This window comes from Notechis scutatus, chromosome 2 (genome assembly GCF_049901735.1).
Source record: "Notechis scutatus isolate UNSWTSFEM ecotype Mainland chromosome 2, rNotScu1.2, whole genome shotgun sequence".
Taxonomy (NCBI): Eukaryota; Metazoa; Chordata; class Lepidosauria; order Squamata; family Elapidae; genus Notechis; species Notechis scutatus.
The window spans coordinates 129,811,896-129,956,074 of NC_142010.1; the positions used below are offsets into that span (position 1 = coordinate 129,811,896).

The 144,179-nt window shown below is 40.3% G+C and overlaps 2 protein-coding genes across 8 annotated transcripts; both read left to right on the top strand.

The window, feature by feature from the left end:
- Positions 1-27,284: 27,284 nt before the first annotated feature.
- On the top strand, positions 27,285-69,317 carry SMIM36 (small integral membrane protein 36). Of its 2 annotated transcripts, none has more exons than XM_087956200.1 (2): positions 27,285-27,787; positions 69,228-69,317. In XM_087956200.1, exon 1 carries the CDS (start codon positions 27,429-27,431, stop codon positions 27,711-27,713), a length of 285 nt encoding a protein of 94 aa, XP_087812326.1. In that variant the 5' UTR covers positions 27,285-27,428; the 3' UTR covers positions 27,714-27,787; positions 69,228-69,317. The 2 variants fall into 2 exon arrangements, with proteins under 2 accessions (XP_087812326.1, XP_087812325.1); XM_087956199.1 differs by lacking the exon at positions 69,228-69,317 and adding an exon at positions 30,637-30,717.
- Positions 69,289-107,686, top strand: MMD (monocyte to macrophage differentiation associated). Of its 6 annotated transcripts, none has more exons than XM_087956196.1 (8): positions 69,289-69,430; positions 69,749-71,917; positions 95,184-95,265; positions 97,339-97,499; positions 99,941-100,015; positions 101,147-101,248; positions 102,909-102,978; positions 105,037-107,686. In XM_087956196.1, the coding sequence occupies exons 3-8, from the start codon at positions 95,188-95,190 to the stop codon at positions 105,235-105,237; spliced, it is 687 nt and encodes a 228-aa protein (XP_087812322.1). In that variant the 5' UTR covers positions 69,289-69,430; positions 69,749-71,917; positions 95,184-95,187; the 3' UTR covers positions 105,238-107,686. The 6 variants fall into 6 exon arrangements, with proteins under 6 accessions (XP_087812322.1, XP_087812323.1, XP_026536565.1 ...); XM_087956197.1 differs by having other exon boundaries at positions 69,292-69,430; positions 71,869-71,917; XM_026680780.2 differs by lacking the exon at positions 69,749-71,917 and having other exon boundaries at positions 69,304-69,430.
- The last annotated feature ends 36,493 nt before the right edge of the window (positions 107,687-144,179 follow it).

The following is a 144,179-nucleotide window of genomic DNA, read 5'->3' on the forward strand; positions in this document are numbered from 1 at the left end:
GCACTCTGCTCAGAAGCAATTGTGCCAAGATCGCCCTGGGCACAAAGAGAGGAACCCTTTGTCCTTTCCACCCACAAAGGAGCAGAAAGAAAGAAACTCTGTAAAGTGAATGTTCAATTAGAAGATATGGCTTTAAAAAAAAAAAAACCAACTGAGGAGACCCGATGAAGAGGTATGCTGTAATTGGACATAATTTGTTCAGTTCTCTGTTAAAAACAGTTATTGTGCATTTATTTATTTATTTAAAAAATTATCTGGTTGCCCAGCTCACACATTTAACTGGCGAAGGATGAAACAAATTAAGAGAAAAGAAGGGTATGAGGAATAAGTAAAAGGAACTCCCTCTTTCTTGGCGATAGTTCCTTCTTCTTTTTTGGCTAACTGTTCCTGATAACAGTGTCTTCATTTTATTTTTCTTTCTGACTTTTTGCAGATGGCTCTTTTAAAAAGCAGGGTTGTTCCCAAGCATTGCTCAGATTTCATTCTGAGCTCTCTTTCTGAATGGCTAGAAGTACAGATGCATATTGTAAATGTTAATATGAGCATGTATGCATTAGTCAGATTGCAGCTTTCTGTCTGACAGATTTCAGCTGCCGCGATAGAGTTTGAACTGCGACAAATAATAATTTTCCCTACTGTGGGAAAACTCATTCCCCTCTCTTCCTTACTATTTCCATAACTAAAAGAATAGAGATTGATTTAATACTTAAATCATGAAATAAAAGAAAGGTAGCATATAGAGTCCTTGGGAAGGAGACCACCAGGAACTCCCAGGACTAGATTGGAATTCCAGAAAAAGAAACGCAGAAGGCAAAACCACTCCTTTTGAGGGTTTCATAACCATTTTGCAGGTATTGAAGTTGTCTGCCAAGATAGGTCATTTTATTCTTTGCAAAGGACTTCTATCAGCTAAGGAAACTATACCTTTTTCTAGATCATATCACTAGGTACAGGGCCTTAGTCTATTACGTTACCTCCTATCACAGATCTCAATTTATATTCAAGTTTTGGAAGGCCTTTTTCCGATTATTAGACATTCAGCTTCATTCATCCTCCTCAAGTCCTCTGGTCTCTAATGGAAAAATGGACAGAGTGATCCGAACATTAGCATGTACTGTGTTTCCTATCAACAGAACAGTCAATCTGAGCCGTTGTCCCCCTAGACAAATCTGTATGTAAGTCCATTCCTCCATAGGCATCTCTCCAACTTATAGCTGTGAGCCCTCTGTCTTGCCCTACAGAATGATCACATCTGCTGTTCTTCATGCTTTGGACCTGATGCAGAGATGCAGGCTGCACAGCTCCTTAAAAAAAAAAAAAAAGAAGTTGTTAGATCTGGCAAAGGCTGCATACGGTTGTGACCCAGGGACTCACATGCAATCAAGACTGTGGTGGGGAATTTGCCCTAGCTTTCTACTAATCTTCCATCTGCCTACCCAAAAAGTTGCTCTCAACATTTATTGCCCCCACCTCTACCAACAAATTAGCCTTTTGTCTGCAATTGCCTGCTCCAAGTGAAGATTCATTCTGGGTTTTTTCTGTCATGAGGACCCCTTGTGCTCTAATACTCTTTCTTTTTCCTCTCTTCACACCCCTGTGCCGGTGGCTGGGAGAGGAGAAGATGAAGTGGGTGGGCTGTATTCTGAATTCTAGATGCAGGAGAAAACTTTTGGAAGAACTACCCTGAAATCCTAGAAATTACAAGAAAGTGCAAAGGGAAATCCATACCCGTGCTTTCTGTCCCAATTTCATCTGAACTCCCACACAAATCCCATCCTCACAATCTATCGTCATTATTAAGAGAACGTGAAACTCAAAATGAAGAGGGCTTCATGCTTCTCACCAGACAGTCGACAGTACTGGTTGTACCGGGCAGGAAGGAAGGAAGGAAGGAAGGAAGGAAGGAAGGAAGGAAGGAAGGAAGGAAGGAAGGAAGGAAGGAAGGAAGGAAGGAAGGACTAGGTACTTCTGATTGCGTGTGTCAAGACACGTCTGATGACTTTGGAGAACTTGCCCACAGGTGAGATGGGGGAGTGAATGTATAAAGGTAGTCAACCATTCATTTAGTGACTGTTACAATGGCAGTTTTTTAAAAAAGTGACTCATGACCGTTTTACATACTTACATACATTTGCAGCATCTCTGTAGTCACATGATCAAAATTCGGACACTGGGCAACTGGCATGTATTTATGGTGGTCGCAATGTTCCCGGGTCATGTGATCAACTTTTGCAACCTTTTGATGAGCAAAGTCAATGGGGGAAGCCAGGATCAATTAACAGCTGTGTTACTAAACAACTGCAGTGATTCTCTTAAAAACTGTGGCAAGAAAGGTTGTAAAATGGGGCAAAACTCACTTAATAACTGTCTCGCTAGCAAGAGAAATTTTGGGGTCAATTGTGGTCATAAGTTGAAGACTTATGGTTCCTAAACCATCTTGCCAGCATTTCCTTTGTGCACAGGAAGGTGGACTTGAATTATGATGGGTAAGGAATATGGACACAACCTGAAGAAGTATGATGATGAAGATGTTATCCATTCAGTTGTGCCTGACTCTTGGTGATTTTATGGAGCAGATCTCTCCACACCTTCCGATCTTGCACTATTTCTTTGAGTTGTTCTACGCTCTGGCTGGTGATAGCTTTGTTGGTGTCCAGCCACCATTTTGTATGACAGCCTGGTTTCCTTTTACTACTAACTCTTCCAAACAATCCCTGAAGAAGGAATGCTGGAGCAATTAAGCAAACATCCATTCAATCCTGAGAGAGAAAAAAGCATGACAAAGAAATATCAAGATATCCCACCTTGGTACTGTTTGGTATAAGAGAAGGCAGGAAGAAAGCCCATTAAGGTTTCAAGCAGCAGTGGGATCCTACCTATTCTACTACTGGTTTGGTGACCGTGCACATGCAGCTAATATGCACGCAGCTTTTCGCACACCAGCTGATGCCTGCAGTGCCAATCAGCTGAGAAGATAAAGAAGAGAAAAGCGCAGGGGTGAGTGGGAGGGCCTATCGGCTTTTTTTTACTACCAGTTCAGTTGAACCGGGCTGAACTGATAGCATACCACCACGGGTTTCAAGATTTGTTATCTGCTTCCATACCTGGCCTACTTCAAAGCCCTGGAGGTTATGTCAGAAAAAGAGCCTGATTCTGTACATTCTTTCAAGCATGCTCGGTGTCTGCTTACCTAAGTTTTTTCCTCTGTCAAATAATAGGGCCACTTTACAATGTGTAAAATGTGGGAGAGCCTATAGGTCCAGATGGGCTAACATATGCAGGTTAAACCATGTATTTCTTGAAAAAAAAAAAGAGATGGGGTTCGAAAGAGAGGAGGAAGGAAGTTGAACAGCGTTCCAGGCGTACATGCTTAGAAAAATGGGTGGATTTTTTTGTTTTGTTTGCTTAAAACACAATTTCTCACACACACCCTTCCTCCCCTCCCCCCTCCCAACACACCCATTCCAATGTGGAAAGTTTAAATAATGTGCAAAATGTATAACATGAAGATGAAACACTGAGCAAAACCCATTAGACTGCTTTTCTAAGCCGTTAATGCGCTTTGCTGAAAACATGTTCTCAATTATATCAGGACATCCAGAAAAGTATTCTGTGAGGAAATAAAGAACAGCCTTAAGTTGGACTGCAGAGAGTGGTTCATGTTTTTTTTTTTCTTTTAAGATAATAAAGAACAGATGTCTTAACAAAAAAAATATAACCCCAGTGGCTTTTACTTGGCCTGTTTCATGAGGGAAGACTAGTTGAAAAGTTTGATTTCCTCCAGAAAGGGTAAAAACAAGAAACTCCCTAAGTGCATTTTTCTTCACCGTCTGATATAATTCATTCTTTCATTGTTTGGGCAAGTTTTAACATTATGTTTATCATTCAATTTTTCACCAGGAATCAGTGGCTGGTTTTAAAATTGATCTTAAATCACTCTCAGTGGGTATGGTCTTCTCTATAAAGCTAACTGCAATTCCCACTCAGGGAATTGAAGATCCCAGCAATTTAAATCTTCAGTAGATGATTCCTGGTGCTACCAGAGATACGAGACCTGGCAGCTGAAAATGGAAACTTGTCAGTATTTTGTACATGAAAGATGTCAAAGAAAAGTGGCATCTGGAAGCGCACACATTCTTGTGCGCTCTTTCCATTACTGGATTCATCCACAGCTGCTTCACAATGCAAGCTGGTTGTGCAACAGTTTAAGCATCAGTTATGCAAGTGTAGCTTTGGCTGATGTTGTGTAAGCAAATCATTGTCTAGATGTATGGTTTATGAGTCATTTGAGAGTTATTTCAAAAAGCAGAGCATTACATGACAACATCCTTGTAACTGGGTAAGGGATCTGGGATTGGGAGGTACCCTGATCATCTTGGTCATCTACTGAGAAAAAAACCAGACCCATTCCTGTCTCCTAATTAGCCTGACAAAATGCTGAAAACCCCTGCATCAGAAAACATCCGTCCTATTGTTTTTAAAATTGATCTATACTATCCTTGATCTTACTAAAAAGCCATAAACATAGCAGTAGAGGAGTGAATGCTATTCTGTGAGATTTCTTTTGCTAGTTGTTAGTATATTGTGTTTATTTGATTCCTTATGGAACGGTTGCTAATAGTAATACTACTAGTTCTGCTGCAAATGCCCACTAGATGGCAACAAAGAAAGGCAGGAAATCTTTGCTGCCATCTAGTGGTCACCTAATTTTTGCATCCCGGATCTGGTAACTCCATCAGCATCCAGCTGTTAGCACAGGAGCATATGAGTCTTCAGCAGATTTCAGTAAGATTGTTGTGTGGTCCCCGAGCCTTACAGAACCAGGACCTTCTAGGAAAATCAGCAATGGCTAGACCATTGGTCAATGAGATGGTTTAAGGAAAATGGGAAGCAGAGAACCTTTGCTGTGTGTTTGCACATACATAAATGCAAATGCATGAGGCCCACAACACATCATTTGCCATTAATGTCACCCTTGAGATTGAAAATGCCATACTTGAATATAGGATATAAAGATTTGGTGGTTTAGAGTGGAGCACTGCCATGTTCAACAGTAGACATGAAGAGTAGATATTCAGGAAGACATGGCAAAGGGTTAAGATTCAAATACATAAATTGCAGAAATCACCCTTAAAAATATAATATAATGTTGAGTTGAATGAAGCATTGACATCACTTGAACAGGACACATATCTTATTGCATTGTTCTACATTTCTGTAATGTAGGGTTGCAGCTTAAAACCCATGAGTTTATACATTAGTTCTTGTACACAAAATAAAGCTTTGATCAAATAAAGCTGTTGGTTTTTTTCTAAAACAAAAGAAATGAGGCACAAATATTTACAATCATCAGCATATAAACAGTAATTCTGTTGATGATAATATAAACTTTGAGAGTAAAGAAACCTATTTCAGTATTATGAATTTTATAAGCAACGGGGATGCATCTAAAGTGTATAATTTGTTCAATTATAATAAATTCTAAATCTCTTTATAAGATGGATCCAGTTGAAGCCAATGTGTTCACAAAAACTTATTTATCACAAAAAATAATAACAAAAATGTAATATACTGTAATGTTGCCATGAAATATAAAGGGGACATTGCCTGATTTGCTCTCTAGAATTTTTGCAAAAAGATAAAAAGTATTTTGCACTTAGGAAACCACTTTCAAGATTATTAAAAAAATAAAGGCTTTTGAGGCCATCTGTTTTTTATAACTGCAAAAACCAGCTTATACGAAAATCCTGAAGTTTGCAAACTGAAACTTAATTATTTTAATTCTTTCTAAAGCATGATAAAATCTTTACCCTGCAGTACAGCCAAATGACGTCTGTATTTCTGCCTTTTTCATTGATGTAATTTTTCAATTTCCTGTTTGCGTCCAGGCTTGATTTATTTTCCATTGATTTTGATTTCAGTGAGAATGTTTAAAAGCTTGGCACTTGGGACTCTTTCTCTTTTTTAAAAAAAATTATTTTGTCTGCATAAGTCTATTTTGCTTTTTGATTGCCTCATTGTTTTCAGAAAACAATGAAGCAAATGAGATTGAAAGAACAGCTGTGAACAGCTGGATTTGTTGACCAAGGGTCTAAGGATTTGAGGTTCAAAACATTTTAGAAGTAAGCAGTTCTTGGATACTCCATGTAATTCGAGATAGAAGGAGATAGATAGATAGATAGATAGATGATAGATAGATAGATAGATAGATAGATAGATAGATAGATAGATAGATAGATAGATAGATAGATATAGATAGATATAGATATAGATATAGATATAGATATAGATATAGATATAGATATAGATATAGATATAGATACAGATATATTTCCAATTACATGAGTGGAGTTGGCTTAATAAATCTTTCATATATAAGCTTCTGGGCAAATCTGTGAATTTCCAAGTAACTCTTATAGTAGGACATCTTAACTGTAACTATAAAATGTCAGACACTCAGCATTAATTACTGCTAGAAGTGGTAACTCAGAATCTAGAAAGAAATTACACTGTTTTAAGAAATATCAGGTGTATTGTATTTCCAGAGTATCCTATAACATAGAATTTGTTTGAACTTTAACCATGCATATGCAGGGATCTCTGGCTGATTGACTCCATAAATGTGATTAATAGACATTTGGTTGCACACATATAGGGCCTCACCTAAATTTGTAAAATCTGTGTATGAATACTTTCCCCTTCCCTGCTATCACACATAGAGTGGAAAGGTTGGAAGAGACTTTGAAGATGATGTCTACATTTCTAGCATACTCCAAGACAGATGGCCATTCAGCTACCATTTAAACATCTGGAACAACTAAGGAGAATTAGAATTCTGCTCCATCTTGAAAAGGTGGGGGGGTGACTGTTGCCAGCCAGGGGTAGGATTTGGCCATTCTCCAAACCAGCCATAACGTTAACTCCTTAAAAGTTTATAATAAAATAGAGAAAAAAAGAAAAATCTCTTCCCCACAAAAAAGAGAAAGGTCTAGAGAGAAAAAAGAAAAATCTCTTCAAAAAAAGAGAAAGACTTATGGATGGGTGCTCAAATGATACAGCAGAAAGAGACAAAGGGCAACTCGAAGGGAATATTCAGTGGGTATAAAAAAATCCAAAAAAAGTTATAAGATTCCAAGAGAGAGAAATAAAAGGGTGATTAAAAAGTTAACAAATGATGGCACTCCAAAAAGGTTAAGAGATGATGGATAGGGATGAAATATTTTAATAAAATGAAAAAGTAGAAAATACAAACAGGGAAAATAGTAGCATATATATTAACAGATAATAGAATTTATTATAATTAAAAATAAGCTAAGGTTAGAAGGTGGAAGTTTAGGATTAGGCAATCTAATTGTATTATTAATATTAATAGTGTGTTAAAATATATTGTGAACTTAAACATTTAAGGAGTAGAAATTGTGGGGATTTTGAGATATGATCTCGGGACTGATTACATTTTGTTAATATTTGGCCTTATTAGTAGCCCTTGACATTTGGGATATTGAAATGATGGTGGAATAAGGAGTAATTTTTAAAATATTAAAGATTATGATTTAGAAGGGGACCACAAATATATGGTGCAAAGAAATGCTATTTTGTTTAAACAAATAAATGGAAAAAATGATAAAGAATTATAGAATGGTATTATTGAATTTGGAAGATTAGGGTTATGCATACTTGTTTGTATTATTATGGTAAGCATTGTTTTAAAAGGATATTGACCCAGTCAATGCACTGTCCACAAAATGTGTATGGTGTGAAAGGAAAATTGCAAGTAAAACACGAAATAAAAACAAAACAAAACTGAAACAGATTAAAACAGTCATGTTTATGTTGTTAACTTTGTAATCTTTTCTGGAAATCTGTAAACCACTCAGAGTCAGACATGACTAGAACAGCACTTAAGCCTAGTCAAACAAACAGAAAACTGAGATGCTGAGAGCATTTTTTAAAAATAAAGGGTTAGATTGGTGATGAAAGCTTAATAGAATATACATCTGGTGGAATTTGATGAAGAAGGCAAAAATGGTCATTCAAATGTATCCATCTTCAAGGACATATGGGCAAGAATGATGACCAGTGCAGGATTGCAAAGGTACAAAAAGAAGCACTCCTTCAAAGTTTTACTGAGTACTCAGCCTCCATTTGCCCCTATAATTGATGTGCTAGTCTGTTTTGAGTACCAAGCAATATTGAGATGAGATTAAAGGACCTTCACCTACTTACAATATAAGGAATACACTAATTGTTGGAAACAGGGTAATGTTTCCAGGGGACAGCATTGCAAATCATCTGTCATATAAAGAATTGGAGTCCTACCCTGTTGGATCTCTTGTTCTCTTTCAGTGTGTAGATTGTGATAAGTGGAACTACAAAGAATCTCCATTTACCCACCTATGCCTTTTTTTTTCAAGAAAGGACTAGAGGGAAAGGACTAATAGGAAATGGCAATAGCAGAGAAGAAAAGGACTTTCTCATTGGAAGATGCATCTCCCAGAACCTGGAGTAGAATAATAAATGCTCGAGCTGTAGAGCAGTGGCCCCCATTCTTTGGGCAGCAGGGACCAGTTTGAAGAGAGGTTTTTTTTGTGGAGCGGAGGGGGCGTGGTTTCATGTGCTGCCTGCATCCCATGAATGGGGCTTTGCTAGTTTGCACAGACCAGTTTCTGGCATGCCGTGGCCAGGTACTGGTCCACAGACCAGGGATTGGGGACCCTTGCTATATCCCTGGTATAGGGGATTGGCTAGATATATATGTGCAGCAGAGAGAGGAATCATTCTAGAATAGCACTAAAGAGTGTGATGTTGCTCCATCAGTTCATCCATTTGGCATCATCTAAGTAGTAGAAAGAAGGAATCTAAACAGGGGTGGGGTTCAAAAATCCCAGCAATGGTTCTCTGCCTGGTTGCTGGGTGGGCGTGGCCTATCAGAACTTCTGGGAGGGCCGTTTTTTGCCTTACCCAGAGTCTGGAGGCTTCCCTCAGGCCTCTGGGAGGGCAAAAACAGCCTCCCCCGAGCTCCGGAGGGCCTCCAGAAGCCGGAAACAGGCCTGTTTCTGGACTTCCAGAACTTCTGGTTTGGGCTGTTTTTCGCCCTCTCAGAGCCTCTGTATGGACCCTGAACTTACCTGCATCCAAAATGGGCCACATGGAGACTCCTGGGAGGGGCAGGGTGGGGTGGCCGGGGCCAGCCGATCCATTCAACTACCAGTTCAGCGAACCAGATGTAAATTTAACATCTGGTTCGCCTGAACAGGGCCAAACCAGCTGAATCCCACCCCTGAATCTAAAGGCTAATGATAATTGCTGCAGCAGAGGAAAGTGAAAGGAAGACATTGTGTAATATGCATAGAGAGTGAGAAAATCACTACAAAGGATATACAGATAGTTCTTGACTATGATCACAACTGAGAACGGAATTTCTGCTGCTGGGCGAGGCGGTTGTTAAGTGAGTCATGCTCAATTTTGTGACCTTTTTTTCACAATGGTTATTAGGCAAATCGCTATAATTGTTAATTGAATCTTGTAGTCATTAATTAAATCTGGGTTTCCCATTGACTTTGCTTGTTGGAAGGTCTCCAATGGTGATCATGTGACCCTAAGATGCTGTGTCCATCTTAAATACACACAGGTGCCAAGTGCCCAAATTTTGATCATGTGAGCGTGGGGATGCTACAACAGTTGTAAGTAAGAAGACTGGTTATAAGCCACTTTTTTCAGTGCCATTGTAATTTCAAATGGTCACTAAATGAAAGTCGAGGATCACCCATACTCAAAGACAGCAAGGAACAGTAAAGATTAAAAGAGGAATGATAGTAGTAATTTGCAGAAGAGGAGAAATGGAAAGGAAAGTTGCAAGAGCTGTGAGAATGTTGAAAAATAATAATGTTGCAGGTACAGATTGTGTAATTGAAGAAATGTTCACATATGAAGGTGGTTTGCTAATGGAGTGGCTCTGCAACTTGTTCAATATCAATGTGAATCCTGCATTTGTGTCTGATTTTTGAAAGAATGTTTTTCCCATTTACAGGGAAGGATAATAAGGGTTGAATGCAAAAACTGCAAGGGATTTGTTTATGAAGTGTGCATGGGAAGCTCTTTGGTGACCTGCTGATTGAAGGGAGGTGAGAGCTGACAGTGAACAAAATGTGGGTAGTGCAGTATAACTTTATCTCAAGCTGGGATGTACAGAACCAATTTTTGCTGCTCGGCAGGTCATTGAGAAAAAACATTGATTTTAAAGGAAAGCATTATATGAAAGCAAACAGCCTTGGATTATGGGCTGTTTAGCCTGAACATGATATTGGGTTGATGAATGTAGTATAAGTATAGCAGAAACTGGAATTAAAGTATGCGTGAAAATGCTTAGTGAATGGTTCAAGATTGAGCAGGCAGTAAAGCAATAGTGTAGAAGGTCCTCTTGGTTATTTATTAATAATTTCTCATTTTTGAACTGCCCATCTCCCTCAGGGGATGGACTGAGGGGTAAAATATATAGGGAACGCTTGGGCTGATGATCAAGGCATGTTGACTGAGGATGTGAATATTAGCAACAGAAATTTTTGAGCTGAAATGTGGGGGTAAACTGAGGGCCACCTGTATTAGGCCTTTAATTTGGAGTACTTGCTCTTTCTTTCTCTTTTTCTGCCCTTTGCTTAATGTTTACCTTGATAAGAAATGGCTCCATGGATACATATTGGCATAGTAGAATAAGTGTGCCCATCGGGGCTTGAGAAGAATAAAACCTTCCAGATTAAGGCTGGCTAAAGTGGGGTCATTACTATTGCCATTATTTCAACACTAGCTACTATTTTCTCATGGATTGTATATGCTGCAGATCAAATAGATAAGAATGCATCTCTGGAGCAGGAAATGGTTTATCCACCGCACTTAAACATTTCCTGAGAGGAGAGAGCTGTAGCATAAACCATGAACAATAACAGTGGAAAACTGTTTCTCTCTTCAGATCCCAGCAAGAGAATGACAGTATTGACGAATAGTGTTTTGAAAAATAATGGATTTGTTTCCTATTGTGGGGTGAGCTGCATATGTTTCTCTCATCTGCTGAGAGTAGAAATTGCTTGGGGACGGCTTCTGAAAGAATATGGTTGCCTGTTGCCATCTGCTGGCCAACAACAGTGGTGCAATTTATTTGTTTGTGGCATTTATATGCTCTCAACTCCACAGTGACCTCCAGAGATTTTTTTAAAAGAAAGATATAAAATCCATAAAAACTGTAAAACAGTAACCAACTCAATCAATCAATATCCACAGAAGCAATCTCCCCTCCATTAAATAATCAATAAATTAGAAATCCTGGGAAGTGGGGGGAGCCCTATTTTGTGTAAAGGGGATCACCATCCAAATTTTGTGAGTTAATCTCTCCTGCAGTTCAGCTAAAACTTGCTTGACTGTGTCAGTATGGATGGAGAAACTGTCAGAACCAACCACTTCAACCTGTGTGTGCCTCATTCCATTGCCTATCATGAGAAATAATAAACTGGAGTTTCTTTGGGTTAATTCTTTATTTTTCTTCATTTTTAAGGCAATGGTGTTCCCTTAAAAGGCTCCTTTCTGTATTCAAGTGACAGAATATTTTGCAAAACTGTTATAATTTCAGGGTTGTTTTGAACACTTTGGAGTGATATGGGGTTGAGTTAAATTATTCTGCTATGTTTATAAATCATATATATCATATAACCATTTCATCTGAAATTATCCTTAATATGAGGCAGGAAATAATATTGCAATACCCCCTGCATTTGTTTCAGTAAAGCTTTTTTATTATTATTCTTGCTACCATATCCTAAATTTCATTTTAAGTAATTCAGTTCAGTTACAAGAGAAAGCAATATGCAATTATCTTTCAATGAGAAACATGTATCTACTGTAGATGAGATTCAGAAAAAGAGTTTTGACAGCCAACAACCCACTGATAATGTGTTTAGTTTATAAGATCCTGTTGTAGCCTAGAAGGTTTTTCACATTTTCCTATCACATCTCCATATCTTCTGGCATGCATGAGGTGAAATCATATTAGCCACTTTTAAGTTAATTACAATGCCCAGGAATAACATAGGGGCAGCACTGGAAGTTCAAGAAGTAGCTTCAAGCCATCCCAAAGTCTCAGGGATGATAAATAGTGTTTGTGTGTGCTGTGACATTAAATGTATCCTATCTTAGTTTCCTTTTGAGGACAACTAATGGCAAAGACTGCAACGACGACACCATCAAAGCAAACCTCTTTAACACATTCTTTGGCTCAGTATTTGTAAACAGCAATGGATCAAGCCCAGTACTTCCTAGTCAAGCCACAGACAACTACAATGATCTAATACATATCAATTTTACAGAAGACATTGTTGAAAAAGCACTGCGCAATCTAAAACCATCCCTATCTACTGGACCAGACGGAATATGTGCCTACTTCTTTAAAAAGCCATCCACTGCCAAAGCCGAACCTCTAAGCATAATCTTTGAAAAATCTTTCAGGACCAGCTCCTTGCCAAAACTATGGTCACACGCCACGGTCATCCCCATCTTCAAAATGGGAGACCCCAGCCTAGTTGAAAATTACAGACCAATCTCCTTATGCTGCATCACCTGTCATGGAATCAATTATAAACCAATCCATTACCCTCCACTTAGAGACAAACAACCTACTCTTTAATAAACAATTTGGTTTCAGAAAAAAACTATCCTGTAATCTGCAACTCTTACGCTGCAAAAACTTATGGACTACACAATTCGATCAGGGCAAAGCAATAGACGCAATCTACATAGACTTCTGTAAAGCCTTTGATTCAGTGGTACACGACAAACTACTACTAAAACTAAAATCTTAGGGTATCTCTGGACACCTACATAACTGGATAGAAGCATTCCTGTCAAACAGACAACAAATGGTCAAAATTGGGAGCGTCCTATCAAATTCTGTACCTGTCAACAGTGGTGTCCCGCAAGGCAGTGTTTTAGGACCAACTCTCTTCATACTCTACAACATAAATGACCTCTATGATCATATTAAGAGCAACTGCGTTTTCTTCGCTGATGATGTATAGCTATTCAACACCACAGACAATACTACTACCCTCCAAAAAGACCTTGACTATGTATCAAATGGTCAATCAAATGGCAACTTCAAATCTCAACAAATAAATGCTCTGTCTTACATATTGGCCGAAATAATCAGAAAATAAAATACAAGCTAAATAGTCAAGACCTTGTTGAGGATCCAAACTCTGTCAAGGACCTTGGAGTACTCATCTCTAATGATATAAGTGCTAGAGCCCACTGTAACTACATAGCCAAAAAGACATTAAGAGTTGTTAATCTAATCCTACATAGCTTCTTCTCTGTTAATATCACACTACTAACTAGAGCATACAAACATTTGCTAAACCTATACTTGAATACAGCTCATCAGTCTGGAATCCATATCATGTATCTGATATTAACACAATTGAAAAAGTCCAGAAATATTTCACAAGAAGAGTTCTCCACTTCTCTACTCATTGCAGAATACCTTATGCCACCAGACTTGAAACTCTAGACCTAGAAAACCTATAACTACGCCGCCTCCGGTCTGATCTAAATATAGTGTATAAAATCATACATTGCAATGTCCTACCTGCAAATGAATACTTCAGTTTCAACTATAACAATACAAGAGCACACAACAGATACAAACTCAAGGTTAACTGAACCAAACGACTGCAGAAAATACGACTTCAGCAACAGAGTGGTCAATGTTTGGAATAGTCTACCTGACTTTGTGGTTTCTTCCCCAAACCCCAAAAACATTAACCTTAGACTGTCTACTATTGACCTCATCCCTTTCCTAAGAGGCCTGTAGGGGGGTTGCATAAGCGCACCAATTGTGCCTACCGTCCCTGTCCTATTGTTTCTTTTATTTTTCTTATAAGTGTCTATCTCATGTATTCAAAAGTATATTCTTATACTTGACAAATCAAATAAAATGTAAATGTAAACTAGAAATGATGGCTTCAGATCTGAGAAGTACAGAAGAAACAAGCTTTCCCTGGTTGTTTTTATTTGTGGGAAGGGAGAGAGAAAGACAAGAATTATGATTGCATGAGAGGCTGTTATTTGGTCTCTCTAAAGATCACTTGGGATGAATTCCCAGATTTTATATCTCCAAGAAGAAATTATTGAATTATTCCATATCACCTTTGTATATCATTCTCACTCATACAAGAACATTCCAATATTTAATTCCTTAAGGATTGTCGCCACTTCTGTCTTCTTCAAGATTGTGTCAAAGGCAGGGGGAAAGTAATTTTTGGTGCAAGGGGTGATCAGTTAAAAAAAAAAGAGAGAGAGAGACACAGAGCCATTTGGATTAAGTTTGCCTAGAGGGGTTAACCATATGAACCCCCTCCCCTATACATAGATGCCAAAATACATTCCGACACATCACTATTATGACAGCTTCTACTGGTTCTGATGGAAGCAGTTATGTTTGTAGCAGGGTTGGGCTGCTACCAGTTCTCCCCGGTCTGGGCGAACCAGTAGCTCATTTTATCATTTTTAATTACCAGTTCAGCAAACTGGTAAATCCCACCCCTGGCTGGCTCGGCCCACCCTGCTCCTCCCAGGAGTCCCCGCACGGCCCATTTTGAATGCCAGGTAAGTACAGAGCCTGCGTGGAGGCTCAGGGAGGGTGAAAAATGGGCCTCCCAGAGGCTGGAGACAGGCACATTTCTGCCCTCCGGAGGCTCTCCGAAGGCCCTCCAGAGGCCGGGGAGGCCATTTTCACCCTCCCAGAGGCTCGAGGAAACCCTCCAGAGCCCGGGGAGGGTGAAAACAGCCCCCTTGCCATGGTGCAGCAGGCTGACTAGGCCACGCCCACCCAGCAAATGGGCAGAGAACTGGTTGCTGAAATTTTTGAAGCCCGCCTCTGGTTTGTAGTATATGTGGCAGTGAGTAAGGAAAATGACTTTACAAAAGGGGGCACAGCCTGATGAGAGGACAGCATCCTCTGTCATCCCCACATAAGCTACATTATACAGACTTAAACCTAGGTATACCCCGTTAATGATTTTAAAGGTTTAAAGGTTGTTGTGAGGATGGAAAGATTGCTGAGAAAGATGGAAAGCAGGTTTCTCCCCCCCCGCCGTCCCCCGCCCACCTTGAAGTGCTACCCTCTTCAAAGACTTATTTCAACAGAGGGACCTTTTTGGAGATGGGGTTATAGTCTTGGGGAAGACACACACACACACCCCATAGCAAAATATTCCAGAAAAATTGCAGCTCGGACAGCAATAATGTTTTCATAAAGCCTCCGTAACCCCAGTAGAAAGATATCATAGAGAGAGCATCTTAAATTGTTCTTAAAGGATTTATTGAAAATCAAATCTTTGATTTGGCTTATCAGAATTCAGTACTTCTCCACTTTCCAAACCAAGCTACTGGCACTGCTTACAATGATCTTTGTGGGCCAGATGGAGAATGCTTCACAGGTCCACAAAGAGTAATAATGAAAAAAAATCTATTTAAGCCAGAGGAGCCTGTGTATGAGCAGATTTTTGGAGTTTTGCTACTGTTCTGGGGAGAGCAACAGAACTTTTTTTAATGATTGTTTCTATACTTAGATTAACCGGTCCTTCATAGCAATAGCAATAGCATTTAGATTTATATACAGCTCCATGGTGCTTTACAGCACTTTCTGAGTGATTTACAAATGTCAGCCTATTGTCTCCAACAATTTAAATACACTTCCGGAAGGCTGAATCTGTTGTGGTTCATCAGCAGCCAGTGCAGACGGCAGCAGAATCAGACAGTGGGGAAGAACAGGGACCAGTCAGGGAGTCTGGAGAGGACTTGGATAAGGATCCTGTCTCCGATGCAGAGATGGGGCCAGGACCATCTGAGAGTGGGGTGCTGCCTCCGGAGCTTCCACAGTCTGGCAGCAGCAAGGCCGAGGACCCAGGGGAGCCTGTTCCCAGTGCACATATGCACAGAGCTGCTAGAAGGTGAGAGCAGCTGAAACAAAAGGGGAAACTCAGGAATAAGCTGGGGGGTAATTGCCCCTCCCATAAGGTATAAAGGACAGGCAAAGATGATGAAACCTTTGCAGGAAGCAAAGTCGTTCCTTCGATTCAGATTCATTCTGGAAACTCTTTGTACTTTGGTTGGTTTTTTTCTAGTTCAGTTGACACTTCTATTATTGGCAGTACTTCACAGGAAAGAAAGGTGGGTGCTTATCTCAAGTGACTGTTTGAGATTCATTACCGGCTGGGAATGAAAATAATTCTCAGCGTTGCAATAAAACAAGACTTGTTTTTAAAATAAGCATATCCGTAATTATGGTCTCGGAAGCCTTGGTCAGAATAGAATCAACCTTAAGCTGGTCAGGATCAAAGTCCTGACTGTGGACAGAGTTAGCCTGCAATACTAACCACTAGGCCACCAGACGCAGTGGTGGGATTCAAATTTTTTTACTACCAGTTCTGTGGGCATAGCTTGGTGGGCGTGGCTTGGTGGGCATGGTTTGGTGGGTGTGGCAGGGGAAGGATACTGTAAAATCTCCATTCCCACCCACTCCAGGGGGAAGGTTACTGCAAAATTTGTTCCCACTAACCTGCTTTCCAGCTCCGTTCTCCTGTGCAGGGCAACAAAAGAAGACCCAGCTGATCAGCTGGGACTCAGGAGGCTGAGAAGAGATGGGGGCGGGGCCAGTCAGAGGTGGTATTTGCTGGTTCTCCGAACTACTCAAAATTTCGGCTACCGGTTCTCCAGAACTGGTCACAACCTGCTGAATACCACCTCTGCACCAGAGCTCCTTCTCATGCAAGGAGAATGTTAATTGTGTATCACTCTTTTTAAAAAGTAACTAAAAAATCTAGCTGGTCTTGTTGCAAAATCATGATTTATTTGTAGGGAAGTGGCACAATTTGTTCTAAATGTATGTAAGGGAAGGATAACTAGCCTTTAAGATTTTTTAATTAATCTTAATGAATTAAGATTAATTTTCTTACATTAAAGTTTGAACTTACATTGACATTGTCATCTAACTTATCAGTCCCCATTCCCCCCGGATAGATTGTACTTTTAATTTATGAATGTATTTATATTTATAATCTGTCTCTGTTTCTTCAAAGGACAAATTGATCTTGAAACACTCAACTCTTTTGACAATAACAATGTATGAGCAGATAAGATGAGCCTTAATATTCACACAAAGAAAACTGTCCATTCTAGAGTTTTGGAGTCTCTCAGATTTTCATTGTTCCATTGAGATTTGACTCATGCTATTTCTACATATATTCCATGTGGAATCCCTCTATCTGATACGCTTCCTTGCCTATTGCTAATTAAAGATGTGCCAAATATAAGGGACTTGGGAGGTTATTTCCCAAGTAGATGCATTCTGTAGGCAGTTTTATTGCGTATTTGCATTATAATTTTGGGAGAAATATACATCTCAGCATGTTCCTTAGTCTTCCAACCCTTTTAAGATCTGAAATTGCAAATAATTGAATCTGCATTGAAATCACGTAACTTTTTGTGAAAAAGCAAAGTAAATGCCCGAATACACGTCATAGCTATTTCTAATCTTGAGTCTGGAAACCATTTGGTGCATCTGATGGAGCTAGTGCTAGGCCACAGTCTGTGCAGTTTTGCCAGTCTGAGTTTGCTGAATAGAGGCTGTTGGTTATGTCTTTGAGCGAGAGATCAAACCCTCACTTTGAATTTTTAGAAAACATACCTGCTTGCCCTGACATGCCTGGAACTTAAGTAGCCCTGCCAAAACCTTACTCTGCTTTTTAATCTTTCCAATATTTAATTCCTACAGATTTAAAGTTATCTTAAAATATTAAAATATTCATGCCATCTTAATTACAAATTTATTATGGGAAGTTGTCCTTGGTGCCTTGAGGTGGTTCATCAAGGAATACATTTAAATAAATAGGCCATGCAAGTTTGTATTATTCTTATTGCAGACATTTAATATAACCTTCCTATAATTGAGCACATTCTTGTAATGCTGGTGTCAAGCAATGAAGCAACTTTTGCTTCTCTGTTCTCCTTCTAGCCACACCTTGGTAAATTTCTCTTTCTAGCTTCTCTAATTATTCTTGGCAGTCGCTATCATGCTAGGTGGATGCTGTCTGCAAGGAATATAAATCCTTCCATTCTCCACTATCCTGTCAGAGCTGAAGAAGCATCTAGGATGAGAAGTGAAATGTCTTCAAAAAAAAAACAAGAAACTACATTGCCTCCTAAAAAAGCACCTTTGGGATAAGAGTCAAAGGAATTCAAGAGGGCCTGGACTTGGAACATTTGTGAGAATTAAAAAACTCCAGACTTATTCCTTTCTTGACTCAGCCCCCACGTTCTGCCTCTTCTACATTGCAGTAGGCTGGGCTAGATGAAGCTGATCTTATTACAGGTAGTCCTTGACTTACAACATTCTTTAATGACCATTCAAAGTTGAAATGGCACTGAAAAAAGTGACTTATGACCATTTTTCACCCTTACAACCATTGCAGCATCCCTGTGGTCACAGGTGGGATTCAGCCGGTTGTTACTGGTTTGCCCGAACTGTTAGTTAATTGCTTATGCAGTTTGAAGAACCTGCTAAAAATAAAGTGCAAGAGAGGGGGGGTTTTTCCTCTCTCTCCCTTCAGTTAATAGCTCTGGGCAGACAGTCAACAACCTCTTAACAGTTGCAGCTGGAATGTAACCATTACATGCTGAATCAGATCAATAAACAGAAACTGACAGGATTAGGGCAAGGAAGCCCATCAATCACCCATCTAGCAATGGAATAAACCTCTTCCCTTCAGGAAGAAGGACCAGATTACAAACATTTTCACTCTAAAGAGTATTAAGTGACACTTCTGTGATCAGCTGATACTTCCTGGAGTTCTCCAAGACCTTTTATAGCTGCTGCAGTGTTGGCTACTACTTGTTTCTTCCTGGGGGGAAAAGACACAGGAGAGGACAATGATGCAACTTGATTATACAGGCTGTGAATGTAATGCCTGTGTGGTCCAGCCAGCTGTATTGCTTCTGCTGTGAAGCACCCAATTTAGAACATCAAGAACATAGAATAATAGAGTTGGAAGGGTTAATGGCTTTTGGCCGCAAGCCCAGCCTTTCAATGAGCATGAGCAGCATGAGCAGCTGCTCTTAGTTTCCCTCTCAGCTGCTGCATTTGCTTTGGGGTCAACTTTTTTTAAAAAAATGGGAATGGCTGGTTAACGTTTTCTGCATTGTTTTAGTGGTTCCTGGCACAGTCTTTTTGGGGTGTACTTCCTTCACTCTTTTTGAAAGTCTCTAGTGATGGAGCACCCACAACTTCTGAAAGCAAGCTATTCCATTGGTTGACTGGTTAAGAAATTTCTCCTTGGTCCTGGGTTGCTTCTCTCTTTGGTTAGTTTCCATCCATTGTTTCTTGTTATGCCTTTTGGTGCTTTGGAAAATAGATTGACTCCCTCATTTCTGTAGGAGCCCCTCAAATTTCCTGACAGAACAATTAATCAGGGGAACAACTTGACTCCAGAAGTTGTAAATGTTCCAACAGTGGAAGATTTTAAGAAGAGATTGGATAATCATTTGTCTGAAGTGGTATAGGGTTTTCTGCCTAAGCAGTGGGGTTGGGCTAGAAGGTACCTCTAAGGTCCCTTCCAACTCTGTTATTCTATTCTAAATATTGGAACGGTGCTATTTTATTGTGTTTTTTTATTGTGAGTTAGACAAAGGAGAAATTTCCTAAGGGTGAGACCAATCAAGTTGGCCACACCCACCCAGTCACATGACCACCCAGCCATGACTACTCAGTCATTAGGGCAGCGAATCGGTTGTTAAATTTTTTGAATCCCACCACTGCACGTGATCAAAATTTGGATGCAAAATTTGGATGCTGACTCATTTTTATGATGGTGGCAGAGTCCCCAGGGTCATATGATCATCTTTTGTGACCTTCTGACAAGCAAAGTCAATGGGGGAAGCCAGATTCACTTAATAACCGTGATACTAACTTAACAGCTGCAGTGATTCACTTAACAGCTGTGGCAAAAAGGGCTGTAAAATTGGGCAAAACTCACTTAACAACTGCCTTGCTTAGCAACAGAAATGTGGGGTTCAATTGTGGTTGTAAGTCGAGGACTATCTGTACTGAATACAACATCCTACATCTGTAATTAAAATACACTCTAAACCTCTAAACAAAATGCAAACATGGCAGTTATGGATAGGTTAAAAACTCAGTTAAAGTGAATGGAACATAATCTGAATTAAAATATTAGCATATTCATAGATTAAAAACACCAGGAGAACAAAAGCTTTTTTCTTGTCTGCTTACTGGTTTGCATTTGGAACAAGAACAAAAGTTTTTTTCTTGTCTGCTTACAGGTTTGCATTTGGAACAAGATCCGAGAATGATTTTGGGATATAGGTAGGATATAAAAGAAGTGACAGTCAGTCAGATATAATGGCCCCAATCCCTAAATAGTTTTAGAGAGTGTGTACATCAAAACTAATTGATACTGAAAAATAAGGAGTTTTGTTTAAGGAAAGCCTAAAAGATCCTTGCCACTGACTAAATATTCTGAAAGAAAAGCTTCTTTTCCGTTTATTACCACCAGAGGGCAAAAGATTAACGGTTTATTTCCTGAAGTCTATAGCCTGCTGTGAAAGTCATGGGGTTTGAAATAAACCAACAGTTTGGTAAAGATGTTTCTCACTAACACATTTCGTTCAAATGCATACATCAAGGGTCTTCAAACTTGGCAACTTTAAGATTTGTGGACTTCGGCTCCCAGAATTCCTGAGCTAACATGACTGAAGTCCACAAGTCTTAACGCTGTCAAGTTTGAAGACCCCTGGCATACAATTTTGTGAATTGTAGTTCACCTCATCAGATGTGCAGAGTAGTTAAACTACGACTACCTGGCTACTCTGCACATCAGATGAGATGAGCTGCAGCTGCCAAAAGTTTGCCTCCATTAATAAAAACATATGTATTCATCAGAAAAAAAGGTGTTACCAGATTCCTTCTGATTTTTTTTGCTCGCAGAGACTAACCTGGCTCGCCTCCTATAATGGATATGAAATAGCATTTGGAGTGCTATTTTTCACTCAAGAGACTGAACTCATTCCTCAGTCAGAGCCAGGAATTATGGGGAACTAAAACAGCCTCCTCAGCCTCATGCAGATAGACCAGCTTGGCTTTACTTTTCAAATCGATACTTGAACCTGCATCCATATTCATCTTAAAGGTGGTCCCAAGCCTATAAATATCCATTTTCATAACTATATGCAAATTTGGTTACTACTTTGTTCTCTGCACACCAATGCTGTAGAGGGAAGAGGGAATGACCTTGAAGGACAGCGGGAAGTATTACTGAGGTAGATAAGACACACTTGAGTCTGGGCCAAGAAAATAACTTGAGAAAATGTCTCAGACAAACTCCTTCCTAGTTCAATCAAAGATAAAGTGATGAAGGAGGAAGCCACATTCAGACTTGCAATTCTATTACAATCAAAGTAGTCCTGGCCTGCATGGCATTGGTTTCTTAGCCTGGTCTACCTTGTAGGGCTTACAAACCTCTCTCTCAAGACCCTCAACTATCACTCTGGAAGTAGCTGTCAAACTACAGAGTTTTCTGGGGAAGAAGGCGGAGCCTCCTCGCTGATGGACCATAGATCATGACTCTCTGCGGCTATGGTCCGTGCTCTTTTGTGGGAGAGCGATTAGGGGCTGAAGCTGCCTTGGAGGGGTGGCAGAGTAAGGGTTGAGGGGAGCCAGGTTGAGGGGGGCCGCATCTCCCCCCCTGGGCTTAGTCTTTTTTCCCCCGAAGATGACTGCAGTGGTGGTTTAAAATGGCCACCCTGAAGAGGAGAACTCTGCTGGATTAAGATTTGTGCAGGAGGGAAGAAAGAGGTGGATAACATCTGAACTGGGACAACTGGGCAATACAACTAAATAAAAGTACCCCGGGATTAAGGTAACATGGAATTTTTAAGACAAGAAAAGTGAGCGGCGAAATTACAAAGGGACAGAGGAAAAAAAAGAAAATATTTTTTGACAGCTAAGCAGGGCTTCGAACCTGGAAAGGAAGAAGCTGGAACTAAAGATTTAACTAAATTGGACTAAAATATTTTGGGAATAAACAGGCAGAAAATAAAGCCGGACTTAAGATTGTCAAAAAATAATAATAAAGTTTACAAATTGGAGACTGGGCTGTGCTGGAATATTGAGGTTCGAAAAACCCTAAATAAAAAAAAATAGGGGGAAAAAGTGAAGACTTTGTATAATGGAGAGTGCCACCTTTTGACAAAAACTTGAGCTCAAACAAAAGGGAAAGCATCCTGTTTCTGAATGAACTTGTGCGGATATAACATTAAAGAAATATTGAAACAAAGTAAGAATCTTAGAAAGTGAAAGCAGAACCAGAATAAAGAAAAAAGCAAGGAAAGACTGACTGTGGGATTGTTTGATGTTTTTGGTACAGACCCTCGGCTGGAATAACTGAGAACTTTAGAAAATTGAAAGAAGAAAGAAGGAAAGTAAAAGTGGTTTGTTTGTTTTTTTGTGGACTTTAACAATCATAAAATATAAGAGTGTGTAATGATGATATCTCTTCGGGAATTAAAAATGGAACTTAAAAATATGAGAGAATTACTACAGGAAAGAGGCGAATCACTTTGCTCTATGTTAGAAAAAATGGAAATGGCGATTGAAGAACAAGAAGAAAGAGCTTCAGAGGAGGAGGAGTCGATTCAAGGAGAAGACATTTTAAATTGACAATTAACACAAAGAACACTACAAAGAAGTGGGGAAAGAAGGAAGGTTAAAAAGTTGAAATTTAAGAAGGCAATCAAAAGGGGGAATACCTGTGAAGTCAGTAAAGGCAGAAAGACCCAGCAGAAAAGGGGAAAGGAAGATATTAAGAAAGAGAGGGATATAAACTGGAATGAGAAAAGATATGGGGAAAAGAGAGGGAGGAGAAGCAGTAAGAAACAGGTGCATGAAATAAAGAAATACGGAAATAGTAAAATGTTGAAAAGAAATTGTTTTTTCAGAGATAATGGTTGATGAATTAAAAGGGGGATTCTGCAGGGTGGCAAGGGGTAATAAGAATATTTCTGCAACTAAAAATATTTAGAAAATAGGGTAATATAGATACTGATAACTCTTATTAAAAATCAAGGGGGGAAAATATGCTGCGGAATCCAAATGAAAAGATGTAATGATTATTATTGTAACTTCTTAAAAATAATGGTTTATTGGGAATCAAGATGAGGGAATAAAGGTATATTTTAATCATTGCGGTGTCACACTCAAAACAGTAAAAGCGGGGAAACCTATACTTGTTTGTTTTTTTTTTAGTGTTAAAATTTGTATTAATCTAGAATTTATAAAAAGAATGTGTAATGGAAAGGGAATATGACAGACTAAAGAGCCAACTAAATTAATAAGTTAATATAGACTATTAAAAGCAAGGAGAGACATTGGTAACTTATTATTATTATTATTATTATTATTATTATTATTATTATTATTATTATTATTATTATTATTAGGCAAACACATATTGTTTATCTTTATTTTTAAAATAAATATTAAAGGATTATATTTGAAATAATTGAAATGAAACAAAAAGATGTTTCGATTGAGATTAATGAAAGAGGCTAGAATTAATGTGTTTGTTTCTCTCCTTACTGAAAATTTGTAATGGAAAAGGTAATAATAGAATTAAGTATGCATATATGAATGTATAATTGCTGTCATATTTGTATGTAAAGGTGATGACCCGGAAATATGTTGTCCACTAAAAAGAGATTTTTGTTTTTAATGTGAAAAACTGAATAAAATTTGTTTTAAAAAAAAAACTACAGAGTTTTCTCTAGGAGATGATCAGGCTGAACCTGAGGGAGGAGTCAAAAGTGTCATAAGTCATGAGACCCTGTGCGCTTGCAAGAAATGTAAGTCCAGCCCACCTTGAATGCCTGTCTTATCTCCTGCATATTTTCCTTAACGGCTAGTTGGTCAGATTCTTGTAGAGAGCTTAAACTTGCCATAAATCTTTATACTCATTTGAACTGCCTGAATCTCCTGATTTCCCTTGGCTGATAATGGTCCTGCCTAGTGTCCAACTCTTGGTTTTCTGCCTTGGTCGCTTCAATCCTCCCATTGGGAAAGAGACTTCTGCTTTTCTGCTTCATTCCCAAGATCCTTCCCGATTGTGTTCACCTACTTTTTGATGCTATTTTGACATTTCTCTTGGGTCACAGTTATCAGTGACTTCACAACTGATCACCCTGACACTAAAATAATTTTTTTAAATGCATTATGGTATCATAAGTATCAGCTCGGTCCATGTGTACCTGTGCCGTAACAGCACACAGAAAAACATAACGGCAGAGTTTGCATCACAGTGTTGAGTAAATGCAAAAGTAAATGAAAGACAAAGATAATAAATGGTCGACACCACCATTTGGTCCATACACAGTACCTACTGTGCAACACTCCCAGGAAAAAAAAGCTGATAAAAGAGAAGATAATCTCCACCAGTGGTGGGTTTTCTACCGGTTCGGCCCGGTTCTGCTGAGCTGGTAGCCCTGATCAGCAGCGGAGACCGAACTGGTTCTCTCCAACGCTCTGCTGTTGGGCCCACCTGCTCACCTGGGCTTCCATACTGAACTTTATGTCCTGCTTTTGAAGTGCAGTTGCTTTCTGTGGCAAGCAGATTGCCACGCGGCAGCTGCTGAAGCTACAGAGAGATTGCAGGATTGCAGGAGGTGAGTCGGAAAGCCTCTGCGCCTGCGCCAAGTGCACGTTTGTGCATGTGCACATGCAAAGTGTGTGCACATGCGCAAAGCGTGCCCAAACCACACCCACCGAACCTGTAGTAAAAATGTTTGAAACGCACCACTGATCTCCACACAGGAGTTGTGGCAGTGAGATTTTACACCCAAATGTGTTTTATCTCCAAAATGGTACATTTAGACAAAATGTACCATTTCTAATTAAGTAAAACTAACTTCCTTGCAGTTTTCCTTGTGTGAATCAAACAGAACTCTGAAAGCATTATTTTCCCACAAATGAAAAGAAACAAAACTGTGATGCAAATGAAATTCCCAGCACAGCTTCAATTAGTCTAGATCAGTGGTTCCCAAAGTAGGCAGTACCGACCCCTGGGGGGGCATGTGCAAGGAGCTCAATGGGGTGATCCTGCAGGGCCTCACCCCAAACGCAGCATTGGGAAAGGAGAGCAAAGCCAGAGTGGTTTTGCTCTCCTTTTCAAACATCCCGCTGCCACCGTGTTCGGGGCAGCAGGGCCTCACCCTGAACGCAGCATTGGAAAAGGAGAGCAAAGCCAGAGTGGCTTTGCTCTCCTTTTCAAACATCCCACCGCCGCCGCATTCTGGATGAGGCCCTACAGGTCCACCCCATTGAGCCCCTTGCACCAGAGGCACATGCCCAAGCAAGACTGAATGGAGTGGTGCACAAAGTCAATGGGGTGAGCCTGAGAGAGGGAAAGAGAGAGGAAAGAGAGAGAGAGAGAAAGAGAGAAGAAGGAAGAGAAAGAGAAAAGGGAAAGAAAGAAAAAGGGACAAAGAAAGGGGGGATGGAAGGAAGGGACAAAAAGAAAAAGAAAAAGGGACAAAGAAAGAGGGGGATGGAAGGAAGGGACAGAAAGAAAAAGAAATAAAGAAAAAGGGACAAAGAAAGAGGGGGATGGAAGGAAAGGACAGAAAGAAAAAGAAATAAGGAGGGGGGAGAAAGATAATGAGATATCTATTCTAGTCCAATCACCTGCTCCAGCAGGGTTAGAAGTGTGTGTGTGTGTGTGTGTGTGTGTGTGTGTGTGTGTGTGTTCTTGTAATTTACCAATACATTTTGGTTTTGCCTTCTTCAGAATTGGCACTGTAATACATTGGGGGAAAGTAATATTTTAGGGTGGAGATCTGGTCCAATGGATCCTGTTTAAAGCCTCAACAAAATGTGAGAGCTTCCTGATAGTCTTGGCCATGTTTCATCCACAAAACCTTTAATTAATAGAAGACAAAGATGTTTCAATGTGCTGGCAAAGATGCTGGCAAAGATGTTTCAATGTGGAAAAGGGCCACTAAACTAGACCTCATTTCAATCTGATGCATCAGGTCTCTGTCTCTCCCTCTCCCCCCCTCCCCCCTCCATCCCTCCTTCCACTTTAGTTATTGGCAGCAATTCAAAGGAGATAAAGGTTGGTGCTTATCTCGAGGGACTGTTTGGGACTCATTAAGGGCTGGGAATGAACATAATTTCCAGCGTTGAAAAAAAACAAGAGTTGCTTGGACTAAGCGTGTGCTTAATTATTGTCTCAGGAAGCCTTGGTTAGAATGCTTTCATGACTTCTGTGATGAGGTGCAGGTGACAGATACTGAAGCTCCCAACAACAAGCTGTGAAAACACAGTGGCAACAGGTTTTCTGAATTTTTATATTAAGAGAAAAATCATTTGAAAAGGGTAGTCCCCAGTCTTAAAGTTGCCCACTACCTTCTGTAGAGATGTGATCTTTCAGAAAAAAAGAAAAACCTTGAAGATAAGCAGTATTATTATCATCCCAGTTTTGCAAACAGGAAGAGGGACCAAGAGTCTATGAAAAAAAGGACTTTTGTATAATAAGACCAAAATATGACCTCACTGCAGAGGTGAAACACAACTTGAAACATTAAGTTTGAATTTTTCAGCCTTTTTCTGGAATCATTGGGGCGGGTGGCGTGCGTTCGTTTATGTATGAAAAGAGTGCTTTTAAATTATTTTCTCTAGAATTATAATTTGGTTTCCAACGTTGCAATCTTGCATAGGCTGGAAAACCAAATTCTCTGACTTTCTGAAAATCACTTGGGCTCTTGTTCCCTTGCTGAATCTGCAAATGCCTTATGCCCTGTGAGAGAAACCGCAACAGATAATCAGGATTGAAATACAGTATATGGTTATAATGGCTGCAATTTACCTCACAAAAAAATCCTCTTCAGAATCAAAGTTGCCCTTTGCCTGTACCCCAAAACAGCATGCCTCGGGGCCTGCTTCCTTCTTGCATTTTCTAAAAGACAAAAGGAGAAGAAGAGAGCCTCACTGGTGAGGCATAGGAGGGACGATACATATTATTTTCACACCAAAAAAAAATCAACCACTGATTTGTGCACTGCTTGAAAAGCATCCAAATGTAGGTTCTGTCAATGTTGTCAACATTGAATTTAAAAGGAGCTTAAGTTATTAAAGTGAGAGGCTTTAATCATGCCATTAGGCTGGGCTACAGGGTGAAAGAACCCACTCCTACCAAAACATGCAAGATGAAAAGTACACTGTACACTGCATCTGTCAAGATTTGCCGCTGCTCCGCTTGTGCGTGTACCTCTGATTTCGGTGACAAAGGTCCTGCTAAATAAATAAATCCTGGGCTCCAATGGAATTTTATCTAGAGCTTGACCCCGTGACCTTGAACCTGGTCATTCTGGTTGCTGGCTATGTGATCTTGCTTTTGGTTTTCCTGATCTCTTGTGTGCTCTATGACTGTCGAGGGAAAGATCCCAGTAAGGAGTGTATTTTGGAGATTCCCATGGAAACCCAGGAGCCAATCCAGTTGATGGTGGTGCAGCACAAATGCCCTAGTATCCACTGGGCAAAAGGACTCGTCCCTGCTTACGAAAGTGTGTCTGGTGCAGCCACGAAAAAGACAACATCAGTATAAAAAAGACCTTTCCTTTCTCCAGAATCCTAACTTTGCACGATTCTCTCCTGTTTGCACAAGGATAAGTGAGTCAGGTAAGCCAAAACTGAGGGTGATTCAGTACAGTATACTGAATAGTATTGTACAGTACAGTATAGTATCGCTAGGATGACATTGGACTTAGCTCTTAACAAATTCAATGGGTGACATTGGCTTAGCTCTTAACAAATTCAACTTCTTTTTATTTGTCATTTTCACATATGACGTCTGCCTTTGGCAGATGTTAAGGGTGTCACGACAACAGAATACTCTGAAATCTGAATTGAGTTGAGGTGGGTAGCTGAAGGGTTTGTCTTTTTCCAGAATAAATCAATGATTTGCCAGAGAAATAGGCATATTTTATTTTATTTGTACTCCAGCTTTATATATTTTACAAACAACCTAAGGCAGAGAACATATTCAACACACCTTACCTTCCTAGTCCTATTTTCCCCACAACAGCAACTATTTGAGATGGGGTGGGCTTAGAGAGAGGGACTGGCCTAAAATCACCTACCCGACTTTCATGGCTAAGGCGGGACTTGAACTCACGGTCTCCTGCTTTCTAGCCTGGTGTCTTAACCACTAAACAAAACTGGTCTATGACTTATGGTTTATATGACTTATGGTTTATATGGTTTATGACTTAACATATTTTATATGAAGTTAAGATAAATATTTGCTACAGAAGCTACTTTTCCTCCATCAAAGCAAGGAAGGATAGCTTGGGAATATTATAAGAGGTCTAATAATCCACGGGTTATATAGTGTTATATGCTTGCAGTGAAGTACATTCTTAAACAAATGGAACATAATAGGGGTTGCTATATAAGTATGGGTGAATAAATGTTACTTATTCCTCATTTGACACCTTAGCATAATATGTAATGCATGGGACCCAATCTCTGAAGGGTAACATTGTGGTATATTTCCCCCACACTGCATTAGCGTGTCCTTCAATTCATCTTCTGTATGAACAACTCTCTTGTGCAGATGTCCTGTACTGGCCAAGTAATTGGGGACTTTAGTCCTGTACTTTTAGAACATCCCAGACAATGGAATATCAATTTCATTTGAACTATGGGATTGTTGAAGAAACTGCTGGGCCCAATTCACCCTAATCTTAACTATAATTCTTGGTTTACAAACCAGGGAAGCTGGCTTCACACTAAGCTGGAATGGAACAATCTATATTATGGTTGAAGAGCATTTGTGATCCAGTCAGTATAGCAGAGTAGGACCAGAGAAATCCAAATTCTTATCTTTCTCAACTCATAAAGCTCCCTTCGGTGACTTAGAGATTCAAGCTGTTTTGGAGCTTGATCTGAAGGCACCATCTCTGTGTTTACAAGAATGTACCCTATCCTGTTTTTGCTAAATTCTTAGGAATTAATTAATTGCCAAGTCCAGTAAGTGCCTCATATAATGGGAGAGCAGCTTCCAGCAAATCCGTGCTGTTCCCCCCTGCCCACAGCAAACATTAATCACAGCTATTTCTGCCAACTTGCTTTTTCAAAGATTGATTAAAATATTGTACACATAAGCTAAAATGTTTTTTGGGTGCGTCATGTAGCCATTATTCCGACATGGATCAATAACACTAGATTTGAAAAGAAAAGTTTAGATGCACAGATCGCCAATGCATTTTTTTTTTTTTAAATGAGGAAGAGCAATCAAATCTGTGTGAAATATATCACTTACTCTGGAACTGGAAAATTAGTTTCCTTGAAGATTTGTAGCTGGAGGGAAGATGGATATGATCTTAAAACCAGGAAAAATACTTGTGCATGGTTGGGGAGATTAGATGCCTTTTCTGATCTGAAGGGGAGAGTTTGCAGTCCAATGATTAGGCTGAGTTGCTAGAGAAAATACTTTGAAATCCTGCTAATCATATTCAATTCATTTTGAAAGTCCTTTTTCCAAACTTTAGCGTTTCTCAAATGTTCTCCTTTGGGAAACAGAGCGTCTAAAATGAATTGGAAGTGAGGCAGATCAGGAATTCTGTTAATAAGGAGAAATAAACAATTTTGGAGAATGTATTAAAAATGGAGTGATTGGATTGCTTGAGGCTGCTGAAGGAATGTCCAAGGGTTGGGGGAACAGGATGCAGAATGTATTAAATAATACTGAGTTGTACAGAATTTCAGTAAGAACCACGCACATTTTTGATCAATATTTGTAGCTTTTCTGATGACAACTGAGCAAAATTCTCAGCACCTCTCAACATAGTTAACTGGGCATACTGGGAATTTCGGTGTATCAACATTTGCAAAGCCACTGGTTCCTCCCCCCCTCTCTAGCCGCCTCTCCTGGCTAGGACAGATGTCCAACTTTGTAACCTTTAGGATTGTGCAGTGCCTCTGATTCAATGACTAAAAATGTTTTGCAGCCCATGGGAGAATTTGCAGGGCAGCTGTTGTCCGAGCCATTAGGCAGCTGCATCTTTTCTTAGCCTGTTCTAACTTTTGCAGTCGATGCTTTGAGTTTCAGGAGGTTCTGCAAGCTGGACTTCCATGAGCACCAGCCCCTGCTCTGAAGCACCTGTTGGCCTTCATTAGAAAAAGCTGTGCCTGCATCACATTCCTAGATGGACTTTGCAGGAGTCCATAAGGCTGTGCTTATCTCTGCTGTATCAGTTAATGATAGCAGAAGAGCAGTCAGAGTGGACCTAATCAATCGGAGCATTTCTTTGGAGATGCAATTCATTAGACTTTGCCCTTGACACATAGCGCTTTAGGTGGCAAACGTTCTATGAACTCTGAGGTGCCTGCTTTAAAGTCAGATTTAAATTTCCAAGGCCTGGAGACAGATTTTTTCCCCCACTTTGTTAAGCATATATGCAAATTGAAGCATGCTGTAACATATTCTGCAAATTATTATAATGCATGTATGTATTTCTCCTTAGGTACATCAGCCAGTTTTCTTCTTTCCAAACAAGAGAGGAGGAATTTTACCTGTTTAATAAACTTGGCTCCATTTTTTCTTATTTAATGTTTCTGGATTAATGCCTCTCTTTTCAACTTGTGTCGATTTTTCCATATTTTTACAGCATTTGTCTGTGCTGAGCTATGAATATTGCAAAAAGGAGTATCAAACTGTTTTCACGTATATAGAAATTGCTGTCCCCATTTAAATATTTCTTTTTTCCACTGAATTTGTCCATATCTATTTGATATTTATTTCAACATATACAGCTGGCAACCTTCTAGATCTTTGGACTATAATCTCCAACACCCCCAGCCTAAAAAAGAACTCTATTTTTCCCCCCAAGCATCCTTAACTAAAATTTGAAGCTGTCATACAACAGATTCTTATAGTGACATTGGACTGGAGCTGTTTTTTCTAAATAATGCTGGGTCAGAAAGACAACATTTGAGAATGATGTCTACTGTATTTCACAATATGTGCCTGCACAAGGACACAATTTCCCAATCTATCTTTTGCAGATATCAGGACTTCGGTCTCTCTGTCCAAATTTAAATATATGAATTCAAAGGTCTGAATTAGGACTGAATACTGAAATTCCAAATGTTTAATCTTTTGGAAGTGAGTATTTATGAAATGTACTTTCTGCACGTTTCGATGTCTTTCCAACATTCTTTGGCAAAATGTTCCATCAGAACTTTTTCTGCAGAGTCTGAAATTAAATACTGTATAGTACTAGATGCACAGGAATAAAGCAGGATTATGAGTAGTGTTCCTTCCACAGATGACCTTTGCTCAATAAACACAGAATCTGCAAAGACACAAGTTATGCACATTCAGACTGTCTTTTTTATGATCGAGTCCCCAACATTTTACAAAATGATTTAGAAAAACATTTTAGTGGGATGGCGGGGGGGATTGGGGGGGGGAAGGATTTAAGATGCTTGCATAGATCTTACATGAAAATAACTTCTACAAATATATAATTTCTATACAGGGAACTAATAAATGTGTGAGAATGAGACACTGGACAGTAGTAATGACTAAACTATCCTCTTTGTGTCTTTTAGTGAGTGAGGTTTCAGGCCCCCAAATGGACCTTAAATTTATAAGCAACAGGAATAATTGTCATCACTATCATCATCCAAAATCCATCCATTGAAGGATAAGGCCTCTTCATTGAAGAGGGTTGTGGACCACAATATACTCTGCTGGTCCAATGTAGTTTAGCAGGTAGATTCTTTTTTACTCTCCTGTCCAAGGTTTGCAAAGACTATAGTCACTGGCCCAAAGTCACCTAGCCAGTTTCTGTGCCTAAGGGGAGACTAGAACCTGTCTCTCCCTTGTCCTAGTCCAGAATCTTAACCACAAGTCAGATGTCACTTCCTATGTCTAACCAAGTAAGCTGCACTTCACAAAAGCTTCTGCCTTTTAATAAAATGTGCTAATCTGAAAAGGTGCTATCAGTCCCCCTCCTGATACTTGTATTACGCCGCCTGACTCTAATCTGCAATGTACTACAAATCCTAATTTTCTTTGTCTGAAAATTCAGGGAGTGATCTACACATTGAGCTTGGACTGATAAGCTGAACCTAATTTGTTAGATAGTGAAGGAAGTGGGAGGAATTAACTGTTTCTTTGATGTTGACTTTGAAGTCCCAACACCGTACAAGCTTCTCTTGCCAAACCTGATCTTTTCAAATCAGTGGGGGGGGAAATTATGTTTCCATCTTATGATTGACTGCAGAAATAATAAAGACTAACAAATGTCACCATTAACTCTCTGTTCAGTCACAGACCAGCATATAGATGAGTAACAAGTGTTGCAAGACCCAATCTGGGTCAGTCACAGGGACCAGAGGTTTTCTCTTCAGAGCTTTTGGACTCGTGCTGGAGCCCATCTTCGGGGAACTTCTCTCTAGCAGAGTGTGTGCTTTGGGCTATTCTATGTGTCGTATTTATGTGGTGCCTTCCTATTGGTTGATTGGTGTTTGGATGGGTGGCAATTGGCTATTGTTTCCTTGTGCTGCCAAGTCCCAGACTCCTAACCATCTACAAATCCTTTTTTGAAGGATCCATTGTAACTTTGAGTGGTCACTAAACCACTGATCATAAGTCAAGGACTATCTGTATAGAGGCAGCCATGCATCACTGATGCAACTGCTGGTGCTTTAAAGCTGAATGGCTTCTCCTTCACATGTCTGCTGTTATATTTCAGGTTCTGGTCAGTGCAGGAACTAAATTCAGATAAATATATCCAATTTCCTGTGTGAATGAAAGCCTTCAATTTAGCCCATTGTATATGTGCAATGATCCTACTTTCTCTATCAACAGGGAGGACTAAATACTTAAGCCTTTGGAAAACAGAAACCAATTTTCCATTTTTCAAAAGTATTGTTATATAAATGCTGGTACACCTTCCTGTACATGGGAACATATTGCTAGTTTTAACCCTTAATTAGTTTATTGAGGCTGATACCTTGGCACAAATATCCTAAGCAGGCAATATTAAGGTGTGCCTAGTTTCTCCTTCTGTTGTAATATGAGATAATTTAAATTATAGGGTGCTAAGTATTCTTATTAAGAAAACAGTCCTTGATTGGTAAATAATTCATGCCAGGCCAGGCTCATAGACATCCATATTCTTACAGTGAGGTGATTGGGAAAACTATAGTGATTTACAGTATCTGTTGAACTTTGTTGGAAAACCCATAGTTATTTACAGGATCTATTTCAATTTGTTGGCACCCAATTCCAATGAAGTCTACCAGGTCTAGCCCTGCTGATGGGCTGTTCTGAATATTTAAAAGGAAATACCATTGGGAGATTACACAATCAGAGATCTACAATTAAAGGGCAAATAGGAATGTCAGCTGTCATTTCTAGAACAAAACACTTTTCACAGGCTCTCTCCGAGCAGTCTGGCAAAGAGAATTCTATTCCACAGAGAATGGGAAGTTGCAGTGAGAGTTTCCTGCAGGTCACCAGTGAAGTGTAAACTATTTGTCTGCTCAACATACTTTTATAACCTTAGTGCCACCATTGTGTTGCCAGTAACAATGAGGACTATCCGACTCCTCATTTATAATAAATAACAAATAAATAAATCATGGCAACATGATTTCAAGCATAAATGTCCAGCAGTTGAAACTGAATTAATGATCTCAATCTTGCAAGCTGTAGCTTTAGCGGGGAACATCTGGTTTCTAATTTAATCCAGAGAGCCAACAGATTTATGATAAGTTTGATTTACCAAGCGAGAATCAGACTGATGTCTAGAAGGTTGTTCAAATTCTAATAAGCCTTTTGGTCTTGTATGATAGCAAAACAGCAGAACTTGACAGGACATTAACACATGGTTTCTTTGGTCTGTGTGCTCCTTGTTATATTTCCAGCACAAAGTGGAATGACATTACTTTTTTAACACCTCCTCCTGTTGTCTCCAATTCGGCTCCAAGCCTGGTGCCGAAGCTGATGAAGAACACCAGCCACGAGGGGCAGGTTTTGTTTCCTTTTATTAAAGCTCTCCAAGAAAAGGGGGTTCTGGCTAGAAAATGCCAAGGAACCCCAAACAATAGAATGAAGAAAGCTTTATACAATTTCACTAAGGGGTAAGGTAGGATAAGGCGGGATATATAAAACAAATCATCTAATAAACGTTTTAGTAATGATCTAACAATTATCCTATTGGTCTCCAGCCATCCCTATTCCTAAGCCTTGGCTAATGAATGCTCCCAGGGGTTATCTAATATACATCCCATTTGTTCCAGGCCATCCCTATTCCTAACTTCTAGCTAAGGTATGCAGGATGTCCAAATCTTTGTTATCAATCCTCTAACCCCCTACAACAGTTACAAGTGTTACACATGCATACGCTCTGTGAAAAAGGGACACAGTGGCTCAATGGCTAAGATGCTGAGCTTATCGATCAGAAAGGTAGGCAGTTGGGCGGTTCAAATCCCTAGCACTGCATAAGAGAGTGAGCTCCCATTACTTATCCAAGCTTCTGCCAATCTAGTAGTTCGAAAGCATGTAAAAATGCAAGTAGAAATGTAGGGACCACTTTGGTGGGAAGGTAACAGTGTTCCGTGCGCCTTCGGCATTTAGTCATGCTGGCCACATGACTACTGAGATGTCTTCGGACAGTGTTGGCTTTGTAATGGAGATGAGCACCGCCCCCTAGAGCCGGAAACTACTAGCACGTATGTGCGAAGGGAACCTTTACCTTTACCTCATGCTCTGTGAATAAATATTTTTCATTCTTGCCAGACAGACTCCACAATTACAGGCATCCCAGTTTTCTTTCAAGTGCATGTCGTAGCCTTGCTACGTTTTAGCAGATATCCCATCGCTCCCATTTGCTGTAAAATTTAGAGTGCAGGTGAGGGGACCTGAATCAAGGCCCATAGGCTGAGTGAACAATGTGTGCATTTCACCAGCATGTGAATAGCCAACTCTGGACATTCTCTGTCTGCTTCGTAGAATCCCCTGCCGATTTGACATTTGGACACGTGGCTTACCAGCCATGTTGTGTTACAAATAGGTCAGCTTCTCTAGCACTTACTCTAAAATCCTCTGGCTGTTCCCCCCCAGATGGCTTTGTCTTTGTCTACATAGAGGATTATTGCGACATCAACATCAGGCAGTGAGACGGAGTCAGCCTCTGTAAACAAGCAGCCCACTTCTGCTTTGCTATTCTCTTTCTGCCTGCTGTTGCTAATCAGCATTTATACAGAGAGGGAATCAAGTTGATATTCACAGCATACTGGTTTCCTTTATTTTCCTATCTAGCTGATACAGCCATTCACTCAGTTCACAGTGCCCTGCTGCCTAAGCTGCCCTTCTCCCATCTATCAAAAGACACCATAACCTCTGGCCCAGATTCCTCTGAAAGGAAATGCCTGTCACCAGGATAGGGCTATATATGGTCTCAACCTCAACTCATGAGTGGGACAGGAGTCACGCTGTCAGTTTCCTGGATGTCTTATGAGGGCGAGAGGTGGCATTTTGCTGGTGGTTTAAAGCAGTGGTGGGATTCAAAAATTTTTACTACCAGTTCTGTGGGCATGGCTTACTGGGTGTGGCATGGCTTGGTGGGCGTGGCAGGGGAAGGATACTGCAAAATCCCCATCCCTTCTCCACCCCACTAACCTGCTTTCCACCTCCGTTCTCCTGTGCAGGGCAACAAAAGAAGATCCAGCCAATCAGCTGGGACTCAGAAGGGCAGAGAATAGATGGGGGTGGGGCCAGTCAGAGGTGGTATTTGCCGGTTCTCCGAACTACTCAAAATTTCTGCTACTGGTTCTCCAGAACTGGTCAGAACCTGCTGAATACCCACCTCTGGTTTAAAGTGGATTTTGTTCTTGGGCCAGCATTCTCTATGCATTGGTGTGTGGGTGTTTGTGCATGTGTGCATGTGTCCAGAATCTCAGCAAGTTCCTTCTGTAAACAAACACAACAAACATGAATGCAACTCTTTGATTTCCTAGCAGTGCCTGCCTGGCTGATGTCGCACATTGGTAGGGGGCACAGTCAAAGGCATTATTGGAGTCAAACAGAACAAACAGGTTGAGAATGCTGTTATTTGCTTTTGGCATTTAGAAAAAGCAACCTCTTTTCCAGGCACAAAGAGGCAGGCAGATGAGAGTTTTAATGTGACTTTAATGTTCATTGTTCGGTGTTTTTTGTTCTTTTTATTCAGTTGTGGTACCAGTTCTTATTAAATATTTCTAAACCCATTAAGGGAAAGGATGGCATATCGATGTTCTAAATAATTCTTCTCAAGAAGTCCTTGGTGGGGGCGGATTTGATGACTGCATAAGTTAGGCCCAACTTCCACATGAGCTGAAGATTTTTCACTCGCTCCTTAAGTTAAGTTCAAGGCTTCTGGAAAGCTGCTGTTAATATTGGATGGTCTGGACAGTAGCTTGCGTCTGCCTTTGGCAAACCATATTTATTTATTTTATTTTTTATTTTAATTATGTTGTCAAGCGATTATAAGATAACAGGTATAAATATGAACATAGTTATGAATACATGAAATGGGTACATATAAGAAAAATAAAAGAAACAATAGGACAGGGACGGTAGGCACATTGGTGCGCTTATGCATGCCCCCTACAGACCTCTTAGGAAAGGGGTGAGGTCAATAGTAGAAAGTCTAAGGTTAAAGTTTTGGGGGTTTGAGGAAGAAACCACAGAGTCAGGTAGAGTATTCCAGACATTGACCACTCTGTTGCTGAAGTTGTATTTCCTGCAATCAAGTTTGGTGCGGTTTACCTTGAGTTTGTATCTATTGTGTGCTCTTGTATTGTTATAGTTGAAACTGAAGTAAGTATTCATTGACAGATAGGACATTCAATATATAATTTTATATACTATACTTAGATCGGACCGAAGGTGGCGTAGTTCTAGGTTTTCTAGGTCTAGAATTTCAAGTCTGGTGGCATAAGCTATTCTGCAATGATTAAAGGAGTGGAGAACTCTTCTTGTGAAATATTTCTGGACTTTCTCAACTGTAGTAATATCAGATACGTAATGCGGGTTCCAGACTGATGAGCTGTATGCTCATTGGTCTAGACAATGTTTTGTATGCTCTAGTTAATAGTGTAATATTACCAGAGAATAAGCTAGGTAGGATTAGGTTAACAACTCTTAATGCCTTTTTGGCTATGTAGTTACAGTGGGCTCTAGCACTTAGATCATTAGAGATGAGTACTCCAAGGTCCTTGACAGAGTTTGGATCATCAACAAGGTCTTGATTATTCAGTTTGTATTTTATTTTCTCATTTATTTATTTTTGCCAATATGTAAGACAGAGCATTTATTTGTTGAGATTTGAAGTTGCCATTTGTTTGACCATTCTGATACATAGTTGAGGTCTTTTTGAAGGGTAGCAGTATTGTCAGTGATGTTGAATAACTTTACATCATCAGCGAAGAGAACGCAGTTGCTTTTAATATTTAGCTAAGACATCTCGATTGGTTTCCAGAGGTATTTGGCAGAGGGCTCCCTACTTGTATTTGCTTGAACAGGATAAAAGGATTGACATAAAGCACACTTCTTTCCTAAAGAATTCTACTTGCATTTAAGCCATTTTTAAAAGCTGGCCTTGTGTGGGTGTCTGAAACTATGCTTAGACTTGAGTTGTTATAGTTAGCTGTTGTCTCAAAAACGTACTCTCTACAGAGTAAGAAAAATATACTTTGATGCAAATACAGTATTCAGGGACCTTTACCCAGACAAAGGGGCTAAAGCTTCAATGAGAACAATGAGATAACATTTGAAAGCAGCTCAGGTAAATGCCTCCCTAATTTGCTCGAGGAGGAGGAGGAGGAGGAGGAGGAGGAGGAGGAGGAGGAGGAGGAGGAGGAGGAGGAGGAGGAGGAGGAGAGCATAGTCAGCTTCTGGTACTATAGTCATTCACAATAAAAGAGAGTTTGTTTTCTGGTCTGGTCCACCCAATACCTGACCTATATGTACACAAGACAATCTACTGTATTGATAATAGTGAATACCCATTCTGAGAGGAAGCCACAAGCATTGTCTGAATTGATTCAGCAAGGGACCTAGGAATCCTAGTGAACAATCACTTAAATATGAGCCAGCTGTGTCTGGTTGGATCGAATCAAAGAGGCATCGAATCAAAATCATGTGAATTATTAGTACCGTTTTATAAATCCTCAGTAAGACGACACCTGGAATATTGCATCTGGTTTTGGTCACCCCAATACAAAAAAAGATGTTGGGACTTTGAAAAAGTGCAAAGAAAAGCAACTAAGATGATTAAGGACCTAGAGTCAAAGATATATGAAGAACGATTACAGGAATTGAGTATGGCCAGTCTAGAGAGAAGAAGGACTAGGGGTGAGATGGTAACAGTATTCCAGTGTTTGAGGGGCTACCACAAAGAAGAGGGGGTCAAATTATTCTCCAAAGCACCAGAGGGCAGGACAAGAAACAATGGATGGAAACTTATCAAGGAGAGAAGCAACCTGAAATTAAGGAGAAACTTCCTAACAGTGAGGACAATTAACCAGTGGAACAGCTTGCTTTCAGAAGTTGTAGGGCCTTCATCATTGGAGGTTTTTAAGAAGATGTCAGCTTTGGAAGCCATATTGAGATTCAATGCTTCCACGCTGCCACAATTGAGCCTGGGAAAGTGGGATGGAGGGATTCAATTGAGTGTCTCTAATTAGACAAAACAAAATTCTTTTGCTGGTTCAAGGTCATTGAGTCTGGTGCAGAATGAAATAAGAAATTTACTTTAGGACGGGTTATGATTGAGCTATGTGATGTGATGACGGGTAAGGGGGGATGGATCTGTAGTTTTGAATATTTGAATAGGCCAAAACTTTCAGATTCAGGATTCCACAGATTTGCCAGTTACTATCCAAATAAAGCAATCTTTGAGAAATGTCTGCCTTGAGTTATTGGTTGGAAAGGAGGGTTGCTGGAACGCTGGCAGAAGAGACTGGACACTCACTAGTCTGAAATGGCATAGGGCAGTGATGGCTAACCTCTTCGTCGTTGCATGTCAAAAGTGCACGTGTATGCACGCATGCGTTTGCACACATTCCTGCACCCATAATGCAATGCATGCATGACACACACACACACCGCCCCTGCGCATGCACGCATATCTCCCACATGTGCCCTGCCCCCACGTATGCATGGCAGATGACTGACAATCAGCTGGCTGGTGGGAGGCACGTGCACATGTGCAGAGGAACTGAGCTGGGGCGACAGCTCACGTGCCAGCAGAGATAGCTCTGCATGCCACTTCCGACACGCGTACCATAGGTTCGCCATCATGGGCACAGGGTCTCCTGCTTGAGCAGGGGGTTGGACTAGAAGACCTCCAAGGTCTCTTCCAGCTCTACTCTGATTGACGGAAGTAGCACTTTGTTATTTGAGGAAAAACCCATTATTGCCATCTGAACAAAACTCTGATCCAGCAGATTTTATCCATTAAATCACTGGAATCCGCTAAACTAAGGTCTATTATATGGAGAGTTTCTTGCAGGGCTATATCCTATTTAAACTTAATTCCACTCTGTCTTATCCCTTTCAGTGTGATGCTTTGTGAACAGTGCTGTTATAATGTACATTCACAGGAAATACACAGGTGTTAATTTATATACGGTACGAGTGTCAAATTCACTGCATCACATTGCTGTCACATGACTTTTCGCAATGTTTTTCCCATTCATAGAGCTGGGGTGGGCAAGGCCTGTGTGTGATACATCTGGCCCGGGGGGCCCCAGTTTAACACCCCTGATATAAGGGATTTGCTAATTTAAGTACACAGAAATACAAAACCTAACACGAGGTTGGGAAAGGCAGTGATCAGGGATTTCATCAGTTCAGATGGTTTCCTGCTAATAAGAGATTAGGAATCTTCACTGCCAATTGTTGAGCTTCTTCAGTTTGGACTGATTGGGCTCAGAGGTGGTATTCAGCAGGTTCTACCCAGTTCTGGAGAATCGGTAGCGGAAATTTTGAGTAGTTCAGAGAACCGGCAAATACCACCTCTGACTGGCCCCGCCCCCATCTCTTCTCTGCCTCCTGAGTCCCAGCTGATCGGCTGGGTCTTCTTTGGTTGCCCTGCACAGGAGAACAGAGCTGGAAAACAGGTTAGTGGGGTGGGGAGGGAATGGGGAATTTGCAGTATCCTTCCCCTGCCATGCCCACCAAGCCATGCCCATCAAGCCAAGCCACACTCACCAAGCCACACTCACAGAACTGGTAGTAAAAAAATTTGAATCCCACCACTGATTTGGGCTGGTCCACTTCTCAAATAGTAAAAGACCCATGACTACAAGGGGTCCTTAGTGCTCTGTGTGCTTGCTTGTTTTCTTGCAGTTGTTTCATTACCCAAACTCGATAACATCATCAGTGCCAGTGACGTTGCTGCCTAGTTTGGGTAATGAAACATCTGCAAGAAAACAAGCAAGCTCAGAGACCACCAATGACCCCTCATTTCAACCCTGGGCTACAAATATTCTTTTTTATTGGTACTCGTGGTTACCCGAATAGATCCCAGATCCTTATTAGAGTAGAGAGATATGATAGCTTGGCCTCATATATTGCCCCCTCCACAAAAAAAATCCAATCATGAAAACAGAAGACAAAAGAAGACATACATTTACCAACAGTAACATATACTGATTCATCTATTCAAGTGGAAAACTTCCCTCCATAAAAAGAGTTTTGCTAATCACTGAATTTTAACTAGCTGATGACCTTTGGGACAATTTTGAAAGCTGCTGCCTGGGCAAAGTATTCAAAAAATCTCAGAGTGTCTCTTTAGGCAAAATATCTGAGGAATTTTAGGAAAAAAGAAATGATAACAGGGGAATTTCCCGGGAGAGGTCTGCCTTTCAATGCAAAAGTATTTACACCAACAAAACTCTTTTTTTTTATTAGAGAAAAGGGGTTGATCTTGTCAACTTGAATATTTCTGCTCTCACAGAGATTACCAAAGACCTCAAGAGTTTGAGCAAACTGTGATTACTTTTTCCAGCAATCAGCTGTGGCGGTATTGCAAAACTCAACCCTCCTAAACTGAGCAGCTTGCCTTTGTATAAGAATATAGAATGTGATTTCTCAAGACTTGCAAGGAAGTGGAATGAGTGCTACCAGGGGAAATAACCCAAATAGAAATAGAAGATTATGCTCAATGATTCAGTGTGTGCCAACTAAGAGCTCCAGAATTTCTCAATTTTTCACAAACACATTTTGGGGTTTAAATGACCATCTGAAACACAAACTAGCCAATCAAACCAATATGGTTAACAATCCCAGCTCGAATAATGAGTTCACAGTTCGGCTTCCTGTATGAATTGATTAAGTTAATTATAATATATAGTGTATGTGGAATCCTTCGTCCTCTCTGAGCTTGGTGGTTTTCCGGCAGACTTTTCATGACCCCCACTAGGTAACTTTATCACAGGGGTGTCAATCTCATGTCGTCACATGACGTATCAGGACTCAGCACATAATACATCCAGCCCACCGGGAGCCCTGCCTTATCAGTATTAGCATTGATGGCACAGTCTAATTGGGTGATGAAACATCTGCCAGAAAACAGCCAAGCTCAGAAAGCTACAAGGACCTCACAGTTCAACCCTGAGTTACAAATATTCTCTTCTATTGGTATAATATATCTTCTAGGATCCCACATTTCTGGCACTGCCCTCATTGGCCATTTTAGCTTGAACTGCAGGAGAGATTTGGCTTCTGCAGACACAGCTGCCTCTGTAATACTTCCTTGATCAATGCTTTTGAAAGCACAAGTCAGATCTTGTGCAACCTTCCAAATAAACTTGAGTACTAGACTGTTTTCTAAACACGGCATGGAAAAATGTTTTAAAAACCAGACAGCTGCTCCTTCAGGGCACAAATAATGAGATTAAACAGGCACCTGTTTGACAGGTGGCTAAACAAGTCATTCTAAGCATTCATCCCACATGTACCCAATTCTGCCTCACCCCACATTGAGGATAGGTCATTTCCCACCAGGAATAGATACTTGTTGAGATAGCAGATGAAGCCAAGGGAATCTTCTGTTTGTTTTCTTCAACTTGCTTCATATGAAATATTAACAATGATACCACATGCTAGCTTCATTACTGTAGCAGAGTAGATATCAACAATTGGGGCAACACATTTTTATTCCACCATACTTTTGTGAGAGTTCAAAGTCCACTGGATTGTATTCTAAAAGCAGCTATCTGGCTGTGCCTTGGAGCAGGGATCCCCAACCTTTTCGACGCCGCGGCCCGGTTCCGGCATCAGCTGGGCGCCGCTGCCCGGATGCAGCGTCAACTGGGCGCCGCCATCTTTTGACGAAAAAGTGCTTCCGGTGGCGTCACCGGAAGCACTTTTTCGTCAAAAGATGCGGCGCTTAGCGCTTCGGTGAGCTTTTTCGGGTAGAAATGGCTTTCTACCCGGAAAAGCTCACGAGCGCTAGCGCCGCCATCTTTTTGATGAAAAAGTGCTTCCGGTGAGCTTTCTACCCGGAAAAGCTCACCGGAAGCACTTTTACCAAAAGATGGCGGCCCAGCAACCAGCGGCCCGGTAAGGCTTGTTCCGCGGCCCGGTACCGGTCCGCGGACCGGCGGTTGGGGACCCCTGCCTTGGAGTGTTCAAAGAATTCAGATTACCTGATTGAGGTGCAAAACCCCGGACAACCTCTAGATGGAAACCACAAGCTGAAGTTTTCTGTGTGTCTTTGCAGCCATCTAGTGGATGTTCAGATACTTACAGCCAGATCTGGAAGCCCTGTAACATCTAGGACTCAGTGATATCTACAATAGTGCCAGCATATTTAATTTCTGTGTCTTCCTATCATATCTGACTGAGAACAGAGTTATATTTCATCCACAGATATATAAGACACATTAAGCAAGCAGTAGGAGTTCCTACAGCCTATTAAGAGAGATGGTGAGAATTTAAAAATCTATAATCATTCTTCTGATTTACTATATACCATTAAAACTAAACGTATTATAAATTTTGAGGTAAATTTAAATTACCAAATAAAATAAAGCTTCTTATACAGATTAACAGTTGAGTTTATCTTGATTGCAACACTTTCACTGTGCAATGCTAAAGTGTGCAAAGTGTTTTTGTTACCTAGGCCCTTCTAGATAGCAGGATCTAGACAATTGTGGTTTATCTAAAAAAAAAAAAACTTAGCAGCATCAGATGCATTATTTAGAGGGGAGACCTACAAGAAATATCAGATGATATATTTGCAGAAACAAAAAAAAATACACGTTGTTGCCAAGAAAAGTGCACAGATGTCTGTGAAATCCAGCAGGAGAAGTTTGACTTAATAATTTATTTCCAATTGCAATCTAAATTCAACTGGTATCTCAAGCAGCAAAGAAACTCATACAAAAATATTAATGCCATCACCAACAAAATATGGGACAGAGAGAGAGAGAGAGAGAGAGAGAGAGAGAGAGAGAGAGAGAGAGAGAGAGAGATTAGAAAGAACAATGGATGATCAAGAAATGTCCAGGATGACATAAGGACTCCTGCCTTGTGAGGGGGTTGGACTAGAAGACCTCCAAAGTCCCTTCCAGCCCTATGATTCTCATTCTTTAGAGACCCTCTGTTCTTTGTGTTTTGCAATGATTCAATGCCCTTGGAAGCTCTGTCCTGACAACACTATAAGCCTGAGCATGCTTGCCTGTCAGTTGCAGCTTGAAGGTGGGTGTTAATAGGATTAAAATGATAGGTTCTGTGATGAAATCCTCTTCTCCACAGCTACTCAAGATCCTCATTTTTTTCCCTGGCTTACCCTAGTTAATGGCCAGATGAATTATATAACCTGCCTGGGCATAATTGAGTGTTGAATGAAATACATGTTGGAAAGAGGAACAAATCAAGTTATATTTATTGATATAGTGCCAATAATTAAAAGAATTAAAATACCTTGGGATTATTGATGTTTCAGCATCAAAATTATTCATAGAGACTTGTTGATTAAAAGTATTTAGCAAGCATCATCCCCTGGCTTCTTCTCCCTTTCTACAGCTGTTTTTGTCTGGCATGCTGAACCCATTCCAGTTATCTCCCCAAACTTTCTCTTCTTGAAAATGTATCTACACACTTAAAATTGGATTAATTTATACAGGTTTAGACAACAAATCTGTCCACCCAGGGTGAGTTCAAAGAGGTAGGCACATCACAATTTAGAAGAGAAGATTTGTAGCTCGGGGTTGAACTGTGCGGTCCTTGGGGCTCACTGAGCTTGGTTGTTTTCTTGTGGAATCATTGGGAATTCTTTCTTGAGTGTTACAGCAGCTCCAAGAGTTGAACAGAAACTCTCTCTCTCTCTCTCTCTCTCTCTCTCTCTCTCTCTCTCTCTCTCTGTGTGTGTGTGTGTGTGTGTGTGTGTGTATCCCTGAAAGTCATACTGAAATAACAATGACCCAAACAAGCCCATCATATTTCAAAGCACATTTCCTCCAGAGCTGTAATACAAATTGCAGTACAAATTTCTGTTCTTTTGTAATACCTCTGCTCCAGTTTTTTTTAATCTGCAATGGTAGTTGATGTATGTGTTGCCTCTTCAATATCCACAGAACCTTTCCAGCAGAGCCAAAGGATATTACAGGGATATTCTAATCCAGGGGTGTCAAAATCAATTTCATTGAGGGACGCATCAGGTTTGTGTTTGACCTTGGGGGGGCAGGGTGGGTGTGGTCCAGAGGGGCATGGACAGTTTGACATAACTCGGGTCGGGGATGCCTGTAGTGGCCCAAGCACTCTGCCAGAGAAAATGGGCTCCTGAGCTCTGTTTTCGGTGTGACTGCCTCCTGCAACCCTCTGCCAGTGAAAATGGAGCTCAGGAGAGTCGCTCCATTTTCATTGGCAGATGCACCATGGTAGATCCTTTTGAAGACAAAATAATGTTAATAGCTTACATCACTAACATCACGGGGTCTTTTAGGACTCAGAACAGTTGGGGTTAAACATGCCTGATTTTCTCTTGGTTTATCAGCCTTGTGAGATAGTCCAGGCAAGAAACACACCCAGGAATACTAGCTCTAACTTTATTATAAGGTTACATTAACAGAATCTTGCAAATCTTAAAAGTGCATCTCTTCTCCCCCCTCCCCCTCAGCTTTGCCCTTCAAGAAACTAGAGAGGATCCCTTCTGAGACCTTTGCCATGCCCTCCTTCCTTCTTTGGGCTCAGCTGCCTCTTATCTGATTGTTATCCATTCTGCGGCTCCTCCTCCTGACTCCCAAGGTCATCCCCTCATACCATTACAAGGTTCATAAACTCTAACCTATTTTTTGACAATAACAGAAATATACTGTGGATCATATTAACAGATGCATATTATAGTTTAGTGACTTTTCCTTTGAGCCTCAAATATGTCTTTAAAACACCAATTCTTATTGTCTCCTTCACCTGTCCTTTTTCTTTCCCCTGCTGAGATCTTTTTAAAAGTGCTACAAAAAAAGCACCTTTTCTCAGTCTTCTCAGATAGAAGATGGATTGTTTTGCCTTCCTCTGCCAGCACTTCGAGGCCTTGTTCCCTTGTGTAATTGTATTCACAGTCTCTGTTGTTTTGCACACTGCTGCCTAAGTACTTATTTGTCCAGCTAATTAACTTAACTAGCATTTTGAAATGTGAATGAACCCTCATTAGGGGTAAAGAATACTTGCAGAGTGAGATGCAGGGCTAGATGTAATCAGTGTAACTATCTCCTGCACAACTGCGTTGGACTAGGAAATAATTCAACAATAGGCTGAGGCTTTCATTCCGTGCATGTTGTTGGAAATGAACCTTAACTGGATTGGATGGGACTTGTTTCTAAATAAGCATAGCAGAAAGGACCAATCCTAAACACATTTTTGGGGGAATCATCCAATTGAATGCAACAGCTGGGCTCAACAAATTGGATGTTATGTTGGTGAGAAAGGAGAAGCAAAACAGCTTCTTATGAACCGCGGTGGTGCACTAGTTAGAGTGCAGTACTGCAGGCTACTTCTGTTGACTGCCAGCTGCCTGCTATTTGGCCATTCGAATCTCACCAGGCTCAAGGTTGACTCAGCCTTCCATCCTTCCGAGGTGGGTAAAATGAGGACCCAGATTGTTGAGGGCAATATGCTGACTCTTTAAACCACTTAGAGAGGGCTGTGAAATACTGTGAAGCAGTACATAAGTCTAAGTACTATTGCTATTGTTTTATTTGTTTCTTCTTTGTTCTTGCACTGTTACCTGCTCCATCCAAATTGCAGTTGTGGGGTCTCACATCCTCCACAGAAACATCCCGGAGCTGTTCCTACTGACTGTTCAGAATCTACATGAGCATCTTTTGTAACTATTAAGAATATATTCTCTCTGCCTTTATGGATGTGATTGGGATGGATTTGCTTTGGAAGGGAACCCTAAATTAATAGTTCAGAGTATATTTAAAGTCCATTCCAATCACCCCAAACTTCCTTTCCATCCCTAATAGACACTTGAAGTGTGTCTACAGTTACCTGCACATTTCTTGCAATAGATTTGTATTTTCTGTTTTTGTATATTACAAAATAGCCCATTGCATAGATATTGATGCTGGTGTGGACATGATGAGACCAATAGGGCTTGCATTTAAATTACTAATAATCCTTGAAGCCCTGGGAAGAAAAAGAGGCTCATCTTATGAAACTAAACAATCAAAAAGGCTTGGTGTCTATCATGCTGTTTCATAGCTGAGCTTGAGGATATAGATCAAACCAGGACAATATTGTGATGTAAGGGAACATCCAGCAATGCACACCTTGTGTTCTGTTTCTTTATTTATCAATAGATCATTTCTCAACCTGGATTCATAATTTGCACAAACTGCCTCGGTTTGCCACATTAAGCAATTATTCTGATGCCACAAATCATGCAATTGTGTACATTCAAGACGTTGATAGGATTCCCTTAAAAAAAAAAAAAAGGTTGAAAACGTCATGGGTACATATTGTTTCTCCAACTGAGTAGGTCAATAGATATTATGTGACAAGCTGGTGCAGAGCCAGCTTAATCTGCCTCCCCTAAATCTTGCTCTGGCTAGAAACTTTTTTTTTTTTTTTTTTTTAATGCCTAGGTCTTTACAATTCCTAACATGAAAGATGCCGAGAACACCTTTCCAAGAGTCATTCTCTGACTTCCCTTCTTTGGCAACTCTGCCTTGAGAACTGGACAATTGTCATGTGACTATCCAAGGAGAAGATTACAAGGCCAAATTAGGTTTATCTCTGTCTGGTAGGGCACACACACTTCCGGAGGCATGGCCTCTTTGCCTCCAGTGGTTTGTCTGTGTCAGTTCTAGGGAAAGGATTGGGGGGAAATCCCTCAGTCCCAGTGAGACAGGTATTCCAAAATCAAACTTCGATGCAAAAGGGCCCCAAGGCACGACCATGACAGACTTCCTTGTCTCTTTCTACCTAACTGGCTTTATATGGGATTTGGGAACTTGTGGGGAAAAGAGGAATCGAAAAGAGGAATGATGTCCTTGTGGGTGATCTTTCTGGACTAGGTGGAACCATTGATTTCAGAGGACTAGAATAATTTTGTAGCAGTAGAAAAAACTGTGTGAAATCGATGTGGGATGTCTTCTGAAAGTAGAAGGTGAAATTTACCAAGAGAATGACAATACCCAGCTCTGTTTTTTTATTCCATTCAGATGAAAGATACTTTTAACTGATAATGGACTAATTGGCACTAGAGTTCCAAATAGTATTTATGAAGGCCCCTTGTGTCTTTTTTCTCTATGACTGACAATACATCCAGATTTCTTAGCGGAGCATACTTATCAGTGTCACCCATGTTTTCTCTGCCAATGATCCTAGAATTATGAAGGAAATATGTCAGTTAATCAGTTATCCTTTTTGCCCTTATTTAACAAATATTTTGTGTTAGGATCCCTGGGTAGGTGGTTCACTAAAAAAAAAAAAGTTACTCACTTTCTTCACAATAGCTGACTGTTTTCACAGAAAATTCAGAGCTCCTCTGAATTCCTAGGTTCAGTGACCTTAATCTTTGTTTTGTTTCAAAATCGGCATCAAATACTATGTGGCATTTATGGTTGATTAAAAGCGTAGGTGTTACAAACAGTGCAGGCATTTGAAGCTGTAACTTGTTTGGACAAATACGAATGAGCATGCATTTTTTGGCAAGGCACTAGAAGATCTAGGTCTATATCTGCCTGTCTCTCCTTCCTCTGCCCTTATCTTTCTTTCCCAGGAAACCCTATTAGGCCAAGTCACTTGAAACAAGAGCTCTTGTCTCTGTAGGAGTGTCATAGGAATCCAGTGACGTTTTAAAATACGTATTACTTACATGTAATGTTAGCACAACACCAGCTGGCACAAATGTAAGAAACTGCCTTATTCTATTAAATATAGAACTCTTGATTCAACTAGTTTAGTACTGTCTATAATAGCAGGCTATTACACAGAGAGTTTTTCCAGTTGTATGATTGGAAATGTCAAGACATCCTAGAAACAATGCATATGTCCTGTACGACTGAATTATTACCATGAGTAATAAACTAAATGTGTGCATCTCTGATGTGTTAACTAGGGACATGACTGTTTACATGCACTGATATATTATTATTGTATATTAGATTTACTATAGCTGCCCTTCCCTAAAAAAAATCTCGGGGGGGAGGGATATGATATATTAAATATGCAACTAGGATACTTAAAAGCATAAGAAAACATAGCCCAGAAAAGAACAGCCATAACAGTCAAAAGCATGGCAGGGGCTGCACAAACACACTAATCACGAGTCCAGGGGCAAAGCTGGTTTTTAAGAGCCTCCCAGAAGCCTAGGAGAATGGATGCTGTGTCATTGGGGGGATCTGGGGGGCTGCCTCCCCCTAGGAAGGGGAGGCAAACTTCCTCATCCTAATAGACCAACATTTAATTGAAGGAATTTGGAATGCACCTGCTCTGCTTGAACACATCAAATGGGCAGGAATTACAAGAGACAGGAGATCCTGAAGATGACCAGGCCCCTATGCTATGAAGTGATTTAGAGGTGATGTGCAGTACTTCAAATTGCACTTGGAGGCTGAATGGAAACCAATACATCTTGTGTAGCAGCGATGGCTCATGGGCCTCACAAGAAAAGCCAATTAGTGTTCATATATCTGCATTTGGAAACAGTTGTAGCTTCCAGATGGTTTGCATGGCCAGCCCCATGTAGAATGCATTGTGGCAAATCCAGTTGTAAAGTGATCTTAAAAGGATTAAAAGGTAATCAAGACTGCATTGTACAACTCAGCTAAAGAACAGGTAGCTGCACAACACCTGGAATATGCTTTGGAGTGCTGCCTTCCCATCTTTTGCTTGTAGCTTGCAACAGAGACATCCTCAAGATCCATCAATAATATCAAAATCATGGGCACGACTAGGCAATCATAGCCCTGACCCTTCTTAAGGTGTGTCATATGTATTTAACAAGGAAGGTTTGGATTGCCCAGTTGTGCGCACACGCACATGCACACATGCGTACACACACACACACACACACCAAATTTGGGCATCATTGATACCACTACATCAATGCCAACTCCACTCTTTGCCAATATTGTTGATCACTATGTCCAAATGTCTTATCCATATACTCTCTATACTGTAGTTTCCCTTTCCCAGTAAATCTCTCTTTGCATCTAGAAATGTCACTCCTTTGGTTTATAATTTGAATTTCTCATCCAACTCTCCCCTCTTGCAAAACTGTGGGGCTCCATAGGTACCTCTTGAGATTTGGGGTAGACAGAAGGTATAAGTTATGGGCTATATATCTGGACAGGAAAATCCATCCCTTTTTCCTTCCTTTTTCCTTTTCCTAGAGCAGGGCTGAAATCCCAGATGGAATATCTAAGAATCCCTCAGTTGGAGAGAAAGGGTGTTAGGAGAGGCAGCCAGAATAATGGACTCAGCTTTAATTACTAGGGAACCTTTGGACAGGTTTTAAATTATACGTAAAACATCCATTAAGGGGAAAAAAAGATGTAATGGTTGTGTTTTGATTAAGAACCCATGAGCTGGTGGTATACTTAGATTGAGATCCTACATGTTCACACTTTAGTATAAGTCCCTTTGCATTCAGTGGCACTTGGACGTACGTAGGATTGAGTTGCTACAAACAAATATACTTATGTGAAACCCAGATCAACCTGGTCTTGATTAAATTGCAATGTATTAGTACTAAATGAGGAAGAGGATAAGTAAATATACACAAAAATGCAGGATTTCTGCTTTATATAAAAGGGTCCAACCAGCAGATTTTGTTTTCAGACTTGCAAGAAGCTAAAGTGTTGTTTTTTTGGGGCGGGGGGGGGGGTTGTTATTGGTTTACTGCTAAACTCTAGACCTCCTACAGTTATCCCATTTGAAGAATAATGCCATGAGAAATTCTGAATGTACATTTCCCCCTGTAGCTCATGGGATAATGCAGTGGTTTTGGGAAACCTCTAATTTTAGATAGCAACGAGGTGGCCTTGCTTTGTTGAGAATTGGATCAGTAAAGCTGTTTTGTAAATGTTTGTTCTCTACTCCTTAACAGCAGGAACATATTCTCAAGACTCCCCCACTTAAAAGCTCCATTCATGTACCACAAAGAGCCAAACAGTTAAATACAATTTGGCTTTCAGTGTAGATTTTCTCTTCCTGCTTCTTTGTCTGAAAGAAAAAGGGTTGCCTGCCCTTAATATAAAACCAGCAGAACAGAGGTTCCATTTGTTTCCTATTCTGTGTCCATCTTGGTGAACAAACATTTGCTTATATAAACTTCAATGAGACTGCCCTTTGGGGGGAAAAAACAAAGTTTGCCCTTGGAGCATTTTGAAAGACACAAATTCTACACAAGAAAGAGCAAGAACACACTATTACTCAGGAAGTCCTGTGATGCATATGCAGTTTAAATATATAAATAGTAATTAATGAAACATTTTCATCTTCTAGGACTTATAAAGATGAATCAACAGTTACAGAATATATTTTGGTCTCAGTATACCATACCACCAAATAATCAGGGATGGGATTCAAATTTTTTAACAACCGGTTCTGTGGGTGTGGCTTAGTTGGTGGGCATGGCTTGGTGGTCATGTTATTGGCTGGGCGTGGCCAACTCAATATCAGTCACATCGAGCCACGCATCTCCTCGCCTGGCCTCTCATGACTGTGGGGATACTGCAACAGTTGTAAGTGTGAAAAATGGTCATAAGTCACTTTTTTCAGTGCCATTGTAACTTTGAAAGGTCATTCCACACAAGCAAAGTACCAGCAAAGGAAGGAAAAAAACTCCAGAGAAGTTCCAGGACAGGAAGTCTAGTCCTACCAAGAATGTAATAAGGGTTAACAGAGAGGCAGTTTCTGTAAGCACCACCAGAATGTTTCCTTCCTGCCTTCCTTACAGGATTAGGCCAGTAATTTCTTTTAACAACCAGTTCTCCGAACTGCTTAGAATGTTAACAACCGGTTCTAGCAAATCGGTGCAAACTGGTAGAATCCCACCCCTGCAAATAATGGCTAAAGTTGTAAACAGCTCTGAGAGTGAGATGGGAAGGAAGGAAGGGAGGGTTGTACTGGACTGGATTACTGGACTGGACTAGGCAAGGAGTAAACATTATGGTAATATTAAACATGGGCAGGATCATGTCAAAGCATCTACTTGATTATGGAGCTGACTGGATAACTTTCAGATACTTGGTCACACAAAATCTTTGGATAGCGAGATGGGGAGCATATACAATTAATAAATAAATACATAAACTATAACGTGAGCTCTTACTCAATATGCCATTGTAGCCTAATTTGCTGGTGTAATTCTGACTCATAAATGGTACCTTCACATCTTGCACTTATTACAAATCAATAAGCAAACCACCATACATTATTATTGGGTTATGGTTGTGCGTTAACCACAAAACTCAATGATTGCAGGTCTTCAACCCATCTAACTTAGAGGTTGCTATTTTGATGGTAGCCTCATGGGGAGAATCTCCCATTATATACCATCGTAAGATACCAAAAGAAATTTTGGATAGAAACGAACCAATAAATGTATGCCAAATGTTGCTTCTTAGTAAGCTGCAGCTGAGCTAATGACGCATCTTAGCCCTCAATTGTAGTGTTATTTCAAAACACAATGAATTGTTGACAGAATGAGCTGTCAATTTGCTATCACATCAGAACTGGCTGATGATTTCTCTTTTTGGAAGAGTAAGTTTAATATGTATTCTGTTAATGCATATGGAAAAGGAGCCAGGAGGTGCATTTAAAGGCCAGCCTAATAACCTTTCCTGTTTTACAACACCAGCCCACAGTTGGGAAACAAAAGCATTCTTTATGTCCTCACAAGTAGAATAGTAAATGTTTCTTCTTATATTTGAAAGAAGGGACATCAGGCCTTGAAATGTATTAATGGCACTTTTATGTTCTTTGCCCTATGAGTAATAGAGCTATGCAAATCTTCAGAGGAGATGCTTCAGATGTGTGGAATTGAATGATTAAACTCAGTTTGGCATTGGCCTGGAAAAAAATGCAACTGCTTGAATGATTCAAAGATGACTTTCATATGCACTCTTGTGGATTTTGGAGCACCTCTATTAGAGAATTGGCACAGGGTAGTAAGAGATCAAAAGGCAGGCAAATAATCTTTAAAACTCCAAGAAAAAAAAAGCCTTTGATCTGACTAAAGCCTGGAACAGTTATAAATACCAGAGGCATTTGGTATAATACACATATAGCAACGTATATTTTCTATTGTGTAGCTAGTCATAGAGAGTCTAGCATGCCTACTCAGTTACACATAAAAGCATAATGTAGCATTTAGGATTCTGTTCTTCGAAGGACAAAGATGTGACCAGGGTGGGATTCTACCGGGTCGGATCGGTTCTATAGAACCGGTTGTTATGGTTCTGCACAGTTTAGAGAAGCTGCAAATTGTGCCCCTGGCAGGCCCCTCCCCTCCCCTCCTCACCCACCTCTCCCCCTTCCCACCCAATCAGTCCTTATTGCGCATGCACATCATGCGCATGCCCGACATTGCGGACTGCATTCTTCCCTGCCCAATCACTCCTTCTTTTTTTCCCCTCCTGACAATCAGCTGTTCCTATGATCAGCTGTGCCAGGATTCCCTTCACTGTCTTACTGCTTCACCCAGGAGGCTTCCCTGAAGCCCAGGAATGCAAAAAATGGAGGGGGGTGCTGTTGGATACCTGGGGAGATGAACTGCTTGGCAGCTATTAGGAAACCCAAAGCTAAGCTGGGCAGCATGGCTGTCCAGTCTAAGTGATGAGATGATGATGAGGTGTCAATGGTGCTGCCAATCAGCACATGGGGCTGGCCTGGAGATGCTGCCATTCAGCTGTTGAAAATGTTGCAATACTACAGTGGCAAAAGTTAGACTCAAAATCCCAGTCAGCAGCTCTCGCTTTCAGCTGCTGCTTCTGAATACCAGGTTGGCCTGTAATAGGGCATTCCTCACCCATAGTTATATAAAGGAGGAGATGGATGATCTGGCATGTTTCACTTGGTTAAGTATGGAAGGGAGAACTCCCCACTTAGACAAGTGCCCACTTGAGTTTCCAGTGTGGTCACAGCTACCACTTTAGGGGGTGGTGGAATGGCTGTAGTCACCCAATATTGGGGCCTTTTAGAAGCGCTGTCCCACAGATAACTGAAGATGGGACCCTATTGATTAGGGATCAGATGGGATTGCTGCTATTATCACAACCTCACAGCTGCCTACTGGCTTTCCTAACCAAGCTGCAGCTAAGCTGGCAGTGGCCTTCCCCAGACTAGTTCAGGAGTTTTAATTTGCCTTCCCTGAGTACAGAGTCAGACGCAGCTTAGGAGTTCATGGCCAGCGAGCAACCATTGATTTGACCTGAATTCATCAAGGGCCCTACTCACAGCAAAGGCCCTACATTAGGTCTGATTTTTGTCTCAGGGAACTTGTAGAGTTGTAATTGCAGGAATGTTCTTATCTTGGATGGCAAACCTCAGATATAGAATGTTTACAAGCAAATACAACTCAGGCAAACAAAGTCACTAATCTAAAGGAGGATTAGAGAGAGGAAGTAAAAATGTGTTAGACTTTAACTAGAGATAATTAATTGTATTAATTACTATGCTAAACAGTAGCAAAAGTTAAGCAATAACCAAAGTTAATCAATGTTGGAGGATTACTAAAAATGTGTATAAATGCAAGACTAGACTCCAATAAAGTCATCATGATTCAGTTGATCATAATGAAGCAACTCGACTGCCTCGTCATTACAACAGGAACTGGTAACATAACTAGAATTGGGAGAAGTTATGGTTAATCCTTTGTCATGATCAGAATCAGAGATGGCTCTTTATTAACCTTGGAGTTCTCTACAGCAACTCCCTGCCTCAGGGAATAAGTCCTACTTGCTGATCTGCCCTAGGCACCTGATGCGCCCTGCTGATTTTGGAGGGAACTTGGGGTTATTTTGCTGCACAGAATTACTGATGCCTTAGTCACTGGCTGGTATTCCATGAGATGAAACAGCAGAAGAGAAGTTTAGAGTGCCACTGGTGGAGAATGAAGAATAAATCTGATCAAGCTAAAAGGCTTTATTAAGGATTACCTCATCGCTACCTCAGAATTACAGGGTTCTATGTGTGTCATGAGCATTTTGCAGGAAATGAGCCGTAAACATTTGAAAAATTGTACTGGTTACCCCATTGTACGTAGAAGGGAACATTTTGGTATGTGAGCCTACCAACAAACAGTGCATGCAAGAAAAAAAATGAGGCCAACGGTGGCTCATCATGGGGGTCATACTGGAGGCTCTTAATATCAGGTAGAACCTTGTCACACTGTTACACCATAAAAATGAGAATTACAAAATTTAATAAAAATGTTTTTGAAAAAAGCACTGAATTCAACTTGATAGCAACTTGAATTTGTTTTTGTGGCCATAAAATGCTTGCAAATTACAATTTGAAGGTGCACCATTAAATGTAAGAATGTAAATGCATGTCTTAATACGGAGAATTAGTATTTAACCCCAGTTTTGCATAACGGTTTCTTCAAAATGGTGCAGTAATAGTCATTATCAACTTTAGGCATCCATTTGAGCATACTTTCTAGGTCATCTTGTTTTGCTTTGGATAGTGTGTGTACCTGTAACCCTGTCTTAGGCACAGGCAATGTAACAGATGTGGCAGGTGGTGTTGGAGAAGCAGGTTTCCCGCAAACACTCCTCGACTTCTTTTCAAAGGCACGAATGGTGACCGTAGTCCAATTTTCCACAGTGAAGGTTGTCTTGAACCTTACTGTTGAATGGTTCTGGGTGAATTTTAGTTGTGAAACTTTAGCATATGGCACATTACTGTACTGAAACTGCTTTGAACACATGGAGTAATTTTTAAAATGTGCAGGCTTCATCTAGATGATTTTGAATGCGTCGCTTGGCTTTTTTCGGCAATCTTAGGAAAGAAACTGGTGAAAAGAATTCTGCTGGTAGCATAGTACATTCAGTTATGCTATGCATATTATCTACTTCTTGAATGCAAGAGTGGCCTGGTACAGAAAACTTCATTTCAATGCTTTCAATGTTTGGGTGATTCCGAAGAAAATCTGTTATTGCAAAAGACACGTGTGAGTTCCTATTTTGTGGAATGCAGCTGTCACTCCATAATGTTAGATGCGCTGCATGCAGTTGATCTTGCACTACATTTTCCAAAATTTGTATCACAGCACTAGCTTATATTGTTTCCAGCACATCCTCCCATTACTTCCGTCCAAATGGCATAGTATCCTTGTCCTGGATGTGATGTGTGAGCAGTCATATTGTACAAGTTTACGCTTGTAAAAAAAAATGCTTGTACCAGATTTTGGCAAAGTGATGACATTTTCCATGGCAAAACATATTACCACCTTAGTTTTGTCTCCTCTTTCTTCCTGTCTGTGATCTCTCATTAAATTCTTCTGTTGGATATACAAATCATATTTCTTTTGTAGCATCTCTTCTACCTGCCCAATTCCTCGCAAAGGTCACAGCGATCTTTTTTGGGTACATGGAATGCCAGGTTAAATTCATTGTTGAATACAGTTTGACGGTAAGAGAGTTTGAATCACTCATTTTCAATTAAAAGTTCCATATCCAATTGGTCATCTTCAGTTTCTGGAACATACTCGGATCCACTCCGTTCCTATAAGTCTGAACTTGCTTCCATATCATGGAAAAGAGACATTATTTCAGTATTCACATGTCCAGAAATGGAGGCAACAGTAGGTGCTGCAGGCTCCATCCTTTCTCTGTCACATGGGAGCAACCAAGCACAACAATTGGCTGCTGCAAATATAACCCTGTAGTTCTGATAGTGTAGAGCAGGGGTCCCCAACCACCGGTCCGTGGACCGGTGCAGTCCGTGGAACAAGTCCTACCGGGCCGCTGGCTTGCTGGCGCCGCCATCTTGTTTTGATGAAAAGTGCTTCCGGTGAGAAAGCTCACTGGAAGCACTTTTTCATCAAACAAGATGGCGCGCCGCCAACTGATGTCGGTACCGGCCACGCCATAAAAAGGTTGGGGATACCGGGCCGCGGCGTAAAAAAGGTTGGGGATCACTGGTGTAGAGAGAACCTTGTAATTTTGCTATTTGTGGTGAATCTATTTAGAAATTTTACAAAATAAGTTGTGTAAAAATTAAGTCATGGTAGATAGATTCTTATCATACTCTTAACTCATTTTTGACAAAAATGTCAGATAGAACCCTGTAATTCTGAGATAGCGTCATGACAACAAGTGAAACATAATTATCGTTCTACATTCATCACACCCACACATAGCCAGCTAGTAGCCCTGTTCAGGGCAATCCAGTTCTTCCTGACTGGGGGAGAGCAGGTAGAGGAATATCTACAGCACCGCTGTGAACACAACTGAAGGCATCTGTTGGATAAAGTCACTCATATCTACTCTGTGTTAAACTCTCACCATTCAGGTTCTTTGAGATTGACTAAAGCACAATCTGGCATGGTTATCTGAGAATAGTTTGAATGTGTTAGTCCCAAGCAAATGCACTGGGTCTTCAAGCTGTAGGCATAACCACTTGTGTATTAGATCCTCATCCCTCAAGGCTAGTTAAGGCCTCCTGGGAGACGTTATGTAGTTGGATCCAGAAACTGAGAGGGGACAGCTCCAGTGGCAGTGTTCCATCCTGTCCCTAAGAAATGTTATTAGATCCAACAACATCCAACTATTTTTGTCCTGTCTCCATTTTTTCCCCTTTGGTGCACATTTGTTGAGAAGGTGGTCAGTTTGCAACTTCAAAGGAAATAAATTACCTGGGCCATTTTCAGTTAATTTCAAACCAGGATACAAAACTGAGATCTGAATATGCTTGTGAGTAATCTCTGGAAGGATCAGGATAGGCATGGCGCATCCATTTTTGCTCTCCTGTATCTCTTAGTAACCTTCAAAACCATAAATCATGGATCCACATTTCTGGATCAACATTGGGTTTGGGAGAGGGAACAGTGTTGTGATAGTTCCCAGTGCTAAGTCTGGTTCCAGGTGGGGTTGGTAAGAAGGGATCCCAAGGGCTCTTGACTCTCTCCACTCCTATTTAACTCCTACATCAAGCAACTGATTCTGTAATCATTATGCAAATGATACTCAGTATGTATCTGGAGGGATAAACATCAATAACCTGCTCTAAATTGATGACACTATTACAGTAGCTAAAATGGAAAGAATCTGTAAGCTCTAGTAATGAAAGTCAAGGACCACTGTGGAGAAATGGGACTATAATTAAATATAAAAAAAACTAAGCAAATAATAACAGATACAGCTGCCAGCCTTAGAATACACAATGAAGATATTGAGGTCATAGACAGCAAATGCCTTTTATGATCACTAGCAACATAAAAGAACCAGCAGTCAAGAAATGTATGGTAGACTAGAACTTGGTAAATGACAATGAACACCGTGGAAAATACATTCAAATGTCATAATGTGTTTACACCTACAAAAATCATACAAGGAATGGCTTTTCTTGTGACACTATATGGTAGTGAAATTTGGAATTTGAAAAAAGCAGGATGGGAAGAGTATTGATGCTTTTGAACTTTGGTGTTGGAGAAGACGCCCAAAAGTATCATGAATAGCTAAGAATACAAACACATGGGCATTGCACAAATCAATCCACCGCTACAAATTACAAAATTCAAATGATCATATTTTGGACACATTATGCGAAGATCTTGCTCTCTGGGGGAGTCTATTATTTATTTACTTATTACATTTATTTGCTGCCCATCTTTCTGTCATGTGACTCAGCTTACAATCCAATAAAACTATAGTATAAAAGTTTAAAACAGGAAAGCAATAAATACGTTAAAATTAAAAGGGAAGATGAAAGCAGCACATCCAACAGCAAGATGGATGGAGTCAATTATGGTGGGTGTCCTATTGCAAGACTTGAAGGAATATGACACCACTTATCTCCTGTTTACAACACAGTCCTTTCAGCAGTTCCAAGAAGGTTCCACACCTATTTGTACTATTCAGGTAACGCTGAGGACACAGATGAACCTCCAAGTAGCCTCAATGAGTCTCAGAAAGAGGGCTATTGACCAGATGACTGCAAGGAACACAAATCCTTACATTCTCCACCATTCAGTCAGAACTGAAGACGCTTCTTGGATGAGAAGCAAAATGTCTCCAAGGAAAAACAAAATCCAGTTGCCTTTTGAGACAACCATGGAACAGCCATGACCTGAATGACTGAGAATTTCCATAGACCTAAAGGAACAATTAGGGGGCAGATCATCCTGCAAAAGTGCTATCTAAGAGATTGCTAGAAATTGACACTAACTTGATGGCACAGTTCCCCCCCCCCCCCAATCACTAAAAATCTGTGCAACAAAAGTTAAGGGATGATATTTCATGATCCCCAAAGCACAAGGAATACTCTAGAGTTATAATTAGATCATCCTAAATTCACACAAAATGGGCCTCTGCAAACTCAAGAGCATTTATAAATCAGCTTCACTTTGGCTGTATGGCTTTTCCTGTTTGTTCTTTAGATGAAGTGGTTCAGCATTTCAAATGATAGGCCACATTCTCACAGGCTAGTTCCTGCTTAAATAATGGTTTATTACAGATGGTTGTGAAATTCTTGATGAGTGCTCCAGCATCTGCTTCCTCATGCAAGGCCCATCAATAATGCATTTGTTTTTCCATTTTAGGAGCTGTTATAAAGAGCTGTTAAACAGAATTCATTGCTGATCAGCTTTCCACGGCTGTCTATTTGATATCTTGGTTGCCAGGATAAATTCCTCCATAGAAATAATTGCCTATTTGTGCAATTGGTCCCAGGTCACTTCCACAAATTTTCAGACAAAGGCTGAGGAAAATACTTATCCAACCTTGGGGAAGCCGTTGCCTAGATGTTTTGTTTTGTTTTTAACTACCTAGGAGGGCCAGTAATATGCTTTGAAATAGATGTAATATGCCTTGAGGGTTCTGTGTTCCTCTAATAGAACTACCACTGCTATCACAGGATATACTATATAATTCCTCCCTGGCAGTCATATGTGGGCATTTCAATATACACTGGAAATACCTGGCTTTCATTGTTTGACTCTTTTTCCTTTGCTGCAGAACAGTGGATAGTTGCTAAGGGTAGGATCTATACAGTTTGGAGAGCAAAAGAATAATATCCAAAATGTCCCAGCAGCCTTGGTTGTTGTTGTTTGTTTGTTTTGTTTGTTTGTTTGTTTGTTTGTTTTTTGGCCCTCCGGGTTTTTACCTTTGAAGAAATAGGCAAGGAAATAGGTTGAACACAGAGGCACACTATCTGAGACAGGGCTGCTGAAGGACAAGACCAGATTCTGACCCGCATTTGAGGAAAGAGTTTAGAGTTTTAAGAAGGGAAATAGGTACCACCTATGTAGCTGAAGACACTCACTTTGCCTTTTAAAACTCTTCTTCAACAAAGAAAGAGGTGGGGAAATCTACATTTTTTATCTCGGAAGCTACGAGAAACTCTGGGGATGATCAACAGTTGTGGCACCAATGTTTTGAAGATTCTTAATTATTTATTTGATTTCTAAAGCCCACCTCAACAAACGACTCTTGGGTAGCTCACAATTCAAAACATATATTACAATTAAAAATTTTTAAATTATTTTAAAACAATAAAGCATTAAAACAGTCAACACATTAAAATGTCTATTTGCCATCACAAAAAAAGCTGTTACCATACTGTGGCCCTAAGAGAACAATGTGGCAGAAGACAGCGATGGAGAGGAATTCATGACTGAAGAATGAGGCCTCCAAAACAGGCAGGGGTGGGCTTCAAAAATTTTAGCAAGAGGTTCTCTGCCTGGTTGCTGGGTGGGCATGGCCATGGTGGCTGTGGCCTACTCAGCCTCCTGCACCATGGTGAGGGGGCGTCTTTGCCCTCCCCAGGCTGCGGAGGCTTTCCTTGAGCCTCCAGGAGGGCAAAAATGGCCTCCCCGGGCTCCAGAGGCTCTCTGAAAGCCAGAAACAGGCCCATTTCTGGCCTTCCTGAACTTCTGGGAGGCCCATTTTTCACCCTCCCCAAGCCTCCATGCGCACCCTGCACTTACCTGCATCTAAAATGGCCTGCGTGGGGACTCCTGGGATGGAATGGGCAGGGCCAGCCAGGAGTGGGATTTGTGGGTTCTCCGAACTGTGCAGAATCTTAGCCAGGGGTTTTCCCGAACCCCCAGAAGCCCACCCCTGAAAACAGGTATAGATTAAATGATACATTTGCAGATTTAAATTTTACAATCGGGTCTGCCACATGATCAATGAAATGAGGTGGAAGTAAGTTGGTCAAATATTGACTTTGGGAAATGTAAGCTTTCAGATAGCAGATGAGTTTATAGTGCTTCCCTAGATTGTTCTTGATTGGAAAAAAATAAATAAAAGAATACCACAACAACAATGGAGCTTCCATAATCTATTAGTTTTGAAATGGGACCTGCCAATTGTGAAGTGCCACTTGACTGAACCAGCATTTCATTATACTACTGTAATAGGACTGCTTTGTAAACTACAGTATATATTCCTAATGGAGAGACTGAGATTCAAAGACAGTGGTTTTCCTAGTAGATTCCGTATAACAGCAGCAATAAGATCCAGACTGAATCTTCTTAGTTCAGAGGTCAGAGGTTTCCTTGCTACTTTAATATTTTTATTAATGACCCTTGCCATGAAAATATTTTCAAGTGCAGTATTTTGTCAATACAGAGCTGAATCCAAAGATGTATAGGTCTTCATCAGACACATCAAAAGACTTGGATGGTGCCTCCTACAGCTTTAAAAGTTTAACAGAACAGATTCTCTTGGTTGATTAAACCTGGCCTTGAAGAGCTCTCGGCTGTTGGAGAGATGGAGGCTTGTCACACAGAAGGATGAGTCATCTTATTTTCTATTGCCTCAGAGAATACAGGGAGGAAACTATTGGTTTAAAACTACAAGGAAGTAGATTCAGGCTACACATTGGGAGGAACGTCCTAATTGTGCAAGATATCAGCCAGTGGAACAGGCTGCTACATAATATAGTGAGATCTCATTTGCTAGAGGTCTTTAAAAAGAGGCTGTCAGAGAGACTTGGCACTGATCAGGGGACTTGGATTAGATACACTCTGGACTCTCTTCAGGTTTAATTTCAAATCAACGCAGGCTTAAACAGGGCACAAAAATAACTTGCATGGATGCTGCTGTTGATGCTCTCATACTTAAGAAGAAACAAGTGAATAGGAAGTAGCAGCAAAAGGGAGCCTCGGCAGATGCAGGAGACTCTAGGAACAGGCAGTCAGAAATTTGCTACTCCATTGCCATCCTGACCCTCTTACCCTTGTTCCATCTGCTGCTGAATGGTATATCCTGATTATGCTGATTATATGATGGGCAAAGTATTGCTTTAATTATCTGGTCTTATCACACTCCCTTTTTGATAGGACATTGACCACCAGAGAAAACATTGGATGAGATCAAGTGAGGTACTAATACCACTCTATAAAGCCTTAGTAAGACCACACCTAGAATACTGCATCCAGTTTTGGTCACCACACTATAAAAAGATGTTGAGATTCTAGAAAAAGTGCAGGGAAGAGCAACCAGGATGATTAGCGGACTGGACACTAAAACATATAAAGAACAGTTGTAGGAACTAGGCATGGCTAGTCTAGTGAAGAGAAGGACCAGGGGAGACATGATAACAGTCTTCCAATATCTGAGGGGCTGCCACAGAGAGGAAGGGGTCAAGCTATTTTCCAAAGCACCTGAAGGCCAGACAAGGAATAATGGCTAGAAGCTGATCAAGGAAAGATTCAACCTAGAAATAAGGAGAAATTTTTTGACAGTGAGAACAATCAACCAATGGAATAGTTGCCTTCAGAAGTTGTGGGAGCTTCATCACTGGAAGCTTTCAAGAAGAGATTGGACTGCCCTTTGTCAGAAATGGTGTAGGGTTTCCTGCTTGGGCGGGGGGGGGGGTTGGACTAGATGACCTACAAGGTCCATTCCAACTTTGTTAATCTGTAATCTGTAAACAGGAATGGGATGCCATTAACGCCAGGACCCTGCTGGCTGTCTCTAGCCTGCATCTTGTGTTCTTTCTCCCTCCTCCCACTCTGTCCTGAGGCAAACTGGATGAAGTGAGGGGGAAAAGGGATTGAGGAGGGAATGCAATCTCCGGGAGCAAATCTTAAGGAAGAACACTTTTTGTTTAAGATTGCTCCCCAGTTGACCTTTCTTTTTCTTGGACAGTCTACCAGTCCTGACTTGTAAATTTCTCTGTGCTGGGCTTAAAGCACTAGGGTTAGCCCCATCACTTCCCTGTAAACATATTTCAGCCTTGAGCAAAAGCCAACACTGCCAGCTTGAGTGACCTTACGCAAGTCTGACGAAGGCAGCAGAGCCTGATGTGGTGGAAACACCAGCTAAGGGAGAGGGGGCAGTAAAGAGGAAAGCCAGCATAGAGTTGCTCCATGGGAGGAAGCTACATAGACCAGACTAGTGAAGCTTTTATCTGCTGGTTTTCAAGGTAATGCAGCCAGTCTGACTAGATTATTTTAAAATAGGTGATCAACAATAAAGAAACTGCTTTGGCTTATTCACGGAGTTGTTCTGGTTTCTTGCACCTGACACCCAGGCTGGATCAGGTTCTTTTTTTCATTAGACAATAGCAGAGAGGCTGCCTAAGAACTGGAGAGGGGCTGTCCATATCATCTTGAAACAGGCAGTAAATATCTCTTTACCCTGGTGGTCACCTCAGTGTAGACATATGCATCCAAAGCAGTGGTGGGATTCAATTTTTTTTTACTACCAGTTCTGTGGCAGTCGCTTGGTGGGCATGGCAGGGGAAGGATACTGTAAAATCTCCAGTCAGAGGTGGTATATGCCGGTTCTCCAAACTCCTCAAAATTTCCGCTACCGGTTCTCCAGAACTGGTCAGAACCTGCTGAATACCACCTCTGATCCAAACATCTTTTGTACAACTTAAAGCTGATGGTGGATATGATTGGACTTCAGAACCATTAGAATTTAGAATGGCTTAACATAGACTTGTGGGCTGGGATCAGAATGAAAGTGGCATCATGGGAACAAGGCAAAAAGAAGAGATGCTTGTTCCACGGCTAAGTAAAAAATGATGTAGTTCTTATTTGATGTGTCCTCTAAACTTTTCATGACATAATTGCCTCTGTCTTTGAGCAAGGCTGTAATTCATGAAAGTGCATCGGGGATGTAAAAAGGAACTCAAGAAGAGGCACATGGTGTGATTTAAGACGGCCACATACGTACACCAAAGAACAAAATATATGCCAAAAAAGGAGGTGTATAAATATTTAGGAACTGACTCACCGTTTGCATTGTTTTTTATTTGCCTCTAGCGGTGACTTGAATGTTAATATGTCTTTTTTATAATAGACTTGTGAGGTTTGCAGACAGTGTCTGGAAATATGATAAGTTGCTGAATAGATGGGCAACTATCAGTCCCAGCACCTACCAATTTTTATCACTTGATCTCCTCTTCCATTGCTAGTTCTCCTCTTCTGCTGCTTGCTCTTGGCTGCTGCCTCGCTGCCTCCTCTTCAGTTCTGCAATTGCAACAATCCAGTCCAAATTCTCTTGGTTTTGGAAAACCTGTTCCTCCTTTCCCAAGTTTCATAGGTACTGTACTTGTTGCCCACATGGACAAGCCTGACTCTGTTACTGAGTAATTGCTTTCAGATCTCTTTAAACCAGCCATTTCTTAAAGTAAAATGTGTTGGTTGCAAGCCAAACAAATTGCCCTAAGTCAGGATAAGAATTAAAGCAATAGCTTGTGAATATTAAGAAAACCATGCTATCTATATTTACTATCATTAAAAAAAAGGCTTCAGGTCAACATCAGCTTGTGACTACACATGTTCTTCTCTTAATTTTTCTTCACAACAGTACAGCTATGTCTTGGTAATGCCTTCTTCCAGGAGGTACAGGCAGTCCTCAAACCTCTAGGACGTACAGGATGTCCTCAAATAGAATCTGCTCATTACAGCCGCAAGTGATGATGGCCCTTATGTAAGACAGCCTTGCTTAATGGCTCCCACTCTTTGCTGTCCCTGATGCACTAGCACTTAGAGGTATATACTGCTTCACGGTGCTTTTACAGCCCTCTCTAAGCAATTTACATAGTCAGCATATCGCCTCTTAACAATCTGGCTCCTCATTTTACTGACCTCTGAAGGATGAAGGCTGAGTCAACCTTGGTCAGGATCGAATTGCTGGCAGTGAGCAGAGTTAGCCTGCAATACTGCATTCTAACCACTGTGCCACCACTGCACCACTGGTTGTTAGGTAGAGCATGGGGTGCCTCAAGGGTGGAAGACGCCCATAGAGGCCTAGCGCAGGCCCAGGCCCGCCTACTCCGGGTCTCCCAAGGACCTCCCCCACCCTCGGTCCACCTACTGACAGCAGGGTAGGGTAGGGAGGAGGGGTGGGGAGGATTCTGCAACACCTCTATGAACAGTCACAAGGGCAAATGGCCATGGGGGGTACTGCAGTGGCTGTAACATTAAAATGGGGCCATAAGGAGCTTTTTTTGGGGGGGGGGGGGTCTGTCATAATTTTGAACAGATGCTAAGTAACCAGTCATTAAGCAAGGACTATCTGTACTGAATTTTCAACTTTCTGGAGTAAGATGGAGTAAGCTACAGCCCTGGAATTTTTGTGTGTTTTCCCAGGTTGGGTTACTAGGCTACTAGTACTAGGTTACAAGACTCTCTATGTGAGGCGTGTCAGGCTTGCCTGGGCCACACTGAGCGAAGAGGAATTGCCTTGGGCTGCACATAAAATATATAATATAGTTAAGGTATATAAATCACATTATAATGTTAAATATTTATGGTTTTGGGTGGGGGGGGCACATTACTACCTGTCTAGAGCCAAGGGGTTGGACAATCCCTGTTCTAAGGGTTGTTATCTTCTGAGACTATAACTTATGAAATAAATGGCTAGTATCTGTTTTACCAGAGGAGACAACAGCGGTGGCAGGAGGGAGAGCTGCAAGGCAATAGCTTTGCAGGTATTTGCATATCAACATCTGCATCTGTTGGGAAAATTTGCATTGCAAAGAAGCATGTAAAAGCTGGGTGGGGGCAGCTTCCAAAGGATTTCCTGTAGTTCTCAGGGCTAAACATAAGAGGAAGCGGAAAGGAAGAAGCCGGGGATCTACTTGGGTAAAAACTGTGAAGGCATTTTGAAGAGAAATGAAAATACAAATGAGTTCTCTATTTTGGCACCAAGCCCTAGGAAAGTTCTCTCCTGTTGTTACAAAACTGATGACTTAACCAGGACACCGAAAGCATGCCTTCAAATGGCAAACAGAGTTTTTTTTTTTTAAAAAAAGTGAGCATTTTTGAAAGCTTTATTATTTGACTCAACATTTTGATGAAGCTGCCTTTCCCAGCAACAAATCTTTATATATAAAATTACAGTCCCTTCCCCCTCCCTGGTGGTATCACAATGCTATTTGAAATTCAAGACTATTCACGAAAAACAGAACAGAAAGTAAAACATGTATGAAAAACAACTTCTGTGCCCAGTGGGGATCTATATCACTTTGCTACTCCAGAAAGTCACCTCAGGTTTTACCTCTAGTCAAACTTGTGTAAATCTATGACAAGCACATGTCATTCTGTTTGTCTCAATGATAAGGTCCCAAGTGGGCTTTCAAAGGAGGGCCTGTTTGATCTCATGACCTTACCTTGCTGAAAATAAATACAGCTAGTCCTCAACGTGTGGCCACAATTGAGGCCAAAATTTATGTTACTAAGCGAGACCGTTGTTAAGTGAATTTTGCCACATTTTATGACCTTTCTTGCCATACTTGTTTATGAATGAATCCTGCTATTGTTAAGTTAGTAACACCGTGGTTAAGTGAATCTGGCTTCCCCATTGACTTTGCTTGTCTAGAAGGTTGCAAATGGGATCACACGACCCCCGCACCCTGCTACCATCATAAATACGAACCAGTTGCAAAGCATCTGAATTTTGATCACATGAACATGGGAATGCTGCAATGGCCATTTAAGTGTGAAAAACGGTCCTAAGCCACTTTTGTCGGTGCCATTCAGTGGTGGTATTCAGCCAGTTTGCACTAGATGGGCAAATCGGTAGCAAGAATTTGGCATGGGTCGCCGAACCAATAGTAAGTTCTGGCTGGCCATGCCCCTGATCCAGTCGCCCTCCCGCCCAATGTTTGTTTACCCGCCCGCCTGACATTCACCCTCCATTTTTTGCCTTCCAGAGCCCCAAAGGAAGCAAAACACCCCCGAGGCTCCTCTGAGGCTAGGAAGCTCACAAAACAGAGCTTGGAGGGGTGCTGTGTGCCCAGGGTGGGATTCTACCGTTCTGTCCACCTCTGTAGAACCGGTTGCTCTGAAACAGCAGACATAGAACTGGTTCTATGTCTGCTGCTGTTTTGCCCACCTGCCTGCCCTGGCTCTTACCTGTCCTTTATTTCCTGCTTTTTCAACCGCAGCTGCTTTGCGTGACACAGCTGTGGTTGAAAAGCAGGAAAAAGGCTTTTCCAACCACTGCGCACTTGCATGCAGTGCTGCTCAGCTGTCCGGGCAGCTCAGGAGGTCATAAATTGCACTCACGCAACACGCGCAACTTCGCGTATGCGCACGCGACGCAGAGCAACAGAACTGGTAGTTATATCGGTGGGATCCCATCCCTGTGCGTGCCCCTCCCATGCTCTGTTTTTTTTCTTCCTGAGCCTTAGAGGAGCTTTAGGGGAACAGAAACGCCTCCCCAGAGGCACCTCTGAGGCTAGGAAGCTCCCAAAACGGAGTTTGGAGGGGTGCTGTGTGCCCAGGGGTGGGAAGCTCCCCAAAATGGGTAGAGGCGACAAAAAGCAAAAAAAAAAAAATCCACACCCACCCAGTCATATGGCCATTCCCACCAAGCCACGCCCACAGAACTGGTAATAAAAAAAAATGAAGCCCACCACTGGTGCCATTGTAACTTCGAACAGTCACTAAACAAATTGTTAGAAGTATAACTTACTCAAGGCAGTGAACATGCCTAACACTCCGTCTTCTTCCCATTTTCCTCACAGCTACAACCCTGTAAGGTGACTTGGGCTGAGACAACATGATTGGCCCAAAGTCACCCTGCGACTAGAACTCACCCTGGGACTAGAACTCACGGTCTCCTGGTTTCTAGCCTGTTGCCTTAACCTCTAGATCAGTGGTGGCTAATCTTTTCCACGTTGTATGCTAAAAGTGCACATGCGACTCCCTCCACGCCCCTGCACATGCGTGCATGGCCCCTGCACATGCACTGCACATCTCTGCACATGCTCATGTGATCCCATGCACACCTCTGCACATGCGCATGCAACCCCCCTGCATGCTGCATGCCTCTGCGCATGTGCACATGTCTCCCCACACACATGCACGGCAGATACGCAACAATCAGCTGGCTGGCAGGGGCATGCGCACATGCGCAGTGGGGTTCTTCCAGGCAACCTCTTGCATTCCACTTCCGGCACGCATGCCATAGGTTCACCATCACGGCTCTAAACTATGCTGCTTCTGCTGCTTATGCCCCCAACATCCCATGAGTCAAGACATATGGACCAGGCCTCTTATGCAACATCCTGCCTGCTTCTCAGTATAATAGTACCCTCCCCTTTTAACATTCAGGAGGGAACCAAAAACCTCTTTCAGTGGTTCAGTCTAATTTGTAGTTCTGCTCTTGCAGCTATGTGTTACTGGCTTTATTACCTTTTTGTTGTTTTGATTATGGCTTTGTGATTTGTTTGTTTTGGTTCACCCTCAAAGCTCTATGACTGGGGCAATATGGAAATGCTGCAAAATAAATAAATACATGAGCACACTCAACATACACTAATGAAACAATTAAGAAACATTTTTCTTAAACATTTTTTCTTCTTCTCAGGAGCCTTTCCTATGTCCTAATTTTAAAAATTATAAAGGATCACAAAAAGAGGTTTTGTTTCTGTGGGTTACATTTATTGAAATTTATCATATTAAAAAATAAAATTGATGTGTTTGTTGCTGCTACCTCTTCTCGCAATTGTTTGATAGAATTTTAATATATTTTTTTCAATATAGGCTGGCAAATCATCTTAATTTCGAGGACTTCTGAGGGGGTCTTGAGAATACCCAGGAGTTGTGGGACCCACACCCTAAGAAACGCTGCACTAATTCAGAAATGGAGCAATTATTAAAAAGACACTATTTTGCTAAGCTAATGAACTCATGAATTTGTTGTTGGTTTTAAAGGTTTAATATTATATAGAGGGGGAAAAAAGGTCAATCAGCAATCACCTTTGCTCCCCAGGACACTTCAAACACAACTTTGTAAAGCAAAGTTCTTTCTTTAATGCTCCAAGCTTTCTTTTCCCAGATAATTACCTACCAGAACAGTCACGTGGGTGTTACTCATCTCTTGCTTCACATTCTTATGGTGAGTGAACTAGTTCTTAAGCCTGCCAGTGTTCTTTTTTTTTTCACTCTTCTTTTTTAAGAGGACTAGACAAGGTTAATCAGTATACTGCAGGCAGGAGAAGGCAAGGATTCTTACCTGATCCTGTTGCTATTGCTTGAGAAGTACCCTGCCTTACAGCCAACTTGCTCTTTTGTCCCGTGAGATGGCTGGCTGCTCCTGTGACAGAAGAAGGAAAATCTGGGTTACCAAGGATCTATGTGAAAACACAGACGAAGTGGAAAAGTGAGTATTCTTGGGAGCACGATAGCCTTTGTTCAGTCTCAGACTTTTGCCTGTTTTTTTTTTTTTTCATTTGAGGAATGTCTGCGTGTGCGTAATGGCACACAGCCCTGATGAAATGATTGTGGGAGATGTGAATCCACCACCTCACTGAAGCTTTTGTGTGAAATGTGTAAATATCTACTGCTCTCACTGGGCTTCCTAAGGGAGCTTGATTACTGCTGGTATTTAACTTATGTAGAATTGCTGTGCAGCATTGGCTTATCACATAGAAATGTCTCCTTTTTTGTTGTTTTTTGTCCTTGATCTTCCTTTCATCAGACTCCGGTGATACATTGGGAAGATTTTGCATTGACTACACAAGGTGAAGGCTGAAAAGTTAGCTATTGAAGGAACTGCTAGATCCTCGCCTCTGACCCTATTTTTATATAAACCTATCCCTCCAAGGATATCCATCTTTTTTTTAAAAAAAGGACACATACATACATAATTCAGAGTGACTTAGATATGTTTGAAAATAAAAAATTCTGGCAGGTAAACCTTTGATATACTATACTTCTGAATAATTGAAAATATTTTTTTCTTTATATTTTTTCTATGTCAAGATTTCTCCCATGATTAGATATTTCAGGCGAAATCATGTTGGGAACAGCATGCTGTAATTGTTTATGAAGCTGATTTTTAATCTTTTGTATTCAGTCCCTTCATCCCTTTTTAAAATTGGGATTATGCTGGTTGTTTTCCAGTCCTTGGGCACAAAATTTAAGAGTTGTTAAAGAGGGGGGGAAATGAGATAATTCTATTTATTTAATGTATATGCCTGCCTATCTCTAATTCATGATTCCGGGCAACTAACTATAATTAAAAACTATATAAAAACACAAAACCACATTTTAAAAAGTGCATGAATATAATCAGCAGCCACTATTAAAAAACATAATTTAGCCCAACCTCTGCATGACTCTGCCATATCCGGATCTCCAAACCCAGTGACAAAACCCTGTCTTTAGGACCTTACAAGAAGCAAACAGGGTCAGAACCAATCTATTCTCTGGAAGGATAATGTTCTAAGGGGCAGGAGCCACCACAGAAAATACTGTTTTCCAGGGCTCCATCATGACAGGACCCCACACCATGCTTGTCGTGCCAGACCTAATAAGACAGGTGGACATTATCAGGGAAGGCAGTCCCTCAAATAATTCCACCCATTGAACCTGGAAGCATACAGATAACCAGTGCAGCTCATGGAGCAGAGGTATAGCATGCACTGATCAAGGAACACGTACACCTGCTTGTGCTACTGCAGTCTGTACCAGCTGCAGCCTCCAGATAGTCTTCAAGGGCAACCCTATGTAAATCAGTAGTCCATTCAGGTGGTGACTAAGAATGAGTGACCATGAGTAGGGATTTGTGGTCCAAGAACAGGCACTACTGGTACACACATTCCTTGAACAGGAGCTGTGAGTCCAGAAGGACTCCCAAATTGTGCACAGGTTCTGTTTGGGATAATTCCATTCCATTCAAAATTAGTGATGGAAACTCTCCAAAACCAGGGGGCCCTAATAATTAAAGCCACTGAGTCTTGCTAGGATTGAACTGAAGCCTGTTGTTCCTCATAGAGCCTCCAGTCACTGAGACAGAACCTCCATATCATCATTTGGATAATCAGGGGTAGAGATATAAAAACTGGGTATAATTGGCATAGTGATGGCATGGTGCCATCAGGTGACCACACACAGGGGCTTCATGTAGACATTCAATGGGGGAAGAGAGAGAACCAAGCCCCAAGGAACCCTGCAAAGGAGGGGCAGAGGGCTGGGCTTCCCCATCATCAACTCTAGCTACAACCAGCCCAGGAAAAAGAAGGACAACTAGCCAACACAATGCCAAACACTCTTCAAAGCCATTGCAAAAGAATACCACATCTGATGTTATTGAAGGCCACTGACAGGTCAAGAAGAGGAAGGATGAATGCACCACCCCTCCTTCACCCAACAGATGTTATCCACAAGCACAAGCAATGCTGTTTTGGTCCCATATCCAAGCCTGAAACCTGACTGTAATATATCTGGATAACCTGCTTCTTTGAGAATTCTCTGTGGCTATTGCATGACTACCTTCTCTACAACCTGCCCTAAAAAAACTAAGGTTGGAAACTGGATAAAAATTGTCCAGCAACAATGACTTCTTAAGAAGGGGGGTGAATCACTACCTCTAAGAGTCATCTCCAGAGGATCTCCCCAAGCCTGGAGTCCAACATGGAACAAATCCAAAGGACTTTGTCTGACATATGCACAGTACATTCCTCACAATTTTGTCTTATATGTACCCATTTCACAGTGCTATCTACAGTATATTGTCTATTCCAAGAGCTTTTAAACAATTAGTTACAAAGCTTGTATTTGTTAAAACTTTTTGTAAATAATTCTTCCTTTATCAAGGTATGCTAACCATCACCAGATTGATCTTGTTGTCATTTCTGTAGGACAGGTAACATTGATTTGTTTTTAAATATTTCATCATAGAAAGATCTTATACCCCTTTCACTGTCTATTATAAATCAGTTTTCCAGAATGGCTAGAGTTTAGTTTCTTCAAAAGGAATTTTGTTAGATTTCAATTGCCAGCATATCCCATAAAATAGTCTGTTCTTAGTGGCCCCCCACCCATGTGAAAAATAAAATGTTTCCAATCAGAAATAAATAAAAAATACATTTACAATTTGTACTTGGATATTTCTTTAAAAGAGCACTTTCTACATCAATGTATTCAAAAATTTAAAAAACTGAAATATTACATTTTTTTAAAATGACTTTTAGATGGTAATTTAGTGGAAGCAGTATACTCCTAAATTATTCTCTCAAAGTTAAAAATGACTTGAACAACTTTGTCACGTTGACAAGATTTGATTCCATGGATCTTCCAAATACAATGTACACCCTATCAGTTTGATGGAGGAGAAATCATACTACCATGTTTTCCTCTCATTACTGAGTGTTTGAAAAAAAATGCCAGCTTATCCAACAGTTGGTATGAGTTTAGTGAGTTTCATACAATTTCATGAACTAACCATTTGTAGACTTGTGTCTGTAGAGTCCACATTATGGCATTAACGGGAAACAACAACTGTGCACTACTACATATATCCCTCAAGACAACTTGCAATTTATCAGTAGACCATTTGTGAAGACTACACAACTTAATTTAAGGGACTAATGATTTTATGAAAATATCAGGGTTGTCCCAATATGACATCATTCCAATAAAAACAGTAGTGATATTCTGGATCTGTGTTCTTCTTCTTGAAATGTAGTCTTTCAAGAATATCCCAACTCCTCTTTCATTAAGAATTCTAATGGTTCCCAGAATGTTGTATGGAATTATCAGGTAAGTATGACTAATATTCCTGTTGAAGCTCTTATTACGCATAGATAGGCACTTTGCATAATTGTTCTCAGGCATTTATTCCCTTGTAAATTAAATAAATTTCTAGATCTGTTTTTCAAAGTCCCAAATCAAGCATTGAAAGTTTAGTATGTTGCTCAAAAGCCCCCTCCAAGTTTTCTAGGAATATATCCACATATCTTAAATATAATTCTGGGAAATGCATTCATCTAGGTCAGGGGTGTCAAACTTGCAGCATGCAGGCCGGATGCCTCATGTACTGGCCCCGTCCTCACCCAGTTTAGCGAAGGGGGGAAAGTCCCTCTATATCATGTGATACTGCTGTGACAATGCAAGTTTGACCCTGATTTAGGGACACTGCATGATGACCAAGTGTATGCAACTGGTCACCTGCATATTTCAACCTTACTCATTGTGATTTGTTATGTTAAATAACAGAGGATGGAATAGTTTAGTCTGGATTGTAAATTCCTCCTTGAAAGAGAGAGCCTTTTAAAAAGAAAGAAATCATACTATTCAATATGCTGATAAAACCCAATCTGGATCCTAAAGTGAATAGAATAGGGATGGGGTAGGGGTAGGGATAAGAATAGAATAGGAATACAAAGTTGGAAGGGACCTTGAAGATCTTCTAGTCCAACCCCCTGCTCAGGCAGGAAACCCCATACCATTTCAGACAAATGGTTGCCCAGTCTCTTCTTAAAAACTTCTTCTGAAAAACTTAGTGTTCGGGAATTCACAACTTGTGGAGGCAAGAAAGAAAACAATCTTCCAGATATTAGCCTGTTAAGCAAGTGGCTGTCACCCAGACTGCAGGAAACCTTGAGAAAAATTGATTTTCTAAAATTCATTTGACCTTAATGTAAGGTCCAGTTTTAAGGTAGATAAGGTAGTCCTTGACTTACAACCACAATTGAGCCAAAATTACTGTTGCTAAGTGAGATAGTTTTGTGTGTTTTGTTCCATTTTATGATGTTTCTTGCCACAGTTGTTAAATGAATCACTGCAGTTATAAGATAGTAACACGGTTGTAAAGCAAATTGGACTTTCCCATTAACTGCTTGTCAGAAGGTTGTAAAAGGTTATCACATGATCCCAAGACACTGCAAATTTCAGCCAGTTGCCTAGTGTCTGAATTTTGATCACATGACTGTGGGGATGCTGCAACAGTCATAAGTGTGAAAATCAGTCATGTTACTTTTTTTCGGTGCTGTTATAACTTCTAATGGTCATAAATGAACCAGTATAAGTTCAGGACTATCTATACTGCCAAAGTTACTTGTATAAAGATCACTGCAATTTTGGTTGTTTGCATTCAGATTTATTCATTTAATTCTGCTGGGCATCAAATTTTAAATTTGGTATGAGTTACACAGAAAACTTAAAAATACAATAAACCCATTAACTGATACACAGCTTCCAGGTAGATATATTCCTAGTGCTGATAATCTATGTGAGAAATAATAATCTTGCAGCTATGATTATCTGAAATAATGATAGAATGAGTCTTTACTCCTGATGAAATATTTGAAAATATCTGGAGAAAGAAAATTGTTGTTTCAAAAACGAAAAGTGTCTGAAATTGATATAGAAGCAAAGCAAGTACATTTCAATCCTTCTGTGAGAATGACACACATAAAAAGGAGCGGTTGCTCCTTTTAAAACCAATGGATAGAAAAATATATATAAAACAGTTACAAAAATTCCTTCTACTTAAGGAAAAAACCTTTGGATCCAAGTCAACATTTATTTTAAGCATTATAATTTGTTGCACTTTCTATATCGTTCTCCAAAATGGTTCACCTTCAACAAAAAGTGAGACATCTTCATTCTGTTGAGAAGACAGGTTTAAAAAAATGAAATCAGGTGATTATTTTCAGTTCACAAGGCCAGGCTGCTCCTAGATGCTTTCCCTACTTTTCTTTTTGGAAGGCAATCTTTTGATTGTATGTTTGCAAAATTTTGTTCAAACATACTTTAATTATATTCATATTTTCAATAGATGAGGAATATGTAGCTCAGGTTGACTTGTGGAGTCCTTGGTGCTGAGTAAGTTGGTTGTCTGTCTGCAGATGTTTCATTACCTCACTAGGTAACATCAGTGGTGCTAGCAAGTGTCAGGTTTGCTCCCTGTTTATATATAGTTGCTTGCCCTGCCAGTGTTGATTGGGAGTGTGGTTTCCTCCTTGGTAGTTCCAAGAAAACAATATCTGCTTGATTGTATTTCTGGTCTACATCCTGCTTATATGGATGTAAGTTGCTGGAGAGGATGTGTTCTGGTCTTTTTGTTTCCTTCTTAGCTTTTGTTTCTTTTGAATGATGTGTGCATTTGATTCATTTCTCTGTCTCTACTGATGGCTGATTTATCTAATTGCCAATCTTCCAGCATTTTTTCTTTTAGCTTGGTCTAGGATGCCCAGTTTCCCAATTGAAACTATGATTGAGTCTGTCCATGTGTTGTGAGAGTAAGGAATTTTCATTGTCTTTGCTTGCTAGTGTGTGTTTATAGTGCACAGTGGCCTTTACAAACCTCATCCTGTATGTTATAGATTACACCTTTCTTCTTCTTGGGCTACAAGGTCTGTTGGTTTACTAAAGAAGCTTTGGAGGCTTTAGTTGGTTTTTGTACTGTAGTGATGTTGTGGAGTAAAATGTAAGTCTGTTGGTTATTTCTGAGATATTTTTGGTGTATAGTACTGTTATCCTTTTTGTTAGATAGGTGTAGCAAGGAAGGAACGGACCAGCTGTGTAGAGAATTCTTTGAAATAAATAAGCAACAATTGCAGCCAGCGCTGGCTTTTTATAGTTGGCGCTGTCCAATACTTCAGCCACTGATGGATCTCCGATATTCCCACCAGTGGCTGAAACCAATAAGTGGAGTCTGACATCAGACTCCACTTTGCATCTGACGTGGATGACGTGGTATATGTAGATATAACCTCATGCATATTTAACACCCCTCCTTTCTTAGTTCAGTCCAACCAATCCCCGCTAATGTAGTCTTTCAGGTAGGCGGGACTTTTGTGGCTGCATCTGGGTCTGCGCTGTTCAGTTGTTTCTGAGGTGGCGGCCTGAAGGGGCAGGTCCTCCGCTGTTCCAGACCACCCGTTGAAATGCCTCAGATGTTTCTGGAGGCGTGTCAGTTTCTGTGGAGCTAGAGGCCTCAGACATACTACGCTGGACTCCTCCTCCTAAAACTAAGTCCTCCTCTATCCCATTCAGGGTTGGTCTTGCTGAACTCGTTGTAGTCGTTAGGTGTATGTTTCATTCTTCAGTTTCATGTGTGTGCGTAACCTTGCAGCCCCATAGTTGGTCTATGTGCCTATTCTATGTTCTTCCCCCTTCTATTTCCAGTCTGTATGATCTTGGTCCGATAATCTCGATTATTTTTGCCGGGACCCAGGTTTCCCCTCCTGTATAGTTACATGCATACACCATGTTGTCTGGCGTGAATGTTCTGCACTTCCCTGTGGTGTCTAAAGGGGTTTCATTAGTATAATCTGGATGAATCCTGTCTAGGGTGGTTCATAACTTTCTATTCATGAGCATTTCTCCTGGACTCCTGTTTGTTGCTGCACTTGGCATTATGTGTTGGGTTAGTAATAATTTGTCTATCTTTTCCTGCCAATCACCAGGGCACAATGTCGTTAGGAAATCCTTTGTTGTTCGAACCATTCTCTCCGATTGGTCGTTTGCTGCCGGATGAGCAGGCACCGATAGGGCATGTCAGATCCCTAAACGGGCAAGGAAACTTTCGAAATGTTGTGCTGTGAGTTGTGGGCCATTGTCCGAAACCAGCACATTGGGTAGCCTGTGGGTAGCAAATATTTTCAATGGGGCTTTGATCATTGCCTCTGTTGTTGTGGAGTTCATAATGACCACCTCCAACCATTTGGAGTAGACCACAATTAGGAACATTTGTCCTTGATAGGGTCCAGCAAAATCTATGTGTATGCGCCCCCATGGTTTTGTAGGCTTTTCCCACTTAAGGGGAGGGTGCTGCAGGAGGGGCCTGTCAGAATACCTGACAAGATGAGCACGTGGCAACCCAAGTTTCAATGTCTTTGTCTATGCCCGGCCACCAGATGTAACTCCTCGCTAGGGCCTTCCTATTCACTATTCCTGGGTGCCCCTCATGTAATGATCCCAAGATTCTTTCCCGTAATGGATTCGGCACCACCACTCTTTCTCCCCACAGCAAACATATCCCCTTAATGCTGATAGTTCCAATTGTTTGTCTTTGAATGGTTTGAATGGTTCCCGCTCCAAGTTATCCAGCCATCCCCGCCATACTCAGTTCAAAACTCGTGCCAAGGCTTTGTCTTTTGCAGTGAGCCTCGTGATGTCTGCTGCCATCACCAAATTTGGCTCGAAATGTTCTACGAGAAATACGGCAGGCGCGGGGGCAGGGTCCTCCAATAGATCTGGTAGGCAGCATCAGCTGAGTGCATCGGCATGCAGAATGCTCTTTCCAGGTATGTGCAGCAGGCGGTAGTTATACGCTGCTAGGAAAACTGTCCATCTTAGCATTCCTGGCGATAAAATGTTTGGTGAGGGTTTGTCCCCCGAAAATACGCCTAGTAGCGGCTTGTGGTCAGTGATCAATTCAAAGTGTCTGCCTTATAGGTATTCATGAAAATGTTTAACCCCGGCTACGGCAGTGAGGGCTTCCTTGTCTATTTGGCCGTAGTTTCTTTCAGCTTTTGACAAAGTTTTGGAATAAAATGCTATAGGGGCTTCCTTTCCACTTGGAAGTCTATGGCTCAGGACTGCCATGATGCTGTATTGAGATGCATCGCATGTTAATCATAGCGGCAAGGTCTCACTATACTGCATTAAAACTGTGTCCGAGGTTAAAATGTTTTTTATCTCCAAATGCGGTGTTTTCAGGGGGTCCCCATTTCCAAGTTGTATTTTTATCCAACAGTCTATGCCAGTGATCCCCAACCTTTTTACGCCGCGGCCTGGTATCCCCAACCTTTTTATGGCGCGACCGGTACGACATCAGCTGGCGCCGCCATCTTGTTTTGATGAAAAGTGCTTCCGGTGAGCTTTCACCCGGAAAAGCTCACCGGAAGCACTTTTTCATCAAAACAAGATGGCGGCACCCAGCAAGCCAGCGGCCCAGTAGGACTTGTTCCACGGACTGGTACCGGTCCGCAGACCGGTGGTTGGGGACCCCTGGTCTATGCAGCACTTCTGCTAAGGTCGCCTTCTGTGGTAAGAATATATTATAAAAGTTTAATAATCCCAAAAACGCTTGGAGTTCCCCCTTATTCTTTGGGGTAGGGGCTTCCTTAATTGCTTGCAGTTTCTTATTGGCGAGTCAAATGCCTGACCCATCAATTTGAAAACCTAAGAATACTACGCTTGGGACTGCAATGTGACTTTACTCCTTTTTTATTTTGAGTCCCGCTTCTTGGAATCTTTCTAAAACTTTCCAGACCCTGCCCATTAGTTGGGGCTTGTCTTCGGCCAAGATTATTACATTGTCAAAATATGGAACTACCCCCGGCAGACCTTGTAGCAGTCTTTCCATTATGCTCTGGAAGAGGCCGGGAGCTTGCTAACCCCAAATTGTAGCCGGTTGCAGCTAAACATGCCTTTATGGGTTACGATCGTTTGGGCTTCTGCGGTGGCTGCATCCACAGGAAATTGTTGATATGCCTGTGCTAGGTCTAGCTTAGCAAAAATTCTGCCCCAGCTCAACAAATATAGCAGGTGCTGGACAACTGGCACTGGATATGCACTCTGTTGTAGGGCACGGTTGAGGGTACTTCGGTAGTCCACACAGATTCTGATAGACCCATCGGGTTTCACGGGGTCACTATAGGTGTCTCCCACTTTGTGTGGTCTACCAGCTCAAGAATGCCTTGAGCTACCAGTTTATTTAATTGCTCTTCAACGTTTGGATGCAGAGCAAATGGGACTCTCCAGGACTTGAGACGGATAGAGGCTATGTTGGGGTCTAGGCTAAAATTTATTGGGTTCCCCTTATACTTGCCCAATTTGCTGCTAAAAATGTCCCGGAATTCTTTTTCTAACACATTCAAATCTTCTCTGCCGCCTGCTCCAATTATCGTTGTTGCATAGATACCAGCGAGGCTGATTTGTAGCGGCGCAAACCACTCTCTCTCTAGGAGGCTGGGTAGGTCCCGGTCCACGATAGTCAGCAGTAGGGATCCTTTAAACTCCCCGTATTCCACATGGCAGACCTTCTTCCCCAGGACTGGTATTTTGTAGCCCTGGTAGTCCTTTAATATTATTCGTTGTGGTTGGAGTTGATTTCGGCGGATCGCGGGGTTGATTTTCTGGAGTGCTGCTCAGGATATCATTGATATATATGATCCTGAGTCCACTTCCATCAGCCACATCTTTCCATCAATCTTCACTTCTGTGAGGAATTTGTCGCTTTCCATAGTACCTGTGTGTGCTACACACAGATTGTAGCCACCTATTGTGTGGTGTTTCTTCTTCCCAGCCGCCATCTTGTCTTTTAAATTTCGTGCCAAACATCTTCCGGCTCTTGTAATGTTTGTTCGGGGAGTATGTTCTTCGGCTTGGTGTGTCAGCCAATTGGCTGGCTCTGCAGGCGTCCACGATGTGGCCTTTTCTCTCGCATCGCCTGCAGATCGCTTCTTTAAAACGGCAGGGGGAGCAAGAGTGGTTTCCCCAGCAGCCTCCACATGGTTTGCTCCCCTTTCCGTTTTCGGATTTACTAGTTCTTACCTGATGAACATCCTCCTTTTCACTGTCACTGCTTTCGGAGCTGGATGGACTATGCAAGGTCCTTCTTGCTACTTAGGTGGCGTGGACCTTGCCATGTCCTTTGACTCAGGTGGCTGAGGATTCAGAGGTTTTGGCTGCTTTTGCTTCTTCCAGCGCCTGTTTGAAGGAGATGTCCTCTCAAGCGAACAGTCTCTTCTGCAGTGTTAAATCTCTAAGTCCAAGGACTAAACAATCCCAGATCATTTCTTCAGTGTTCGAGAACTTGCAATTTTTTGACAATTTCCTTAATGCAGCTACGAAATCACTTATACTTTCCCCTTCTTTTTGGATTCAGGTACAGAAGTCATTTCGGTTTGCCATGTACGATGGGGTAGGGTCAAAATGCCCCTTCAATGCCCGTTGCAGTTCGTCCCAGGAGACATTTTCCAAATATTCTGCAACGAGAGCTTCTGCCAGTTCATAGAGTTCTGAATCAAAATAGGTCAAGAAGTATGCCTTCTTCTTTTCGTCAGATTCTGTTTTCATCCCATTCATCACCAAACTCTGGTTGAATCTTCCCATGTACGAAGACCACTTCTCTTTGTCTGGGTCAAATGGGATGGATAGGGGTCGATGGGCCATGTTGGTTCGCTGTCGGTCTGAACGGTCAGCTGGAAAATGGCCATGGTGCCCACGAGGTCCTTTGTCTTCCTTGGGATCCCACCTTCATCACCAGTGTTAGATAGGTGTAGCAAGGAAGGAACGGACCAGCAGTGTAGAGAACTCTTTATTTCAAAAGGGTTAAAAAAGCAACAATTGCGGCCAGCGCTGGCTTTTTGTAGTCGGCGCTGTCCAATACTTCAGCCACTGACAGATCACCGATATTCCCACCAGTGGCTGAAACCAATAAGTGGAGTCTGACATCAGACTCCACTTTGCATCTGACGTGGATGACATGGTATATGTAGATATAACGTCATGCATATTTAACACTTTTCATAGCTTGCTTTGGTGTGTTATAGTAGGTTGAGTCATCAGGTACTTTTTGATAAAGTTGCAGAAATATCATTGTGTTGGAAAATATTATATATTAGCATTCTGATATGTAAGATGTTGCCAGTCCGTTTCTTTTTTTCTGGTGTTCCTAGTTGCTGCACTGTTTGTAATCATCTGAATAAGTTGTTACATAGCTCTTCTGGTGGAAAGCTGGGTTGTTACTTTGGTAATAGATCACTCGGTTAGTATGGATTTTCCATTGAGTTTCCAATGTGCCAAAATTTCCTATTCAGATGAGCCAATCTAGGAAGAGTAGTATGTATGTTTTCTTCTTCCCTCATGAATTTTATTCATTTGAAGATATTGTTGATTGTTTCATGCATCTTCTCCAGTTATTCCTTTTTTATTATGATAGTGTTATCTACATAACAGATGTATATTTTTCTGTGTACATGGAGAAGTCCCAGTTTCTAGATGCTGCATAGTCTCTGCAACGAGTCCTGAGTGCTGATCCCTTGGGCGTTTCTCTGATTTGTTGCTATATTTGCCTTTCAAACTGAAAATAGATAATGAGGCGGAGATTGATTCTAGATATTTTTATATTAGTGCATTTAGCTAGGTTAGGCATGTTGTGAATATGGCTACCATCATTTTTTTTTTTGCTAGATCTAGATCTATGGATATAAAGAGTGCTGTGATATTTAATGAAACCAGTTTTATCTTCCATTTTTAAGTCTTTAATTTTCTGGAGACACTGTGGTGAACAGTTGATAGAATATTTGCTCCCTATTGTGAAATATCCACGCTCATTTTTTATTTTTTTTGTGGGTTCTCTGGCTATGTGGTATGTTGGGGTCCCTTGTAATATAATTGGATGAAGAAATCGTCAGGCTTGTGTATTTTTAGTATTCATAAAAGCATGGGAGGATGGGTCCACTGTTTTTCATCCACTGCTGTTCTTTTGTGCTTTATATTTTAAAAGATCGTTATTCATATTTTAAAACAAATAGGTATGGTAAATTAAATTCAGAACACAAAAATTTCGGAAATTACAGAGTACCCCAGAGCGTATTACTGCAGTTAAAGCAGTAGCTGTTTCTTTTAATAGCGAGAAGCAGGTTCATACAAAATGCTCATATACAGGGCACCTAGGACAGATATGAGTGAATGATTCTACTTGTCTCTGACTTGGTCAATTTCAAATAGAAACACTGAGCCAGACTCAAAAGTGTTAATAGTGATGAGAGTTGACCTGGAACTGTGAAAATACAGACGCAGAGCTATCCACTGGATGATGTAGGGCAGTGATGGTTAACCTTTTCAGCACTGAGTGCCCAAAGTGCACATCACCAAAATGTAATATGCATGCACCTTCCGCGCATGCACGTCCCCAGTGCATGTGTGCGTCCCCATGCATGCCTCCCACGCATGCACCCTATTCCCCCCCACATGTCCCGCCCCCCATGCATGCGCAGCAGAGACCCAAAGACTCCTAAAGTGGGAGGCACATACACAGCAGTGCCATAGGTTCACCATCACGGATGTAGGAGTCAGTCTCAGTGCAATTTACCTCACTGGGTAGAGTTGAGGAGGGGAATTTGGGAAGAGGAATTGCTAAGCACAATGTTTGGAGGACAGGAGAGTCATAAATGAAATAAAAGCAATATTTTCCTAGCCAGATGAGACCAGAGCAACAGATCGTGCAGAGATGCAGCAGGCCATCTCCTTCACGGATGGATCATTAAACTTTCAGCGAAGCATCCCTTCGTGTTTGTTTTTGGTTTGTTTGTTTTAAGCAAGCAGCTTCCTCTCTGGGAATGACCAAGGGGTGTGTGTGGATTTTGAAGCTCTAGCAAATCATTTTGCTATGAAAAGGGAGCCCCACAGCAGACGCGCCTCCGGCGAGCACACTTTAAATCGTGCGCCGTTTTGGACGACCAGGCGGAGGTGGCTCGTTACCCCCTGCCGTAGGGTCTGGAGCCGAGCAACGCCACGCAACCAGCCCTCCGGCAGCCATTCGCTAGGCCACGACGCCTCCCCCGTATCTGGAAGCGACTCTCCCTTCCAAAGAGGTGGCGGAGCGGGAAAGATGAGTAGCTCCCGCAACCCACGCCTCGCCGCCTTCCCCTCGCCGCCGAGGGAAAAGTGAGCCGCGCGCGCCATCAACGGGTCTCTCACGTCGCCCGGCTTCCCGGCGGGGGGTGGGGGGTAGGGCACGTGCGCGAGCTTGACTCCCGGCTCTTTCCTTCTCGCGCCCCTTCCCAGCCTATTGTTCTGCCGCCGCTTCCTTCCCCCCGTTCTCGCCTTTTCCCCCCCCCCGCCCTCGGAGGTGGGCGGGGTTTTCCCCGGCCTTCGACTGACACTTCGGGGACGGGCCGGAGCCGGTTGAAAACGGGAGCCTGAAGCCGGCGGGACAGAATTGGCGGCGTCGCTCCTGCTCCTGTTACTGGAGGCAGCTTTGGGCCTGCTGTGCGGCGCTTCGGCTGCCTCGGCGCGGGCTGGCAAGCCAATGAGGGCCCGGACTCCGGCCCTTGCTGCCTCAGGAGCTGCCGGGAGCCCCCCGTGCCGACCGCCGGCCCGAATAAGGGCGGGTTGACTGGCCCCCCATGCGGCGGCTCCAGGAGAAGTTCAGGAGGTGAGGCGCGGCGGAGGCTTATCGGGGGCGGAGGGGACTCCGTTATAAGGCTTAAGGGTTGGCGGCGGATTTCCCTCCTCTGCCTACCGTAGGAGGAAGGTAGAACCCCCCCCCCTTTAATGGGTGTGTGTTCGCCATCCGATGCTTTTATATATAAATAAATTTTATTAAATTTACAATTAAAAACATATCGACATTACATACACAAAAGGGAAACAAAAAACAAAAAAAGAGCACTCGGTCTTACGAACCGGAAAGAGAAGAGAAGAAGAGATGTAAAAGAAAGAAAGAAACAAAGAAAGAGAAAGAGAGAGAAAAAAGGATACGTTTAAAAACAGACAATATCCTTTTTGACAGTCTGCAAGATCCAATTCTCCTACCTTAATTTGAATACACACATCTTATTGATATCTATGCTTAAATTACCCATTGTCCATTAAGCAGTTTATCTCTGGACTAACCAATTATACCAAGAGTTCCAATTATCGTAAAATGTTGAAGACTCTTTGTTTTTAAGTGCTATAGTTAATTTATCCATTTCTGTACAATCACATATTTTCTGGATGACCATTGGTTTTTCCAGTGTTGGAAATCACCCTATACACCTACAGAACAAATGGTCAGCCATCCGATGCTTTTAATCGGGGAGATTCTGCCTCGTTCCCGTGGCCGGATCTTATTTTTTACCGTTCACCCCCGTGGGGAACAAAGACCTCTTTAAAAAAAAAAACCGGTTCCGTTTTTTAAAACCACACGTGTCTTTTCGTCCTCCCTTCTCCAGTTGTCCGCATTCCGTGGAGCTAACGACTGAAACGTGGGCTCCGCTATCCCCACTCCCCCCCGGTTTTGTGGCATGGCTTCGGGGGATTTTAATTTGCTATTTTTGGGTTGGGGAGGGAGTAGGGTAGGAGAGAGAATATCAGCATACAACTTAATTTGAGTTAAGCTCAAATTGCTGCGGGGTAGTCGTGTCCAGGGGACCACGTGAAAATAGATTCGGGGCGAGAGTCATTAATCGAGATTAATTAAAGCAGAACACAAATGATGTCGATGTGGTTCTGGGTGTGCTGTGTATCTCATTCAGGCATATGTGTAAACCGTTGCCTCTTTTTCTAAAGACTGGAAACCTATAAAAGGGCTGTGGTCTTGATTTGCTGCCAGGGGGCTTTTTTTTTTTTTTTTACACAAGTGCTTATGGATTTAATCTCTAGCACTCAATTTTGAATGCAATGCCACGAAGGTAGTTTTTCTAAAGACATTCAATGTCTGTATACATCTCAGTACAAGTGGAATTTGCGAGATACTGATGGAATTATAGCAGGAAGATGGGAAGAGAGATATATTACTTGAGGATGAGTTTCCATCAAGTGATGTAGAAAAATCTACATAGAGTAATTGTAAAGCTATATTTGGGGATGGTGAACTTTTTCAACTGATTTTTTTTTCCAGGTGAGATTTATTTTGGCTTACAAGCATGGGTTTTTATCAGTAAGCTAATTTTTGCTTATAATACTAGTCCTTTGTAATATCTTGGATGGGATACAGGCCTTTTGCTTAAGAGTTTACAAAATGGTGCATATGACATCTTGTGTATGATACCATTAATTTTGTTTTTGCAGGTAAGTTCATAATTTACTCCACTGTCAAAAACAAAATCAAGAGTGGGAATTTTTGTTTGTGTATCTGATTTTGGAAGTGTTTTTTTGAAATACAGAGAAAAATTGAAAGAGTATATGCAAATTACTTCTGTTTTAATACACTTAACAAGACATTAATTTAATCTAAGCTAATAGTTTATAGGCACATCTCCCATCACTTTTTTTCTACATATTTTACCTTATTTTTTTTCTTACACCATCTTGAATTACCTATTTATATTCTCTGACATTCTTCCTGTAAATACAGCTATTTGTTTGAGGAATGTAAACATTTCTGGCCTGAGTTTTCGCAGAAGGGCATCTGAAATTCAAATTCTTGGATTCCTTTCTCTTCCTTGTTCTTCCCTTCTTTGTTCTTGTCCTTTCTTCTTCTGATGCATCATTTAATTTTGTGATTTCTTCTCTTCCACTATAACTCCAAGTGAGAGAAAGGGGGATTATTTCTATAAACCACCTATAGTTACTGTGAGCAGGCATGTACATTTCCTTAATAAATAAAAAACTGAATCTGTACATTCTTTGAAACTGACAATTGAGACAGCTGAAGTCACAGGGAATGTGAGCATTTGATATTGAATATACTTGAGGCTGACAGTTTCTTAAATTTCTACATATATGAAAAAGTGGCTATTATCTCTGCTGCTTGAGAAAAATTGGATAGACATCTGCTTATGGATGAGAGTACAGTAGACATGATTATAGTGCTTTTCTTTCAGAAAGGAAATAGATCATAGTTGAAGTTTTTCATCTTCTAGTAATAGGTGAAAGTTCATATATCCGGTGTTTGTCTTGTTCATCTAACTTCAACTACATTTCTCTTTCATGTGTAGCATATTAGAAAGCTTTTCCATTTCCCCCCTTTTCTATTTTTCAGAATCATCCATGTAGTTGTGGGACAGATTCATCAGTTTGGGGGGCAAAGGAAGGATTAAAATCAGTTTGGGAATAATATACTAAAGCAGGGGTGTGAAACTGGTGGCCCGTGGGCCGGATGCGTCACACGCAGGCCATGCCCACCCCAGCTCCGTGAAGGGAAAAAAAGTAACAAAACATGTGATGGCAACATGTCGCTGCGAGTTTGACACCCGTTCATTAATGTAATATGGAAAATATTGTGTGTTAATAGAACCTGCAAAAATGAGTCAAATATGTATTAGGTCAGAAACAATAGTGCTAAAATAATAATGCAAATGTTTGATCTTGTTTTAAACAATATGTCAAACAATATGAATGGTTTAATTTGAAGCATGACTAGACCTGTCTTTACATATGGTCCAACTCTACATGGCAACACATGCCTTTATTATTCACATTGGATATGCTGAAGAATTGGCTTTCTTCTTCCTCTTTTATAATCATTTTTACTTTGAAAAAGATCTGAAATGTTTTTTTTACTTTTTCACATGAGTCAAGAACAGTTATTTAGCAGCAAGTTTTTACACAGTTAAAATAGACAGCTAAAGGAGAGAGATGATGAGAGTAGAACCTTGTAGGTTTTGGATCCATCCTTTAATTAAGGGGAACTCCTTAGGTCAAACTGTAGCAGGTAGCAGTACTTGCCAACTTTAGCTGAACTAGAAAACTGGATATACAGTCTAGTTTAGTACTTGGATGAGACCATCTGGGATTTGCAGAAGTGAAAGATAAAGGGGGGTGGGGGGCGTGGAAATCACCCAAAAGGGTAGTGACAGTTTTTGTATTACAGTATTGCCAAGAAAACAATATAGGAGTGTTATGAAATCTGTGAGAGTCAGTCTTGAAAGAGATTTTACCTTTAGCTTTGTTACATCAAAATGACCAAAACATTTCCAGGTAATTCAGCTCCATATTTTTAAACCAAAATGGAGCAATGTTTTTAATTGTGATATGAAGTTTCATCAACCTTATAATTTTGAACACACCAACCATGATTGTAACCATTGATTTTTTTTAAATCTTATTTCATTTTGAAAATAAATATGAATGAACCTGATTACAAAAGTCCCTTTTTTAAAGATCTGGTTTGAATATCAGAGAGCAATTACCAGTTTTCCAGTCCCTATCTCTTATCACTGAAGAGACTTGTAGCTCAGTTAATTGTCTGGATTGTTTCATACCAGCAAGACGGTGAGGTGAAGTACAACTTGTATTGCAAAAACTGTTATCTTAATTATCCCAAGATGTGCATTTGTTTGTGCCTTTGAATCAAACTTGACTCTTGGGCCACATTAAAAGCCAGCAAGCTTTGAGTTCTAATTTTGGTTTAGGCACAGAAGCTGGCTGAATGACTTACAGTGAATGACTTACAGTGACTGGTCACTGAATGGCAGTGACCAGTCACTGTAAGTCAACTCTAGGAAGAAAACAATGGCAAACTACTTCCAACATTGTAGCCAAGAAAATTGTTTGGATTGTCTCTCAAGTTACCAATAAATATTAAGAGAACAAGACTAGAATATGATATATGTTCTTTTTTAATTCCTCTCAGATTTATCCTTTAAAATCTAAGCATCATTGATCTGCATGTTTATCAGTTTAAGAGTCATTTGAATCATTTTTTTAAAAACCCTGATTTCTGCTCTTAAGATAATTCAAGTCTGTAGAATGAGTTTTTAGTCATTTTAATAATCATACACAAGTTGGACCCAATTGGGCCTCACAACATTGTAGATGTGCTAGTAAGTGCATTTTTAAGCTTTCAAAAAGAATTAATTGAATACAGAAATTTAATAAATTGGAGATAATCATGTGCTAATAAGATTCCCTATTACACATAGCCTAAAGATAACATTACTTTTTTAAAAAGCTTTTATTAAACTCACTTTTGGTTTGCCCTTTCTCTCTCTCTCTCTCCTCTCCCTCCCTCCCATCTCCCCCGCGCCCCCCACTGAAACTTAATAATATTTGGGGAAATGCAATTGCTCACAAAATAGATGCAAAACAATCTTAGGTTAGTTAACAAGAAGAAGGCTAATAAGCTTTGGGGGAATAAACTACTCTATGGCTACTGATAGCTATGGGTCAAGTAGCCTGTATTAAAAAGATTGTTTGAATCTAATTTTGTATAAGATTGCCCCTTAGAGCTATTTTAAGTGGTTACTACCATGTTTCCCTGAAAAGAAGACAGGGTCTTAAATTAATTTTTGCTCCAAAAGACACATTAGGGCTTATTTTCGGGTTAGATCTTATTTTATAAATAACAGTTATTTATAAATAATTTGCAAGCAAATACATGGGGTTCCATGCTTGTAATTTCATGCATGTAAATTAATGAGAAGCAAGGAACACTTTGTTTCTGTTCTGTAATAACTCAGTATAGCTAAACTTGTGGCTTATTTTTAAGCCAACTCTGCTTTTAAAGGAAGTATTCAAGACATTTTTTGGTGAGAAAAGGGAGGTTGGGAATACCTTATCTCAAATTGGGAAAAAAATCCACATTCCTATTATACCCATAAGCCGCCAGCTTGTCAACCTGCAAGGATTTCTGTTTTTAAACAACCTGAATGTTGTTTAATGCTGTAAATTACTCTACTGTTTAATACTATAATTATTCTACTGTAATGCAAATTACTCCCTGCAGTTTTTTTGGCAATGGTTTTAGAAGTGATTTGCCATTGTCTTCTACCTAGGGCTGTGAGAAAAGAATGGGCTCAAGGTCATTCAGATGGTTTTGTGCCCCATTTCTAGCCTCAAGCCTTTACTACTACACTAGCCCTGCTGAAACTGCGAAGTCTTGCCTGTGCATTTGCCAGGAGCCAAAAGTCTGAAAACACCCCCACTCCAAAAAAAAAAAGAAAGAAAGAAAGAAAAGGAAAAAGAAAGGCAAACTAGAGATTTTCTGCCTACAGAAACTAGAGGCAGTTCGTTTCTCAAGATGTGAGGGAAAACAAATTTCAATACAATATTTGGAAAAAAAAACTATGTTAATATCGGTTTATTTGAATTCTTGAAATACAGAAAAGGGGATTATTATATTACTAAACTTTAAAACTAATTTGGAAAAGTACAATAAAATTGATGCATTCTCAGAATTCAATCTGTTAGAAATGTTAACAATTTGCATTTAAAATTATTTCCTAATTTTACATAAAATTGGTATATAAATATATGTATCCCTTACAAGGAATTTTTAATTGCAAGTCTACAAGGAAATAGTAGTTGCACTTGTACTGTCTCTATAATGAAGCAGAATCTTGCCTCTTTGTGCATCCTACAATACACTATATTTGTCTAATACAGTTATTTAATAATATATAATATAACCCTTAGTGGGTAGAAATAGGGATCTGCAAAACATTTTTGAAGTATTTTAAGCTTGAAATGAGCTGTTCCAACTTTTATCATCTGTATTCTAGGAGAGAATGTAGAATTAATGAACAATTACAGATACACACTAAAGTTGATAAAAGCATAAAAAATCATTTTTTAATAGCAGGGTTCAGTTTATTTCACCCTTAATACTATATACCTTTGCTTGATAGAAACATGGAAACGTAGAAAACTAATGACAGAAAAATACCCAGTAGTTCATCCAGACTGCCCCTTGAGTGTTTTTGTTTTATTTTTAACATTATTTTTAATTAATGTTTTTGTTTATTCATTAGAATATATGCAAACTGTATGTGATATTACAGATAGTCCTCATTTAGCAAGGACTCATCTTGGTTGGGATCAGTGGCTTGGTTGTTAAGCAGAGTGCTTGCTAAGTGAAACCACAACTGTGCTAAAAACTTCTACTTTCCTTTGCTTTACAGATGTGTGAAGATAGTAAATGTGAGAATTGGTTGTAAAGTCACTTTTTCATCACCATTGTAATTATGAACAGTTGCTGTCTGAGTTAGTTGCTAAATGAGGATTACCTATAATTTTTGTCTTTTAGGAAAAAAAGTAAAACCATTTTATGGAAAAGGTCATAAAGTGAATGATATAGAAAAGGTTTTAGAGGTATTTCAATATAACAGATGCTGAGTCCTGATACAGCATGATTTATGACATCAAGCTAGTTATTCTTTTAAAAAAACAGTATAAAGATACCTTATGGAGAAGATTCACAACAGAAAATAGCAATAAAGCACATGGCTTAAGGAAGCTGATGTAGCTTGGTGCTGAAACATATTGCTAAAAAACCTTGGGATAATTATAAAATCACTGGAGTGTGTGTAGGAATCTGTACAGCCAAATTTCTATTGGCAGGCTCTGGGTGAACTTTTTCCCTAAGAGTGCTAAATCCCTCCACGCAACAGTGCCCAAGATTTATTTACATACCTCCTCCTGACTACTATGGGAAAGCGCCAGGAAGGAAAGCAGCATACTAGTTGTGCACTATTGCTTCAGTTGTGCCATGCTTCAGGTTCCTTCTGGAGTAGTATATTCTACCTCGCCAGCCCTTCTAAAGGAAAGGGAAGATGTTTAATATGCACTCGGAGGATATTCCAAAGAGACACTTAAGACACCCAAGCAGATATACTCCTGCTACCCCACTCACACACTCCCACACACTTTCCCCATGCCAGTTTCTTCACAGTTTCTGTATGGGTCATGCAAATACTGGATAAATTTAATCTTCCTCCCAGTTTTTCATTGGGAAAGTATGCCTTACTTGTCGTGTACAATTGCTGATATTTTCCATATTCATCTCTCTGTCGGTAAACTTCAGGTGTTGATTACTAGTTTTTTTATATTTGCTGCAGAATGATGCCATGCTAAACAGAATTATTGAAATTATTTTATTTGGAGTCATGGTTAGTAAACAAAGCCCTAAGCCTTTCTTCCCCATTTGAAACTTGTAGATTGACTGGTATAGAATGGATTATAAATAGAGCTAGCATCTTTTTTTACAGTGGAGGAAGGTGGGGGGAGATGCTTATTATAGATTACAGTATTATGCTCTGCAGGAAAAATAAATCTTTCAAAATAATACGTAAGGTGTTTTAAAAAATACATAGGAAACAACCATAGGAATTATGAGCCCCTGATTCTCTGCCTCTAATATGAAGCCATCTTTGGAATTTAATGTATTTTCCATGTGCAGAAGAAATTCATTTATGCAAGGAACAGTCTGAAATCCAGCCTGTTATATATCAAATCTATAAACTGTGTAAAGTGGGTATGAAAATTGCAAATTGAGATCAAAAATCCACATGTATAAGGAAAATTAATAATATAAAACCGAACAGAAACTATTCAGCAAAGCTAAATATTGCACTTGTTTTCAAAAGTGTGGAATACATGAACAATAAGCTCTTAAATGGTTTTACCAGTTCAATGTAATAGATTTTGTGTGTGAACACCATTTTCACTATTTTTCTATATGTTCCTCGTTCTTAACTGTTTTTGTGATTCATCCACACATCCCCCTGACTGCAGAATGAATGTTCCAATAGAATAACTGCTTTTTGTGCCATATCGTCCTGATGCTGAGCCCACAGTGAGATACCTTAAATTAATTGTTAGTTGCTTCACTTTTAAACAGTATTTTCCCTCTTCTTTCAACACAATTTTTGCCATGGTTACATGTCATTAATAATGTGGTTCCTGTTACATTCATGGGTGGGATCTATCTAACTCTACTTCATCATTTAGGATTATTGTGCATAGTGACTCCTTTCTTATTGCTGCCTGGAGGGACTGGGGAACTGGGGAGAGATAGACAGGGGAACCTTGCAGCATCTCTGTGGTCGGTCAAGGGACCGTGGAAATGCTGCAATGGCAGTAACGTTGGGTCCACCATACCATCAAACAGTTGCTAAGCGACCAGTCATTAAGAAGGCTGTACTGTACTGTGGCAATATATACTGTAGATTGACAATTGGTGCAGCAGATTTTTGGCCACCAAAATTCTATGATGGCTTAAGTGACAGTATTCTAAGGCGGCTGTACTCGTTACGTGCAGATTGCCTATGAGTGTAGACTTTGTGTGGACAAGTATAATGAAATACAGGATTCATTTATACAAAATACGGTAAGGTTTAAAAAGCATGATGGTTACATAAATATATTTGAAATAAACATATACAGTTGATGTTAAAATCTACAGGCCCCTGTTAAAATGCCAGGTTTTTGAGATGTAAAAAAATCAGACCAAGATGAAATTGCAGCAGAATTTTTCTTCACTTTTAATATAACGTAAAAGCTGTACAATTTAATTAAAAAATAAAATAAAATCTTTTGAGAGAAAAGTAACAGTAAAATGTACAATACTGTGGTTGCATAAATGTGCACATCCCCTTACAAGTAGGGATGTGGCTTTGTTCAGAATTTGGTTAAATTCTGAACAAAGCCACATCCCTACTTATAAGGGGATGTGCACATTTATGCAACCACAGTATTGTACATTTGTATTGTAACTTCTCTCATCCAAACTAATATTAAAAAGTAGTCAGTACACACCTGCCATTAATTAAAGTGACTCTGATTGAGCCCATGTAATGGTTAGCATCAAAGACATCTCATTGTTGGAAGGTGTCAATCAGGAGAAGGATACATAACAATTTCCAAAGCATTGCATATGCCATGCAACACAGTGAAGGTGGTCATCCACAAGTGGAGAAACTATAGTACAACAGTGACATTGGCAAAAACTGGATATCCCTTCCAAATTGATGAAAAAACAAGAAGAAAACTCTCGTCTGAGAGGTTCCCAAGGGGCTTACAGCGACATTAAAGAACCTGCAGGAATTTCTAGCGCAAGTATTGGTTGCATACTACATATGACAACATACTACATATGAAGAATATGATATATTCTTCATATATCTGGGCTGTGGAGTAGGGTGGCAAGATGGAAGCCTTTTCTTACAAAGAACATTCAAGCCCATGTATATTTTGCAAAAAACCTACATCAAGTCTGACAAAAGCATGTGGGAAAATGTGTTAACCTGGTCTAATGAGACCAAAGGCTGAACATTTTGGCCATCATTTCAAAAAATACATCTGACATGATTTCAAAAAGTACATCACCAAAAATACAACTTATTCACAGTGAAATGAGGTGCAGCATTATGCTTGGGGGCTGCTTTTCTTCAGCTGGAGGTGGAACTTTAGTCAAGATCAGGGGTGTCAAACTCAAGGCCTGGGGGCCAGATCCGGCCTGCGGGGTGATTAGATCTGGCCCGCAGGGCCACCCTGGAAACAGCGAAAGACTGGCCGGTGCCTCTGACAGCAAAAACAGAACTCGGGTGGGCTGCATACAGCCCTCTTGAGCTCTGTTTTCATTGGCAGAGGGTTACTTACAGGAGGCCGTTGCAGCAGAAAACAGAGCTCAGGAGCCTGTTTGGCAGAGGGCTTGGGCCACCACAAGCACCCCTGACACGAGTGATGTTGAGCTGACCACACCCACTCTGGGCACCCCCACTCTGGCCCTCCGAGGTAAAATACAATCCTGATGCAGCCTTCAATGAGTTTGACACCCCTGGTCAAGATGGAGGGAATTGTGAACAGTTCCAAATATCAATCTGTTTTGGCACAAAACCTTCAGGCTTCTGCTAACATGCTGAAGATGAAGAGAAATTTCTCCTTTCAATATGACAGCAACCCAAAGCATACCTCCAAATCAACAATAAAATGGCTTCACCAAAATAAGATCAAAATTTTGGAATGGCCCAGCCAGAGTGGGGTGCCTGAAGAGAACTGTCCACAGAAAACGCCCTCCCAATCTGATAGAAGTGAAGTATCTTGGTGGGTTTTTTTTTTACCTCTCAAAAATTTGGCATTTTGACGGGTGTGTAGATATTTTGTATCCACTGTACATACTTGCATTAGGTAAATATATACATAATTGAAATTTAATCTCATAACTATATATTTTCTTTTTATCACCTTTTTAAAGTAATTATGTTTTTTATTTTGATAGTGTATATATTTCTGTCATGATTATCTTTGTATTTTTGTTCCTTTTTCTATTATCACTTTAAAAGCAATCTATATAAATATTAAAGTGTGGCTATGCTCCTAGATTAAAGGTTTGTGGATATAGAATGTATGTATGGAATAAAAAGAAAGTATGTACCTACCTTTTTTTTTACATTTTGAAGAGAAAAGCAATATTTCCAAATGGAAGGCAGAACTATTATGCAGTACTTAAAACAGATTTATGAATTGTCTAACTTACTAAAATTAAATGTTTAGTAATTTAAGAGTTGAATGGCTTTGAACACAATTGGGACTTACAAATATCTCTGTAGCAGAGAGTCTGCAGAAGGCAGATAGTCCTCAAAATATCACCCTAGCACCCTGACAGTGTATTGCTGATTTGGTATTAAATGGCCACATTTCAGTGATATGATTTGGGGAATCATTATTTTGGGGAAGATAGCAACTTTATATGGGTAAGGAAAATAGTTGGAAACAAAATGTGTTTTTTTGTGATTGAACTAGTCTGCTGTGACATTCAGATAATAATTCAGCTGAAATTTGAAAGACTGATTTATATATTCAGAATCTGTATTTTTTTATTTCAAGTTCCAAACAGATTTGATTACTGTAATACTTTATTGAAATTTTATGAAATTCAGACATAGTGAAGGTTGTGATTTGTTTCTCTAAATACAAAGCAAAGCATAATCCCATGCCATTTTGAAAAGGAGTCAGGAAACATTTTATAGTGTTATAGTGATGATATGTTTTGGAGCTTTAGTTATTATTGGAATGAAATTCAGTGTGCACATTAAGGGTTAGTGATAACTCACTTCATCAAAATGCTCTATATTAAGGTTTGGAGCTATGTGTCATAACTTTTTGATAAACATTTTGGTCCTTTTTGCAAGATACTCTCTAATTGAAGCTCTTAATTAGTTAATTGGAAGAAAGCACTAATAAGCAGTTTATTCCAATTGATAAATGAATATATAAAACCCTGATGTAGATTTCTTAATTGTAAGATTTAGAGATGGAGATTTGTTTATTTTTTTAAAAAAGGCATGTATATATATAGCCAGAATCTAGGAAGTGGAATCCTCAAAGAAGATGTGTAGGTTTATTTATCATAATTTCAAAAAAAACATTCTCCCTTATCTACTATGGAAGAGAAATAAGGTGAAGTAACTTTTCCAAATCATGCCTCTATTATCCCAACCTCTTAATATCTTTGTTTCAGGGTGTAGATACCTATTGCCATGGGTTTCTTTCCCAAAAAATAATGTTGCAGTAAAATGGACGTACATTTGATGCTCAATGTTACTTTTAAATTCTAAATGTTTTGTTGTGCCAAGTGTGGAGAAAAGCACTTTTAATGAAATTCTATTTTTTCATTGTAAATGTATTTAATGTTCCGTATCAAAAACATTAAAATATGAATTAATTTAACAATAAATAAATGCATTCTTTACATTCTTGCAATATTAATCTGCATCAGCCTAATATCTTGATTATCTCAACAGATTTATGAATCATCCAGCTCCAGCAAACAGTCGTTATAAACCTACTTGCTATGAGCATGCTGCTAACTGTTACACTCATGCGGTAAGTAAATTTCCTGGAAGTCAATTCTTATGATAGTCCAAATAATTCTGATTCCTGTCTGCCGAATATATTAGTGCATGATCCCATCCATGGATTAAGTTAACCAAGATACAGTGAAAAATGCACCATCTGCAGATAAGCCAATTATGAAAATCAATACATCAAAATATTTTGAGTGTCAGCTTATCTGAAGGTGGCACATTTTTCATCATATTTTGCTTAAAAACACAGGGGTCCATTTAATTGCAAATGGATTAATATGAGAATATGGATGGGTACTTTTAAAAAGTATTGCTATATGTACTCACAGGTAAGCCCATCCATGGATAAACTGAACTCAATTGTGTGTAGGGGTGTGTGTTATGGCACCTAAATTCTTGGCTTATCTGCGAGTGTATACAAAACATTAAATTTAATAGTGTATTGATAATTGATTAGATCAGGGGACCTTTCATTCATTATGCATTACTTTAATTCATTTTTCTGATACAGTACAGGCTACTTGTGTTACTTTGGTTTGTTTTACTGTTTTGGCAATTTATGCTAAAAAGAGGGTTCAACCAAAACCTTATAGATTCTTTTCCGCTGTTTTCCTTCCATGGGACATGAAATTCATTAAATATATTTATTAAATATAGTAAACTAATTCAGTATTATATCAGGCTTTGAGTCCCTCACCCTTTTCTCCCCAAATTATCATGACAGTAAACTGAAATACTAAGATTTTGAGGAACTTGACTGGAAATAATATTTTCCTCCCGTTCCCTTTAGCAAAATGTGTCACAATTATTAAAATGCTAATCAACAAGTAGCCTGCCTCTTATTTGGTCTGTGTCAGCTAAATCATTATTCTGTTATTTCTATATATTTTCCTCTTATTTCAAGTTTTCCTTTTATATTAGGTTGACCAGCAGTCGTAGGTTAGATAGTTAATGTGATAGTTAACATAGTTACAATGGTCTAGTTGAAAAATCTCTGCCCAAAAGTGAAAAAAATATTGGACAAAAATTCACACATGGATGGAAAAAAATGATAAAAAAAGCAACATATAGATTTAAAAACAGAAATACTTCTGTTGGGCATTTTATCGGATAAGTATAACAAGGGGGAATGCATATTTGATTCTACTTGTATTAACTGCAACTAGAATTGTATTTGCACAACAGTGGAAAAGTGAAATGAAGATGAAAATGTGATTTAAAAAATATTAGAATGTGCAGAAATGGATAGACTAACATTTACAATTAAGGGAAAGGAAGAAACTGAATATTTTTTTGACATGGGACTTATTTTATCAGTGGCTAGCTAATAAAAACAGAAGTTAGAAACGTAGATAAAAGAAAAGGACTAATGATATAAGGGAGGTTTATTAAAATGGATAAGCAAATATTGTTATTGTAGAGAAATCTCAAGTAACATGATATATATGGGTTTGTTTAACTGTTTATTTGTCTGGTAAGATTTTTAATTTTTGACTGCAAGGACAATGGTTTCATATAACAATTGTGTTTGTAAACTGGAAGTAAGCGGGCATCTGAAAATAAATAGATGAGTACTGTACGAATTAGCTAGTACCACAATACTGTATAGAAAGTGACATAGCAATTCTGTACCAGCAATTGTTATTCAAGATAATTGAGAGATCTTGAGATTAAACACATGAGGAAATTAGAAACATTGTTCCTCCTTTCCATGATAATGGAAATTAAAAATACGTTTGTTTGTTATATATTAGGATAATATAATTTTGTTTTAAAACCTCACGTATTTTCATTTCATTTGAATCAAAGGGCAGAGGAAAAAAATGACCATCAGGGATTTGACAGCTATCTGAGATAAAATGTCTTCTGGGCCAACCTCCTACGTGCCCAGGAGACCTTGAGAAGATTTCAGACCATTCATTATTTTAAGTAGGGGTGCTTTGTTGTGAGCCAAATGCCTTATTGATGTCAACGTGAAGTATTTGCACAGTAATATGAGGTGAAGAGGGCACATTTATAAGTGGCATAAAATTCAGATGAGATAATGCATTTGTTTTGTTTTGTTTTTGGGTTTGTTTGTTTTTTGGTCTAGTTTCTTATTTTCCCAGCCATTGTTGGTAGTGCCCTCCTTCATCGACTGTCTGAGGATCAGTGGGAAAAGATAACAGCATGGATATATGGAGTTGGTCTATGTGCACTTTTCATCGTTTCAACAGTATTTCATATCATTTCTTGGAAGAAGAGTCATCTAAGGTAGAGATTTCTGGCACTTTCTTCTGACACACTCTAATCTGTTCTGCTTTTTAAGTAAGTCTTTTATGTTATGTTTCAGAGCAAAATAAATTTGTTACAATGGTTGTTCTTCGTACAATTTATCTTTTGTAATTTTAAATATTCCCTGACATCTAGACCACAAAATATCCTGAAAATTAAGCTACCAGGAGCAAATGTTGATTTCATTAGCACTGATCATAGGCTTAGTCCCACTCTTTGCAAGGAATACACTCTTTAAAATATTGACTTACTATATTTCTGAAATCAAATAACCCAAAGACATTTTTTAGTTAGTCCCTCAAAACTCATTAGCAAACGTGGAACTTCAGCGTGAAGAAACTAACTTTACTTCCCTGGAATTATGTCCTCTTGCAACAGTTGCTTATGTAAGAAAACCAAATCTTACCCTCAACATTTGCATCCTCTCTTCTAATTTTGGGAAGGAAACTTTCGCAAGAGTCCTATATAAGTCATCTTCCTGTCTTTTTATTGAATGTTTACTGGTCTCTAAAATACTAAAATGTTGTCCTATCTTTATCTACTTCTAGCTTTTTCTACAGAATAGCTCATTTGGACACATGGGGTCTGATCAAGCACTATTTTTTTTAAATGACAGAAAATCTAAAGCATCTTAAAGCATAAGCATGCTAGCATAAAATAATTAGGGGAGTAAAATAACAAATCATCAGCCTGATCAAAAAACTCACTTCGATTATCTTATTTTTGAAGCACCCAAAACATTCGGAATAGAATATTTTATTGGCCAAGTGTGATTAGACACACTAGGAATTTGTCTCTGGTGCTGAAGCTCTCGGTGTACATGCAAAGCAACAAAATAATGATGATGATGATGATACCAATAAGAGGGAATAGTAGAGTAGATGAGAAAGATAATAATACTACAGCCATAACACGTGGGTAAATATACTTAGATATAAGAAAATACTGTGGGAATTAGGTGTTCAGTAGAGCGATGGCACGAGGGGAAAATTGTCTTTGTATCTAGTTGTTTTGGCATACAGTGCCCTGTAAGTGGTGTCCCGAGGAAAGGAGTTGAAACAGTTTATATCCAGGACTTGAGAGGTCTGTAGTTATTTTGTTCAGCCCCCCTTCTGATCCAGGCAATATACAGGTCCTCTATGGAAGGCAGGCTGGTTGCAATTGTTCTTTCTGAAATTCTAACTATCGTTGGAGTCTGTACCTGCCTTGTTTGGTTGCTGATTCAATAATTCCTCTGGGGCAGTCTGAACTTTCTGAGTTGACGCAGGAGGAACATTCTTTGTTGTGCCTTTTTAATAATGATTCTCTAATGTTAGGTGTCCATTTCAAATTTCAGATTTCAAGTTATATTTTTAAAAGTGCTTTGATGACCACACATCTATTTTAATCAATTAATTAATCCTCTAGTGTATACATGCAATAGAAAGATGGGGGAATTCATGGAACAAATAAAATGTGAATTTTTAGCCTAAAATATACTAGAATGAGAATCAGCTGCATGCTCATCCCTCAACTTGATGTGCAATGGAAGCTCCCCAAATGGGATACTACACTTTCTCTCCAGCAGCCTCCTCATCAGAAGATCAGCAAACTGTCAGGAAGCATAGAGAAAATATAAATGGCTTCCTGGTGCCAAACATTGCTGAAAGGTCAGGAAGCCCTGTTTCTTCCTTCTAGCAATTTTAATAAGTGGGGTGGGAGAGGGAGTAGAGGGGAAGAAAAATTCCTAAAATTAAAGGCATTCTTGCTGCCACTATAAGCCAATTTGCAAGTGGCTGAAGATTTCATTACACACAAGAACAATTTTGGCACTTAGTTTTAATTGTCAAACAAGTTTGATGAATGAAGTCTTTTAATAGAAACCATTTAAACAACGTTAATAAATGATCATATAAATAGACTGCAGTATATATGGTTTGGTCTGTCCCAAATATATATATATATGAAAAACACAAAGTTTTTTTCCTTCTCCAGGTACCAAATTCCTAAGTTGTATTGCAAAGTAAATTCAATAATTCTTTTCTCCAGAATTTAAGCCATAAAATGACTCAGTATTTTTCGTTGTATAATATTTTTGCTAAAATATTTATTAAAAAATAAACCAAACAAAAAAAGCCTTATAGGACAGTTGAGCAAAATATTTGAACTGAAGACTAATATTGCTCAATTTTACATTTCTAAAATACAATAAAAATACAATTTTGGGAAGAAAGCAGAAAAGCACATTTGGATACTGGTTTTGATTTAGATGCTTTGCCTTTTTTTTTGTTTGTTTGTTTTTTCTGAGAGGCTAAAGAAAACAAGCATTTTGTTTTGGCTAGTTTAATCTTCTCTGTCTGCCTAGTACTTCTTGGGTGGAATTCCAGGGTAATTATTTTAATGGCACTTTTTTTCTGAATTGTTCCCTGTTTGCAATTTAGGACAATGGAGCACTGTTTCCATATGTGTGACCGAATGATGATCTATATCTTCATTGCAGCATCATATGCACCTTGGTAAGGATGAAAATATATGCTCTTGGGTAGAAAACAGTTGTAATCCCATATTACCATTGTAGCTTCCATCTGAAGGATTAGTTAAATAATTACTCCTAATCTGAGAAAAAATAAAAGTAAAATTTGTTTTCCATCTGATAAATTAAGTCTGGTGGTGGTGGTGGGGTTGCTGGTTTGTTTTTGTCTTTGCCTTTTCAACTTAGTTGACCTGATCACACAAGATTAGTACAGAATCAGATTTCTGCTTTTTGGGGACCGTCCCCTAAATAATGCACCACAGCTGCAGCTCTGAATGTGAGGCAACAATATTCTGTGATGCTGCACTTACACTACTCTTTTCAGGGAACTGAAACAATTTTAATAGAATTTTATTGCTATAAGAAGCTATAGTACACATTTTATGAAACTATAAGCAAATTTTAGTTTTCCAAGTGTGATTGGAATTAATAAATTAAAATTTACAGGTAGTCCTCAACTTATGACCACACTTATCCCAAAATCTATGTTGCTAAGTGAGACATCTATTAAGTGAGTTTTGCCCCATTTTACGACCTTTCTTGCCACAGTTGTTAAAGGAATCATTGCTATCGTTAAATTAGTAACATGGTTGTAATCTGGCTTCCTCATTGACTTAGCTTGTCAAAAGATTGCAAAAGCTGACCTTATCTCCCTAGGACACTGCAGTTATCATAAACATGAACCAGTTGCCAAGCATCCAAATTTTGATCACATGATCAAGGGGATGCTGCAGCAGTTGTAAGTGTGAAAAACAGTCTTGGCCATTTTTCAATGCTGTTTTAACTTTGAACAATCACTAAATGAACTGTTGTAGGTCAAGGACTATCATACTTCGTCATCAAAACTAACTTTTTCAATTCATTGAATGTTAGTGATATGGATGTTTTAAATAAGCTTGAATATTATGCATTCGCACCACTATATTTTAACTTAACTTTTTTCTTTTTTTTTAAACTAAAACCATATTAATAACAAAAAGGATGTGTTTTCTCCTCCGCCTTGCCTTTGAGAACTGACTGGATTTTTTTTTTACATCTGGAAAAAGAATTTAAGATGCCTTGAATATGCCATTCTTTTTACTAGTTCAGAAAGTCATTTAAATATTTTTTTCAGGTTAAATCTTCGGGAACTTGGGCCTCTGGCATCTCATATGCGTTGGTTTATCTGGCTAATGGCTGCTGGGGGAGCATTTTATGTATTTCACTACCATGAAAAGTAAGGATTATCATGATTATTCTTTAATGTTATATGTGACCATTTAGATTCTACAGTTCAGTCTGCAGAGATCCCCATGTCCCTATCTAATCAGATTATTTTAGATAGCTTTTATTTAAAGTTCAAGGGTGCTGGTCCCTTCTGATAAAATGTTTGCTTAGCCTTATTACCATTTAATAGGATTTAGTAGGATCTCTCTCTCTCTCCCTCTCTCTCCCTCTCTCTCTCTCTCCCTCTCCCTCTCCCTCCCTCCCCTCTCAGTTTAGTGATATATCTCATAAGTGCTTGCATGTGGCTTTTTTACATAAAAATCATTGGAATAGTGCAAGTCAATTGCTTTTTCAGGATAAAACAGACCATTTTCATGTAATCACACACTTATTTCTCTTTATGAAAAATGATTTTGTATTATTAATTTTTTTCTCCCTTGCAGTGCCAGTAGGAGGACATTAGCAGCCTATAAAAAAATCACTTGTCTCGCTTTTAAGAGTTCTTTTTGATAAATAATTAAAGCGGCACTTAATATTCTGCTTGATGAGAACAGCTTGGATTCATATGGAAAAAAATAGAGTATGTGACTGCAGTCCATTTTTTATTCCACTGTATACATCCAGACCGTTCTCAATATTAAAATTCTAGGGAAATATATTTTCTAATACAGTACAGCAACAGAAAGAAGGTAGATCAGGATTATTGCTAACTGAGTTCATCGGATTCTGAATATTCTCAGAGAAGCTTTCTTAATTCTAAATTCACATGTTTGATTTCTGGCTTGGAGAGTTGAAGTAAAAAACAAAACTAGTCTATGAAAGTTTTATGCTTATTATGCTAGCTAGTAAGTGGGATTAATCCTTTAGAGGAGCTTAGTGTTGCCTCCAAATGTGTCATTTGAAGTAGCTTCTCACATGTTTTGTGAAGATATGAAAATTGTTACCAATACAAGTACCGTATTTTTCAGAGTATAAGATGCTCCGAAGTATAAGATGCACCTAGCTTTTGGGGAGGAAAACAAGAAAAAAAAAATCTGCCTCTGCCTCCCAGCAATTTGCCTCCTTGTAGCAAACAGCAAACAGCCTGTTTCAGCTTCAGCACAGCCTGATTAGCACAAGCAGCTAATTGTCAGTTGGATCAGCCTCCTGATGATCAGCTATTTCAGGCTGCAGGGATTGCCATCACCTATTGCTGCCTCCGCATGCCCCGTTTTCGGCCTCCACGCCCCCCCCACCACCACCACCACCATTTTTGGCCCATAAAGTTTGTTATCCTGGGCTGCACAAGATACTGTTTCCACAAGTGCTTCGGGTATATCTTTTTCTGTCACTTACATAGGAATCCATTCCCCAGTGTAAGGAAAGTCTTCCTTCTGAATATTGGTGAGAAGTGGCAAGAGAGTGATACATACTCACATGCTTATAGATGCTGTTTATTCTCTACTAACAATAGAAATTGAACCAACAAGAAACTCCTCCCATTTTCTGGCTGCTTCACATTATATTAACAAATCTATTATTAAAGTTTTGTTTAAATTTATTTCTATCTTCTGTCCATGAACAACAGGAATTTATGGGTGACGTTGAAGCAAAAATATTTTGCATTTCTAAAGCAAGAAAGTGCCGTTTTCATAATTGCAGGCTAATTTATTTTTGGTTTTTGTACGTAGGTATAAAATCGTGGAACTCTTCTTCTATTTAGCAATGGGATTTTCTCCTGCTCTAGTTGTAACTTCCATGGTAAGGAACACATATTTAAATAGTTGCATTTAAAAGAAAACACTTGTGCAACCACTGATACACTTCAAATTTAAAAGAGCACTAAGAAGCTGACTTTATTTTTGCCTCCCTTTTTCTTTTTTTGTTATTGGAACAACACAAATGTAAGAAAGAGGCAACATCTTAAAATAAATCTTCAGTGTAGTGGTTAGGTGTTGTATTAAGAGATGGGAACTTAAGTTCTAGACCACCAGCAGCCAGAAACTCACTGGTGATTTTGGGCCTCTCTCTGTCTGTCTCTCTCTCTCTCTCCCTCCCTCCCTCCCTCCCTCTCCCTCCCCTCCCTCCATCCTCACAGGGTTGTTCTTTGTTTGTTTGTTCAGTTTATATAGCTGCCCATTTCACAAAATGAGAGATTCTAGGTGGTATATGTTGAAGCTAAAGCAAATAATAAATGCCTAAAACAATTATCATTATTATTGTTAAAAACTGGAAAAAACCTATGAAAACAAAGCTAAGAAGTAGTCAATGAAAGGATGTTAATATTTTTATAGGGAGGGAGCATTCTTTATGTCTTGTGAGCTCCTGTGTAAAAGGCAGGATACAAATCAGATAAACAAATGAATAACAGCCTGTTCGTTATCTTAATTTCTGAAGATTTTTAGCAATATTAGATTAACAGAAAAGTTATGATTTTAATGGATGTACACAACTGAGCCACCAAAGTTGGACGCATTCTATTAATAGGGATTGCATTCCTTTGCTGGATCAAAGTGCAGCATCCTGGAAACTATTTCCTAGTACTGCGTGGACAGATGACAGAGCACTTCCCAATGCTCTAAAAGGAAACTGGTCAATAATATAAAAGCCTGCGCAGAGAGACAGCAAGCATCTCTCCAGTACAGATTATCCACAAGAGGGCTTAGTGCTGTTTTTGTGCCAGTTCATGTCTGAAACCAGATGAAAGGGATGTAGATAATTACTTGTAAGAATCATTTGGGGTTGTAATGCTATTGCCTTTGCCATTAATTTGGCTACACAGAGGGACAGTAGGAATTGGTTGGGTTCAAAGATACTTCCTTAAGCAAGAGTTTTGTCGTTGCTTTCCTGGCTTAAGGGATGGGAGCACTTGGCCTTAATTATTCCACATCTCAACCAAGCCAAGCAGATAAGATGCTCCCCAGAATTATCTAGAATTCAGTCAGATCCATTGACCTTTGAGGGGAATCCAAACTAACGCACAAAACCCATGAAATCATGAACTTCCTTGACTTCAGCATGGAAGTTAAATTTGGAAGTCTTCATATCTCTAAATCCTACATTTAAAATTACCTGTATCTGCTCAGTCAAGGTTTCCATTAGGTGGTGAAGCCGCCAGCATATATCCTTAAAGGTAGCCAAATCCCAGAGAGAAGAGTGTGGAAGATGAAATCCTTGTTGAGTATAACCACACCTCATCCCTAGCCCAAAGACTGAGTCTCTGCTGCATGAAGTACTCTGTTGGCAGAAGGTGAACCAATACAAGTTACTGTTCCCCATTTAGTTAATTAACTCTTTGATTTTTTTCTAATGCCATGGACGTTAACATTTTTATTACAGACCAACCTGATGTTCATTGGAAGTAGTATCAAGGTCTGTGGTTGCTCCAACTGACCAGGTTACTTTCACAAACAGAGGCACAGGAATGAATCATTATGTCTAAATGGTTTTATCTCTCCACATGGATCTGTCTGCCCCCTTCTCTCTTCTTCCATTTATCCTTACTATACTTGGATAGCAATACCAGTAGCTACTGGAGAGGAATGTAAACACCTGCCTAGGTCACAATAACCCTCTCCCTTCACTAAAGCAATAGATATATTGCTGGTCACTGCAGAAACCAGGATCCTGCACTATAAAGCTTCTTGGTTTTTAAGCCAAGAGGCTTTTATGTCAATACCTGATAATAGTTTTTTACCTCTATCTTATCTGTGTATAGCCTGAACAGAAATTGCACTGTATTCCTTTAGTGTTAATGACTGTTCTCTTACATGCACTCAGGTTAAAAAGAAACTTGTTCCCTTTTCTGTTCATCTACAGAACAACACGGAAGGACTTCAAGAACTTGCCTGGGGAGGCGTAATTTATTGTATGGGAGTGATCTTCTTCAAGAGTGATGGAATAATTCCATTTGCCCATGCCATCTGGCATCTGTTTGTTGCCACAGCAGCTGCCGTTCATTATTACGCTATTTGGAAGTATCTTTACAGAAGTCCTGCAGATATCATCCTTCAGCTATGATATGAAACACGAAGATAGAGACATTTGCAACAATTTGCCTTTGACTCAGTATTACTTGGGGAAAAGAAATTATCCAGGAAACCTGGGGAGGGGGATTGTAGAGGGAAAAATGCACTGACTTTGATCATGTTCACCTTTACTGTGAACTTAAGTGACAAAAATCTTTCCTAGAATTACAGTTTGCATAGCACGTGCTGGAGCACTTCGTTCTCTAAGCACTGTCCTTGGAGAGCCCCAGTTGAAATAAATAGGACTTGGGCAAGAACATGGCATTCCCGTTCATTTCAGGGCGGCTTGCACAGAAGCCTATCCTTTTCATGTTGCATCCACCGTGAAGATGTGGAGACTACATCTAACCAGTGAACTTTAGGTGGGGCATTTAAGTCCATTTAAGCCCAGGTTGGGATTGTGGTTCAAACCAACATGCTGCATTATGAAATATCCATTCCACATTAACAAGCTACAATGATGTGAAAAATGGGTGGTGGTATGTTTACAAATTCTTTTTTAATGTCTGTTGTAAGTTTAACTTCTGCATCTTTAAACAATGTAAACTTACAAATTGTAGAAGTTTATGTGATAGCAAAACCACATTTTTACAACTGCTTCTATCACTTTTCACAAATAATTTCATTAAATACAAATCATGAACTGATAGGGTATAGCTCTTCCCTCCCGAATCTGATAAACCAATGTGACTTTTATAAAGTGTTTTTTTTTTAAATAAATTAAACACATGCCTTTTTTCTTTTTGCAAAAACCAAAAACAAACCTAGCTACATTCCATGTATTGGTACATAATATCTCTACCAGGGTTTTCATTTAAAAAAATGTGATTGATAATAATTTCTAAAACTGGCTTTGCCAAAGTAAAAGCCTGAAAAGCTTCCACCTTCTGTGGTAAAACTGAATTACCTGTGTGGAATGTATTTCAGAATACAACTAATGCTACCTAATACAGTGCCATTTCTAGAATAATTTGTAGGTATATGTGTGAAAGCATTCTGAACATTTTAGTTAGAAATTGTGAGCAGCGGTTAACAGCTGTAACATTTAATGACTAAAGCATCAGTTATTTTGTAGATTCATAAGACATTTGGTGCTCAAGCAGAGGTTACAGTGCAACTTTATGCCTGTTTACTTAGAAGTAAATCTCATGGTATTAATGAGGTTTACTCCCTAGTGATATTAAGACTGCGTCCTTACAGTGTTCAAGATTACTAGTTAGGCCAATTGCTCCCATTGGGTGTAACCTCACTAGGGTACTTTTGCCATTTCTGAAAACTTAAAGAGTTGCTGGTAAATTTTTGAATATTAATAGTGAGTGGTTCACTGTAACACCCAAATGGCCTTTATGGAAGGGAAACTTAAAATACTTGTGATGTCTCCTCCATCTGGGACTTAAAGTTGCAAAACTGCAAGCGTATGTGGTTCTTACCATAGTAGTTGGGATAATAACAGTAGCAGTTTGGTTGTCTGATGTGCTTATTAAATGACAAGGTGTTTAGATCTTGGTTGTGATGATCATTGTCAAGTTACTGTATACGTCCCACTGTACTATGAATGTCTTATATTAAGATTGAATTTATGCTTTTTGTAACTTGCTCTTTTTCATGTAAATATTTAAAAAAAACTAAAATGAAACATGTTGCCTTTTTCAGATTTTATTCTGGAGAATTTACCTGTGAAACAACCAAATGAAACTATAAAAATGTTGGGGGAGGGTTGCCCCCCACCGCCCAGGAGTATGTAAACATTTGCCAGTTGGTTGTAATCTAGGCTTCTAGAGTTTGAGCCCTTCGTTTTAGACAGAGAGGCTGCTCAGAAAGAAACCTGGTTTCAGTGCAGTATTAGCTAATGACTATAACATTTTATCTTATCAGACTCACTTCCAAAGCTGTTCAGAGTGTGAAGGTGTCTGTAAATTTCTGACTAAGAAGTAGTTGTTTCACTCTTTTTCTTAACATGTCAACGTTTTATAGACAGCAGTGTTGCAAAAGAACAGAAGAGCCTTACAAGAAATTTCCATCTAGCTATTGGAATCCAAGATTTGGAGAACTTGTTTAACTTTCTGAATAGAATGTCAGAATAAAAATATCAGAGTACAAAATGTTTACTGCGTCCATTCTGGAATATCTGAATGACACAGCTCTTTTTTTTTATTTTCTTAACTGATGTATCTGATTCTAAATATTTTCACTTTACGTGAGTTCTCTTAAGTGTAGTGCTGTTAAAACCACTAAAATGTGTTTAAAGCTCTGTTTTTGTCAAAGCTAGTTCTAAATAATACTGCTGCCTTTATGGTAACTTCTTATGGTCTTTATAATGTTGCATATTTTAAGGATGAAAAGTGTTAAGGTTGAAAACATGTCCTACCCCTAATTTAATCTAGTTCCTGAAGGTTAAATGTACTGGATTAATGCAAATAAACATTTTGTGCAATTTGAAATTCTGTTGGCAGATGTTGCATTTATCATGGTCATGCAAGGCATCCTGTGGGCATACACAGGTACCAGAATGGACACTGACTAACTACCATGCATCTTTTATAGACTGCAGCACAAGAGAATACAGTGGAACCTTGGGTCACGACCGTAATCCGTTCCAGGAATACGGTTGCAACCTGATTTGGTCATGTCCAGAAGCATGACATGTCCAGAAGCATATGCACGGACAAAAAATTGTGCAGACTGCGCATGTGGTGTAGGGGAAATCGGCACAGAAAGAGAATCTGCCATGGCCAGGTTTGTTCGCCACCCGTTTTTTTAATCGTGACCTGATTCAAAAATCGGGTGGATTTTTTGTTTGGAACCTGATTTGGTCACAAACAGAAGCATTCGCGACCCAAGATTTCACTGTACTGACATCTGGCCCTATATGTTTGAAAGGAGATACAGCTTCTTTCCATGTGTTTCTTTTACTTGAGAAAAATTACTGTGTAAGAATAGAAAGAGAGTGACTCTATAGACTGTGTGGGAGGGTGATGTTGTCTTTAAGAGGACATTTTGCTGTGTTCTTTTAAAGGATGTGCAGCATTTTAATATCTGCCTGTTCTTATTGCAGTAATGAAGAAAGAGCTACTCTGCGAAATCACTGAAAACAAGCAACACTTCTAACCCCACAGGTTTGGTGAATTGGAAGGGGCTAGAATGAAGCAAAGTATCACTGTACCAGTTGAGTAATTTGTCTATAGGGAGATCTCATTGGTGCTGGGCCCCCAAGTGAAATGTTGCAAGCTCAGATGGAAGATGGCCAGCTAAGTCTAAGGCCTTTTCTTTCCCTCAAGAAGTGCTAGAATAGTCCCCCGCCAAGTATTTTCCTTCCCAATGAGACATAAAGGAGTAAAAAAATAATTAGAGAAAAAAACATGACCATTGACTTGCTGCTTTGTTCGGCTTGAGTGTCAGGCTTTGAAGAAGGTGGGCAGCTGCTCATTCTCAACATTACTTAGAATTGTATTATCCTGATAATTGATTTCATCACCAGAGAAAACATTCTGGATCTTGTTGGGGGCAATATGCTGACTCTGTAAACCACTTTGAGAGGGATATAATTATAAACCACTATAAAGCAGTATGTAAGTCTAAGTGCTATTGCTATACAGACACTAACTTGTTTGAGGGCTGACATTTCAAAGGGAACTCTCAACTATAACTGTCTGACAAGCCTCCAACAGAAGTGTAAAATAACAGCAGCAATAAGAAACCGAACCTGGATAGCTTCAGTCAAATCTCTTTTGTGAAGCCTCTTAAAAATTAGTATTTGTAAATGTTTATTATATTGGAATTAGTTTGGCAGTTTACTTCGGTGTGACCATGTGCCCAACTTACATACTTTAATTCGCTGTATCTATATTTTAGTGTAATTTGGCTTACTTAGAACTATTTATACATCAGCATAATATGTCCATTATTAGGTTCCTATGCCATTTGGGAAAGTCTTAAGGTTTTAAAAGGCTGCTAAAAAAAAGAATGGGTCAATATACAACACTGGTGTTGGCGTAGTGTTGGAAGACAAGGTTTAGAAATCCATATTTCTAATCAGTCTTTCAAGCTTTACAAATCCATAGACTTGCGGGGGTGCCTTCATTCCAGAAGATTGTTTCCTAGCTTCATGATGCCTGGCCTTTCCCTTTTATATTCTTGTAATTTTAAAATTCATGTATTAGCATGAACAATTCCCTCCCTCCCCAATTACATACATTCAAAAGCATCAGAAAATGCCATAGAATTGGCAGACTGCAAAAGAAAAAGGGAGCCTTGTAAAAAAATGTTTCTGAGTAGCATTCTCATTATATTAATGGGCTGACTGGGAGCTTCAGGATTTTTAAAACTTAAAAAGATTTTTCTGTTGAGCCCCCAGGGCTTTCCCCAATTACATATTCTCAAAGGTGCCCCCAGTATCCTAATTTTTACTGGCATAGACTAACAAGGCTCTCCACTTACATAATTTAAACCAGTTGATTATTCTTATTTTAACTTAAGGATTTTTTTAATATTTCCAAAAAAAAATTAGCTATTTTACTGCAGTTTGGAAGGCAATTAGCAATTTAGTTTAGTGCAGTGCAGAGGTGGTATTTATCAGGTTCTGACCAGAGAATCGGTAACAGAAATTTTGAGTAGTTTGGAGAACCGGCAAATACCACCTCTGACTGGAGATTTTACAGTATCCTTCCCCTGCCACGCCCACAGAACCGGTAGTAAAAAAAATTGAATTCCACCACTGGTGCAGTGCAGTGCAGTGCAGTAGTTATAATACTTCACTTGATCATGGTTAAATGCCTTCGGGGCATATAATTTCAGCCTGACCAAGTTTACCAAATTGTTTTGGGAATAAAAATAAGGAGACATGCCATGTTCGCTGCCTTGAATTCTCAGACAAAAAGTAGAATATCTTATGAAAAAAAAATTCAGCATAGACTGACAGCACACCTATTCTTGTGACTTTTGATGGAAACAAGAAACAAAGAACTTGTTCCAAATTCCCAATGTTTTCTGTAGCTGTAATACTGAAACATTTTGAATGTTGTTTTATCATTCCACAATCAACCTGAAATACTTGGAATTGAGCTCTCATTCTGAGCTTGAAACAAACCACGTTCTCAATCTTGTGCCTGTCCCTATAAGTAATGGTTTATTTAAGATTTCCATTCTGCTTTAATGGGTCTTACAAATCTTATATAAAGAAAAGCACCTTGGGCTGATTTGTGTAAAAGTAGGAGAAACCCCTATGTGTGACATTACCCAAACCTCGCTATTTCTAATAAGACCATTTTATATCCTAACCAGATGGCTGTTCAGGCACAGGGACCCTAACTGGGAGGGTGGTTGCAGGCTAAATGTTCCATTTGCTCTCTTAAGTCATATTATTAGCAGGATTTACTAGTTTGGAGGAAGCTGGTTGTTAAGTTGGTTCCATTTTGAAAGCTCTGTTGTGTTTGTGCTCTGACTACCATTGTGATTTCTGAAGCTGCCCTTGGAAGAGGTGAACGTATACAGTAACACTGTATCTCTTAGGAATTTTACTCATCAAGTTTTTTAAACCTGAACTAGATGTACAGTAAGACATAAATAAGGTTTTCTGCAGTCTGAAAGACAAGAAGTACGGAATACAGAGGAAGTGCAAAGTCATAACTACATAGTTAAGTTACAATAACATATTCTTAAAATAGCTTCCTAAGTTTCTGTTACTCTCAAGTTGATTCAGGGTAAGAGTGTTTCACCATAACACACTACAGTTTTTGAATGAGTTTCTGGTTGTCTCCTACTAATGGGAGTGGGAGATCAGCGATCATATTAATAACAGAGAACTCCTATAAATCAGTCATTCAATATCATTGTCTTTCAATTAAGTCTGCAAAAGAGGGAAGATAACTTTTGAGAACCTTCCTTGTGATGAATCCAATCAATACCCCAACCATCAAGTTTTAGCAAGGCCACGGATTAGGGACAATAGTCCAAACAATTCCTGGTCATACATTCCCCACTCCAGTTATTTGGGCAAGATTATCTCCAGTCATGCTACATCTAATGGTACAACAAAAAACAAGCATAGCAGAGAGGACATAAAGCCTCCTTTAGGTGACACAATGGCACAAGTAATAAAAGTTCTGTTTTGTGCTAAAGTAGTTTTATTTTTAATAGAGAGTTTAACAGTCGTTCAATATTTATGGGGAAAAGTCTCTTTCAAGTAAGTGTTTTTCTAAGCTAAAAAAAAAAAAAGCTAAGAAACTTGAGAAACCTGCCAATGTGGGTTCAAGCTATATTTTTTTTCTGTACTTCAAGCAATATCCATTTTATTTCCCTTTTTAACCATGTATTAGGGCAGATGGTGAATTGATTTGCCAGAGCAAGATCCTCAAACTAGCTCTTGGATGTCTATGGAGATTCTCAATCATCCAGGCCATGGTTACCCCAAGTGTAGTTTTTCAAAAGGCAACGTCACTTTCTTAGCTCTTGGATGCCCTCTTGCGTGAAAAGATGGTGTTTTCTATTGGTAAATTGATTATAGTTTTCATTGTATCATTTTCTTTCAGTTGCTTCTTCTAACCACAGGTCTCATCAAGTATCTGAGAGCAGACTACTGTCATATCTAAGCTTGAAATCAATGGTTCTTGGAAGAAGATCTAATTTCTAACCACAAAACACTAATCACCTAGCTTCTATTAAAAAAATAATAATAAAATCTGGCTATTTCATTGAAAAAAGGTACAATCCAAGGCTTTAAAAATTCCTGGTCCTACAATGAAAAGCTCCTACAATGAACAAGCTCTACAATTTTCTCCATGGGTTGCTCTGCCAGTTCTATAAAATAATGGAGACCTAACCTTAACCCTAGCTGTATTTGCCCACCAATGGGATTTTCACATGTATCTTAGCAGTAAACGTAGATAAGACTGACTTGAAAAATTGGTGGCCTCAAGCACTCCAAATCCATAAACGAACTCAATTTTGCTCTCCAGATTCATGGAGACCTAACCCTAGATGCATTCCCCCCCCCCCAAAGGGATTTTCCCATGTATATTACCAGAAAACGAAGATAAGTCTGATTTTAAAAGTCGGTGCCCTCTTAACCATAAACTAGCACTCTGAATCTGTTAGCAATGTCAATTTTTTGCTCCTAATTCATGGATATATATACCCTAAACCTACGTATATTTGAGACCCAATGGGATTTTCCAATGTATTTGATCAGCAAATGTAGATGAGGCAGGCTAAAATGTGTCGGCACTATTGTTAGGGATAACATTAGTTACCTAACTTAGTTTGAGTAGAATAATATATAAACTATGTTAGTGAGTTTAAGTGTATGTATCACTTTAAACTGTAAACCAAGTTTTTGGGTGCGGTTGTAAAATCACCATAAGAGGGAGCAAGAGAGCTCACTGTTTTCCTCGGCTTTTACTGGAATGCTGACAATGAAGGATTGATGGTGATAAACCGTGTTTGCTGAAAGAAGAAAAGGGGTTTGATTTTTCTTCATATCTCTGACTGCAAAAGAGATATATCACTGGACTGATTGATTGTAAGTTTACTGACCTCTTTTTCGACACTGGACTTTGCAAACTGATTAACCCCGGATGGACTGAACTTAGTGTATGATATATGGACTGTTTTGACTATGCTATAACTCTTGCTGGAATAAAAACTATTTAACTTGCACAGTGTATCTGTCTTACTGAGTGTAAGCTACAACAACGTTTTTATCTCACACATACCTGCCTGTCTGCTAGACTGCCGTTGCACGTTCTGCTAGGGTGTATGGGCCCAGGTGCACAGTCAGACTAACCAGGATATAACAGGCTTGTGAGTGAGAGTTTGTGTAGTTACACAATACTGTAAACAGACAGCTGTGTTTTATTAATTACAGTTTAATATCCAGAAAAAGATGGCACAAGTCAATTTACAAAGTTTGTCTCTCATATCCAAACTGGATGGAACAAACTATGTTTCATGGTCTATGAAATGCAGCCTACTTCTGCGAAGAGAAGGTTTGTGGAGTATAATACAAAACCCACCAGAGGTAGATGCATGAGATCCGGAGGATGATGATGATGCCCAGAAGATACAAGAATATCAATTGAAGAATGAGCAAGCTCTCTGTATAATAGGACTGACACTCTCTGACCAGCAGCTTGTACATATTCGTGGAGAGGAAACAGCTGCGAAATGTTGGGAGAACTTAAAGAAGATTTATGTTCGAGACAGTGTAGGAGCACATATTAATCTTACACGGAAATTGTTCAGAACACATCTTCAAAAGAATGGAGACATGCTGAGTCATATAAACTCTATGAAGAGAATTTTTCAAGAACTGCATGAAAAAGAACTTATTTTCACTGAACTACATCAAGTTTATATAATTTTGTCTTCTTTAGATGAGAGTTATGATGACTACGTAACTTCACTTAAAGTTCTGCCAAAAGATAACCTTACATTAACTGACATTACTGGCAGATTAATTGAAGAAGCCAGGAGAAGGCTTGAAAGGGATCAACTCAGAAGGGAACAACCACAATGTGAAGAAGAGAAAATGTCTTCGTCAGCGTATACAATTAGAAAATGTTTTAATTGTGGAGGAAAAGGACATTTGGCTAGATTCTGCAAGAAAGGAAAAAGCCAAAAAGCCAGCCAGAATGCTAATAAGCATCAAAAGGATAAGAAATGCATAGAGTTAGCCATGTATAGCAACGAAACTGTGAATAGTAATTTATGGGTGGTAGATAGTGGAGCATCGCACTGCATAACAAAAGATAAGAAAAGATTTGTTAAGATGTCCACAAGTTCACAGCAGATATCGTTAGCTAATGGATGGAAACTTAAGGCTAAAGGTGAAGGTATAGCATATTGTTCTTGCATAAAAGAAAATGTAAAAATGTTATATGTACCACAGCTTAAGTTTAATTTGCTTTCGGTTAGAGTTTTGGTTAAACTAGGTTATGTAATTACCTTTAGGGGAGACAATTGCATAATTGAAAAAGAAGGTAAAAAAGTTACTGCAACTTTAAGAGGTGAATTGTATGTGTTAAATGATAATTTAGAGGTGGCTAACACAGTTTATAATAATGTTAAACCTCATGATGAGTGCATACATCTGTTACACAGACGTTTGGGGCATATAAATTTTAAAATGCTTAAACAAACTAGAACTATCTAAGGGTATAAAACTGAAACCTTGCAGTAAGTATTTGCACTGCAATTCTTGTAGTCAAGAGAAAAGCAAGGTAAAACCAGCAAATAGAGTTAATGGATGTAAAACCAAAGCCTCTAGAGATAGTATTTGCTGATATTATAGGTCCTAAAAAACCAAGTGTGGGAGGTGCTCGGTACATACTAAGTATAATGGACCATTATTCCAGATATGGTTTCTGTTATCTAATGAAAAGCAAGACGGAAACATATCAAAATTTCTTTAATTGGCTTAAATTTGCAGAAAGAAAAACAAAAAGGAAATTAGTTACTCTTATCACTGATAATGGTATGGAATTTATAAACAATAAATTCCAAAATAAACTGAAGATGGCAGGTGTTGAACATAAAAAGTCTGCACCATATAGGCCACAACATAATGCCTTTATAGAGAGACGAGGCCAAACATTACAAGCAATGGCTTGTACTATGCTCTCAGATTCAGGATTACCTGAAACTTTGTGGGGAGAAGCAATAATGTGTGGTAATCATATATTGAATAATGTTGTTAACTCAACAACTGGTGAATTACCATTCACATGGTGGCATGGCAGAAAACCTGACCTACATGCACACATTTTGAGCACCAGCATGGGTGCATATCCCTACACAACTGAGAAAGAAAGGGCAACATAGGGCTAAAAGGTTATTCTTTGTAGGTTATGAATCTAATCACAAATCATACAGATTCTGGGGAAAAGGTACATCTAGAGTTTACTGTAGTGCTAGTGCACAATTCCTGGAACATGTAGGATGGGAAAAACTGGAGCAAGATTCAAGTAAGGAAGTAATTATAGAAACCTACAAAAGACCAGAAAAAATCAGTAATAAGAAGAGTACAATTAAAGAGGAAGTACATGAAGAGCATATAGGACCAGAACAGGAAGAAATACCAGAACAGGAAGAAATAGATAATCAGGAACAGGAAGAACATGAAAGTCCACCTGTAAGCCCTGTAATACCTAGACGTTCTACACGTGTAACCAGACCACCTGATAGGTATCAAGCAAGTGTAGTTTGCCAAGTTAGTAAAGTTCCAACTAGTGTTGAAGAACTTAGGATGTATCCTGCAAAGGATCAGGAGAATTGGCAAAAGGCAATGGAAAAGGAGTTAAATTCATTAAAGGAAATGAAAGTTTATGAAAATGCCAAATTACCTCCAGGTGAAAAATCCATTGGCTGCAAATGGATATTTAAGTTAAAAACTGGTAGAAATGGGACTGTTACCCATAAGGCTAGGTTAGTAGCTCAAGGATTTAATCAAACTGCATGTGATTATGATGAAGTATTTGCACCAAATTTAAAGGCAATAACCTTGAGAGCAGCTTTAGTGTGGGCAGCTAAAGAAAAACTATATCATAAATCATTTAGATGTAGAAACTGCCTATCTGCATGCACCATTGCAGCACACTATATATTTAAGAAAACCAGTAGGTATAAAGGATAATAAAAATAATAATGACTGTTGGAAACTGAAAAAGAGTCTCTATGGATTGAAACAATCTGGTTATGAATGGAACCAATATATTGTAAAAGAGTTAAACAATATAGGATTTAAAGCAGGTTTAACTGATCCATGTTTATTCAAGAGAGAGACAAATGGCATAGTATCATTATTGTTGTTGTTTACAGATGATATTGCTTTAATAACGAAGACTAATAATGAAGCTACTGAGATAATATCATTATTAAGTAAGAGAATAAAATTAAAGCATTTAGGAGAGATAAGACAGTATTTAGGATTGACAATAAACAAAACCAATAGTGGCTTTAAGATATCATAAGAAGATAAAATATACCAATTGCTAAAAATGTATAAAATGGAACTTTGTAAACCGGCAAAAACTCCAATGAGTCAGGAATTTTGTCGTACTGATGCTCAAAGTTCAAAATTTGATAAGACTGTTTATCAGTCATTAATAGGTAGTTTATCATATATAAGTAATTGGTCAAGGCCAGATATTGCTTATGGCATTAATCAATTGGCAAGATTTAATGCTGAACCAAATGAATGTCACTGGCAAGCGCTAAAGCGTATATTAAGGTATCTTAAAAAGACAATGCACTATGCATTGTATTTAGAGCCAAAAGATGATTTGATTTTAAGTGCATATGCTGATGCAAGTTTTGCAACAGATATAAAAACTAGGAAATCAATTTCAGGTATGGCTATACTATTAGGTAAAACACTGATTGGTTGGAGGTCAATTAGACAGCAACATATAAGTATGTCCACAATGGAAGCAGAATTTTCATGTGTATCATTATTATGTACTGATTTAATTCTGTATAAACAGTTGTTGTTAGATATGGGAGTAACTGTTAAAGATGCCATTGTAGTTTATGAGGACAATCAAGCAGCCATAAGGTTGGCTACAAATATTGCTGTAAAGACTAGATCTAAGCACACTGACCTTAGATATTTGAATGTTAGACAATCTGTAAAAAATGGTCTGATAAGATTGGAATACTGCATAACTGAAGAAAATTTTGCAGATGGATTTACAAAAGCCCAAGGTGCAGTAAAGCACAAAGAAAATTGTGAAAACTATGGGTTGAAATTGTAAATAGATTTATATATTATTATATTACCCAAAAGGGGAGAATGTTAGGGATAACATTAGTTACCTATCTTAGTTTGAGTAGAATAATATATAAACTATGTTAGTGAGTTTAAGTGTATGTATCACTTTAAACTGTAAACCAAGTTTTTGGGTGCGGTTGTAAAATCACCATAAGAGGGAGCAAGAGAGCTCACTGTTTTCCTCGGCTTTTACTGGAATGCTGACAATGAAGGATTGATGGTGATAAACTGCGTGTTTGCTGAAAGAAGAAAAGGGGTTTGATTTTTCTTCATATCTCTGACTGCAAAAGAGATATATCACTGGACTGATTGATTGTAAGTTTACTGACCTCTTTTTCGACACTGGACTTTGCAAACTGATTAACCCCGGATGGACTGAACTTAGTGTATGATATATGGACTGTTTTGACTATGCTATAACTCTTGCTGGAATAAAAACTATTTAACTTGCACAGTGTATCTGTCTTACTGAGTGTAAGCTACAACAACGTTTTTATCTCACACATACCTGCCTGTCTGCTAGACTGCCGTTGCACATTCTGCTAGGGTGTATATCCCTAACAACTATCCTAAGGATAATGAAGCAGTCCAAATCGGTTGGCGATGTCCATTTTGCTCTCCAAATTCATGGGCACCAAACCCTAACCATAGATGTATATGCCAACTAATGGAACTTTCCCATGTACTTTACCGGGAAACATGGATAAGTCTTACTTAAAAGGTTGGTGCCCTCCTAACCATAAAATAGCACTCTGAATCCATTGGCGATGTCCATTTATTTCTCTGAATTCATTGAGACCTAGCCCTAGGTGTATTTGCCCCCCAATAGGATTTTCCCATGTACTTTACCAGGAAAAGTAGATAAGACAGGCTCAAAAATTTGGCGCCCACATAACCATACTTTTGAATGAGCCTTATCTACATTTCCTGGTAAGATGCATGGGAAAATCTTATTGGGCGGCAAATACACATAGGTTTAAGGTTAGCTCTCCGTGAATTTGGAGACATCACCAATGGATTCGTTGCCCGTCAGTATGCTTAGAAAGGCATGAACTTTTTCACTGTGACTTATCTACGTTTCCTGGTAAGATACATGGGAAAATTCAATGGTGATATCATGTTTTGCACAGAATTCAGGGAGACCTAACCCTATCCCTAGGTATATGTGCCGCCCAATGAGATTTTCACTTGTATTTTACAAGGAAACGTAGATAACGTTGGTTATCAAAACTTGGTTGGTTATTCAAAAACTTGGTAGCGAACTATGCATAATGAAGAACTCCAAATCCATTGTCGATGTCCATTTATTTCTCCGAATTCATGGAGACCTAACATGAGTATTTCACCCCAATTGGATAATGGCATGTACATGAATTTCGACAGGAAAAGTAGATAAGACAGGCTCAAAAATTTTGAATCAGCCTTATCTAGGTTTCCTGGTAACATGCATAGGGAAACCTCAATGAGCAGCAAACACACCTAGTGTTAAAGTTAGCTCTCTGAATTCGGACAGGAAAATAGACACCACCAATGGATTCCTAGCCCAGCTTAGGAGGACAAGAACTTTTTGAGTCTAACTTAACTGCAGTTTCTGGTAAAATTCATGTGAAAATCTGATGAGGGTACAATTCCAATTAGGGTTAAAGTTAGCTCTCCATGAATTTGGACTGGAAAATGGAAATCGCCAATGGAATCCTCGCCCATTGGTATATTAATTAAGACACTAACCAAGGGATTTGTAGCCCATCGGTATGCTTAGGAGGGCACTCACTTTTTGAGTCTGACTTATCTGCGGTTCCTAATTAAATACATGGGAAAATCCCATTGGGGTGCAATTCCACTTAGGGTTATGGTTAGCTCTCCATGAATCCAGACAGGAAAATGGACATCACCAATGGATTTGTAGCCCATCGGTATGCTTAGGAGGGCACTCACTTTTTGAGTCTGACTTATCTGCGGTTCCTGGTAAAATAAATGGGAAAATCCCATTGGGGTGCAATTCCACTTAGGGTTATGGTTAGCTCTCCATGAATTCAGACAGGAAAATGGACATAGCCAATGGATTTGTAGCCCATCGGTATGCTTAGGAGGGCACTAACTTTTTGAGTCTGACTTATCTGCGGTTCCTGGTAAAATACATGGGAAAATCCCATTGGGGTGCAATTCCACTTAGGGTTAGGGTTAGCTCTCCATGAATTCAGACAGGAAAATGGACATAGCCAATGGATTGTAGCCCATCGGTATGCTTAGGAGGGCACTAACTTTTTGAGTCTGACTTATCTGCGGTTCCTGGTAAAATACATGGGAAAATCCCATTGGGGTGCAATTCCACTTAGGGTTAGGGTTAGCTCTCCATGAATTCAGACAGGAAAATGGACATCACCAATGGATTCGTAGCCCATCGGTGTGCATAGGAGGGCAATAACTTTTTGAGTCTGACTTATCTGCGGTTCCTGATAAAATACATGGGAAAATCCCATTGGGGTGCAATTCCACTTAGGGTTAGGGTTAGCTCTCCATGAATTCAGACAGGAAAATGGACATAGCCAATGGATTTGTAGCCCATCGGTATGCTTAGGAGGGCACTAACTTTTTGAGTCTGACTTATCTGCGGTTCCTGGTAAAATACATGGGAAAATCCCATTGGGGTGCAATTCCACTTAGGGTTAGGGTTAGCTCTCCATGAATTCGGACAGGAAAATAGACATAGCCAATGGATTCGTAGCCCACTGGTATGCTTAGGAGGGCACTAACTTTTTTAGTCTGACTTATCTGCGGTTCCGGGTAAAATACATGGGAAAATCCCATTGGGGTGCAATTCCACTTAGGGTTAGGGTTAGCTCTCCATGAATTCAGACAGGAAAATGGGCATCGCCAATGCATTCGTGTGCATAGGAGGGCAATAACTTTTTGAGTCTGACTTATCTGCGGTTCCTGGTAAAATACATGGGAAAATCCCATTGGGGTGCAATTCCACTTAGGGTTAGGGTTAGCTCTCCATGAATTCACACAGGAAAATGGACATCACCAATGGATTTGTAGCCCATCGGTATGCTTAGGAGGGCACTAACTTTTTGAGTCTGACTTATCTGCGGTTCCTGGTAAAATACATGGGAAAATCCCATTGGGGTGCAATTCCACTTAGGGTTAGGGTTAGCTCTCCATGAATTCAGACAGGAAAATGGACATAGCCAATGGATTTGTAGCCCATCGGTATGCTTAGGAGGGCACTAACTTTTTGAGTCTGACTTATCTGCGGTTCCTGGTAAAATACATGGGAAAATCCCATTGGGGTGCAATTCCACTTAGGGTTAGGGTTAGCTCTCCATGAATTCAGACAGGAAAATGGACATCAGCCAATGGATTTGTAGCCCATCGGTATGCTTAGGAGGGCACTAACTTTTTGAGTCTGACTTATCTGCGGTTCCTGGTAAAATACATGGGAAAATCCCATTGGGGTGCAATTCCACTTAGGGTTAGGGTTAGCTCTCCATGAATTCAGACAGGAAAATGGACATAGCCAATGGATTGTAGCCCATCGGTATGCTTAGGAGGGCACTAACTTTTTGAGTCTGACTTATCTGCGGTTCCTGGTAAAATACATGGGAAAATCCCATTGGGGTGCAATTCCACTTAGGGTTAGGGTTAGCTCTCCATGAATTCAGACAGGAAAATGGACATCGCCAATGGATTTGTAGCCCATCGGTATGCTTAGGAGGGCACTAACTTTTTGAGTCTGACTTATCTGCGGTTCCTGGTAAAATACATGGGAAAATCCCATTGGGGTGCAATTCCACTTAGGGTTAGGGTTAGCTCTCCATGAATTCAGACAGGAAAATGGACATCGCCAATGGATTTGTAGCCCATCGGTATGCTTAGGAGGGCACTAACTTTTTGAGTCTGACTTATCTGCGGTTCCTGGTAAAATACATGGGAAAATCCCATTGGGGTGCAATTCCACTTAGGGTTAGGGTTAGCTCTCCATGAATTCAGACAGGAAAATGGACATAGCCAATGGATTTGTAGCCCATCGGTATGCTTAGGAGGGCACTAACTTTTTGAGTCTGACTTATCTGCGGTTCCTGGTAAAATACATGGGAAAATCCCATTGGGGTGCAATTCCACTTAGGGTTAGGGTTAGCTCTCCATGAATTCGGACAGGAAAATGGACATCGCCAATGGATTCGTAGCCCATCGGTATGCATAGGAGGGCACTAACTTTTTGAGTCTGACTTATCTGCGGTTCCTGGTAAAATACATGGGAAAATCCCATTGGGGTGCAATTCCACTTAGGGTTAGGGTTAGCTCTCCATGAATTCAGACAGGAAAATAGACATAGCCAATGGATTTGTAACCCATCGGTATGCTTAGGAGGGCACTAACTTTTTGAGTCTGACTTATCTGCGGTTCCTGGTAAAATACATGGGAAAATCCCATTGGGGTGCAATTCCACTTAGGGTTAGGGTTAGCTCTCCATGAATTCAGACAGGAAAATGGACATCAGCCAATGGATTTGTAGCCCATCGGTATGCTTAGGAGGGCACTAACTTTTTGAGTCTGACTTATCTGCGGTTCCTGGTAAAATACATGGGAAAATCCCATTGGGGTGCAATTCCACTTAGGGTTAGGGTTAGCTCTCCATGAATTCAGACAGGAAAATGGACATGCCAATGGATTGTAGCCCATCGGTATGCTTAGGAGGGCACTAACTTTTTGAGTCTGACTTATCTGTGGTTCCTTGTAAAATACATGAGAAAATCCCATTGGAGTGCAATTCCACTTAGGTTAGGGTTAGCTCTCCATGAATTCAGACAGGAAAATGGACATCAGACCAATGGATTTGTAGCCCATCGGTATGCATAGGAGGGCACTAACTTTTTGAGTCTGACTTATCTGCGGTTCCTGGTAAAATACATGGGAAAATCCCATTGGGGTGCAATTCCACTTAGGGTTAGGGTTAGCTCTCCATGAATTCAGACAGGAAAATGGACATCGCCAATGGATTTGTAGCCCATCGGTATGCTTAGGAGGGCACTAACTTTTTGAGTCTGACTTATCTGCGGTTCCTGATAAAATACATGGGAAAATCCCATTGGGGTGCAATTCCACTTAGGGTTAGGGTTAGCTCTCCATGAATTCAGACAGGAAAATGGACATCGCCAATGGATTCGTAGCCCACTGGTATGCTTAGGAGGGCACTAACTTTTTTAGTCTGACTTATCTGCGGTTCCTGGTAAAATACATGGGAAAATCCCATTGGAGTGTAATTCCACTTAGGGTTAGCTCTCCATGAATTCAGACAGGAAAATGGACATAGCCAATGGATTTGTAGCCCATCGGTATGCTTAGGAGGGCACTAACTTTTTGAGTCTGACTTATCTGCGGTTCCTGGTAAAATACATGGGAAAATCCCATTGGGGTGCAATTCCACTTAGGGTTAGGGTTAGCTCCCCATGAATTCAGACAGGAAAATGGACATAGCCAATGGATTTGTAGCCCATCGGTATGCTTAGGAGGGCACTAACTTTTTGAGTCTGACTTATCTGCGGTTCCTGGTAAAATACATGGGAAAATCCCATTGGGGTGCAATTCCACTTAGGGTTAGGGTTAGCTCTCCATGAATTCAGACAGGAAAATGGACATCGCCAATGGATTCATAGCCCATCGGTATGCATAGGAGGGCACTAACTTTTTGAGTCTGACTTATCTGCGGTTCCTGGTAAAATACATGGGAAAATCCCATTGGGGTGCAATTCCACTTAGGGTTAGGGTTAGCTCTCCATGAATTCAGACAGGAAAATAGACATAGCCAATGGATTTGTAGCCCACTGGTATGCTTAGGAGGGCACTAACTTTTTGAGTCTGACTTATCTGCGGTTCCTGGTAAAATACATGGGAAAATCCCATTGGGGTGCAATTCCACTTAGGGTTAGGGTTAGCTCTCCATGAATTCAGACAGGAAAATGGACATCGCCAATGGATTCGTAGCCCATCGGTGTGCTTAGGAGGGCACTAACTTTTTGAGTCTGACTTATCTGCGGTTCCGGGTAAAATACATGGGAAAATCCCACTGGGGTGCAATTCCACTTAGGGTTAGGGTTAGTTCCCCATGAATTCAGACAGGAAAATGGGCATCGCCAATGCATTCCTAGTACATCAGTATGCTTAAGAGGGCACTAACTTTTTGAGTCTGACTTATCTGCGGTTCCTGGTAAAATACATGGGAAAATCCCATTAGGGTGCAATTCCACTTAGGGTTAGGGTTAGCTCTCCATGAATTCAGACAGGAAAATGGACATCACCAATGGATTCCTAGCCCATCGGTATGCTTAGGAGGGCACTAACTTTTTGAGTCTGACTTATCTGCGGTTCCTGGTAAAATACATGGGAAAATCCCATTGGGGTGCAATTCCACTTAGGGTTAGGGTTAGCTCTCCATGAATTCAGACAGGAAAATGGACATCGCCAATGGATTCGTAGCCCATCGGTGTGCATAGGAGGGCAATAACTTTTTGAGTCTGACTTATCTGCGGTTCCTGGTAAAATACATGGGAAAATCCCATTGGGGTGCAATTCCACTTAGGGTTAGGGTTAGCTCTCCATGAATTCAGACAGGAAAATGGACATCACCAATGGATTTGTAGCCCATCGGTATGCTTAGGAGGGCACTAACTTTTTGAGTCTGACTTATCTGCGGTTCCTGGTAAAATACATGGGAAAATCCCATTGGGGTGCAATTCCACTTAGGGTTAGGGTTAGCTCTCCATGAATTCAGACAGGAAAATAGACATCACCAATGGATTTGTAGCCCATCGGTATGCTTAGGAGGGCACTAACTTTTTGAGTCTGACTTATCTGCGGTTCCTGGTAAAATACATGGGAAAATCCCATTGGGGTGCAATTCCACTTAGGGTTAGGGTTAGCTCTCCATGAATTCAGACAGGAAAATAGACATAGCCAATGGATTTGTAACCCATCGGTATGCTTAGGAGGGCACTAACTTTTTGAGTCTGACTTATCTGCGGTTCCTGGTAAAATACATGGGAAAATCCCATTGGGTGCAATTCCACTTAGGGTTAGGGTTAGCTCTCCATGAATTCAGAAAGGAAAATGGACAAAACCAATGGATTTGTAGCCCATTGGTATGCGAAGGAGGGCACTAACTTTTTGAGTCTGACTTATTTGCAGTTCCTGGTAAAATACATGGGAAAATCCCACTGGGGTGCAATTCTACTTAGGGTTAGGGTTAATTCCCCATGAATTCAGACAGGAAAATGGACGAAACCAGTGGATTTGTAGCCCATCGGTATGCTTAGGAGGACACTCACTTTTTGAGTCTGACTTATCTGCGGTTCCTGGTAAAATACATGGGAAAATCCCATTGGGGTGCAATTCCACTTAGGGTTAGGGTTAGCTCTCCATGAATTCAGACAGGAAAATGGACATCGCCAATGGATTTGTAGCCCATCGGTATGCTTAGGAGGGCACTAACTTTTTGAGTCTGACTTATCTGCGGTTCCTGGTAAAATACATGGGAAAATCCCATTGGGGTGCAATTCCACTTAGGGTTAGGGTTAGCTCTCCATGAATTCAGACAGGAAAATAGACATCACCAATGGATTTGTAGCCCATCGGTATGCTTAGGAGGGCACTAACTTTTTGAGTCTGACTTATCTGCGGTTCCTGGTAAAATACATGGGAAAATCCCATTGGGGTGCAATTCCACTTAGGGTTAGGGTTAGCTCTCCATGAATTCAGACAGGAAAATGGACATGCCAATGGATTTGTAGCCCATCGGTATGCTTAGGAGGGCACTAACTTTTTGAGTCTGACTTATCTGCGGTTCCTGGTAAAATACATGGGAAAATCCCATTGGGGTGCAATTCCACTTAGGGTTAGGGTTAGCTCTCCATGAATTCAGACAGGAAAATGGACATAGCCAATGGATTTGTAGCCCATCGGTATGCTTAGGAGGGCACTAACTTTTTGAGTCTGACTTATCTGCGGTTCCTGGTAAAATACATGGGAAAATCCCATTGGGGTGCAATTCCACTTAGGGTTAGGGTTAGCTCTCCATGAATTCAGACAGGAAAATGGACATCGCCAATGGATTGTAGCCCATCGGTATGCTTAGGAGGGCACTAACTTTTTGAGTCTGACTTATCTGCGGTTCCTGGTAAAATACATGGGAAAAACCCAATTAGGGTGCAATTCCATATAGGGTTAGGGTTAGATCTCCATGAATTCAGACAGGAAAATGGACATCACCAATGGATTTGTAGCCCATCGGTATGCTTAGGAGGGCACTAACTTTTTGAGTCTGACTTATCTGAGGTTCCTGGTAAAATACATGGGAAAATCCCATTGGGGTGCAATTCCACTTAGGGTTAGGGTTAGCTCTCCATGAATTCAGACAGGAAAATAGACATCACCAATGTTTTTGTAGCCCATCGGTATGCTTAGGAGGGCACTAACTTTTTGAGTCTGACTTATCTGCGGTTCCTGGTAAAATACATGGGAAAATCCCATTGGGTGCAATTCCACTTAGGGTTAGGGTTAGCTCTCCATGAATTCAGACAGGAAAATGGACATCGCCAATGGATTCGGAGCCCATCGGTGTGCATAGGAGGGCAATAACTTTTTGAGTCTGACTTATCTGCAGTTCCTGGTAAAATACATGGGAAAATCCCATTGGGGTGCAATTCCACTTAGGGTTAGGGTTAGCTCTCCATGAATTCAGAAAGGAAAATGGACAAAACCAATGGATTTGTAGCCCATTGGTATGCTTAGGAGGGCACTAACTTTTTGAGTCTGACTTATCTGCGGTTCCTGGTAAAATACATGGGAAAATCCCATTGGGGTGCAATTCCACTTAGGGTTAGGGTTAGCTCTCCATGAATTCAGACAGGAAAATGGACATCGCCAATGGATTTGTAGCCCATCCAGTATGCTTAGGAGGGCACTAACTTTTTGAGTCTGACTTATCTGCGGTTCCTGGTAAAATACATGGGAAAATCCCATTGGGGTGCAATTCCACTTAGGGTTAGGGTTAGCTCTCCATGAATTCAGACAGGAAAATGGACATCACCAATGGATTTGTAGCCCATCGGTATGCTTAGGAGGGCACTAACTTTTTGAGTCTGACTTATCTGCGGTTCCTGGTAAAATACATGGGAAAAACCCAATTGGGGTGCAATTCCACTTAGGTTGGTTAGGGTTAGCTCTCCATGAATTCAGACAGGAAAATGGACATCACCAATGGATTTGTAGCCCATCGGTATGCTTAGGAGGGCACTAACTTTTTGAGTCTGACTTATCTGCGGTTCCTGGTAAAATACATGGGAAAATCCCATTGGGGTGCAATTCCACTTAGGGTTAGGGTTAGCTCTCCATGAATTCAGACAGGAAAATGGACATAGCCAATGGATTTGTAGCCCATCGGTATGCTTAGGAGGGCACTAACTTTTTTAGTCTGACTTATCTGCGGTTCCTGGTAAAATACATGGGAAAATCCCATTGGGGTGCAATTCCACTTAGGGTTAGGGTTAGCTCTCCATGAATTCGGACAGGAAAATAGACATAGCCAATGGATTTGTAGCCCACTGGTATGCTTAGGAGGGCACTAACTTTTTTAGTCTGACTTATCTGCGGTTCCGGGTAAAATACATGGGAAAATCCCACTGGGGTGCAATTCCACTTAGGGTTAGGGTTAGCTCTCCATGAATTCAGACAGGAAAATGGACATCACCAATGGATTTGTAGCCCATCGGTATGCTTAGGAGGGCACTAACTTTTTGAGTCTGACTTATCTGCGGTTCCTGGTAAAATACATGGGAAAATCCCATTGGGGTGCAATTCCACTTAGGGTTAGGGTTAGCTCTCCATGAATTCAGACAGGAAAATGGACATCGCCAATGGATTCGTAGCCCATCGGTGTGCTTAGGAGGGCACTAACTTTTTGAGTCTGACTTATCTGCGGTTCCTGGTAAAATACATGGGAAAATCCCATTGGGGTACAATTCCACTTAGGGTTAGGGTTAGCTCTCCATGAATTCAGACAGGAAAATGGACATGCCAATGGATTTGTAGCCCATCGGTATGCTTAGGAGGGCACTAACTTTTTGAGTCTGACTTATCTGCGGTTCCTGGTAAAATACATGGGAAAATCCCATTGGGGTGCAATTCCACTTAGGGTTAGGGTTAGCTCTCCATGAATTCAGACAGGAAAATGGACATAGCCAATGGATTTGTAGCCCATCGGTATGCTTAGGAGGGCACTAACTTTTTGAGTCTGACTTATCTGCGGTTCCTGGTAAAATACATGGGAAAATCCCATTGGGGTGCAATTCCACTTAGGGTTAGGGTTAGCTCTCCATGAATTCAGACAGGAAAATGGACATAGCCAATGGATTTGTAGCCCATCGGTATGCTTAGGAGGGCACTAACTTTTTTAGTCTGACTTATCTGCGGTTCCGGGTAAAATACATGGGAAAATCCCACTGGGGTGCAATTCCACTTAGGGTTAGGGTTAGTTCCCCATGAATTCAGACAGGAAAATGGACATCGCCAATGCATTCGTAGCCCATCGGTGTGCATAGGAGGGCACTAACTTTTTGAGTCTGACTTATCTGCGGTTCCTGGTAAAATACATGGGAAAATCCCATTGGGGTGCAATTCCACTTAGGGTTAGGGTTAGCTCTCCATGAATTCAGACAGGAAAATGGACATAGCCAATGGATTTGTAGCCCATCGGTATGCTTAGGAGGGCACTAACTTTTTGAGTCTGACTTATCTGCGGTTCCTGGTAAAATACATGGGAAAATCCCATTGGGGTGCAATTCCACTTAGGGTTAGGGTTAGCTCTCCATGAATTCAGACAGGAAAATGGACATAGCCAATGGATTTGTAGCCCATCGGTATGCTTAGGAGGGCACTAACTTTTTGAGTCTGACTTATCTGCGGTTCCTGGTAAAATACATGGGAAAATCCCATTGGGGTGCAATTCCACTTAGGGTTAGGGTTAGCTCTCCATGAATTCAGACAGGAAAATGGGACATCGCCAATGGATTTGTAGCCCATCGGTATGCTTAGGAGGGCACTAACTTTTTGAGTCTGACTTATCTGCGGTTCCTGGTAAAATACATGGGAAAATCCCATTGGGGTGCAATTCCACTTAGGGTTAGGGTTAGCTCTCCATGAATTCAGACAGGAAAATGGACATCGCCAATGGATTTGTAGCCCATCGGTATGCTTAGGAGGGCACTAACTTTTTTGAGTCTGACTTATCTGCGGTTCCTGGTAAAATACATGGGAAAATCCCATTGGGGTGCAATTCCACTTAGGGTTAGGGTTAGCTCTCCATGAATTCAGACAGGAAAATGGACATCACCAATGGATTTGTAGCCCATCGGTATGCTTAGGAGGGCACTAACTTTTTGAGTCTGACTTATCTGCGGTTCCTGGTAAAATACATGGGAAAATCCCATTGGGGTGCAATTCCACTTAGGGTTAGGGTTAGCTCTCCATGAATTCGGACAGGAAAATAGACATAGCCAATGGATTCGTAGCCCATCGGTATGCTTAGGAGGGCACTAACTTTTTGAGTCTGACTTATCTGCGGTTCCGGGTAAAATACATGGGAAAATCCCATTGGGGTGCAATTCCACTTAGGGTTAGGGTTAGCTCTCCATGAATTCAGACAGGAAAATGGACATCGCCAATGGATTTGTAGCCCATCGGTATGCTTAGGAGGGCACTAACTTTTTGAGTCTGACTTATCTGCGGTTCCTGGTAAAATACATGGGAAAATCCCATTGGGGTGCAATTCCACTTAGGGTTAGGGTTAGCTCTCCATGAATTCAGACAGGAAAATGGACATCGCCAATGGATTTGTAGCCCATCGGTATGCATAGGAGGGCACTAACTTTTTGAGTCTGACTTATCTGCGGTTCCTGGTAAAATACATGGGAAAATCCCATTGGGGTGCAATTCCACTTAGGGTTAGGGTTAGCTCTCCATGAATTCAGACAGGAAAATGGACATCACCAATGGATTTGTAGCCCATCGGTATGCTTAGGAGGGCACTAACTTTTTGAGTCTGACTTATCTGAGGTTCCTGGTAAAATACATGGGAAAATCCCATTGGGGTGCAATTCCACTTAGGGTTAGGGTTAGCTCTCCATGAATTCAGACAGGAAAATGGACATAGCCAATGGATTTGTAGCCCATCGGTATGCTTAGGAGGGCACTAACTTTTTGAGTCTGACTTATCTGTGGTTCCTGGTAAAATACATGGGAAAATCCCATTGGGGTGCAATTCCACTTAGGGTTAGGGTTAGCTCTCCATGAATTCAGACAGGAAAATGGACATCGCCAATGGATTTGTAGCCCATCGGTGTGCATAGGAGGGCAATAACTTTTTGAGTCTGACTTATTTGCAGTTCCTGGTAAAATACATGGGAAAATCCCATTGGGGTGCAATTCCACTTAGGGTTAGGGTTAGCTCTCCATGAATTCAGACAGGAAAATGGACATAGCCAATGGATTTGTAGCCCATCGGTATGCTTAGGAGGGCACTAACTTTTTGAGTCTGACTTATCTGCGGTTCCTGGTAAAATACATGGGAAAATCCCATTGGGGTGCAATTCCACTTAGGGTTAGGGTTAGTTCTCCATGAATTCAGACAGGAAAATGGACATAGCCAATGGATTTGTAGCCCATGGTATGCTTAGGAGGGCACTAACTTTTTGAGTCTGACTTATCTGCGGTTCCTGGTAAAATACATGGGAAAATCCCATTGGGGTGCAATTCCACTTAGGGTTAGGGTTAGCTCTCCATGAATTCAGACAGGAAAATGGACATCGCCAATGGATTTAGTAGCCCATCGGTATGCTTAGGAGGGCACTAACTTTTTGAGTCTGACTTATCTGCGGTTCCTGGTAAAATACATGGGAAAATCCCATTGGGGTGCAATTCCACTTAGGGTTAGGGTTAGCTCTCCATGAATTCAGACAGGAAAATGGACATGCCAATGGATTTGTAGCCCATCGGTATGCTTAGGAGGGCACTAACTTTTTGAGTCTGACTTATCTGCGGTTCCTGGTAAAATACATGGGAAAATCCCATTGGGGTGCAATTCCACTTAGGGTTAGGGTTAGCTCTCCATGAATTCAGACAGGAAAATGGACATAGCCAATGGATTTGTAGCCCATCGGTATGCTTAGGAGGGCACTAACTTTTTGAGTCTGACTTATCTGCGGTTCCTGGTAAAATACATGGGAAAATCCCATTGGGGTGCAATTCCACTTAGGGTTAGGGTTAGCTCTCCATGAATTCAGACAGGAAAATGGACATGCCAATGGATTTGTAGCCCATCGGTATGCTTAGGAGGGCACTAACTTTTTGAGTCTGACTTATCTGCGGTTCCTGGTAAAATACATGGGAAAATCCCATTAGGGTGCAATTCCACTTAGGGTTAGGGTTAGCTCTCCATGAATTCAGACAGGAAAATGGACATAGCCAATGGATTTGTAACCCATCGGTGTGCTTAGGAGGGCACTAACTTTTTGAGTCTGACTTATCTGCGGTTCCTGGTAAAATACATGGGAAAATCCCATTGGGGTGCAATTCCACTTAGGGTTAGGGTTAGCTCTCCATGAATTCAGACAGGAAAATGGACATCGCCAATGGATTTGTAGCCCATCGGTATGCTTAGGAGGGCACTAACTTTTTGAGTCTGACTTATCTGCGGTTCCTGGTAAAATACATGGGAAAATCCCATTGGGGTGCAATTCCACTTAGGGTTAGGGTTAGCTCTCCATGAATTCAGACAGGAAAATGGACATCGCCAATGGATTTGTAGCCCATCGGTATGCTTAAGAGGGCACTAACTTTTTGAGTCTGACTTATCTGCGGTTCCTGGTAAAATACATGGGAAAATCCCATTGGGGTGCAATTCCACTTAGGGTTAGGGTTAGCTCTCCATGAATTCAGACAGGAAAATAGACATCACCAATGGATTTGTAGCCCATCGGTATGTTTAGGAGGGCACTAACTTTTTCAGTCTGACTTATCTGCGGTTCCGGGTAAAATACATGGGAAAATCCCATTGGGGTGCAATTCCACTTAGGGTTAGGGTTAGCTCTCCATGAATTCAGACAGGAAAATAGACATAGCCAATGGATTTGTAGCCCACTGGTATGCTTAGGAGGGCACTAACTTTTTTGAGTCTGACTTATCTGCGGTTCCTGGTAAAATACATGGGAAAATCCCATTGGGGTGCAATTCCACTTAGGGTTAGGGTTAGCTCTCCATGAATTCAGAAAGGAAAATGGAAATCGCCAATGGATTTGTAGCCCATCGGTATGCTTAGGAGGGCACTAACTTTTTGAGTCTGACTTATCTGCGGTTCCTGGTAAAATACATGGGAAAATCCCATTGGGGTGCAATTCCACTTAGGGTTAGGGTTAGCTCTCCATGAATTCAGACAGGAAAATGGACATGCCAATGGATTTGTAGCCCATCGGTATGCTTAGGAGGGCACTAACTTTTTGAGTCTGACTTATCTGCGGTTCCTGGTAAAATACATGGGAAAATCCCATTGGGGTGCAATTCCACTTAGGGTTAGGGTTAGCTCTCCATGAATTCAGACAGGAAAATGGACATCGCCAATGGATTTGTAGCCCATCGGTATGCTTAGGAGGGCACTAACTTTTTGAGTCTGACTTATCTGCGGTTCCTGGTAAAATACATGGGAAAATCCCATTGGGGTGCAATTCCACTTAGGGTTAGGGTTAGCTCTCCATGAATTCAGACAGGAAAATGGACATCGCCAATGGATTTGTAGCCCATCGGTATGCTTAGGAGGGCACTAACTTTTTGAGTCTGACTTATCTGCGGTTCCTGGTAAAATACATGGGAAAATCCCATTGGGGTGCAATTCCACTTAGGGTTAGGGTTAGCTCTCCATGAATTCAGACAGGAAAATGGACATAGCCAATGGATTTGTAGCCCATCGGTATGCTTAGGAGGGCACTAACTTTTTGAGTCTGACTTATCTGCGGTTCCTGGTAAAATACATGGGAAAATCCAATTGGGGTGCAATTCCACTTAGGGTTAGGGTTAGCTCTCCATGAATTCAGACAGGAAAATGGACATCGCCAATGGATTTGTAGCCCATCGGTATGCTTAGGAGGGCACTAACTTTTTGAGTCTGACTTATCTGCGGTTCCTGGTAAAATACATGGGAAAATCCCATTAGGGTGCAATTCCACTTAGGGTTAGGGTTAGCTCTCCATGAATTCAGACAGGAAAATGGACATCACCAATGGATTTGTAGCCCATCGGTATGCTTAGGAGGGCACTAACTTTTTGAGTCTGACTTATCTGCGGTTCCGGGTAAAATACATGGGAAAATCCCATTGGGGTGCAATTCCACTTAGGGTTAGGGTTAGCTCTCCATGAATTCAGACAGGAAAATGGACATCGCCAATGGATTCGTAGCCCATCGGTGTGCATAGGAGGGCACTAACTTTTTGAGTCTGACTTATCTGCGGTTCCTGGTAAAATACATGGGAAAATCCCATTGGGGTGCAATTCCACTTAGGGTTAGGGTTAGCTCTCCATGAATTCAGACAGGAAAATGGACATCACCAATGGATTTGTAGCCCATCGGTATGCTTAGGAGGGCACTAACTTTTTGAGTCTGACTTATCTGCGGTTCCTGGTAAAATACATGGGAAAATCCCATTGGGGTGCAATTCCACTTAGGGTTAGGGTTAGCTCTCCATGAATTCAGACAGGAAAATGGGCATCGCCAATGCATTCCTAGTACATCAGTATGCTTAAGAGGGCACTAACTTTTTGAGTCTGACTTATCTGCGGTTCCTGGTAAAATACATGGGAAAATCCCATTGGGGTGCAATTCCACTTAGGGTTAGGGTTAGCTCTCCATGAATTCAGACAGGAAAATGGACATCGCCAATGGATTTGTAGCCCATCGGTATGCTTAGGAGGGCACTAACTTTTTGAGTCTGACTTATCTGCGGTTCCTGGTAAAATACATGGGAAAATCCCATTGGGGTGCAATTCCACTTAGGGTTAGGGTTAGGGTTAGCTCTCCATGAATTCAGACAGGAAAATGGACATCGCCAATGGATTTGTAGCCCATCAGTATGCTTAGGAGGGCACTAACTTTTTGAGTCTGACTTATCTGCGGTTCCTGGTAAAATACATGGGAAAATCCCATTGGGGTGCAATTCCACTTAGGGTTAGGGTTAGCTCTCCATGAATTCAGACAGGAAAATGGACATCGCCAATGGATTTGTAGCCCATCGGTATGCTTAGGAGGGCACTAACTTTTTGAGTCTGACTTATCTGCGGTTCCTGGTAAAATACATGGGAAAATCCCATTGGGGTGCAATTCCACTTAGGGTTAGGGTTAGCTCTCCATGAATTCAGACAGGAAAATGGACATCACCAATGGATTTGTAGCCCATCGGTATGCTTAGGAGGGCACTAACTTTTTGAGTCTGACTTATCTGCGGTTCCTGGTAAAATACATGGGAAAATCCCATTGGAGTGCAATTCCACTTAGGGTTAGGGTTAGCTCTCCATGAATTCAGACAGGAAAATGGACATAGCCAATGGATTTGTAACCCATCGGTGTGCTTAGGAGGGCACTAACTTTTTGAGTCTGACTTATCTGCGGTTCCTGGTAAAATACATGGGAAAATCCCATTGGGGTGCAATTCCACTTAGGGTTAGGGTTAGCTCTCCATGAATTCAGACAGGAAAATGGACATCGCCAATGGATTTGTAGCCCATCGGTATGCTTAGGAGGGCACTAACTTTTTGAGTCTGACTTATCTGCGGTTCCTGGTAAAATACATGGGAAAATCCCATTGGGGTGCAATTCCACTTAGGGTTAGGGTTAGCTCTCCATGAATTCAGACAGGAAAATGGACATCGCCAATGGATTTGTAGCCCATCGGTATGCTTAGGAGGGCACTAACTTTTTGAGTCTGACTTATCTGCGGTTCCTGATCTGTGGTTCCTGGTAAAATACATGGGAAAATCCCATTGGGGTGCAATTCCACTTAGGGTTAGGGTTAGCTCTCCATGAATTCAGACAGGAAAATGGACATAGCCAATGGATTTGTAGCCCACTGGTATGCTTAGGAGGGCACTACCTTTTTGAGTCTGACTTATCTGCGGTTCCTGGTAAAATACATGGGAAAATCCCATTGGGGTGCAATTCCACTTAGGGTTAGGGTTAGTTCCCCATGAATTCAGACAGGAAAATGGACATCGCCAATGGATTCGTAGCCCATCGGTGTGCATAGGAGGGCACTAACTTTTTGAGTCTGACTTATCTGCGGTTCCTGGTAAAATACATGGGAAAATCCCATTAGGGTGCAATTCCACTTAGGGTTAGGGTTAGCTCTCCATGAATTCAGACAGGAAAATGGACATCACCAATGGATTTGTAGCCCATCGGTATGCTTAGGAGGGCACTAACTTTTTGAGTCTGACTTATCTGCGGTTCCTGGTAAAATACATGGGAAAATCCCATTGGGGTGCAATTCCACTTAGGGTTAGGGTTAGCTCTCCATGAATTCAGACAGGAAAATGGACATCGCCAATGGATTTGTAGCCCATCGGTGTGCATAGGAGGGCAATAACTTTTTGAGTCTGACTTATTTGCGGTTCCTGGTAAAATACATGGGAAAATCCCATTGGGGTGCAATTCCACTTAGGGTTAGGGTTAGCTCTCCATGAATTCAGACAGGAAAAGGAATGACATCGCCAATGGATTGTAGCCCATCGGTATGCTTAGGAGGGCACTAACTTTTTGAGTCTGACTTATCTGCGGTTCCTGGTAAAATACATGGGAAAATCCCATTGGGTGCAATTCCACTTAGGGTTAGGGTTAGCTCTCCATGAATTCAGACAGGAAAATGGACATAGCCAATGGATTGTAGCCCATGGTATGCTTAGGAGGGCACTAACTTTTTGAGTCTGACTTATCTGCGGTTCCTGGTAAAATACATGGGAAAATCCCATTGGGGTGCAATTCCACTTAGGGTTAGGGTTAGCTCTCCATGAATTCAGACAGGAAAATGGACATAGCCAATGGATTTGTAGCCCATCGGTATGCTTAGGAGGGCACTAACTTTTTGAGTCTGACTTATCTGCGGTTCCTGGTAAAATACATGGGAAAATCCCATTGGGGTGCAATTCCACTTAGGGTTAGGGTTAGCTCTCCATGAATTCAGACAGGAAAATGGACATAGCCAATGGATTTGTAGCCCATCGGTATGCTTAGGAGGGCACTAACTTTTTGAGTCTGACTTATCTGCGGTTCCTGGTAAAATACATGGGAAAATCCCATTGGGGTGCAATTCCACTTAGGGTTAGGGTTAGCTCTCCATGAATTCAGACAGGAAAATGGACATAGCCAATGGATTTGTAGCCCATCGGTATGCTTAGGAGGGCACTAACTTTTTGAGTCTGACTTATCTGCGGTTCCTGGTAAAATACATGGGAAAATCCCATTGGGGTGCAATTCCACTTAGGGTTAGGGTTAGCTCTCCATGAATTCAGACAGGAAATATTGATCCCACATATCTAGAAAAGAGACCCAGAAAATGTGCAATGTTAAAATTGCTCTGTGCAGGCCACAGTATGTAGGGCTTTGAACAGAGGTCCCCATAGCTGGCTGGGGAATTCTGGGAGTTGAAGTCCACAAGCCTTAAAATTGCCAAGTTTGAAGGCCTCTGATTTCAACCTTAGTACAACACCCAGATATTGGAAGCCATTAAACATCTTGAATTAATCTTGAATCTTTTTGCATCGTTGTACTTAAACAGAAAGAATTTTATTTTAACACATATGGCTTCAAATACAAAGCTACTTTTCATGAAGACGAAGTCAAGGAAAGGAAATTGGAAACAAAGCAAAGGTTAACCTTCTCATTCTTTCTAACCCTTTCTAAATGGCAAGTAGAAGTGAGCCTTTCTACTTGCCATTTTATTACCAATAATTTACCACCATCTTCAAATTAAAGAGTTGCCTTCCAACAACAAAAACACAAGTTTGTAAACTGGCTGAATAGTAACCCAGCACATAATTTTGTATGTTAAATATCGAACCACAAAGCGGAAGAGGGAAAATATATGTGAGAAATATTTACTGTGTTTTTTGCTTGTCAAACTTAAAAGGCCATTGGGCGCTCCATAAAGGCTGTGACAGCAAGAGAAGTAATGAAGCAGCAGCTAGGCAAACTGCTGAATAGTCTGAATTATGCTTTGGAAATTGTGTAATGTATGCTCTGAAATTGAGCAAATGAATGAGACCTAAAGCTAAGCTGTTTTCTACAAAATCCATTCTGAACTTACCACACTAAGCCTGGCATTAAAAAGCAGAGCAACTTATTTGCTTTGAAGAGGAGGATATGGAATAAAGAAAGAAGATTGGCTCCAACATAGTGGTGGAATTCAAATTTTTTTACTATCGGTTTTATGGGCATGGCCTATTTTGTGGGTGTGGCCTGGGGGTCATGTGACTTTGTGTGTGTGGCTTATTTGGTGGGCATGGCCTGGTGATCATGTGATTGGCTGGGCGTGGCCTGGTGGTCATGTGACTGGAAGAGATCTCTTTTTTCACCCAGCAACAATGTACAGTCTTATCAGTATGGGGTCCAACAAACAAGAAAGATACAGTTTTTCATTGTTGGAAGTTAAAACCCACCCCTCTCCTAGGAAAATGAAATATTTTAGGATATATTAAAAAGATAAAATATTTCCCCTAAAAAGAAAAGTAAAAACTCAAGAGAGGCAGAAACTCAGCCCCCACCACCAACCTTTGCTAATGGGCCATTACTCTGGCCTAGGCCAGTCTATTTTACATAACAAAGATCTACTCCAGGTAGAGCTATATTAGGAATTGCCCAAAGCCCTTTCATTACATCATCATCAGGCAAGGCTCAACCAAGTCTGGGACTCAGGATAGCCTACAGAGTTGCCCCTGCATGGCCCCATGGGAGTTTGACAACCAATCAGAATACAAGCTCAAATTCAAATCCCAACAGAGGGCATTCTGGATTTAAAATCAGAAATATTTTGTTGGATTCATTTAATTTTATACATACAGCAGCTGCTAGAATTGTGTTTGCACAACAATGGAAAAACAAAGATATGAAAATGAATTAAAATATTAGAATGTGCAGAAATGAATAAATTAACAATTACAAATCTACAATCAAGGAGAAGGCTTAGAATACTTTTTAACATGGGATTTCTCTTATCAATGGCTAACTAACAGAAACAGAAGTTAGAAATGTTAATTTACGGAATTTAATTTACGGAATACAAACTAAAGAACCCTTTTCCAGCAGTGACCACAATATGATTGACTTTTGTCTCAACATACGTCCACACAAAAATCACCACAATGATGTAATCCCCAATTGTAACTTCAAAAAAGGCAACTATGATCTTATAGACAACGATCTCTCATCCCTTGATTGGCAATCTCTATTCACTGGATGCAATACTGTTGAAGACCATTACAACATATTTTTACTTGAAGTCAAAAGAGTCATCAAACTATATGTACCAACAACAACTCCCAAAACAAAACAAAAAAGCAGATTACCCATAACAATAAGGAAACTTCAATCCAAAAAGAGATCACCCTGGCGGAAAAACAAATCTGGTCACGTTGCCAATTTCAAAAACCGATACAAAAATTTATGCCACCAGATAAAGACCGAATGCATCAATTATCACATTAAACAAGAGGAAAACCTTCTAAGCACCAATTCCACCCGTGCTTTTTACAATTTTGTAAACAACAAACTAAAAGACTCAAGGTCTATCCCACCCTTGATAGGACCTGATGGTAAAGACTGCAACGACGACACCACTAAAGCCAACATCTTTAACACATTCTTCAGCTCAGTATTTGTAAACAGCAATGGATCATGCCCAGTATTTCCTAGCCGTACCACAGATAACAACAATGATCTAATACATATCGATTTTACAGAAGACAATGTTGAAAAAGCACTACGCAATCTAAAACCATCTCTATTGGACCTGATGGAATATGTGCCTACTTCTTAAAAAGCTATCCACTGCCATAGCCAAACCTCTAAGCATAATCTTTGAAAAATCTTTCAGGACCAGCTCCTTGCCTAACCTATGGTCACAAGCCACAGTCATCCCCATCTTCAAAAAGGAGACCCAAGCCTAGTTGAAAATTACAGACCAATCTCCTTATGCTGCGTCACCTGTAAAGTCATGGAATCAATTATTAACCAATCCATCATCCTCCACTTAGAGACAAACAACCTACTCTCCAATAAACAATTTGGTTTCAGAAAAAACTATCCTGTAATCTGCAACTCTTACACTGCAAAAACATATGGACACAACTCGACCAGGGCAAAGCAATAGACGCTAATCTATATAGACTTCTGTAAAGCCTTTGATTCAGTGGTACACGACAAACTACTCCTAAAAATAAAATCCTATGGTATCTCTGGACAACTGAATAACTGGATAGAAGCATTCCTGGCAAACAGACAACAAATGGTCAAAATTGGGAGCATCCTATCAAATTCTGTACCTGTCAATAGTGGTGTCCCCCAAGGCAGTGTTCTAGGACCAACTCTCTTCATACTCTACATAAATGACCTCTGTGATCATATTAAGAGCAATTGCGTTCTTTTCGCTGATGATGTAAAGCTGTTCAATACCACAGACAATACTGCTACCCTACAAAAGATCTTGACTATGTATCAGAATGGTCAAACAAATGGCAACTTCAAATCTCAACAAATAAATGCTCTGTCTTACATATTGGCAAAAAAACCAGAAAATAAAATACAAGCTGAATAGTCAAGATCTTGTTGATGACCCAAGCTCTGTAAAGGACCTTGGAATACTCACCTCTAATGATCTAAGTGCTAGAGCCCACTGCAACTACATAGCCAAAAAGGCATTAAGAGTTGTTAACCTAATCCTACGTAGCTTTTTCTCTGGTAATATCACACTACTAACCAGAGCATACAAAACATTTGCTAGACCAATACTCGAATACAGTTCATCAGTCTGGAACCCACATTACGTATCTGATATTAGCACAATTGAGAAAGTCCAGAAATATTTCACAAGAAGAGTTCTCCACTCCTCTACTCGTTGTAGAATACCTTATGCCACCAGACTTGAAATTCTAGAACTAGAAAACCTTGAATTACGCCGTCTTGATCTGATTTAAGCATGGTATATAAAATCATACATTGCAATGTCCTACCTGTCAATGAATACTTCAGCTTCAACCATAACAACACAAGAGCACACAATAGATACAAACTCAAAGTTAACCGCACCAAACTTGATTGCAGGAAATACGACTTCAGCAATAGAGTGGTCAATGTCTGGAATACTCTACCCGACTCTGTAGTTTCTTCCCCAAACCCCAAAAACTTTAATCTTAGACTGTCTACTATTGACCTCACCCCTTTCTGAGAGGTCTGTAGGGGGCGTGCATAAAGCGCACCAACGTGCCTACCGTCACTGTCCTATTGTTTCTCTTATTCTTCTTTTATTTTTCTTATATGTACCCATTTCATGTATTCACAACTATGTATACACTTATACTTATTATCTTGTAAACAATTGGCAAATCAAATAAATAAATAAATAAAATAAAATGTAAAAATATAAAAGAAAACACCAATTATATAAGGAAACTTCAGTAAAAAGGAAAAACAAATATTAGTATTTGATCATTGTTAATGAATAGATAACTTTGAAAGCATACACCTCCCCCCCAAAAAAATACTGCAGATAAAAACCAGTTTTTTACTTAATCCCCAGACAAAGCCACTGCAATAAAAACCCTGGATTGGTCCCCAAGCATCAAAACCTCACACCAGAAATCTCAGCCCTTCTGCCTTTAAGAAACCCCCAGGCAAACAAGCAAGACAACAAAAAGCACCACTAAAGTACAGCCATTATTAAGATAACTCACCTTTTCCTGATAACTGGCAGAATTAACCACCATGATAGGAAAGACAAAAGACCCAGGCAAGAACAAAAGCAGGGCAATCATGAGCACTCGAAACCCATCAAGCAGGCTCAGCTCCAGAAATCTCAACATTTTAAAACCAGCTTTAATAAGGATGAAGTGTTATACCCCAAAACAAGTTACTAATTTTCTCAGAAACCATAAAAGCAGCTGGACTTCATGTAAAATGTCACCTGGCCTGCATGCTGCAAGTATCAACACATCAAAAAATGCTAGGACATGTAACATGACTGGATTGGCAGCAGACCCACAAAACTACACAACTGAAAACATACTCCCTACACAACTGAAAACTCACAAACACACACACACACACACACACACTCACAAAGCACATACAGCTGGAAAAAATCTAAAAATATAGCTTTAATTTATAGGAACATAACATTTCACACAATTTAAAAGAACTTTCATACACACACAATGACAACTTACTAACACACTGTTTTTTAAAATCAGGGATCTTCAAACTTGACAGCTTTAAGACTTGTGGACTTCAACTCCCAGAATTCCTCCTCCAAGTTTTGAAGATCCTTGTTTTAAATCAGGGGATTTCAAACTTGATAGCTTTAAGACTTGTAGACTTCAACTCCCAGAATTCCTCCTCCAGTCATGTTACCTCAGGAATTCTGGGAGTTGAAGTCCACAAGTCTTAAGCTTGCCAAGTCTGAGGACCCCTGCCCTGATTTAAATAATGAGTAGGGGAAAAAAGCCACTTACTTACCCAATTGAAGAAAGCAGGCAGGCAGAATCAGTTGCTCACCAATGAGCAGCACAAAAGCAAGGCAGGAGATCGCAGCAGCAGTTCGAGAATCGGGGGAAGACGTCTGAAAGAGGTAGGTGCTTGCTGGAGGCTGGAGGTGGGAGGGAAGTGGGTTCTTTTAAAAAGGCTTTGGCGGGAAGGAGTGCTGGGGCTTAGGGCTGGGGCCGGGCAGCGGGCGACTAGCAAGTCTGTACTTACCTGGCTGGTCCTATAGGCAGGAGGAGGCCGGAAGGCCCTTTGGGAAGAGTTGGGTAGAGTAGAAGACCAAATCAGCTTAGGCAGGCAGCCACCGAGCAGAATAGCATGCGCAAATGATAGGGCCACGTGGTAAAGGGTTTTTATAGGGTGCGCTTGGGATGAGCGGGATGAGCGTCATGCGGGCGGGGCAAGCAAGCAAGCAGGCAGGGCAAGCGAGCAGTGAGAGCAGCAAGAGGACAGGCGGGGCAAGCAGGCGAGCGGGAACCAGTTCGGGGTGTGGCCAGCCAGAAATGCTAACGGTTCTGCGACCCACGCCAAATTATTGCTACCGGGTCGCCAGAACCGGTGCGAACCAGCTGAATACCACCTCTGCTCCAACAGTTTTAGGAGACTGCACAGTTTTATTTACCTAGAACATTCCCAAGGCAGTAATCAATACTGTATCAGTTCCAGATTTTATTTTGGCTAAACACCGAATCCAGGCATAGTTCCTGCAGCCTCCTATGCCCAAAACAGGCCCTAGCAAGCCTCCCTGGAGCCTCCTGAGAGCAAAAGCAGGGGTGGGGGGTGGGGGTGCCGGACCCCTCCCCACACGTGCCTTTTTTATTCCCAGGAGGCAACCTACACTTACCTGGGAGCCAGACAGACCTTGTGGGGATTCCTGGGAGGGGAGGGGCCAGCTGTTCTTCAGAACTACCAGTTTGCTGAACTGGATGCAAAATTAACGTCAGGTTTACCCGAACCGATAGAATCCCACCCCTGACATTAGGGTTGTGTTTGACCTCAGGGGGACGGGATGGGTGTGGCCAGCTCGATGTCACTTGTGTCGGGGGAGTCCCTGTGGTGGCCTGAGTGAGCTTCCGGTGAAAACAGGCTCCCAAGCTCCGTTTTCAGCTGCAACGGCCTCCTGAAATCCTCTACCAGTGAAAATGGAGTTCCCAAGCTCCATTTCCGCTGGCAGAGGTGGCCCCATGGATGAGATCTAAGTACCCCTTGGGCTTGATCGGGCCCTCGTGCCTTGAGTTTGACATCCCTGTGGTAGAGGCAATAAAATTTCAATATGAAATTCAAAATCCCAAATCCTAATCTATTAGAAGCTTGATCACTGTTAGTAAGTAATTTCTGTTATAGTTCTCTGAATCTGCTTCTTGTGTCTTTTGCTATTAATTATGTTTTACTGTTTGTCAACCATTCTTCAACTTTTTGCCATCTCCATATTACTGCCAAACCATTTAACTTGATTTTCATCAGATATTTATGCAAAATCCCTATACTTCATCTTTTTTTAAGGTACTCTAATCTGATCTCCAAGATGAGCAGGCGAGGACGACAGTGTAATGAATGCTAAATATTACTTTATTACAGGTAGTCCTTGACTTACGACCCCAATGGAGACCAGAATTTGGGTTGCCAAGTGAGAGATTTGTTAAGTGGGTTTTGCCACATCTTGCAACTTTTCCTGCCACAGTTGTTAAGCGAATCACTGCAGTTATTAGATTAGTAACATGGTCGTTAAGTGAATCTGGCTTCCCCCGTTGACTTTGCTTGTTAGAAGGTCCTAAAAAGGGAATCACCTAACCCTGGGGCACTGCAGCCATCATAAACGTGAACAAGTTGTCCAGCATCCAAATGTAAATCAGGTGACCATGGGGATGCTGCAACGGTCATAGAGTGTGAAAAATGGTCGGAAGTCACTTTTTTCCAGTGTTGTCATAACTTCAAACAGTCACTAAATGAACTGTTGTACACTAAATGAACTGTGTAAAGTTACAGAATCTGGATGTGGTCCCCTTTTCCTTACTTTATCTCCTTGAGAGCTAGGCAGGATTGTGCCTGAGATACTTACTCAGGTTACAGATATGCGCTGACTCAGATTTCTTTTATCTGACCGTTATCTTCCACTTCATCTTGTTCCTCATCTCACAATTATTCCTACTGCCCATTGCACTTTCTTCTTGGTTTTTGAAATCTTTTCTGATGTTACAACTGTATCTGTTTTTGACTGAATCAGGGTGTCTCCCAGTCACTTTTGTCTCTTATTGGATTGTCCCAGATGTTACTCCAGTTTTTAATTCTTTTCTTCCTCTCCTCCTCCTTAGTTTGGCATTTTTATCCATCGATTGAGTTCTTCCCAAGGATCTGGGTTAGGTAGATGTTGTTGTTTGAGGATGTTAAAGGAATCGGTGCAGGATATTATTAATTATTATTATTATTATTGATCATAGCACAGTCAGCCGGATGTTCAGACTGGGTTTGGCATTTTTGTCTACCTATCGATAGGCAAATCTGGAAGTCTGACAGTGTTACAGATATCGTCACAGGATGGAAGCTATTCCAAATAAAGCTGCCTTCTGCACTTGACTGATGGCAAATTTGTCAATGCCAAAGATGGTGTTCAAGTGGTGCTCCAGTTGTTTTGGGATTGCACCCAAGGCACCTATTACTATTGGTACTACCCTTGCTTGCTTTTGCCATAGTCGTTCTATTTCTATTTGTACCCTGTTTCTCCAACAATACGGCCTCCCCCAATAGGAAGTCCCAGCATGTTTTATAGGCATGAAATGAAATTAAGCTCCTCCCCCCAAATTAAGGCCTATATTAAAACATGCGAAATGGGGAATGGTGGGAGTCTTGCCGTTAGGAAGTACTTTTGTTGCACACCCGGATATGGTGCTGCCTGCATTGACCCCAATACAAAGTGCCCCACCAACGCCGAGGTCAACATCCAAGTTGTTGCCGCCCACCCGCCTGAAGATGCAAGGGGGGGGAATTAAGTCACCCCCGAAAAGATGGCCTAGCCATTTTTTTGGGGCTCAAAAAAAAAAAAGACCCGGCCTTATTATATGAGAAACACGGTAGGTCTTTGTATTTTGTTATCTTCTCCAGTTCTTTCTCTTCTATTCTGCTGTCTCCAGGCACTGCCACATCCACTATCCAGACTTTTTTGTCTATTATTATTATTATTATTATTATTATTATTATTATTATTATTATTATTATTATTATTATTCACAGTCACCCATATGTCCAGACTGGGTTTGGCATTTTTTTTAACCTAACGAGTCCTTACCGAAGACCTGGGATAGGATGATGTTGATTATGTCGCTGATGACTA

Bases quoted from the DNA above. Each gene is read 5' to 3' on its own strand.
- SMIM36 (XM_087956200.1), top strand. From the start codon at position 27,429: ATGGAATTTTATCTAGAGCTTGACCCCGTGACCTTGAACCTGGTCATT.
- MMD (XM_026680784.2), top strand. From the start codon at position 82,403: ATGAAAAGGGAGCCCCACAGCAGACGCGCCTCCGGCGAGCACACTTTA. The intron at 97,500-99,940 runs GTAGAGATTTCT...TTTGCAATTTAG, and splicing joins TGGAAGAAGAGTCATCTAAG to GACAATGGAGCACTGTTTCC. The intron at 100,016-101,146 runs GTAAGGATGAAA...TATTTTTTTCAG, and splicing joins GCAGCATCATATGCACCTTG to GTTAAATCTTCGGGAACTTG.